Source organism: Salvia hispanica, chromosome 3, assembly GCF_029641045.1.
Source record: "Salvia hispanica isolate PSC_SH4W2 chromosome 3, Shi_PSC_v1, whole genome shotgun sequence".
Lineage (NCBI taxonomy): Eukaryota > Viridiplantae > Streptophyta > Magnoliopsida > Lamiales > Lamiaceae > Salvia > Salvia hispanica.
In genome coordinates, this window is record NC_142694.1 from 28,652,303 (window position 1) to 28,765,942 (window position 113,640).

At 39.5% G+C, this 113,640-nt stretch overlaps 11 protein-coding genes across 15 annotated transcripts; 2 read left to right on the forward strand and 9 right to left on the reverse strand.

The window, feature by feature from the left end:
* Positions 1 to 4,424: 4,424 nt before the first annotated feature.
* Positions 4,425 to 11,209, reverse strand: LOC125215511 (3-oxoacyl-[acyl-carrier-protein] synthase II, chloroplastic-like). Of its 2 annotated transcripts, XM_048116943.2 has the most exons (14): positions 10,636 to 11,209; positions 10,124 to 10,201; positions 9,755 to 9,960; positions 9,477 to 9,680; positions 8,941 to 9,051; positions 8,753 to 8,848; positions 8,558 to 8,603; positions 8,398 to 8,477; positions 7,915 to 7,983; positions 7,727 to 7,811; positions 6,107 to 6,261; positions 5,937 to 6,017; positions 5,237 to 5,296; positions 4,425 to 5,010 (listed from the first exon to the last, which is right to left on the reverse strand). In XM_048116943.2, the coding sequence occupies exons 1-14, from the start codon at positions 10,943 to 10,945 to the stop codon at positions 4,894 to 4,896; spliced, it is 1,698 nt and encodes a 565-aa protein (XP_047972900.1). In that variant the 5' UTR covers positions 10,946 to 11,209; the 3' UTR covers positions 4,425 to 4,893. The 2 variants fall into 2 exon arrangements, with proteins under 2 accessions (XP_047972900.1, XP_047972901.1); XM_048116944.2 differs by lacking the exon at positions 10,124 to 10,201 and having other exon boundaries at positions 10,636 to 11,207.
* A 12,126-nt stretch (positions 11,210 to 23,335) lies between these two features.
* LOC125211939 (protein TIFY 10A-like) lies at positions 23,336 to 24,165 on the reverse strand. Its single transcript, XM_048111909.1, has 3 exons — positions 23,976 to 24,165; positions 23,720 to 23,893; positions 23,336 to 23,647 (listed from the first exon to the last, which is right to left on the reverse strand). Exons 1-3 carry the CDS (start codon positions 24,100 to 24,102, stop codon positions 23,496 to 23,498), a joined length of 453 nt encoding a protein of 150 aa, XP_047967866.1. The 5' UTR covers positions 24,103 to 24,165; the 3' UTR covers positions 23,336 to 23,495.
* A 3,831-nt stretch (positions 24,166 to 27,996) lies between these two features.
* On the reverse strand, positions 27,997 to 34,165 carry LOC125215332 (putative polygalacturonase). Its single transcript, XM_048116719.2, has 5 exons — positions 33,492 to 34,165; positions 31,044 to 31,164; positions 29,498 to 29,746; positions 28,847 to 29,000; positions 27,997 to 28,736 (listed from the first exon to the last, which is right to left on the reverse strand). The coding sequence occupies exons 1-5, from the start codon at positions 33,915 to 33,917 to the stop codon at positions 28,211 to 28,213; spliced, it is 1,476 nt and encodes a 491-aa protein (XP_047972676.1). The 5' UTR covers positions 33,918 to 34,165; the 3' UTR covers positions 27,997 to 28,210.
* Positions 34,166 to 38,320: 4,155 nt separating this feature from the next.
* LOC125209615 (pollen receptor-like kinase 3) lies at positions 38,321 to 40,519 on the forward strand. Its single transcript, XM_048109205.2, has 2 exons — positions 38,321 to 39,686; positions 39,851 to 40,519. The coding sequence occupies exons 1-2, from the start codon at positions 38,321 to 38,323 to the stop codon at positions 40,405 to 40,407; spliced, it is 1,923 nt and encodes a 640-aa protein (XP_047965162.1). The 3' UTR covers positions 40,408 to 40,519.
* Positions 40,520 to 40,983: 464 nt separating this feature from the next.
* LOC125209614 (protein DEEPER ROOTING 1-like) lies at positions 40,984 to 42,391 on the reverse strand. Its single transcript, XM_048109204.2, has 3 exons — positions 41,888 to 42,391; positions 41,673 to 41,805; positions 40,984 to 41,003 (listed from the first exon to the last, which is right to left on the reverse strand). Exons 1-3 carry the CDS (start codon positions 42,377 to 42,379, stop codon positions 40,984 to 40,986), a joined length of 645 nt encoding a protein of 214 aa, XP_047965161.2. The 5' UTR covers positions 42,380 to 42,391.
* Positions 42,392 to 48,603: 6,212 nt separating this feature from the next.
* LOC125216300 (protein trichome birefringence-like 14) lies at positions 48,604 to 53,243 on the forward strand. 3 transcript variants are annotated; one of them, XM_048117979.2, is made up of 7 exons: positions 48,607 to 48,860; positions 49,555 to 49,722; positions 50,194 to 50,343; positions 50,801 to 50,959; positions 51,048 to 51,209; positions 51,468 to 51,663; positions 52,048 to 53,243. In XM_048117979.2, the coding sequence occupies exons 2-7, from the start codon at positions 49,569 to 49,571 to the stop codon at positions 52,871 to 52,873; spliced, it is 1,647 nt and encodes a 548-aa protein (XP_047973936.1). In that variant the 5' UTR covers positions 48,607 to 48,860; positions 49,555 to 49,568; the 3' UTR covers positions 52,874 to 53,243. The 3 variants fall into 3 exon arrangements, with proteins under 3 accessions (XP_047973938.1, XP_047973936.1, XP_047973935.1); XM_048117978.2 differs by having other exon boundaries at positions 48,609 to 48,860; positions 49,501 to 49,722; XM_048117981.2 differs by lacking the exon at positions 50,194 to 50,343 and having other exon boundaries at positions 48,604 to 48,860; positions 49,501 to 49,722.
* A 3,031-nt stretch (positions 53,244 to 56,274) lies between these two features.
* LOC125198896 (guanine nucleotide-binding protein subunit gamma 3-like) lies at positions 56,275 to 58,937 on the reverse strand. Of its 2 annotated transcripts, XM_089067634.1 has the most exons (6): positions 58,649 to 58,937; positions 58,199 to 58,360; positions 57,205 to 57,257; positions 56,999 to 57,043; positions 56,857 to 56,901; positions 56,275 to 56,652 (listed from the first exon to the last, which is right to left on the reverse strand). In XM_089067634.1, exons 2-6 carry the CDS (start codon positions 58,334 to 58,336, stop codon positions 56,307 to 56,309), a joined length of 627 nt encoding a protein of 208 aa, XP_088923760.1. In that variant the 5' UTR covers positions 58,337 to 58,360; positions 58,649 to 58,937; the 3' UTR covers positions 56,275 to 56,306. The 2 variants fall into 2 exon arrangements, with proteins under 2 accessions (XP_088923760.1, XP_088923758.1); XM_089067632.1 differs by lacking the exon at positions 58,649 to 58,937 and having other exon boundaries at positions 58,199 to 58,635.
* A 1,560-nt stretch (positions 58,938 to 60,497) lies between these two features.
* Positions 60,498 to 60,902, reverse strand: LOC125209613 (uncharacterized). Its single transcript, XM_048109203.2, has one exon. It carries the CDS (start codon positions 60,900 to 60,902, stop codon positions 60,498 to 60,500), a length of 405 nt encoding a protein of 134 aa, XP_047965160.2.
* Positions 60,903 to 62,885: 1,983 nt separating this feature from the next.
* Positions 62,886 to 66,099, reverse strand: LOC125209534 (RING-box protein 1a-like). Its single transcript, XM_048109133.2, has 5 exons — positions 65,849 to 66,099; positions 65,696 to 65,746; positions 65,549 to 65,608; positions 63,197 to 63,268; positions 62,886 to 63,111 (listed from the first exon to the last, which is right to left on the reverse strand). The coding sequence occupies exons 1-5, from the start codon at positions 65,997 to 65,999 to the stop codon at positions 63,074 to 63,076; spliced, it is 372 nt and encodes a 123-aa protein (XP_047965090.1). The 5' UTR covers positions 66,000 to 66,099; the 3' UTR covers positions 62,886 to 63,073.
* Positions 66,100 to 66,516: 417 nt separating this feature from the next.
* On the reverse strand, positions 66,517 to 68,423 carry LOC125211351 (serine/threonine-protein kinase RIPK-like). The gene is made up of 5 exons (XM_048111091.2): positions 68,014 to 68,423; positions 67,761 to 67,896; positions 67,429 to 67,565; positions 67,218 to 67,341; positions 66,517 to 67,113 (listed from the first exon to the last, which is right to left on the reverse strand). The coding sequence occupies exons 1-5, from the start codon at positions 68,359 to 68,361 to the stop codon at positions 66,662 to 66,664; spliced, it is 1,197 nt and encodes a 398-aa protein (XP_047967048.1). The 5' UTR covers positions 68,362 to 68,423; the 3' UTR covers positions 66,517 to 66,661.
* A 6,565-nt stretch (positions 68,424 to 74,988) lies between these two features.
* LOC148930514 (uncharacterized) lies at positions 74,989 to 77,721 on the reverse strand. The gene is made up of 2 exons (XM_089066501.1): positions 77,179 to 77,721; positions 74,989 to 77,025 (listed from the first exon to the last, which is right to left on the reverse strand). Exons 1-2 carry the CDS (start codon positions 77,719 to 77,721, stop codon positions 74,989 to 74,991), a joined length of 2,580 nt encoding a protein of 859 aa, XP_088922627.1.
* Positions 77,722 to 113,640: the final 35,919 nt, after the last annotated feature.

Sequence of the window (113,640 nt, forward strand, 5' to 3'; positions counted from 1 at the left end):
AAAATCAAACACAATTAATCCCACATGCACAATAAAATACAATTAATTCAAAATTTTAAAAATGTTGATCCCCATTCCATTCTCATCATCGTAGCTCAAGCTAAATGCCAGCACTTGCTCACTCCTCTAGAATATGGGCACCACCGCATCCATGAACACGTAAGATGAAAATGATTGTCTTTATGGGGCTAAAAAGGATAGATCGCACCATTGTTGGAGAAGGAATTTTTAGTGTAAAATTTTGCAGTCCAAGACGAAAACTAGTAGGAACACAAGAAAGAAGAAAAGAATAGTCGTCTCCAAATCATGGAGATCTCTCAACGCAAGCCTTAATCACCAACTCGATGTAAAATAAGATTTAAGAGATTTGCAATAAGTTGTTATATATATGGGCCGGAATGCACATTAGACTTCCACGAATGCAGAAAGAAATCCAAATCCACACTGACTTAGACCTACTCTCATACCATATTAGAAATAGGTTTTTCGTCACCTTAAAAGGCCTAATAATTAGGAGGAGAGTTATTGAAAGGATCTTGTGTTCTTTTGTGTGCTTGTAAATATCGTCGACTGATAAAGTAGACTCACTATACCTATCCACATTCGTGCAAGAGCATGAGAAATACGTGAACTGATCAAGTAGATGTACTATACACGTGCCAATATTGAACACGTAATCCAAGCGTTTTCAAAACCTTAACCCACAAACGTCTAATTAACACATGAAAGTAAGGATCGAATCTCACAAGGATATGAGATTATAAGCACGTGTAAGGATATTTTGGAAGAGTTTGACTGCTAGTGGATTAAGAATTAATTACTTGACTGGGATGGAAAACAAAGGATTCTACCTAGACTGATCAGTCTAACTGGGAATACGTGAAAGCATGAATAAAGTCACTAAACGTGAAAGCATGAATAAAATAGGCCAACATCAACATAGAGGAGGATGTGTCAATCAAACGCCAAAGTTTAACTGAAAAAATTTATATTTCTTTCGTCTAATAAAAATAAAAGTTTTAGGATATCACATATTTATAATATACAATTGGCAACTATGAAAGTGGTAGAAAATAATTAGAGTATTGTTATTAGAGAATGATGTCTACCTCATTACAGTGAGTCTCTTTGTATCAATCCTCCCTGTAGATGAAACATAGATGTGGGTGAACTATTGACTAATATCGACAGAGGCTATATGGATACACTGCATAATCCAGGCTGTCCATTTCTTTCTGAAACTCATGCCAATAAGAGCATCTCCAAGAAAAGAGGTACTAAATGGAGAGGTAAAGAGACATAACTATCATATTTACCTCTTTTTAATAAAAAAATTATTCTCCAAGGAAAGAGGTATTTGAAAATGTATTATACCTTCTTTAATTTTGAGAATGTATATTTACCTCCTCTTGACACAAAAAGTATAAAGTTAGTTATTTTTACTTGTCTTTCAATTTACCTTCTTATCTTGGAGTTCATTACTTTTTAAGAAGGTATAATTAGCTTTTGAGAAGGTAAATGAGAAATATACCTTGTGATTAGTCTTCTTAAAGCTACCAAACCTCTTCATTTCATTTGCGATCAAGGCTTCATCAAGAATTTGTGTTATTGATAAAGTCGCTTGTGTTTCTCCAATCAGGACTAGCATCACTGTGGCGAGTCTTTTCACCAAAATCTTAGCAATGACGTCAACGGCACCCTCAACTTTAGGAATCAAGGCAACACCCCTATATCGAAAAAATTGAGGACAAGGTCGTTGATCTCTTTCTTGATGACACATGCCCCTAGTGCCCTTTTTATTTCCTCCATTGTTGGCCTCTGGTCAAGTAGTAACGCTTGTGCATTCGAGATTTTGGGCAGCAAACTACTATCAAGATGTACACTCGTAAGAGTTTCTATAGACGGTTTTGTACAACTTAAGCAATTCCATTTTAATCATTCTGAGTTTCTTGAACGTTCTATTCTCATTCTTGATTTGGTCAATTCTCTTGAACCTCTTCTTCCCTAAGGTGATTGTTTCTCCCAACTTAGCCCACTTCTCTCTCGAGAGTTGCTTGCCAATTACTCCATATATACATTCTTTCATTTTTAGTCTGTCCCATAAGAATATGATCCACTTTTTAATTTTGAATTTTTTTTTTCTAATGGGGTGGAACTCATTCCCTACTATTAATATTTTAATTAATTTTTTTATATATCTCTTACTTTACCAATTATATATTAAAATTTGTATCCAACTAAAAATATATATTCTTATAGGACGGACAGAGTAATTCACAGCCATACAGTGTCACACTGTTATTCTTGCTATCTCAATTTAGAGCACTTTGTTAAGTTATTATATTCATCAAACATACGGAAAATTAAATAATCACAATGTTTATATTAAAAGAAATTGAGTCTGTCTGACTGATTTGGGACTAGAAGATACTAGTAAACATTGATAGATGGCTTGAAAGATTAAACAATCAATTAGACCTAAACTATTGAAACTCCCAATCAAAGACTCAACCTTGTGATTCCATTCTATTTTTGAGATAATTTGATATGAAAGTCAATGAAAAATTCTTCAATAATCTATCAAATTCAAGAAAGAAAATATACATAGTAATAAAATACAAAAATAATCAAAATATTCGAATCATTGCCGTCTTAGATAATATTGATAGTTTCAATATGTAAATTTGAAAACTGAAAAATTTCATCTTTACAGATCATTGAAAATATGTGTTGTAAAATTCTTTATGGGAGGGCATTTCATTTTGTTGCAAAGTTGCAACAATCATGCATCTATGATTTAATTTGCTTTATTTAATTTTCTTAAAAAAACAAGTTGAGTAGCTAACTGTTAGTCAAATCTATCACCTGTAAATTATTTGAAGTTTGTTGGAGTAAGTAGAGTTGAATCCTCGTATTGTTAATTTGTTCAATTAACAAAGATGGGCTGGAAAAACAATTGAATAGTACTATAAGTGAATATTCCATTTATTGCATTAATAAATACAAGGGATATTGGCATCTAATATCATGAAACTTTCAAAAAGTTGAATTTTTTCCATGAATTTTAAATTGACAAATAATATCACGAACTTTACCTCGGGTTTGTTTTTTTCCACAAATAAAAAAATTCCCACAAATAATATTATTATACGGATTTGTTTTCATAATTTCTCGGCAACAATTTTGAGAGCTTCAAATTTTTCAATCTTTGAATATAGTTTTTCTTAAAGCACATCCTCAAAAATTGTTCTTCAATCTATTAAAATAACATGGATTTTTCATTCGTGGGAAAAAGCAAACCCGGGGTAAAGTTCGTGATATTGTTTGTCAATTATAAAGTTCGTGGGAAAAACCCAACATTTTGAAAGTTTCATAATAGTAGATGTCAATATCCCTAAATACTATAAACGGTAGGAACTGAAAATTTGGTGTATATTTTTATTATATATATAATACTTAGATTTGAATTTTATATAATCTGAAATTAATAAGACACACTATTATCAGAGATTAATGGATCTAAGTTCACTTTCAGGACCAAAAGACAAAACCTATCTCATTATTTTGATTATTGTTATGCTTGTCATGTTGTTAATTTACTATTCTTTTTATTGAGAAATATTTTGTAGTGTCGCAATCTCATTACTATCACCCCTTCCGTGTTGCAAATTTAGTTTGAAAAATAGTACGTGCGAGTTTTACACTCATCCAATTGTCTCGCAACGTTTATGCATTCTTCCAAAGTTTCAAGTTTATAAAAAACTTTCAAGGAAAACGTGCGGTTAATGTCACATTTTTTACATAAATTGTTATCGTTTACAGAATAAAAGGATGTGGTTATTGTTAGTAGGAGTAACATTGTTACCTTCGAGATGATGTTTCTACAAAAATTAAAATACAGCAGCGCAAAACTAAAGTGATTTGGAATACTATGCTAAATAGGAATATCATAACCCTATTAATGGCACTTTGTTCAAAATTTCGAATTCATACTCAAAATTACATAAGTAGATATTTATCCCTTTCATCACATGAGAATTTTACTTGATCGTATTATCGTAATATGTAAAATACAATAAATTGCGAGATTGTCCTAGGTAAATCTGAACATTTCATAGTTGTTTATCATACTTCAATTTCATATTTTGTCGCATACATTTGTATATAAAATATACAAAAAAATTATTAATATTTATAATATGTAATCCATTGTTCATATGATACATTAGAAACTATTTAATTATAACTATGATTTGTATTACATGTATCACGACATATGCAATATTTCAAGCTTTTGATTTGTCAAAAACCGTCTATTTTACCAAACAAATATCAAGTGTTGTAAGTACATTATTTATACATTATTTATAATAAGCCATACCAGATTCGAAAAACCTTAATTTCAGTTCACAATATATCATAGCTTATACACATTTGAAGCAAATCAATATCAAAACATTATGTTACACCACAGCTCAGGTTTTTGCCAATGGTCTAAACAAGTATCAGAAATAATCAAATTTTCGAATAGGCTTTAATCCCATTCTAGCACAAAAAAAGGCTGAACAAAAACACTGCAGAGATGATCCCCTCAGTCGCAAGGCAAACTACTGACATAATTCGAAAAAACACAACACTGCCTCTGCCAATGAATTGACCTAAACTTTTCATCTGGCACAGAGAGTAAGGTTGCTCTCCTCTAACAGGAATATTCATCTCAGGAAAGAAACAGACTCGAAAGAGATGCTAATTACTAAGGAATGTGCCTCGCTTATCACTGAAAATAAATGTGGTATGCCTTAAGAGTTGTCTTCTTGTGCACCTTTTTCCTAGTAAAATCTTGAGACATGTACCTCTTGCATCATTCTCATCCCGATACAAGCATAAAAAATTCTACTTGTAAGGAGCAAACAAAATCGATGAGTTATGACCACCAAATCCAAACGAATTAGATAATGCCACTTTAATGTCGAGTCTTTCTTTTGTTGGTCCCACTAGCACATGTGCATCCTGGATCATGAGTAGCCTTTGTTAACATATGAGGAGATGCATTCTTGTCTACTGACACACATCACAAGGATTGACTATTTCATTTACGTAGATTAATAAGCAGATATACAATCTTGGGTTAATCTGATTAAATGGTCAAATAAATTTCTGGTTGCAGTGCAGGAATGTTCGACAGTATACTATTAATGATCTCATACAAAATTTATAAGGGACAGAAAATTCATACCACACCATCATCAGGATTTTCAAGATTGATATTTGGATGAACCCAGCCAGTTCGAATTGCCTATAAGAAAACAAGGATTATAATTCAATAATGGATTATAACTCCAGATGTTCATGACTACTTGAATTCAGTTGGCCAATAAATCCAAAGGAATATCACTAAATATCACGTAAGTGCAAGTGGTGGTTTTATCAGCTTAGAATCCAGATGCTCTCCATCCCAACAGAGTAAAACCTTTTAGGTGAAGATGTTAATCTTTGTACTAAAAATGATTTATAAGAGGTAACTGAGGTAGTCAAAGTCATTCTTCATCCCACGCAAAAACTCAATTCCTCACTTTCTACTACAAAGTTATAAATTGAGCACCTTAATCCTTGAAAAAAAAGCCTTTTTTCTGCATTTCTTGATTTAGATTTCTAGGAAATCCAGTTCCCGCATATAATGTTAAGAAAGCCAAGTCCCACCCAATCACCCACTTGGTAAAAGGAGATGTTCAGTCAGGAAAAGAAAATTGTAAAAATATACAATAGCAATAACTCCTACAGTCTTACTACAGTACTGCTTGAACAATTATCAATAAGACATCACAAAGTCAAAATTTTCTATGCACAGATCTTTATGAGGATTACTGCAAATGGATATATCAAAGTTATGCTGAATATTCAGAACCGTCTTCAAAAAAATAAAAAATTTAAGGCACCTGGACGGTTGCGACAGCCTCAACGGCACCAGCTGCTCCTAGTAGGTGCCCGATCATGGATTTTGTGGAGTTCACTTTCAACTAAAATAAATTATGATTAGCCTCAATCTGTACAAACACCTAGAAATAATCCTCAGTAGATGAAAAAGAGTTTGAGTTAATGAGGAGACCTCTGGATTCTGGCCAAAACAATGAAAAAGAGCCTGATACTCCTTAAGATCACCAGCTGGAGTTGAAGTCGCATGTGCATTTATATAATTTACATCTTCTTTAGATACTCCTGATTGAGCCAAAGCCTTCTCTAAGCATAAAATGACACCAGTTCCTGCTCGTGGGTAAGGTCAGGAAGTCAAAACACATGGCAGCAGACACTAAAATATTCAGAAGCCTACACTACTTTTAATTTGTTTACTACAGAAGTTGAACTTGATAAGAACAGCTCAATATCAGATAACTATTAGGACCAATATGTAAAGCCTGTTCTGCATACATCAAATACATAACTATCACAATATCTAGACTGTTCCAAATCATCAGATAATGGAATAAACTGGATGAAAATCTTGTAATTATCCATCCCAAAGATGTTAGGGAATGCTTCTGCATTATCATTACAAATAATTTAATTGCTGCATTTGGTGGTCCCAATGTATCATCTTTGATATTATATTGGTCAAATATGGACTGAGCAGTAAATATGGAACAGACCAAAGTTAAGAAATCAGTTCCAGAAAGTGGCCAGAGAAGGGATATGCCATACAGTTTTATTGATGTAAATATCATGTCAAAATTTATAAAAGTAAATTTTCTCATGCATATCCTATGGATAAATGAAAAATCAATTACAACTACAGAATTAAGACAGTATAGTGGAAATTACAGGCTGCATATTCCTTGATAAAATTAGCATGGTGACAATCAACCATAACTAGAACTGCAGTAATTTAGTTATTTGGTGAACGAAAATGTGTTGGTCACTTGATCTCCCTATAGAAATTGCTCAAATCGTAGAACTAGCAAAGTGGCAATGCAGTTAACCAAAGATCACATATCCAAACATCTTCTTTTAAGTTTTTTGTAGTACATTTTGGCAATCTTAAGGGAGCATTGAAGGGACGGTATAGCTTGTTTCTCTAGACTGTAAGAACAGATTTGGGTACACATTGGCCAGAAAGAGAACCAGAGTTTCGCTATGGGTATGATAGGAACTTAAGAAGCAACCAAACAATTCAAAATGCTTTGGTTATAGGTCTTTGTATATGTTTGTGTTTCTTTATTCTTTAAAAACTCCAATCAAACTCATAATGCCTTAGCTCCTACAACAAACATACAATTAACTCTTCCAAGGACAAATTTATATGCAATGTCTATATTATTACTACTGCAAGTTATGATTATTTGCAATATTTAATACCTCAGAATTGAACTTTCCAGGCAAATCCATTATGTCATTATAAAGGAATTAAATTAAGAAATTCTTACAACTTGTTATGGAGTACTACTAAATTAGCTCCTAGTTTTAAAAGGATACTTCACTTATGCTGGAAGTAGTTGAAAATGAGGAAAATCTTGCACGAAAAGTTAAAACAAAAAATATTGACTTTATGGTTGCTATTATGCGCACTTTGTTCAGGGATTCAGTCAATCGTTTCAACAGATTGCAGCTAATTACCAAGAGAGTTCACAGTTCACCCCCTTTCTATGACAGTCTTACTCATTGAATTGAAGCAATCTTTACTTCTCTTCTCACAAAATAATTTGGTTAACTTAAAGTAAATCAAGGGGTCTACCTTGTGGGTGAGGCTCTGTCATGTGATAAGCATCAGAAGTGAAGCTTCCTCCGAGAAACTCAGCATAGATAGTTGCACCTCTACTCTGCTCATCCATTAATGGTTTGACATGTAATTGTCTGAAAATTATTACCAACCCAACACAAAAATTTCTGGCATATATTGTAAGAGTAACAGTTTTAAAAAACCTTGGCATGTTCAAGTTCTTCCAAGAGCAGTACTCCGGCACCTTCTCCCATAACAAATCCATCACGACTCTGTCAAAGATAACACATAATTTAAATACTGAATAGCTCTTATTCTGCTACCAGCATACTGCAGGATTGCAAGTTAAACACTTGGTTGAACTGAGATAATAAATATTGAAATATTAAATTTGGTCAAACCAAAGTTCTCTCAAAGTAATAATTATACAACTACCACAAGACCATGCCAGTACACATAAGTTGTTACAAAAAAGCTACAGTGGCATCAACTATCAAGGCAGTTAAAATTTATCTTACAAAGAAATGAAGATAGAGTAATCAAAAGTACAGCAAATGTAGCAACATGAGCATGGGGAGGCTTGAAAGTTTTTAACATTAAAATGAAACATAAGATCCTGATTTTTAGATGATGTTTACTATCAAACTTATGCACATATGATACGGATAAAATGAACAGAACATTACACTATCCCAGGGGCGCGAGGCTCTAGTTGGATCACCATTTCGTTGTGATAATGCTCTGCATGCAACAAAGCCTCCCAAGCCTGCACCAGAGTTTATAGTTGAGAGTTGAGACAATAAAAGGTCAAATTTGAAATTTGTGAACAAGAGAAAGGATAGTCACCTATTGGTATAATTGCTGCATCTGAGCCACCACAAAGCATCATGTCCTGAAAAATATCAACAGATATCAGAATCAGGCTAGGAGAAAGATAGAATTCACTATCTTAGGAAATATTCCCATCTGTTCACCAAAGAATTGGTGCATATAAACGGAAACCACTAGCCTGGATCTTGAAAGAGGAACCAATTGACTTACAGCTTCACCTCTGATGATGTGGTTAGCAGCATTTAGTATGCAGAAGTTACTTGTTGCACAAGCAGTAGATATTGAGTAGTTTGGACCCATCCATCCCTGTATTAATTAAGTTCTAGATGATGTCATGAGTTACGCATTATCCAAATTCCAAACCACCACAGTAAAAAAAAAGAAGGCATTTATTTAACCAGATCCATGGCAAGCATAGCAGAACCCATGTTGGTAGTTGCAAAAGGAACGCAGAATGGATTCATCTTCCTATATGAGATCCTCAATGCTTCAATTGCATCATAAAAAACCTGTACAAATACCAAACCTATTGAGAGTGGAGACAAACCGTAAATATCTTGACCAAAACTATAGGACAGAATATTGTATCTTCCAAGTCTTAAGCATGTACTAGATCATTATGGTGAAACTGAAAGCGGCTATTGAAGGTGCAGAACTCAAGAAAAATACCCCGCCAGACCAAATATGACATTCTAATTTTTATAATTTCATTTGATGAAAAATAAAGTTTACAAAAGGTTCCAATCTGTCATCTCAAGAAGAAATGGCATGCGAACCAGATACCGGAAAATTGGATTTTAACTGAAAAGCCAGAAAGCCAATATGAGAAGCAAGCAAAGTAATTCTAGTAATATTTCTAGCTTTGCGCCCAGCAAAAGTTAATACCCAGCCACTTTCTTTATTCAATATTAAGCAAATGGAAAAATAAACATACTTGCATTCCACCCATAGCAGAGCCAATTAGAACACCACATTTTGTTTTATTCAGTTCATCCATGAGATCCTCTGTAATTCCTCCATCAGCCAATGCCTTTTTGCCTGCTGTCAGCATGTAAAGCATGAACTTATCCATTCTCTTTGAAAGTTTAGGTATAACCCAGCCATCTGTTGAGAATGACTTGATTTCTCCAGCAATTCTCTGCAATTGAAACCCTTAATAACAAAATCTAACTATCCTGAAGCGTTGAAAATGAGATAATGCTCAAGACATACGGTTGGAAACTGCGAGCAATCAAAAGCCTCTATCTCACTAATTCCACTGACTCCATCAAGAAGATTATTATAGAAGATATCTGGATCACTACCAAGTGGTGTCTCCACACCCATACCTGTCACGACCACTCGCCGTTGCTTGATTGGAGGCTTTTTACTGGGTGAAACTTCAATAGCCGGACTTACAGCTACTGCTTTTGTTTCTCCTGTATTTCACATGCAAATAACAAAAATTAATATATTTGTATATGTATGTATATATCTACTGATAGTACTATGAAAGATCATAATTACTGAAAGTGTTTAGCAGAGTCCTACATTAAAATGAATAAAATTAAATGTCTGCAATAAGATGAACTGCACATTGACCTATAGCTGTCAATTTCTCAGCTAAGCTGGAATTGCTGGGATGAGAACGAGAAGGCGACAACATGCAAATTGGCAAGCCTAATTGAACCCAACCGCACCAACCAACCACCACCAAAACAAAAAAATTTACACTTCAGACACAGAAAGTAGGTTAGCATTACTTGTATTAGTGAGGTTAGAGCAACAACTACACAACAATGAGAGCCACCAGCTGCAATGAAGTTGATATCAGATGTATGCAATAAATAATAGAGAAAAAACATAATAAAAACTTCCAGTTTATCCGTCCAAAGCTAAAGTAAAAAACTAAGAAGTGATTGAAATGAGATTAGGCCATTGAAAATAAATTGGGGGAAAATAGGTATATCAGCTCAAAATTTAATAAAACCCATGGAGAACCACAAATAAATCAGAATAATAATCCAAACATGAGCAAACACTTAACAAAATCAGAAAGCAAAACGCACAATACAGACGCGAAGACAAAATAATAATGAGCAAAAACACTGCACCAGAATGGGCGGAGGAACGGAGTAATTTCCGGCGGCCGCGCTGCATTAAAACATTCCTCGATTTGAAGCCGAAGAAACATTCGTGAGATTTATCCAAGTGGTGGCGGGGCTCTAAAGCGAGAGAGGAATTCACGAGATTTCCAATGCGCGGCGCGCATTTGGCGAGAATCATGGTGCGCCGGTTGGCGGCGCATTTGATTGGGCGGCGGCGTGAGTTAGACGACGTCGTAGATATAGCAGAAACGCCGGATTCTCTGTCGCACATGCATGCGGCCATTAGCCAAGAGCACATCGCCGATGACGCCGCCATCGAAATCCGCTCTCAGCCAAGACTAGAGCTCTATGCGGAATCTATGGCTGTATATTTATGATTTATCTGGTGTATCAATCTGTAGTAAGCATACAATACAGTAGCTAGTTTGTATTTATGGAGAAGAGGTTGAGGTCAATTTCTGTCTCTCTTATGGAGTAGCACGTAGAGTGAGGTTGGATTGAAAACAAACGAGAGGGCGGTTTTCATTGATTGAATCTGACGTTAGCAGCAGAGAGGGAAGGCAGAGGGAGAGAGATGGAGCCTGGAGGGGACCAAATTCTTCATATTAGTTTTTATTTTAAAATTTTTAATTCCTATAAATTAAATATCTTTTAATTGTAAAAATATTAACTACACTTCGTAGGGTTTCTTCGACTTTAAGTTGGTGCGGAGTTTAACAATCATGTCGTTGTGCACTTCTAGAACCAATTCAGACATCGCTGACCTATGTATCTCCCACCCCTCCTCCATCCCAGATGTGGAGTCCGCCATCGCCGGCGCCGTGGCTACAAACACCCCAAAACCGGGGTCAGTCCTCGGCCTATCAGCAGAGATATGCGGGTCGTACCCAACCGGGGACGGGCGACTATCGACCCAACATGGACGCGATTAACTTTCCGTCCCAATTTCAATCCTCCCCATTTCAGAGCAGTCAATCTCCGCTTGATGAATCTGATAGATTCACATGGGAACAATTGATGGGGTCGCCTGATACCCCGACGCCGACGCCCGGTCGTGTAGAGACGGGGAGAGGAGGCGGTGGAAGAAGCGGTGGTGGCGGCGGCGGCCGAAGTGGCGGCGGTAACGGCGGGCGAAGGGGCGGCGGCGGCGGCGGGTGTGGCGGAGGATCCGCGCGAGGTGGTGGCGACGGCGACGGCGGGCAGGGCGGCGGCCGCGAACAAGGCGATGGCGGCGGCGGGCAGGAAGGCGGCGGCGGTGGTCGACGAGGGTTTCTGTACACAGACGCCGAGTCCATTGCTATTGCTAGGGCATGGGACGCAGTGACGACAGATGCCATAGTTGGCACGGATCAGACCGACTTATGCTTCTGGCGGAAAGTCTTGGTGGTGTACAATGAATTCAAACCGTCGGGGAGCGTCGACCGTACACCCGATCAGATTCGGAAGAAGTTCGGCAGGATCACTACAGCTCTTCGGAAGTTCATTGGTATATACGAGAACCAACTGCGCACTGCTGAGAGTGGCCGCAGTGAAGCCGACATAAAATCCTTGTCGATGCAGTTGTTCAATGTGCAAGTAGGCAAGAAGTTTACCTACTGGGCAGAATTACTCGTTCTGCGGGACTCCCCAAAATTCAGAGCCATCTGCGAGAACGCGTCTGATTCTGGGCCAAGCCGTACAAGACGGGGCAGGGGCGGCAACTGCAGCAGTAGTAGCGGCGGTTCAAGGACCTTCGACCTCAACGACGAGGTCATGGAGGAGCCCCCCCCCCCCCCCCCGTCACTATCCCGGCGTCCATTGCCCCTGGGTCAACAGTCCGCAATCTGAGCCGCTAGATCCACCTCCGCCGCTGCCTCCCAACACTCTGCTGCGGGCCCGTCTGCACCTGCCCCCGGATCGGCCCGAGCGGCGTTGCAAAACACCCTAGCGGTGTAGATGATAAAGGAACTCAAGGACACTCTGGCCTTGTATGAGAAGTCGACCGACCCGACTACCAAGATGATGTACTACGACCTTATAGTGAGGCTGAGGTCGTTGTTGGGGTGGGAGGACACGGCGGCGGCGGCGACGGGACCTCAGAGCGGTGGCGGTGGTGGTGACGGTGATGGCGTTGGCGGTGACGATGCAACGGGTGAAGATGAAGTGGCGGATTCTGATGATGAGACCGAGTAGTCGGCGATGGCGGTGTTTTTTTATGTTTTTGTTTGCGTGTTCCAAAACAATTTTCGTTGTATAATTTTACCCCGTTCTATAATACAACGAAGATTTGGTTTTCGATTTACTTTTTATTAAATTATGCATTTTATTTAATTATAACAATTTTTATTGTAGTATAATTAAAATATAAACAAAATCGAAAAAATATATTTTTTGGTGGCTTGGCCATGTCCACTATAGTGGGAAACATGGGCATTGGTGGCCCGGCCACAATTTTGTGGCCTGGCCACACTTTGTGGCTTGGCCCGGCCAACTATAGTGGACACCCTTAGTGCTCAAAGATGTCGGATCTTTCTTCGTTGCTTTAGTCCCCACACATTTGGTTATTTGAATCACTTTTATATCTTTTGATAATTGTGTATTTAATTACTGAAAATTAATATAATAGTTTTAATTTTGAATTTTGATAATTCACTTAATTAACTTTTTTAAAGTGTGATCACTAATAAATGAATACTACTAGTAATTAAAGTAATTAATTAACTGTAATGGCTACTAATATTAAATTAATACCTATAACATTTAATATTGTAACTATTTTTTTAAAAATAATGGATTGGTAATTATATATACATATCTATCTTATTTTAATAAAAAGGAGTAATAAAAATAGATAATTTCAAAATATTAAAAAGTTGTGTTTAATAATTTCACAAATTTTCAATTAATTATGAGACCATCAGGAGTGGTATTTTTATCTAATTTTAATTAAATGTCAAATATCTATTTTCAATGACGAATTATTTTTTTCAATTTATTACTTTTTGTCTAAAAGACTTATTATCGAATTATGGAATTTAACAATTTAATTTTTGTAAATGAAGTAAAAAAAGGGATACATATTGTTTAAGGCGAATTGTGATTTCTAAGCTACTTATTTCGACAACGTAATCAAGCATGAAAATATATTTACGACGACCATGATATTTATGACACGTTGTTTGATTACTTTCATAGGATTTATGAGAACGGCGCGAATGAGGAAGCAACAAAAAGGACGCCATGAAAGTCGAAAAACAATACTCCCTCCGTCCCCCATTAGGAGTCACACTTTGACCGGGCACGAGTTTTAAGAAATGTAAAGAAAAGTTGATTGAAAAAGTTAGTGGAATGTGGGACCCATTTTTTATATTGGTTTTATAATAAAATGTGAGTGAATTGAGTTAGTGGAATGTGGGACCTACTTACTATTTATGGTAAAAACGAAGTGTGACTCTTAATTGGGGACTGACCGAAAAGGAAAAGTGTGACTCTTAATCTAGGGACGGAGGGAGTAAAAAATATTGTTCACTGAAAGCGCAGGTTTTCTCTCGGTCAGCGTATGTTTTGAAAGTGTATCGAACTGATCATGATGAGATTCCCGACCTAGCTGAGTCGTTGGCACGATAACCGGAACCTGTTATCAAACAAATATTCCTCAACTTACTTCTACTGATTAGTATAATGGAGGTAAGGGTCGAATCCCACAAGGATGGACACGTTCGGATACTGCGGTGACATTCCTGGGTGTTTTTGGTTAGCTACCACGCTTGGGTTGAGATTTTACCTAGGCAAGAAATAAAGGTGGTATTCTACTAACTAGTAGGCGTGAAAATAACATGCAGGTGGTTGTGTTCGTGAAATTAAGGGACAAGGTGTCTTAGAGGTATATGAAAAGTAGACAGTTACTAAAAGAGGAAAGTTAGACAACAAGGTATATCTGGTGGCTGGTTGGATCTCTGATAGGTCTGGAAGGTACAACTGAAAAGTAGGGGACAAAAGCAAAAGTAACTTAAAAGTAAAGTGGTCCAAACTAAAGTTGATTTTGACGTTTTCTTCTTCACCAAGCATTAACAGAAATCATATGAACACAAACACCATGACTAAACTCAGATTCATGACTTCAAACTCAAGATCCATTGATTAAAATGCTTAACTCAAGATGAACAGCTGAAATTACAGACTACCTCTACTGACTAACATGCAAGTGGTGATCACAGTGCAGAACAGGAAACTCATGCACGAAAACTCAAACTGAGACGTAAATACAATTTTCGATCAACAACTACAGATCTAGCCTACTCGAAGGAAAATACATGCACGCACTTAAAAGTTAAAGGCGATAACTAAATCTAACTTTCCTAGGCAGAATGAAGCAAACTCAAACCAAAGAGACATTCGGAATAGAAATTTCATAACTTAAACGTTTGGATCTTCACCAAGTACTTTAAAAGGCAACAAAGATAAATGTTTGCAACAGATCCAACGAAACAAACAGGTAAAAACTAAACTAGAAAGCAAATAACGATTGTTTTGCCACTCCGGGCGGTGATACTGTTATACTACTACGGCAACTGGCTGGAACGGTAGATTGATGACTTCTCCGCAGACTCTTGGACGTCAAGTGACCATAGCTGTGGCGAGGAACGAGAGACTGGATAATGCTGAAGGATCGATCTTCTAGAGAGAATTCTACTAAGTGTGTATGAGAACCGAACTTGCAAACTCCAAAGAACGAACTCCTCTTCTCTCTCCAAGTGGCTTCTTTTATAGGGAGGTTTGCCCTTGCTTTTAGGGTAGACTTCCTTCACGATTTGACTTTTCTGCCCTTATTAATGATCATCCCAGCTATCCTTCTTCTCCATCTCAAGCCTTTTCTCTGGCATGCATCCTGGTCAGTATTGCAACTTCTAGCGCTCTTTTCACTTGCGTCACCTGAATCGTCTCCTACTGACTTGGATCCCTTAATCCTGCACACTTGAGCAACTGTTTTGCAGATAATACATGCATTTCACGACATACTGACCAGTAACCAAGACTTAGAATACAACTTATCATTCATTATGTCCGAACCCACAAATTTCGGTTCCTGGATCCGCCATTGCCCCATAAGACGGCTCTTAGTGTTGAGAGACGAAACGTAGTTGGCATAGTTGGTGGGTTCCTCCACAGTCGTGTTCATGTCGATAAATGCACCTCCCTTTCTTGTCGAGTAGTTGTTGTTGGCCAGAATTTGGTCCTCTACAGTGTGTCACATTCAGCTTCGAATCCCACCAGTGAATTTGGAGCTCCTCTGAAAAAGTGTCTAGATATCCTTGAACTTGAAAATCCTTTTCACTTTTTTAAAGAAGAGATTCTTCGATTTATGGACAATGCCGATAAAACTATGGCAGCTAGACCACATCTTCTCGTTGTTCCCACGATGTTACCAAGGACCAGTGCTTCCGTAGTAGTCATAACCGTGTTAAGTGCTCATCTCGGTCGGCTCGTGTTGTACTTCTTAGCTTGGCAACCTGGTTCCAAAACATCCTAAACTTTTTGATTGTTTCTGATGATGGGGTCTTCCAACATGTCAATGCAGATGAGATGTGCACCAAACTCATCTATTTTTTCGTTTCTCATTCTTATCTAAAAGGAAAGCATTATTGTTCAAACCATTATCTTTACAAATATGTGAGTACATATAATGAGAGTGAAAGAATTAAAAGTGAAATTATATTGTATTGATAGAGTTTTGAATTTGAAATTAAATATTCAATTCGTCTCATTTTAGTTGAGGTATTTTTTTAGTACGAAGATTAAGAATGACTTTTTAGAAATTAAATAGGAAGAAAATGAAGTAAGAGAGAGAAAGAAAGAGTAAGGGATAAAAGAATAAAGATTTTACCTTGAAAAGAAACGATATAACTATCTTAGCATCCTGAAAAGGAATACGATTAGACTACCTGTGAATGAGGAAATATTAAATTAAATTTTAGACCCTCATACCTCATCCCACCCTAGCGGTGCGGTGTTGCGCACGCAACAGGCGGCACGTTCTGTCCCGCACCGATGGCCATTCTGACGTCCTCCCCACATTGCAAACCACCTCAGCGGTCCACCGATAAGTGAACGGAAGACAAGGTGCTGCTCAGCGGTCTGTTGAATTATAGCTTGATAATTTTCTCTTTAACTTTTAGTGTACTATTCTCCTCTATTGTACTGTATCAAATATGTACACACACTTGCAGTTGCAAAGAATTTTATACTATGATAATCATTTTCTAAGGCAAGAGAATTATCAACTCTTCCTTCTTGAGCGATGATTTTGTATGATAATAATAATCATAATTGTTACAAAAATAAAATAAAATAATATTCTTACTCATACATCACCTAGTCAAATTATCATACTCAAACATCAAATAATCAAATCATCATACTCATACATCAGTACATCACATAATCAACTATTATGATATTGAGTACATCGGGTCAACCCTAAACCCTAAATTATGGACTATACATACATTTTATACTGGTATACAATTATTCTATCCGTCTAATAAAACTAGATATTTTTTTTAAAATTTTAATGCATCTTATAAAAATAGTTAAATATAAATTTTGGGCAATTTTTTCAGTATAATGATGTACACTTAACAATATTATAATTATTTTTTCACTTTTAACCTTACCAATTACTCCCTCTGCCCCACAATAAGAGTCACAATTGGTGTGGACACAAGTTTTAAGAAATGTAAAGAATAGTGGATTGAAAAAGTTAATAGAAATGAGGTCCACTTTTTTATATTGGTTTTATAATAGAATGTGAGTGAAGTGAATTAGTGGAATGTGATACCTACTTACCATTTATGATAAAAATGAAATGTGACTTTTATTGTAGGACGAAATAAAATGGCAAAATTTGACTTTTAATGTGTGACGGAGGGAGTATATACTATTAATTTTTAATATTCTAAAATTTTTATTTTTATCGGACTTAAGTATAAATATTTTTCAATTAAACTGGCGTTTGATTGACCCATCCTCCTCATATAAAATTGGGGCTATTTATTTAGCTAAAAGGCGTGGTAGATACGGTAAAAATAAGTACTATGGTACATCTATTATAATTTGATTAAATTCTAGTAATTATGATAGGACAAAACAATAATCACAAGAGGTACAATTCAATTGTAATTCATAGGAGTAGTATATTTAAACTGAAGTGTACGTTTAAATAGGATAGTGATAAAATGCAAACTTATATATTGTATAAATTCAAAACTCCTCAACACAGCTTCAACACAGTTTCAATACAATATCAACACAGTGTAAAATTTCAAGATTTTAATGTCAACACAATATCAACACAGCATCAATCATTGACTACAATTGAAATTCTGTTGACATTTTCCTGTTGATGCTTTTTTGTGATCTGTTGACATTTTTCAATGGTCCAGATCATAGTTTTGAGTTTGTATAATATTTAGAGTTTTTATTTGATCACATCACTGCATAAATATTTATATTTAATTAGTTGTACAGATGTATACAAAGTTTTGCATTGAATAATGTGGTTATGGTCGTTATCATATTAACTTGATGTCGACCCAATTCAGTAAAGTTCTAGTTTAAATCCAACTCAAAATTATTGTGGTTTTATTGGAGCGACAATGACTTAAACTTAGTAAGGCTTGACTCAAACTCATTAACTTTGCGCGTGTTTATGTCAGTTTACATGTCTGTCGAAAAATTTCAGCTTTACTGTTAACGGTATGATACAATCAAGTTGACACGGCATGCTAACGACTAGAACCTAATATTACACAATCAAAACTTAATATCACATGTTAAAATCTGATGTTATACCATGAAAACGTTATCACGTCCAAAAAAAAAATATCATGAAAGGTCCCTGAACTTTCACTTTGCACATTTGAAGTGCTTTCGCACTTTTTGAGACTTTTTTCGAACCATAATACCCCTTATCCCATAAATGACATGTTTGATCCTTTGCAACATACCCTCTCTTTCTTCATACAATCTCATTAACATTCTTCATTCCTTTCTCTTTCCTTCCTTTTTGTTTACGTCTAAATATCAATCACCATTGTTTTTTTTCAAGCTCAAGATTGTGGACGAGGATGAAGTTCCAATCGGAGAGAAGATTATAAACGGGTTTAATTCATTCCCAATGCTTTAGTTCATTGTTGCATTTGCACAGATATGACAATTTTGGAAAGGGCTGGGGATGATTTTTGTGATGATTCACAACTTGAACTGCGACTGCCAGCCAACATCTCCTTTCTCCATCTTCGTCTTCATATTCCTCTTACTCTATGCGTCAGTTTAAACCTTATCATGCACCATGATAAACACGGAGTTCGCTTGTTTCTAGGGTCTGTATTTGGTTCGTTTTAAATGTCAATCATGCAAATTATGTCCTTGAATTACATATTTTATACATTTTGGTATTTGACATGTTTGTTGAGAAATGACAGAAAAAACTTGGAAAATATACAAAATAGTCAAAACAGAAGTCCGGACCCAACATAGGATCTTAGCGATGATCTGCTGACAGCAATTCGGCAGGCCGCTGAGTGCATCAGCATGCACCGAAGAGTCAACGATCTCAAAGATTGACATGGAGACTCCAAAAAGCAGTTAGCAGTCCACTAAGTTTATGCAGATGTGCAACCGCCTTAGTTCGAGCCAATTTTGCAGGCAATATGGAAATCCATCAGTCATTAATGTATACCATTCTCTTTGTCTTTAAGAGAGCTTCGCGTGTGTATTTTGCACTTCTCAATCGGAGTTCTGTAGATAATGTTATGACCATTTTACCAATGTTGCGCTGTGTAGTTAAAACCGACAAGAATTTTGGCAAAAATTTAAGGAAGGAAAAAAATTATTGACTTGTAAAGCCAAATCTCTTCTATTCTTTGTAGGATTTAATTCTTATCATGTCTAAGCCTATTTCATGGCTATATATAACTCATAAACTAATTCATATCATTCATCCCAGAGCCTCTAAGGCTTCTCCCTTTCTATACATAAATTCCTCTAGTCCATATTTCACACATAACTCTTCTATTTTCAATGGGAGAGGAGCTCTAAAGATATAGACAAGAGAAAATTGAAGACTACATGTTTCTAATTAGGAACAATATCATTATGAAAATGGTAAATAAAAATAGATATAATCAATATAGATCAATAATAAATAGTATGAAACAATTAATCACATGCTACTATATTCCTTTGTTAAATTATAGTAGGAGATAAAACTTACCATATTAAAGAATTGAACAAAAGATGAACCACCGATAAATTTTAGAAAACTTTTTGTATATAAAAATATGCAAGATGAATAAAAATAGGAAAGATAAAACTTATAATAGTAAATAGAAAAAAAATGTTCACTTTAAATTTTTGGGTACGAAGATTAAGAAATTATGTTAAAAATAAAAGAGAAAAATAAAGTACGAATAATAAAGAGAGGGTAAAGTAGGTGATGAAATAAAGTAGTGATTGGATATTTTATTTTTGTCAAAAAAGGAAATGACTCAGAGCATCCATAATAGGGGACTAGTCGGCGCCCTAGCCATGTGCGTGCTACTACGTGCTCGGCTAGTCCGCTATTGCGGTAAGCTAGGGCGTGGATGAGCGCAGCTAGTCGATAGCTAGCCACCTATTGCGCGACGAGCGATCGGCTAGCCAATTTTTTTTAATTAATTTATTATGTTTAAACTTTCTCCATTTTTGTCCACTTTAATTTCGTATTTGTCATTTATATTTGCTGGGCTAGGTCATTGGCTGGGTTGTTGCTAGATTGTTCTTGGGACAGAGCATTGACTAGGCTATTGAAAGGACATGATGATGTGGCAGGAGGAGTTTTAGGCTGGGCTATTACTAGGTTGTTGTTAGTCCACTCCGCTCTCAACTTAGTTGGGACATCCCAAAAAGGAATACGACTCAACTTAATTGGCACGGATGGAGTAAAATAAATAAATAAAGTAAGAGAGATAAAAGGTTGTTGGATGTTAAAAAAGTAGAAAAGAGGAATAAAATAAGAGATACAAAAGGTGTTCAGTAATTTAATTATTTCCTTAAATAAGTAAGAGGCCATCTTAGTTGGGACTGACGAAAAAAAAGTATGTCACCTTTGATGGGACTGATAGAGTATTATTATATAGTGAAATAGACAAATATTGTCTCTAAACTTTGAGTTTTGCACGCGAATAGACTTTATAGGCTTTAAAAATATCCTAATAAGTTTATGGACTAAGGTGTAATCACATTTGTGGTACATTTTCACTATTTATCCCAAATTTCTATCGAAAATGCCCTCAATGCATGGGCGATATTTTTGGACTTTTATAAAAACGTGATATATGAGTACTTGGTAAGATATTTTCACTATCTTTCTAGTACTCCCTCCGTTTGTGAATACTGGCTTCAATCACCTTATGTCAAATCTTCTTTTTTTTCTCTTAAATTTTAAAAAAGTAAAATTTAAAATTAAAATACTAAATTATTAAATATAAAAATTAAAAAAATTATAAATTTAATCATCATTTTTCTCAACTGAGTGCTTAGAGCATTCCCAATGGAGGTGGCGAATTCTCGGCGATAAATCGCCGGTTATCGCCGAATTATCGCCGGCCATTGTGGCGAAGTCGGCGATAATTCGGCGATAATGTTGCCGTTGCTTCGCCGAGTGGCGTTCTAACGCCGGATTATCGCCGAGCGATCGCCGGCCACTGTGGCGACGCTCGGCGATAATCGGCGATAATTAAAATTTTTTTTTTTTTTTTTTGAACCCAACGGCTATTTTACATTCCACCCCTATAAATATTTCCTCCACTTCCTCCATTCATCACCCACAATCTTCATTCTCTCCATTTTCAATCTCTTCTCCCAATCTTCAATTTTCATCAAAATTATGAGCTTTTGGAAGAAAAGTTCCCGATCGGGTAAGGATAAGGGTAAGGGGAAAGAGTCGAGTTCACAAATTCCCAACACGGATGAAGCAAACGAGCAGTGGATGCAGTCGTTGTTGGCGATGGGTTCTCCTCCCGGCCAACTTCCATACGGGGGTCCGTCTCCTTTGCAGACTCCTCCGGCGCGGAGACTTTCTCCGTACTTCAACTCTGCCGGCAGAATGCCCTTTCCAGCCGACGATGTGTATCGGCCCCAGTTCGACACCCCCGGATCAACCCCAGGCGACCAAGAATCTCAGGCCGCGACACTGAGCGCGGAGGACTTCGAGGTGGAAGAAACGCCCACCGAGCCGCCTTCTAGGAGCGGGAGGGGGAAGGCGCCGGCGTCGTCGGCTGCGACTGATACGGGTTCCGATGAGAGGCCGAAGCGGGTAAGGACTACTTACACTCTGCAAGAGTCCGAGCTGATAGCCGACTGCTGGGCGGACACGTCACAGGACGCGGAGCGCAGCAACTACCAGACTGAGATCATATTCTGGGAGCGGATTGCCGCGAAGTACAGGAGCCACAAGACTGCCTCAATGAAGGACCATGGCAGCGAGGCGATCCGTCGGCATTGGGAGCGCCTCATGAGGGACTGCGGGCACTTCAACGGTATTTATTCTAACTTGATGACTCACATGACGAGTGGCCAGAACGAGCACATGGTCCGAGATGAGGCCATCCGGATGTATAGTAGCCAGTACTTGTCGACGAAGGGCTTCAAGTATTGGAACATCTACGATAAGCTGAAGGATCTCCCCAAATTCCGGACGGGAATGCACGACGCGCTGCACGGGAAATCGGTGCGCTCGCGACTTAGCGTTTCGGAGAGCGAGGGGAGCGCGGCCCACATCGACTTGAGTGGGGATGGTCCGCACGAGCGCCCGGAGGGAGTGAAGAAGGCGAAGGGGAGGCGGAAGGGGAAGGGCGCAACGTCGGAAGTCGCGTCGGAATCCGTCATCGACTTAGAAAAAGCCACTTATTCGAGCAATGTCGCCAATCTGACCCAGATGTACACGCTGTACTTCACCGGCGGCGGGACCCCTGAAGAAAAGGCGGCCCTCTGGAAATGCATCCAACACCTGCAGAGTACGCTGGGGCTCGATCCCGACGCCCCTCCGGCCCCTCCGTCTTAGATTTTTTTTTTTTAAATCTTTGTTTATTTGCGTTTTTTATTTGTAGTTTTTTTTTTCTCGTTGTATTATATTTTCCAATGATTAATACAACGATGAATTGTTCATTATTAGTCTATTTATTAAATACATTTGTAGGGAAAATTAAATAATATAAAAAATAATGATGTAAAAATGAAATGTTGAGTTAGGGAGAAATAAGGGAGAAATAAGGGAGAAACCAATGTAGCACTTGGCTAAAAACTGGGGATAAATTTTGGTGCTGATGTGGCGCTGATGTGGCAGGAGTTAGGGAGAAATAAGGGAGTTTTTAGGGAACTCCATTGGGAGTGCTCTTAAACAAATTGTCTAATTTATGATTAGTTGGAGGGCAATGGACTGATGGAGTGTCACAACTCACAAGAACGAATAATATGCTGTGCTTCAACTGTACGCATAAATTTTCCCACTAACATGAACAGGCGACATGATTTGACTGAATGCCAATTTTTGCATAAAGGTGGCCACAATTGGTTACTAGTATGATTTAAACTTTGTCTATGCATATCAATACTGAACATGTAACAATTCTAATTACTAGAAAAAATTTTAAAAATCCGATCATAATCATAAAAGAAAACAGATAGATGAAAAGAAACTAAGATCGAACATATACATATAACGATTAGATGTTGTTTGTATTTTGCTTCCTAAAACATAGTAATATATGAGATGAGTAGAGTAGCGGAAATTATACAATACTACAATACAATACATGTAAATAAGTAAATCCGATGGATCTGAAACCCTAATTGCGCTGAATCTGGAGCCGGTCCATTTCCAGCCACGGCTCCGCCTTCACCGCCGGTTTGCTCGCCTTGTACGGCGCAGCTCCGGCGACCCTATCTCTCCGCTTCTCCAGAAACCGAGCTAGTGAATTCTTCCTTGCAATTGGTAGATCTGCACACGCAAAAGCCAAATTAATACTCTCACAAATCAGTAAACACAATTAGACTCGGCGAGAGTGTTTACCTGAGCCAAGCGGCGAAACCGCGGCATAATTATTGGTGGTGGTGGCTAGATTGATGATCTCCTTGGCCTTCTCCGCCGGAATATCGTTCAGCACAATCACTTTACCCGCGTAGAATATCGTCATTTGCCCGATCTCCTTTCCCGCTTTTGGATTCTGATCCGGATTGACAGATCCTATTTCCCCCAAAGAGTAAATGATGAGAGAGAGAGAAAAAAAAATCAAATCTAGCAGAGTTGGAAACAGAATTTAATTTACCTATGGAGGATTGAGGAAAGTTGGGGGTGAAATTGAGGTCACCGAATCCGCCATTCTCCTTCAAGTATTGGCTGAGAAGGTTGCAGGTTTGCGAGAAGTTGGATCTGCCGGCGTGAAACTTGTCCATCGTGAATGAATTGGAGAAAGCAGAGTAGTTGTTGAATTGGGAAGATGATAAGAGTGAAGGGGGATATGCTTTATAATTGATTAAGATTAAGATTAGTAAATAGAGCACGAGGATGTTGTGTTTGTAATGGGATATTTAATTTGTAGGGCCCTTCAGCAGACAGCATACACCTTATCATTATTCCACCATTACTATGCTTTAGGTGGATGGCTATTATTCTTCTTGTTTTATTACTCTCTGTAGCAAAATGTTAGACTAACTTCTTTTGGATATAAGAATATAGGAGGTTTTGTTTAGGGGTGTAAGTGGAGTTGATATCAAAGTAAATTTTTACCATAAATAAAAATAACTCAAATCAATAGCGGATCCAGGAGTTGAATATCGTGGGATTGAAAAAAAATGGATTATATAGTAAAATAATTAATTTTTAATTTGAGTATTTATATTCGGAAATGACATAATGTTATCTATAATATCAAAATTTCGAAAATTGTAATTTTTTAAAATAGTTTAAGTATGTATTATAAGGTTGAAATGTAAAATTATATATTGTAAAAAAATTATAATAAAAATAAAGAAATATCACTATATATTAGTATCACTATGCAAGTATTTGTTTAATTTAAATAAATTAATTAGTGGAAATATCAATAAAATATTTTATATATAAAATTGATTAAATGGTTAAAATTGTTTAAAAGTGAAGTTGGGCCAATATCAATACATTTTTGCTTGATTAATTTGAAATAATACAAATAAAGAAATACAGTAAAATTTTAAAGTTTATCTATAGTAGTAGTGTAAAATTAGAAATAGCTATAGATAACTAGAGTAGGAATGTGTCAATTTTTTATGGTGCCACCTAGTATTTTCTTCTATTTAAATTTATAATAATAAAAATAATAAGTGTGGAGGACTTTCTCTCCTCCCCAGTAAAGGCCTCTCTCCTCTTTCATTCTCGTGCCTTCTTGGTCGCCGCCTCCATTGCCGCGATGCCGCTGCCGAATTTCAGACACGGCTGCCACAGCGTAGTTCCTCCTCATCTCTTGCTCACCTCGTCATCAATTCTCTGTGTTGGGTAAAGGGGCGGTGGAACAGACGCCGTAGGGTCGAAGGCAAACTTTCCGGCTGCAGTCTGGGGGGTCGGCCAGCCCTACTCGACCCCACTTGAATCTGCCACTGACTCATATATGTTGGGACACCCCAAAATAATATACAAATCTAATATTCTGGAACTAAGGGAGTACCATATTTTCTAGATGACCAACTATAGAGTATATATTTATTATTATAGACTAGGGACTAATATTATAGAAGGTGCTAAATTTTCTTAAATTATTAACTTATTAGCTTATTAATATAGTGTATTAAAAATATTAATATGACTATATTATCAACACAAATTGTGTTAGACATTTTAATATACTGTGGTTACATTTTAAATATCAATGTAAACACAATATATTTTTATATTGATATTTCAATATTGATCGTGTTGACATTTTTAATATGCTGCATTAATGAATTATAGAGTTAGCAACTTAAAAAAATTAGCAATAATCACACCGATAGTATAATAAGTTAGAGTTGCACAACCTACTCTAGACCATACAATTACAAACACTTCACCCATCAACAACTTCTTTCTACTATACAATTACAGACACTTCACCCATCAACAACTTCTTATTTATTTATTCATAAAAAACGTTTCTTGCCATTTTCCAACATTTCAACACACAATAAGAAAATTCAATTTTCTCCGAGGAGCAAAAATTTCTCAACATACAAAAGGGCACCAATATCGGAGAAATTTTTTTGTAGTACTCCACTATTTTTTTTGTTTGGGCTTAGTTAGGATTTTAACTATGGTTATTTTAGAATTATGTGATGTTTGTTAGCTGCTTCGGTGTTTATTTTGGATCGTTTACGAAGCTATTTTGAATTGTTTACTTCTTCTGTTTTATTATACCCTAATTTGGAGTGTTCCCTTTGGATTTGTATTATGATTTATGAAGTTTGGATTCATATATTGCTTTGTATGTATCCCTTGTGTGTCGACTGTCGAAGGATGTTTTTCGGAGTAGATATCGCCGACAGACACTGTCATCGATAGTCGGCCGTAGATGATATTTACTAATGGTTGTTCATTGATCAGTTGATAAGATTTGTATTACCGTTGGAAATCAACGATAAAATCAGTTAGTAAACTTTTTTTTTTTTAATAAAGTAGTAATAATTTTCAGAAATGTGACAATTATGGCTGCTCAATAATGTGATGTGCAAAAGACGATGATGATATTTTCATAGGAAGCTTTGTCGGCCTAATTCTAATCATAAGATTTTTTATTTCATAAGATTAAGACACAGCTAGCTTATCCAAATACTCCACATAAAAATGAAATTTAAATTACGATAGTTTTATACCATAAAATTGTTACCACTTACATCATTATATTCTAAATTTGAAAATAATACTACTAGTATTTTACATTAAGGAATGGCGTGTAGGCATGTAAATTCGGGTATCCACGGGTATCCAAACTCGAAAATTCTGGTATCCGAATCCGAAATTTCAAAAATATCATACCCAATACCCGACCCGTATGTGAATTCGGGTACCCTAATACCCAGTGCGGGTACCCGCACCTAACTAATCGGGTATCCATAAACCCGAAATTAGTATTTCAAATTTATTCTTTTATATAAATTATATTGTGATAAAAATAGAAATTATTAAAAATAACACAATAATATTATTTATTGACTATTACTAAAAGTCTAAACTTCAATTCTAATGCTTTAGCTTTTTCTAGATTATGATTCTATGACTATAAAGTGGAGTATATAATAGACATTAGACAAATAGACACTACTTAATTTTAAAATAAAATTTTTTTTGTCATAAATCTGATTAAATAAATTTACTGATTTACCCTACGGGCCATAGACCCTATACTAAATTAAAATATTTATCACAAATACATAATTAATCGAGTATTAGACGGGTACCCTAAACCCAAAAAATTCTAACATTAACTACCCAAATCCGAACACGAACCCATAATTTTGGGTTTCGGGTACCCAAAACCCGTCGGGTATTGGGTCGGGATCGGGTATACCCGAAACCCGCGGACTAAATTTGCAGGCCTAATGGTGTGGGTTGTCGTTTGGTAGAAAGTGAGAATATTAACATTAGAAGGGTCGGAGTATGCACGTATTCACCTTATGCTTACTAGGGGTGCAAACGAGTCGAGTTGAGTCGAAACTAGCCGTTCGAACTAAAATCAGTATAAATATTCGGGTGTATGAGTTTGGCTCATATGATATCGGAACTCAAATCAGTATAAATATTTGGGTGTTTGAGTTTGGCTCATATGATATCGGATAATGTCGTATTCGACTTTGAGATCAAGCTGCACTAGTTTAATATTTGTATAAATGGTGTTCGAGCTTAAGCTCGAGTGAGAAAGTATTTAAAATGTGCTTTTGATCAAAGGCTCGATTGATGGTTCTGTTGAAGGCTCGTGTATTGGCTATATTGAAGGTTCGTGAACATGTTCTTCAACAAACAAATCTGAAGATGTTCACGAGCCCAACAAACTAATCATCACCAATTATGAGACCCACTCAACAAAATTATCAAGCTCATAATTGGACTCGACTAGTTTATTATCTAATCAAGCTCCAAATAAGAATTTTCCAAGTCGATCTTCGAATAATTCGTGAAAAACTACATATACTTCACAGGCTATTGCATAACATAAGATTGGAACTTTTTCAGGTCAGATTTTGAATTCTGAATGTAGTTTATCTGTCATAGTATATTGTTTGCAGCCTATTTGCATAACATGAGTTTATTTTATGCGCAACGAAAAATAGCAATTGCAAGACTTCACGACAAATAAAAGTTAGAGAAAGTATTAACGTGTACCCTAATTACCACAGTTAAAATGTAGTATCAACTAACTATAATCAGATTAAGTATTGTATTTAGCATTTACAACACAGAATGTAAACGGCCATCACACAGAAAATGAAGAGGTTCCATCTTCAAACCAGAGAGAGAGATGTGGCTGATGAAAAATCCACAAACATGAAATAATTCTCAGAAATCATAATCAATATCTGATACATTCTGGGACGGCGATCGTCTAACAAGGTGGCCTCCCTCGTCGTACAGATCCAGATTGTCACAAGGAGCCGGAAACACTGCCCCTACAACACGTCCCTGCACAAACGAACACTGGAATATGTGCTTCTTTTTGTAGGTTATTCCCACGGACATGTCCCTGAAGCTCACATTTCTTAGAGGGATCTCCCTGCTCCCGTGAATACGAACCGGCACACGCACCCCTTCCCCGTGCACCGAGGTGTAGCTTATGTCCTCTACCACGGGAGCTGCGTCTCTGTCGAACCCCTCGTCTGGATGTTCATTGTAATCTGTCTTGATCACAATCCCAACTCGGACATTGTCAAACGTCAGGTTTCTGTATGTTATGTTCCTAATGTATCCTCCTCTCCCTGGAGCTGTTTTGATCCGGACTGCACGCCTTGAGTTCCACACGTGGATGTTCTCTATGGTGATGTTCGACACACCACCAGACATCTCACTGCCTATTGATACACCAGCACTGTCATTCGCGAAAGTGTTCCATTTAGAATCAACTAATATGTACCACATGGATCTATATGACCATAGTAACAGAATGTCAAGAAAATATTTAGGACAGAATGGTCTTACCTGACCATGGAACGAATGACAAGGTTCCGAATGAGGATGTTCGTCGAAGGCCGCCCATAACTGATGCCATACTGATCCCAACCGCTTTTTATGGCAACACCGTCATCTCCAACACTAATGTAACAGTCCTCAATCACCATATCTTCACATGAATCTGTGTGTCACATATCAAATCAACCCACTTGACAATCAAGATAAACTGATTCTTGCATAAAGTGTTCCAGAACAAAGATATAATTCAAAGGATATATGCCCACAAACTTTTACTCAATTATGGTTCTGCACATGAACTAAAAATCTGTCACCAATTACATAAACTGTCAGTTGTTTGTCACAGTTACCAATTTCCCGTCAATCCAACTACACCATTAGTACATTTCAATTGAAAGCTGTGTATTTTGAGGCAAATAGTTAATGTGAAAAATCAGAGTTGGAAAAAGTTCCTGCACTTAGGCGCTATCACCCCAAATTCAAATAGGCATAAGATCAACATTGATTATTTGTCATCTTCTGTATCAAAAATTAACCTTTAAACCTCAAATTCTCCATCATTGTCACAAATTAATAAGAACTTTCAAAAGTTGCGATATTCAATAACAATATATGGAACTCATGTCCAAATAGAAGGAAAAGGTAACGAAGTAAGCTTACCAGGATCTATGCCATCAGTATTTGGAGCTTCGAAGATGGGTGCCAAGATTGTTACATTTCTTATAGTCACATTCTTGCAGTCATATGGATGAAGTGTCCAGAAAGGAGAATCACGTAACGTTATATTAGATATCAAAATGTCAGTGGACCACATAATCTGCACAAGTGGTCCTCGGGTATGATTAAGAAGCTTACGGCGATACTTTTTCCACCATGTTTGACCCTGGCCATTAATGGTGCCATTATGCCCTAATACAGACAACACAAGAAGATATTCAGCTTAACAGTAAATAGCTTCTACATAAACATTTGGTGTAAAATAATCTATGCAGACACAAGGAGCTACACCAGGAAGTTCAAACAGATTCAATCAAACAATATAGTAGTTCAGTTACAAAATTTCCCTCTAGTTTATAATAGAGCCATAAGTTAAAGTCAAAACCAAAAGGATTGTGAACTGGGACTCCATTCTTGAGGCTTGTTCTATAAAAAAAATGGATGTCTATGCAGGAAAGAGAAAACAAAGCATGGCATGTAGAAACTCAGTCTCGATGGTAAGGCCATGGATGTGAATAGCTGTGTATAAATTATAGAAACGTAAATTGAGGCCAAAGTTTAATTGAGGTAAAAAAAAGTATACATAGTAGTATGAAATAAATAGGCCGACGATAATGTATTGTATAGAATAAACAACTCAGTGTATTCTGTCAGGAAATTTCTGCCCTGTCTCAAAGAAATGATGAAATCAGAAGAACTCTTCTGCCCAAGCGCTACCTGCTACTATTGATCGAGGAAACCTAGACACATATTCCATTAACCAGAAGACCACTTTATTCACTTGCACATACTAAACTCATGAAAGGATCCTATAGGCCAAATCACTGATAACAACTATCATAGTAAAATAACAACTAAACAAAGAATTACATATCAACTAATATAAAAATCACGTCACTGTCAAATGCACACCTTCGTTGCGCGATGACAAAAACTCTATCTGCAAACATATTAGGCTAATTGCTAACAAATTCACCAAATTGACCTGATATTGATGCTAGACATTTTTGTAAATAGTTGCATCAGTAATGTATCACTTTTTAATTTGTAGTAAAATTGACGTCTCCAGAGCGAAGACTGAAGAACTGACTTGGGCATTGCTTTTTTCCATGTTACAGGAAAATTGCTTAAAAATATAAATCGCATATGTCATTCCTAATGATCGTGAATATCTTTTTGGCATGTCTATTTTGATATGGTGTTAATAACAACGATCCATAAAACTTCTCTAAAACTAAAATCAAGTCAAAGTTGGTAAATATTTCAGCAATTAAGCCAACAAAAATAATTCATTTTTCATTCTTTTCAGAGATATATAGCTTCAAATAAAATAACCTTTTTTTTATTCTTACTTTCCTATCCATGTTCTTACTAATTACCGACGAACCAGTTTACGCAATTTCAAATTCATCAGTGGCCAGCCATATAAATTTTTGTGAAATACTAAACGAGTCCAGAAAAAGTCACAATGAGTTTATTAAATACAAACCTGTAATTACAACATCTCGGAGGTTTTGTCCATGGATTAAACTTCCATATCTTGGTCCTTTATGCTCTCTTCCATATCCATAAGAAGGCAGTGGAGGCATTAGAGGCCAGTAGTTCTCATCCTATCCAACATTAAGATGAAAAACAAAGAAATGAATAATGAATTTTTAACAATAACAAAAATCAAGGTTCATTTAATTCATAAGCAGCAACTTTTTATGAAAACCATGTCTTGTAAGCATGATACAGTTGTTCCCAAGAGAGCAGGTAATATCAATGCCAAAAACAAGCACAATTCAGATACAATGCAGACCCAAAGAGTATCTCCGGTTCACTATATGTCCTTTCTATACTTTCATCTCTGGTGAGGTCATATTTCCAGCTATATTATCAGCACAGCTATGCCTGCAACCTTATACTGCATTGCGTGATAGTTGAATGATCAATTCTCAGTCAATCGTAGACAAAATAATTCCAGAAAAAGCAAATGGGAACTTCATTTTTTCCTTTTTTTGCAGGAAAGAAAGAGAATAAATCTTCGTGGTAATGATGGATATTATTTTTGGTTGACTAGAAGTAAACCATTGTTACTTAGGAAGGTCAGCTGACTCCGATACCAAATTCTATAGGACTGCTAGCATTATATATCATTCCTTGACTTTATTCCATTCACTCATGTGAGATCATGTATGCGGCAGTTGTAGATTTTTCACTTAAATACGAGAACAAAAGACTTTCCATGTGTTTCTTCCACAGAAATTCATTCTCTGCATATGATAATGAAAAGATGGAAACATATTTTATTCCTTTTTTTATTTAGGCCTCTAACATAAGCGATCTTGATACTATTTTCTCTTATGTCCATCAGGAGCTCCATCAAGGGAAGAAATGACCGATAGTATCCTCTATCTTTGGTCTGAATATTTATAAATAAGATAAATTATGATCAAAAGGAAGAATATAGTGATCACTTGTTGTCATGAACTCTGTCCTGTGTGCCACCCAACTTAGTGTTGGTAGACAAGATTTTCCTCATCAGTCAAAAGTTGATAAAGATAAATCGTGATCACTACTGCAGCAAACCAAGGCATAATAGTAACACTTGCAGGTTGATGCATGCAAACCAGCAAGTGGAGAGAAAATCTTCCAGTTGTTGAAGGTGATATGAGTTCTTAAATCAAACTCCCTCCGTTCCCAACTAAGTTGATGCATTTCTTTTGGGTGCGGAGATATAGAAATTGTGTTAAATGGGTTAAATGATGAAAAAAATAAAATAGGAGAGATAAGAGAGAGTAAAGTAGGAGATGGAATAAAGTAAGAGCGATTAAATGTTTTTTTTTGTCAAAAAAGGAAATGACTAAACTAAGTTGGGACATCACAAAAGGGAATATGACTCAACTTAGTTGGGACAGAGGGAGTACTATTAAATTGATTGACTTCTAAAACAACTAAACCCACCGGAGTGACAGAGTCCAAATATTTGTGTCGGCCAATTGGATAATATGGTAATAAAAACCACTATTTGGAATCTTAAATCTGATCATATGACCAGGCGATAAAATGTATTTGTATCATAAGTAAGTATCCTTAAATCCTCATCTTAAGAGTAAGAATTGTACATGGTAGCTTTCCACCTATTGCTCAGATCCTGCATGCAATAGGCTGTTAAACTTTCGAATCTTCAGTTTGCAACCATCCATCAGCAAAGTCAGGCTTTTGTTTTCAGATAGCCTTTCTGAATCTTGTTGTATAGTTTGATAGCTTGTGAAAACAGTTATACCTAAACCAGGTTGCTTAAGAAATTTCAAAAAGTTTAAAGTGAACAAAATGTGTTTTACAAAATTTATTGACGATGTGATGTTGCTTTATCACTAAATAAGAAACATGAAGAGAAAGGCTATCTTTTATTGTGTGATATTATAACACATTGCAAACCCCAATTTCAACAGAATGCATAATAAACAAATCAAATTCCTAGTGAAAAAGGATCTCCCTATCTTTGTTCTACCTATAGTAAATATTTACAGACATCCAAAGTCAAGACAACAAAGCTTATGAATATAAGAGGAAGAGATTAATTTGATTATAGCAATACATGACAAACAGATTAATTTTTAATAACTTGTAATGTACACTATATGCCAAGTTATAGGCCATTATAGGAATGTGCTAAGACTACAGCCTTCCCAAAACATGTCACGTCTAAGTAAATCGCTGTATTAAGTAACTCAAGGCAGACTGATCTTTGATTAAGGAAGTGTACATAATCAAACTGTGAGCAATCAATGCTGTCAATAATTTCAGCTAATTGCAGAAAAAATTGGGGGGAAAGGCATTCATGTAAGCATTATAACCCTATAAACTAACTATAATCCCAAATAATGAACAAAATAAAGGAATTCACAACCTCAAACATGGAAATTGGAAAGAAATTGAAGAAATTACTCACATCAATTCCAAGGATAACAGCACCTTCAGCTAGAAACAGAGTCATATGACTGGTGAGATTGAAAGGCGCCGTGAGCCAGTTCCCGGGCGGCACATTGAGCTGTCCGCCGCCGCTTCTCCCGAGCTTAGAGATCGCCATCACCGCCCCTTCAAACGCCGCCGTATTGAGCGTCAGGCCATCCCCCACCCCTCCGAAGTCGGTCAAGTTGTAGACGGCAGGCCGGAGCCTCGGGAGCTCGCGCGGCAGTGTATACGGGCGGCGGAAAATGAAGACGGCGGCGGCGGCGGGCGCCGTGTCGCGCTGCCAGTAGAAGAGGGTGAAGAAGAAGAGGATCCAGAAGACGGTGAGGGAGGTCTTGTGAGTGGAGAGGAAGGTGACGGCGGAGGGAATCCAGGAGCGGTGGGGGTGTGCGGCGGTTTCCAGCATTGGAATGTATGGGGAAATGGTGGTTGGAAGGCGGAGCTATGCATATGAACGGAGAGTGGTTGGGATTAGCGGCAGGGGATGGTGGTGAATGGCGATCAATCACAAATCATGTGTGATGTATGAGAGAGACGTACAAGGAGGAAGAGTACATTCAAAGGTAAGCTATTCAGTTTCATTAATTTGTTACTTGCATACTTACATATTTATATGCACACTCGTCTCTTTCATCTCTACCGACTCTAGATCTGTCAATCAGAGTTTACCGCACAATATAGAGGTAGGAGTATAATATACAGCCATGCGCATTCCACTTTTTTTTTATTATTAATAGAATAATATCAGAACTTATTCTTTACGTCATACTCTCAGCCGTATCCGAGAAAAACATCAACTAGTCAATAAGCATACCGACATAATATGGGCAAGCCCATGGAAGATACACGAAAGGGCATCCACAATGGGGCGGAGGATGCGATGCCCTAAATCTCCGCCCTATACGCTGTCACATCAGCATTTTATCCTCTTCCCCTTCCACCTACAATGGGGTGGACTATAGCCCGCCCTAAGTCCCGCCCTAAGTATTTTATTTCTTATTTGAATATTTAAACACTACAATATTTATTTTTTATGTTTGCAAACATATCAATTAGCAAGAATAAATATAAAAACACTATAAATTAAAGGGAAATCCTATTGTCAATATTTATTTTTTATTTTTTATTTTTTATTTTTGTGCTTTCAAAAATGAAAAATTGTCGGAATTCATTATTGAATTTAGAGAGATTGAAATGAGGAAGAGAGTGGAGTGAAAGGTGTGAAATGAAGTAAAAAAATTGGTGATATATATTAGAAGAAAATACAAAAAAAATTAAAAATTAAAATAAAAATGTGTGCATCCTCCGCCCTATAGTCCGCACCCCCTGCAATGGCGGACTAAGGTACGGAGGATAGGCCGGAGGATGCATCCTCCGTGTCATGTCCGCGGACGATGCTTAGGGCGCGGGTGATAAAATGTGCATAGTCCGTGGTGCTGCAGTGGCGGACTAAGGAACGGAAGATGCATCGTCCGTCACATCCTCCGCCCCATTGTGGATGCTCTAAGATCAACAAAATTGAAGCATACAAAGAGAGCATCATCTTGAGACACTCACCGTAACCATGTGTGGGCGGACCTCGTTTAAACCCCTTGGGAATACAACCTCATGGGAAAGTTTTCAAGTAGAAAAAGAGTACCATGACGAGTGACTCAAGACGTTCCAAAATTCCACTACCACCTGAAAAACAATCACCATCATCATCTATCTTGAGGTGGAGAGCAACCTGATCGTGGGAGAAACATGAGTTCAAAGTACTATAGGCGGCTTCCTTGATCTGAAAGATCACCCTCGCAATATTCCAAGTCTTCCCATCGAAGTGTTGGAATCGTATGCCCGGTAAAAGGACTTTGACCAATAATACTTCCAACGAGACATTTAATTTTGTGAAATTAAATGATATAGCGTCGATCTACGTTCGGAGTAGATGACCGTGGAATATTCATTTTCTCAAATCCAATTCCTGGTGAGTAAGAAATAATGGATTAAAGTTGTGCAAAATTGTGAGCTATCTAAATGAGCTATGAGATTAATTAAGAGAGTTAATTACAGTATCTTACATTGAAAGTAACAACCTTATTAAACTAGTGTTTAATAAGAAGGATTATTACATGTGATAATTTTTATAGTGGACTAAGATGGGTTGTAAAGCCCACACGCGCGTGCTGCCCGCCCCGCCGTGAGCCGTGAGCCTCGTGTCCGTGTCCTTGGACTTGGCAATTGGTCTTTGGGTGGTCTTTGAACTGTTATTTGGGTCTGGTCTTGTGGCTCGGTGCTTGGGTTCGACCCGAGGTTGGTCTAGTTCTTTTTAGACTACCACCGTTTCCACGTCAGCGAGCCAAGCGGGATCACACCTCGTCAATATAACGCGGTAAAGCCAACGTGGCTGACACGTGATTAAGTCCACGTCATGAGCGAACCTAGACGCGCAGCGTGTCCCGATACGTCCGTCTAGGACCAACCTCTTAGCTCTCGTAACGCCTTATAACGGTCGGCGGTTACAGCCTCGCAATGATGACAACCATCATGGTTGTTGACCCCTGCAGTGGACTGAGCGTATAAAGTAGGCTAGCCATTTCATGCATTCTACACACCATTCACAAGCTCTCTCTTTCTCTCTCTCTACATTTTCTTTCTGTCGAAGCTCTGCCCTCTCCTCCATCCAGTTCGCCGGAGCTCTGTTGATAGCGGTGTTGCTTCACCAAACACGTAGTCGTTTTATCTTTGGGGACGAAACGTCAATCCGAGAGCACTACCGGGGCGTATCTCGTCTTGCGGAAAGAGGACTCCTCGACTCAGCTAACTTATTATCGGTTTATTGTTTCGGTTTCGTTGTAATTTCGTTTCAGTTTCTCCATTTGTATTCATTCTTTTGGGTTGTATTACCCCCGGTTTATCTCTTGTAATCCAGAAACCAGAACGAAGATGACCGCATTCCGTGTTTTCCAAATGTGTGTGATTGCAGCCATATGTGTAATCATTTTTGCCATTTGCACTATAACTGAGCCCCTATTTTGCCGACATGCCCATTTGATCACACTCTTGAAGGTCACTGATCTCCTCGAGATACCACGCCATTCCAGAATCCTGCCCCACACTGTCCGTCTTGGAGCACTTAAAGAACAGATGGTTCGCTGATTCTTCGAGTAGACCACAAGGCTGGCAGGTAGGGGCCAACTCCTTTAAAAAAAAGCAGTTTGTCGCTAGTCGTGAGCCTCCCCCGGATAGTGAGCCAAGTGATGAACGAGTACTTGGGAGGGACAAAGTCCTTCCACAGGTACTTAGCCCAAAACCAGCGCTCACTCCTTGGCCAGAACTAATCATATGCTTCTTGAGCTCCCTCAGTGGCAAACCATTTTGCCCATAGGTTGATTATCTCTTCCCTTTAGCACTTCTCTCGCATCTTGTCCAAGATGGACAATATTTTCTTGATCAGCGGTGAGTCATTCTTCTTGTTTGGTCTCCAATCCCAAAGTGTTCTATTTTGGAGGTAGTGGCAGTGAATCATGCGGATCCATAACGAGTCCATTCTTCAAGTGGATGTCCCACAAAATCTCTTTTACGAATGTTACTTTATTTTCTTTATTACTTTATTATCTCTCTTACGAACGTTACTATTCATAATTTAATGTAAAGGAAAGTACGTTAAAACCTTAGTGGAATATGTGTCTCACTTTTATTTATTGGTTTTATAATAAAATGTGAGTGGAACAAGTTAGTGGAATGTGGGGCCTACTTACTATTTATGGTAAAAGTGAAAGTGAACAATTAATAGGGGACGACTGAAAATGACAAAGTCGACAATTAATGGAGGGCGAAGGGAGTAAAAGATATTCATAAGGCAATCTTATTATTTTTTAAAAATTTCACTTTTATATATGTATACAGTAAAATTTAATTTACGAGACTAAAATTAAAATAATAATAGTAGTATAATATTATTATGGCACACTAAAACTAATCTTTTCTTTTTACGGCAACAAGTATAGTGCATTCATATTATGGTGCATACTCTCTCTCTGTCCCATTAAAAAAACGTTTTCTTTTGTAGGTTGTTTCAATAAAAATGAAACGTTTTTCTAAATTGAAAACAACATTATCTTTACTTTTTCATAATCTCGTGCTGGAAACTAAATGTTTCTTATTTTACCAAATACGTACTATTATTTAATATTTTCATAAAATTCGTGCAATATTGTGCTTTTTTTTCATTAATATTGTTTTATAGTATAACACAAAAATACACTGTTCTTTCTTTAAAAAGGAACGATATTGCACTAATTTAATGAAAATATACATATTTGGTTAGTGAAAAATAATGTCAAGATATTAATTAAATAATACATACTCCTTGGTTAGTGAAATATAATGTCGAGATTAAGGGTTTTTAGTTAGGCGTATTGTCAAAGTAAATAATAAGGAAAAATATAAAAAAAATCCACGCTTGCAATATCCCAATGATAAACTAAAATATCTTCTAATGTTCAGTCTCCAACATCCCTCTTTTAGAATTGTAAATAATCAATAATAATACAATCCGCAACGATTTATTGCTATAAACATAATCTTATTTTAAACCGAAAAACATTCATGTACATTGACTTCGCGCAAACTCAACCTCTCTTTCAAATTTCAATAAACAAATCTCTTGATCAACTTTGCACTATTATTTTCGGTTACACCATTATTCACCTTCAATTTTAGTAAACCATAGAATCATGCCACATCATTCCCACCCCAAAATGAGGAAATCAAGCTACACATACCTCCTCGCCTCGACAGGAGGCGCATCATCTGCAGGGAGGTGCAATGACGACGACAACGGCCGCCGCCGCTGTTCGTCCTCTCATCATCTCCCTTCTCTTTCTCTCTTATCACACCACCACCCTCTCTCTCCCCGGCGAGGATGCTCATCTCATCCAATTCAAATCCTCCTTGAAGGACTCCTCCCCCCTCGACCCCACCTGGATCCCCGCCACCGACCCCTGCGACAAAAAGCGCCCCTGGCTCGGCATCGAGTGCACCAACACCGCCTTCTCCACCGTCTCTTTCCTCCTCCTCATGAACCTCGGCCTTTCCAATAACGACAGAGCTGGAATTGACGTGGCGCCGTTGGAGAAGCTTGAAACCCTAAGATTCCTCAGCTTCGAAAACAACAGCTTCTCCGGAAAAATGCCCGAGTTCAACCGGCTTGCCTCGTTGAAGTCGTTGTTCCTATCCGGGAATGGGTTTTCCGGCGAGATACCAAACGACTTCTTCACCAGCATGGGGTCGTTGAAAAAATTGGAGCTCGCCTCTAACAGCTTCACCGGAAAGATCCCGGATTCGCTGCAGCAGCTCGATAATCTCAGCGAGATGCTGCTGCAGCGGAACCGGTTCACCGGCCCGGTCCCCTCGTTCGAGCAGAAGTCCTTGCAAAAGTTGGATCTGTCTCACAACAATTTGCAAGGGGAGATCCCTCAGACGCTGGCGCGGTTTCCCGCGTCAGCGTTTGAGGGGAACCCTGGCGCCTGCGGCGCCGCCATCAGCAAGCCGTGCAAGGCTGCGGGCGCCACGTCGCCTCCCATCGCGGAGGCAATCATGGCGTCCAACGCCACCACGAAGTGGGTGGTGCTGGCGATCGTGGTGGCGGTGCTGCTGGTGACGATCCTCTTTAAGAAGAAGGATAAAGGCGACATGTTCAGCATGATCGGAAGCGAACGGCGAGTGGACAATCACCACGAGCACGCGGTTGAGGTGCACGCGCCGAGCGTGAACCGGCGTATGGGCTCGGCGAGGAGGACCGGATCAAACTACCATAACTTCAGCAGCAGCAACAATTACGATCGGGCGCGGTCGAATTCGGTGAAATCGGGTGACCTTGTGATGATAAACGAGGAGAGGGGGGTGTGTGGGCTGCCGGATTTGATGAAAGCCGCGGCGGAGGTGCTCGGGAACAGCGGGCTGGGGTCGGCTTACAAGGCGACGATGACGAATTATGGGGTGTCAGTTGTGGTGAAGAGGATGAGAGGGATGAATAAGTTGGATAAGGATGCGTTTGATGTGGAGATAAGGAGGCTCGGGAGGATACGCCACCGGAATATTCTGCCGCCGTTGGCGTATCATTACCGGAAAGAGGAGAAGCTTTTGGTCACCGAGTTTGTGCCCAAGGGCAGTCTCATGTTTATGCTACATGGTACTATTTCATTGTCCTTAATGATCATAAATACACAAATCATATATAAATTTAATTAAGTACTAGTAATCGATAGAAATCATCCCGTGGCCCATGAGACTTATACAGTGATTCTTTACAGCGATGTAGGATATTGTGATAGTTATTTTTGTTTCATTTGCCAGGCGATCGAGGCATCACCCACGCGGAGCTGGACTGGGCCACGCGTCTCCAAATCATAAAAGGGGTGGCTCGGGGATTAGGGTTCCTCCACACGGAGTTGGCGGAGCAGGAGGTGCCCCACGGCAACCTCAAGTCTAGCAATATCCTCCTCTCCACCAACCACGAGCCCCTCCTCACCGACTACTCCCTCCATCCCTTAAGCAGCAACTCGCAGTCTCTGCAGGCATACAAGTGCCCCGAGGCCGGCCTCCTCTCCCCCAAGAGCGACGTCTACTGCCTCGGTGTGGTGGTCCTCGAGGTCATGACGGGGAAGTTCCCGTCTCAGTACCTCAACAACCAGGACAGTGGGACTGACTTGGTGCACTGGGCCAAGGAGGCTGTTTCGAATGGGAAAGTGGCGGACCTCATCGATCCGGAGATTGCCAACGGGGGAGACGCACTGCCCGAGATGGAGAGGATGCTGTGTATCGGGGCTGCATGTGCGGAAGATGATCATGTGAAGAGGATGGAGATGAGAGAGGCTATAAGGCGTATAGAGGAGGTGCAACTTTGTGTTTGAACCAAGTTAGTTGGTAGAATTATTTATGTTGCATGCTCATTACTTTTGCTTCTATGTGTTGGACACAAATGTGTAAATCTCTATTTCTCTTGTCAATATTAATCGATTTTGCTGAAAATCTCTCTCACACGCACACAAATACAAGACTAAATATACTCCTTCACAAGTCAAGTTTAATTTATCAGACCATGTATTGGTCAACTCTATATTCTTGTTTAGTCATTTATAATTTTGTAATGTACACCAAGGGACATGCAATATTCAGCATTCCAATGTAAAATATGATTCTAATAGTATAGTGTTTGAATTTTTACTGGGCACTTAAGGTCCTGATCACTAGGCAGCTTGGATGCACTTTCCCCATCCTTGCCCTTTTTTGTCACATTTCATTGCATTTTAAGATTGTCCTTGCTTTCGTGCTCCATTTCTTTACAATAAAACACCTATAAAGTGATTTATTAGGATGAGATGGATTGAGTAATAAGATTAGAAACAGAATCCTGAAGACTAGTTTTAAAGCATGAATGGATTACCTTGAATTTGCTGCTGATACTCTTCATACACGAATCATAGTTCTCATAGATCTAGAAAAATATCTGGAACCAGAACACATCTACTCAATTAGTATTCCGTAACTAAATAACAACATAAACTATTATTGAAGTTTGATTCATTTACTGACAAAAAAAACAACTTCTAGATTAGAAATGCTTCATATATAGTTACAAAAACAACTTGGAATGCCTGTTACAAAAACAGCTTCTAAATTAGAAATGCTTTCATGAGGTGTTACAAAAACAACTTGTCATCAGAAGAAAGAAAAGGGGAAATAGGAAAAGCATATTGACTGTTTTTCGTTGTGAACACCGATTTTAAGACTTGTCGCAAAATATACGAATTTGGCTTTAATATTTGGTTTTGTATAAAATTTTCCCCAAAATCCACGAACAGTATATTTTCACAAATCCCAAATCATAACTAGATGTACCCATATGGAAAATCAAGAAAGTTGTTTGGACTTTGGGTTTGCAAGAAAATCCAAAATAAGTAAAGTTTATTTATATTGAGATGAATTCCATGTAATTAAATTTAAAAAGAAGAATAAATTTTTTGTATTTTGAGACAATTAACCTACGAAAAAATGTCATGAGCCTCTAATATTCTCATTCAAGAGTAGTAGTATGTATGTATGTGGGTTTCACTCATTTAACATGATGAAATTCAAAAACTAATTTAAAAAAAAAAAAAAAGAGAGAGAGACTTACATTCTGAGTCTGTCTTTACCCAATTATTTGGATTACTTGTCTCTCCCTTTTCCTCCTCGTTTGTAATCCGATTTCCATCCAAGTATTTCTGTGTTTGAGGATTCTTCTTCCTCCGTATCACAGTCTTCAAGATCTGTTACAAATAAAGCTCAAAATCAATCCCAAAATACACTTAGGAGGTGTTGAAGAAACCATGCAGCAATTACAAAATGAACCTTTTCCATTCTTGATCTATCCAAATCAGCATCAAGAAATGGATCTCTCAATATAGGAGGTGGCGCGAATCCACCCCCACAAACAAAAGCCTTCCTAAGAAGAAACAATATCGACTTTTTGTATATACTGCCTTTGCCCTTTCTGTCCTTTCCAATGCTATATGCTCTTTCAACAAGACCGGCTTCCATCTCTGCTACCAACTCATCATCATCATCTTCTCTGTGAACAGGAAAACTCTCGAGCATTTTCTCCATTGGAAGATCAAAACGTTCCGATTCCCCAGAGGAATTCGAAGCATGCTCGTTGAGTAGCGCCCTCAGCTCCCTCTCGCTTAATCCCTCTTCCAACTGATCATGATCGGCTGAGGTTTCGATGGTGTCTGAATCTTCTATTTTGTTTCCAAACGTGCCGATGGATAGCAAGGACGTAGGAGATTGTGATTGTGGCTCCGGCTTGATGGTGTTATCCTTGCCATGGATTTTGCTTTTCATCCAACTGAAAAACTGTACAAACTATTATCTGTTAGAATCTTTGTTAAGGAAATTTGTGCATCTATGTTGATGCAGAGTGTATACCTTCATTTCTGGACTCTTGATGTAGTATTGGGATTTTGATATTTGGTAACAGTATTTTAGTGTGGTTGTAGAGAAAGAGTAGTGTATGAAACTGTTAAGAGGAAGCCTGGTTTTTTTAGTTAAATAGTGGAGTAATACTACTTGGAGAGGTACAGATTCCAAAATAATTGTATTTCGGCAATTCAAGTAGGATTGACCTGAATCTCGTTGCACTAATCCGATTGACATCCAGCTACATCAAATGATATTCTAACATGGTGTATCAAAATATGCTATATTGTGAAGTACAATTTATCAAAAATTCAATAAAGTGCACTGGAAATCTGGTACAATATTGCTATTGAAATACTGAAAATCCAATATACCAAAATTGTTGATATAGTAACAATATGATATTTTTTCATACTGATATTTTTGATACCTACGATATACCTACGATACCTACCAAAATTGTTGACACTTTTGGTACGATATACGTACCTTCCCACCCTAGGCGGGATAGGAATGATCCCACCATCAGCCAATGAAATTCCATTAATGGCCCAATAACTCACGTTAGCTTCACCCTCGACCCACGGTAGCTTTACCTTCATCCCAACGCTTCTCGCTTCTATTGATTATTACCTGTGTCCATAAATATATGTCTTATTTTAACTCAAAAAAAGTTTTAAGAAATAGTTAAAGTTAGTGACCTACTCATATACTACATTAATTTTATAATAAAATGTGAGTGAGATTTGTTAGTAAATGTGTTGGTCATTTATAAAATAAATAAATAAAAGTAAATTGTGATATTTAATAATGCACATCCAAATATGATAATATAAGACATTTAGTGGTGGACAATTTTTTTATTGATAAATAATGTTTCAACAAAAATCCGAGCTTATTATTAATATCCTAATTTAGATCTCTCTATTTTGTTTTAGGGACACAGATGGTGCAATTATTTTACATATTTATAAACTTCATAAATTTCTAATTTGGTTGACACACAGTAGTTCTTTTTAATGTTCAATCAGAATTCAAATTTGTCGTCTTCGTTTTTAATTCCATTTTCATTTTCATTGAAACCTTTGCATTTTATCCGATAATATTAGAGCATTCCCAACGGTTTCCCTAAAACCTCCCTTATTTCTCTTTAACTCCTGCCACATCAGCGCCACATCAACACCATAATTTATCCCCAGTTTTTAGCCAACTGCTCCAATGATTTCTCCCTTATTTCTCCCTTATTTCTCCCTAACTCAACATTTCATTTTTACATCATCACTAATTTAATTGTTTTATTTTTGTATATAATAAAGCTAGCTAATTTAATTTATAAGACAAAACAAATAATAGTAATAAAGTTCGTTGTATTAAACACGGGTAAACATTACAACGACGAAAATCAATAAAAAAAAATAGTATAGGAATGGAAAAAAAAATTCAAAGTAAAAAAATTCAAGGGCGGTGGGCGCGGTTTAAATATAGATGGAGAGAGAGAAAATAAATGAAGAGAGAAAAGGGATGAGGATGGGGAGAGAATGAAGAGAAGGTGTGTATTTATAGGGGGGAAATTAAAAAAAAAACAAAAAATATCGAATTATCGCCCACAGTGGTCAGCGATAATTCGGCGATAATCCGGCGATAACACGGGAGGAAAAATTGCCGAATTATCGCCGACCTCTCCTATTGGTCGGCGATAGACGGCGAAAAAACGCCGACTTTTAGCCGGCACCATTGGGAGTGCTTGGACTGTGTAGAAAGCCGTTGACCAATAAATTGTGTGATGAACAAGGATGTGAAGCACACCATTACAAAAAAGCATGTCACTTAATTTTATACATCAATCGAAAAATTTCGATCCCAGAATTTTATTTTCTGGATTTGTCGTTTAGTCGTATGTAAGCTCACCAAATATTGGAGATGCCCTTACTATTATTATGTGATTATTATAATAGATTTGAACTTGGATCTCCATTCTAGTTTTATTAAGGCACGTTTGTTCCACGTGAACATGTCCATCCCTAGTCCCCCACATCACCTCATATACAAACAATCTTCACAGAGGGAGTACTATTTATTTAAATTAACATTGTTTGATCAAGTAGCTAGCCATGGCAGACGAGGAGAGGTCCCGTCCCCACGCGTCGGACAGCAAGAAAAACATAGGACTCCACCCTTCATCGTACCAATGAATCAACTCCTTAAACTCATCATCGGTCTTTGTTTATGTTTCTCGCATTTTGAGAACATTCATCTGAATATGTGAGACGAATAGTATTGCAGGGAAAGAGTGGGAATTCCCATTCAGCCTTGAAGCATATGTTTGCTTGGTTGGAGTTTCAATTTCACTATAATAAGTAATATGCTGTTATCGAATCCTAAATATAGTTGATTGGATGAGGCTCCACCAATCACCATTCACCCATGTCAACCTATTTTCAGTCTGCGGTCCAAATCAACATCCTCGTATCATGCACACAATTCCCATGCATGTTACTCTAATAGTAGTACTATACCTGCCTATATGAATGCCAAAGTCATTGTATTTATTTATGTGAGTTTTCCCACTCTTATTCTAATAAGGCAGGTTAGAAATATTAAAGCCCGGCCTCATCGCGAATAATTTGTTTATTTAAGATAGACGACTTATTCGGTTAAATGTCATTTTGGTCTATAACTTTTCCGAGTTATAAAAATTCAATTGTAATCCTATCAAATTATGGGTTTGTCAATCCATGAGTTCGGAATTGAATTCTTATCTTAATTATGTGGTCAAGTTCTTATAATATGACGTACTCACGTAAAATGTACTTTTCACAATAATATAGTAAATTTTCTCTCACATTAATATATGATTATATATATTTTTCTTTATTCACTTAACACATAAAATAATATTTTCTAAATTCTCATTTCATCCGATTATTATATCATCCTCTAAGTATGACATCTGCTTTATTTAATTATTCTTTTTTTTGGGCTCCAAAGTTTACAAGAGAGCAATGGCCCAAAAAATACTTATCTTGGGCTAACGATTGGGTAAAAGAATCATTTGTAAGGGTAATTTTAAAGATCTCTTAAAATTAAATAAAAGTTCAATTGGGGCTCTACTATGACCTTTTTTATTTAAGTTGTACGCAATATGACACAGTCGTACGAATCTTGTTTGGAAAAATATTGTTATAAAGCACGTTATACTAGAAAAATATTTTGTTGGAAACATTCCGCTAAAACTTTCATTTAGCGAGTATATTCCACCACTTTATTCAATGTGGGCGGAGATGTAGCGAGGAAACTATACTCGATATATATTTTGGCAGGAAAAACCAACCGAGTATACTAATAGTATCGTACGTTAATGTGCGATTGCAATGTTCATACCAAACTCCAGGTAGATTTAGTTGACACACTCAGATGCATTCAATCCCATCGATAAATAATTAATTTCTTATCGCTTATGCATTTTTATATTAGATTATGTAATGTTTTTATATAAACTATATGTTTTAGTACTATATATTTAAACGAAAGTCATTTTTTTAATACTCCTCTCATCACATAAAAATATGTGCACTTTTCATTTCCGTCTGTTCAATAAAAATATAAAAGTTATTTCTAACTCATTACCTATATAAATCAATTTATTAACATATATCAATATCAACGGCGGATGGAGGTGGGGTCGAATGGGGTCGGCCGACCCCAGCGCCGACTCCATCGACATTGGTATAAATTACCCTTCATCAACCTTCGACCCCACGACGTTCAAACCCCTGCCCTGTCGCCTACTCCCCGTCGTCATTCTTCACTTCTGATTTCTCCCATTCTCTGCAAAGAAAACCTCTCGCCACCAGCTTATTCTCTAATTTTACTTAAAACTTAAACGTAGGTTGTCTTACAAGTGGACCTTTATTAGGTTTATAACTTTACAGCCCAATATATCATGTTCTAAATATTATAGTAAAGGCCAAATTCGGTCCTGAACATATGGCTATTTTACGATTTTGGTCATAAATTTTATCTTTTGGATTTTTTGGTCCTGAACATACATCTTTTGGATTTTTTGGTCCTGAACATATGAATATTTTACGATTTTGGTCCTGGACTAACTTTTCCGTTAAAAACTAACGGTCAACGGGTGTAATCACAATTTTGACCAAATTAGACTTTTAATTCTGATTTTTTACTCCTTAATTAATTCCCTAATTATTTTAATAAATATTTATTTAAACTTCCTAATTACTGTATTTTAATAAATATTCATTTAAATTTTAGAAAATATGAAAAAATAAAAAGAAATAGAATTGCTCTTCTTCTCCGTCCACTGCGACCCCTCCTTCTACCCCAAAACCCTTCCTCACCTTCGACACCTTACAAATCTCCCTCATCTCCGACTCCACAATCCATCTCAAGAACAGAGTTGCTGCCAATAGTTGAATAATCCAATTGAAAAAATAGAACTTAAAGGGACAAGCTTTTAAAAGAAATAACTTCGGGGAATGGGGAAACGAAAATGAGACTGCCGAGCATCGGGCAGCGGCTGCCCGAACTGGACCGGAAAGCAGCACCAGCGGCTGCTCGCGGTGGAGACAGCAGCCGCTGTTCGTAATGGAGACAGCAGTGGCAGCGGCAGAGGCTGTTGTCAAAGGCGACAACAACGGTATTGGCTATCGAGCTCCCTACAACCGCAGATGGTGGCTCACGCGGTGAGAAGATGGGGACCGGCGGAGGCAGTCGTGTGCCTGAGGTCCGGAGGGGTTGTAGCAGTTCATGTGTGAGGGTGAGGAAGGGTTTTGGGGGGAGAAGGAGGAGTCGCAGACTCGCAGTGGATGGAGAAAGAGCAATTCTATTTTTTTTTTAATATTATTTATTTCTGATTTTAAATAAATATTTATTAAAATAATTAAGGAATTAATTAGGGAGTAATGATTCATAATTAAAAGTCTAATTTGGTCAAAATTTGGATTAAACCCGTTGACCGTTAGTTTTTAACGAAAATGTTGATGGAGGACCAAAATGATCAAATTTCCATATGTTCAGGACCAAAAACGTAAAATGACCATATGTTTAGGACCAATTTTGGTCTTTACTCTAAATATTTTTCCAATTCCAAACAAATTCAAGCAGAATAAAAATTTGACTACGGCAGTAATTTTGAAGTAACCAATTCTTGCTTACCATTAGTAGAAAGAACGTTATTTTTTCTGATTTTATCGTAATAATCAAAATTTTAAATTTTTTTAAGTTTCTTTTATTAGCTGATTCTGTTTACCCTAATGTAAATAGATATCATAACTATCCTTGTATTTTACTACAGACTTAAATGATTTGTTTTAAATCTAGTAATGTATTGATTTTGTTACTCTACTTCTAGGTTAATGGAAAAAAAATCGGAAAAACCCTCGTGTTTCTATCAATTCTTCTAGTGTTGAACCAAACCCATAACAACGGAAAAATCATGGAGTAGTTGATAACAATTCTGACGAGATTGAAATTGATAAAAGAAAAATTAAGGTTGATCCTAGATTACGAGATTCTATTGATAGTTTTTATGTGAACATTCAAGATCATATTCATGGAGAATAAGTAGTCAAAGGTTCTTGTCAATCAAAAAACCATGATTTTCCAAAATAACCAACTAGAAACTCAAAAGATATGAGAAGTTTTAGGATATTTGGTATAAAAAGACTATATTTTACTTGAATATAGTATGGAAAAAGATGTTTCATATTGCTTTCGGTATTTTCTTTTCAAGAGCGATTGTTTATATTTTTATATATTTTGTTAAAAATAATTATTTAAATATTATATTGTTTGTTTAGTTCAATCCACGGTTATAAATTCCTGAATCCGCCATTGATCAATAAGCTCCGTTCATACAACTCATTAAACACTAATATTGTAGGTCTATACTTACATTGTTTTAACCACCCTTTAGGGAGTAGTATTATTTAGTACCAAGTGATAAAAGGGAGAGCAAAATAGGCGTAAGATCCATTAATAGTCGGTATAAAAATGGCAAAAAGAATGTGAAATGACTATTAGACATTGAAATGCATGTTTCCTAAATTTGACTTATTTAACACAAAATTTTCAATCCATAACTCCCCTGCACGATTCATCCACTAATGAGGATTTGCAGTAATTAAATTTCTCAATTAAATCAAGCTAATAATCTTCTCAGTCGTCGCAGTTCTAAATCAATAATTATAATCTTAATTCATTAAATCCCGTCGCATCTCATTCGAACAAATCTGTCTCCGTCCTCCGCCGTCTCTCCGCCAGCTGTACTTGCCGTTCAATCTCCCTAGCGGCGATGCACATTTCTTCTCCTGAACCAGACGCGATAACTAAGTTCGTGTGCATCTTGTATGACTGCTACGAGATCCACGGCTTTTGATTCCCGGTAAACATTGCTAATCAGTGCCCTTCAGTTTCTAATTTTTATTGTTCCAACTCTGTTCTCCGATGCATATTTCTCTCCACTGTTAAGATTTTCTCTACCGTTTGATAAACTGTGTACTTATTATTTACAGTTTTGGTTTGTGATGTGAAATTGGATTGAGCTGATAGTAGTCATTCTGGCATCTTATGATTTCAAGCACTCGAGATCAACTGTTGTTAGGTTATCAATTTGTCAATTAATACGAGTTTGATTGTTAATCTCGGAGATAAAAAGGCCGGTGAAACTCGAATTGAGCTACAAATTGAGTAAACTGAACCCTGTCATACCAATAAACACGCGGTTCTTAGTCTAAAATTTGGCATTAATCGGTTCTGTTGTAGCACGCCACACTAGCATGACCTTTTTCCCCATCATTCATTAGTCATGACTTCATCTGTTTGCTACATACAATTGTTGCTGAGAAGTAATTTTCCCACTAGAAGTGCATTTCATTTTTTATTTTTTTTTTTTTTTTTAAGTGCATTTCATTTTTTGCAATGCCTATTTTGATTTCGCCAGGTTTATATATTTTGGAACCTTGAAGCTAAGAATAGTTGCTGGTGGGACTTAACACTTCCTGTGATAATTTTTTGGTTTACAGATACTATTATTTGGGTAGATGCGATTTGATGATTCGGTGAATCTGTTTTCTTAGAGCTGCTTTTAAGGATGAAAGGAGGCCTTCAAGCACTCAAGATCTCACAGGTCTCCCTCATCCTCATCGGTTTAGTCTGCACGACTGTGCTTGTATTGGCATGGACAAAGACGTCATTTCTCGAGGCTTTCATTCCATCTCCCAGTCGCATCCTGCCACTAGATTTGGGTATGCCTCTAGCAAGACATACAACAACTTTTGTGTTTTCTTCTATAATTTGAGTCAGTATAAGATTTCAGAAGGAAAAACTGAAGTGAATTGCAATTTTTAATGCAAATGAAATATTTCAATTGAGGGAAAAAGAACTTGCATAATTGCATTCCACCATTCGTCTTGTGCTCCATGTAGACACTGCTAGAGTTGGAAGTTTGTTTATGTGCTCCAAGTGACTAATTCCATATTTAAAATTTGAAACTAGATCTCTATATTTCTAATCTTTTTTATAGGCATTATACAGTGAGTTTATGCTTCTTTTTGTTATTTTAAATGGTTATGGTGATCCTTTTTGTCGATTTTTATTCATTGTAAATTTCAGTATCAGAAGGATCTTAAAACAATTGCAGTAGTGATGATTACTTTTGAATAATATGCTGAACTTATATTTTTTACTATTTTTTTAATTCCCCTTGACTGCTATAGATGAAGCAGCTCCAGGACAAACTTTCAAGGGTAACAACATTTCAGCACAAACAAGGACGGAACAAGTTGAATCATTTGCTTCGTCTAGTGGGATAGAACTAAAAGGCGAGGGAGAAAATATTGATAATAGTAAAAGTACCAATGAGGAAGGTCTGGTATAGTCTTTCATCTGGTTCTGTTATTACAGTAATGAACATTATTAACATGGACTACTAGAAAGGAGATTGTAGTTGCATTAATTCTTTCAACATCTTTGCTGTTATGTTCTCTATTTGTAGCATCCAGCATAAGTAGCTAATTCATGGGGTCGTGTGTGCTTCTTTCTCATCATTGTAATCTTTTTCCTCTAATTGTTATATAGAATATGAAATCAACATGGATTCTTCCTGCTCATGCACTTTTTTGTTGGTATCTGTAAATATGGAGGCTCTTATTCACAAATATGTCATACAAGCACTTGTTTCTGTTTACATTGTGTTTGCTGAATGTTTAAATGGTTTTATTAAGATTTTGAGGACTCTTCTATACTCTAAAATATTTTAGTTTTTCCATTCAATAATGCTGTCTTTCTGGGCTTAAGTATCCTATATATGTTATTTGTGCGCAGAAAATCCTGGCAGTGTTAAAAGTTGGGGGTCAGATGAATCATCCGAAGGAAAAGATAAATCCTTACAAGTAGAGACTGTTGTGAAAAACTCATCAGCTTCTGAGTCATCTGTCAGAACAGAGGAAAATGGAACCTTATCATCTGTTAATAAAAACAAAGGTAACATCCAAATAGCATGAGTTTCCTCAGGATTCTCTTTTCTGCATTGTGATCATTAAACTTTAGCTCTTAATACCTTTATCTGCAGAGAGTCATCCTAGTGTTCCTGAAGGAACAGAATCTGAAGAACCATCAGGAGGAAAAAATAAATCCAAAGAATCAAAGATTGTGCCAGAGAACTCTCCTTCTCTGGAGTCATTTGTCAAAGGGGAGCCAACAGAAAACTTGTCAGCTACTATTGGAAATAAAGGTAAAATTCAAGAAAATATATCTCCTCAAGCTTGTCTATTTTGGGGGCTGCAATAGACACCGTAACTGAAACAGTTTCACTTAATACCATTTCTTGAACTGCCCCTGGGTTCTACATTCAACTGGTTCGTTGTGCTTGCTCCCTTGACCTGTAAATTGTACTAATAATTTAACTTCAAATTTCATATGCTGGATGAGTATCTCATGTCACGACATAAGAACCATTTTTGTGTTTGCTAACCCCATCTTCTATATTTAGGTTGCAATTATGCCAAAGGTAAATGGCTCATTGATGATAATCGTCCATTGTATTCTGGATTTGGATGTAAGCAGTGGTTGTCATCTATGTGGGCTTGTCGCCTGACACAGCGCATGGATTTTGAATATGAAAAGCTTCGTTGGCAACCCCAAGATTGCAAAATGCAAGATTTTGCACCACGTAAGTTCCTGGAAAGGTAATTATGAGCTCCTGAAAAAACTCAGTTGTTTGTGTGCTGAAAGTACTGGAGTCTGCTTGTTAGAATTTGCTTCTCTTGGGCTCTTTCATCTCTAACTCATTAGTCAGTCGCAATATTCGTGAGGCATGAGAACTTCTGAAAAAAAAATTGAATTTGCACATGTCAGCACTGCAGCTCTGTTCGTCTCATCTGCTTAGCTAGAAACATTGGGTGCTTTACATTTGTCTCTAAATACAGCATTGATATGCATTTCCAGCGTCAATCTCTCTGATGATTTTTCATCAAATGTCTGCAGATGTCATTCTGCACAAAATCGAATATTTCTTTTCATGTTTCAATGCCATAGCATTGTGTAAGTTCTAGCACTTCTCTTGCTTGCAGGATGCAGGATAAAACTTTGGCTTTCATAGGGGATTCACTGGGTCGACAACAATTTCAATCTCTCATGTGCATGGTAACAGGTGGGAAAGAAAGATCTGATGTGCAAGATGTGGGGCGTGAGTATGGTCTTGTTAAGGGTCGTCATGCTATAAGACCAGATGGATGGGCTTATCGGTTCCCTATCACTAACACAACCATCCTTTACTATTGGTCAGCCAGTCTTTGTGATTTGGAACCTATTGAAGGGTCGAACCCGGTCAATTTTGCCATGCACTTGGATCGACCCCCTGCATTTTTGCAGCGCTATCTTCACAAATTTGATGTACTTGTTCTGAATACAGGCCACCACTGGAACAGGGGAAAAGTTAATGCAAATAGATGGATCATGTACGTTAATGGCGTCCCTAACACTAATAGGAAGACTTTAGATATTGGGGGTGCCAAAAACTTGACCATCCACAGTATTGTGAAATGGGTTGATGCACAGCTCCCATTGTTTCCAGGTTTGAAAGCATTTCTACGCACTCTATCACCCAGGCACTTTTTCAACGGGGAATGGAACACTGGAGGTACATGTGACAACACAACACCTCTTTCCGGTGGCAAAGAAGCTTTAAAAGATGATTCTAGTGATTCTGTTGCTGCACATGCGGTGAGGGGAACGAATGTGAAGCTTCTAGACATTACTGCTTTGTCCGAGTTGAGAGATGAGGGCCATATATCCCGGTACAGCATTAAAGCCACACCTGGAGTGCAGGATTGCTTGCACTGGTGCCTACCCGGTATTCCTGATACATGGAATGAAATATTGTTTGCACAGATCTAACATACGAACCCAATGAGAGAAGATGAGCTGCAATCGGTAAAAATGATGGACGTGGTCAAGTCGGAGCTGCCCATGAGATTATAGGCTCGAATCAACTTTGAAGAAAAAATAGCTATGCAATATTTATAGAATGATTCTTCTCCTCTCATTTACCCATTTAAGAGTTAGTAAAGTGTAGCGAAGTATTTTGATAGGATTACTCATTACTATTCATATTTTGACAGGCAGTGACAAAAATGAAAAGGTATAATGTTAACATGAGGGAGGGATTGTGTTGTTTGTGTTAGAGATGTGTCCAGAGACGATGAGTTGGGTATTTCAACTGTTAGGCTTTGTGTTTTTTAAGTAAATTTTTTATTTTCTGGTGATCCTTATAACTTGTGAAAAATGGATACACTCTATTGTTAATACACCCAAAAAAAATGTCAGTTCACCCTGCTATATCATCAATGCCCACAATACTACCTACTGCATACATCTCTAATTAATTTGCATTAATCTCTATCTTCACTTTAAATATTTATAAAATTAAAATTCAAAACAAAATAATTAATGAAATTATTTCAATATAATTAAAAATCCCACAGATTACAAATTCATAAAAAAAAAACTGTTTAATTGGTTTGGTTAGGTCGTTGTTTGATATCGGATCTATCTTTTTAAAGAGATAATTCATGGGGGAATATGGTATATGAAATGAGAGTGAAATAGTGTTTTATTTATAAGTTAAAAATTAAAATATTAAAAGATGAGTATTTAAAATTCAATTTTTTCATTAGGTCCAACTCCTCCCCAAGTTCCTGAACAAGCAGAAGCAGGGCATGCGACTCCAATTGTTGTGGTGTGTAATTACTAGTGTTGGTAGTCACTAATTTCGTCAAATAAAAGTCCCTTATTGAAAGGGTTAGGTGGGGGGCTCATGTACTTTTTCTCTAGCCTTTCCTGCCTTCACTAACGAGCATGGATTGCCTCACCACTTGTCGAAGATTGGCCCATGAGGCATGCTTGGTGCATTTGGAGCTTGAGCTCGATTCAACACCACCCGTCCACTTGTGGATGTAACGGACCTTCTCCCAGGTTGGGACAAACTTGTAGGTAGATTTTGAGAACATCGCTACTGCATCGCTTATCCTTGTTGTTTAAGATGCGACAAAACTTCTGAATGTATTTATGGTAGGGAGCTCCATCGGGCTTGATGGCGTCACGATTGTCGTGCTTGTCCAACGCCACATCCTCCTCACTTAGGCGGGCCGTCGCCAAGCCGGTGGTTCCTAGAGTCCCCATCTAGTATGTCGGGACATCCAGTACTTAAGAGATAAAATTGGCTCCAAGAATGGTTGCATCCATCAGAAATTTTTTCAACAAAATGTGGGTTAAAAATTTAGTAAGAAAATTGGATGAGTTTTTTTGTGTGAACAAAATAATGAGATGAATAGGGCATTTTTATGTGATTATAGAATGTATTCAGGGATCAAAAATATACGTACAAATTTAAAAGTATTTTGGTAAAAAATGGATATATATCCATTTAAAAGTATTTTAATTATAATTGAGCGAGAGGGCTTCACGCAGCAACCCCATTGGTCCATGTGGGAGGGGGAGGCAGGGAATGGCAGAACAAACCGCCCCTGTCATCCTACAGTGTGAGTCAGCCGGGAGGGAACGTTTGAAATGTGTTCCCCCCATTCAGTTCCGTAGGCATAGAACGCGAGGCTTGCGTTGCGGATGCTCTTACCATAAGATTACATCCTAGTTGGTGTAATATTTGGTTCACGATATGTAGCCCTTAGAGCATCCACAATGCATTTATGGAGGATGGGCCGCGACGGGGGAGGGGAGCAGCGCCCGTCGTGCTACGTTGCGGGGAGGCAGCGAAGGAGGGTGATGCTGATCCATATATACCACAAAGTTGGAGGTATATATTTATCAAGACTGGGAGGATGCTGCATTTCGAGATGTCATATCTTGTCGTACTACCATGCGCGAAGAATAAGTTCATGGTTTGCCTCCAAATTGAAGTGATCTAAGAGCACTCCCAATGCACTCGGCGATAAATCCGGCGTTTTTTCGCCGATTATCGCCGAGAAATCGCCGGCAATGGGGAGGAATCGGCGATAATCCGGCGTTAATTCTCCCGAATTAACGCCGGCTCCCGAAAATTCGCCGGTTTATCGCCGACCACTGTGGGCGATAATCCGGCGATAAAAATAGTTTTTTTTTTTTTTTTTTTTTTAATTTACACCCCAATAAATACACACCTTCTCTTCATTCTCTCCCCATCCTCATCATCGAGTCACGGTGTCTCAACCGAGTCCGAGTCCGCCCACCGGGGTGTACCGTACAACGAACATGAACGGTTCAAGGCGTTCATGGACATACACCAAAAGGAGGCCCATCGAGCACTACAACACGATATGATCGAAGAATTGTGGGCAAATAGAAACCGCGCCCACCGCCCTTGAATTTTTTACTTTGAATTTTTTTTTCCATGCCTGTACTATTTTTTTTTTTTTTATTAATTTTCGTCGTTGTAATGTTTACTCGTGTTTTAATACAACGAACTTTATTACTATTATTTGTTTTGTCTTATAAATTAAATTAGCTAGCTTTATTATATACAAAAATAAAACAATTAAATTAGTAATGATGTAAAAATGAAATGTTGAGTTAGGGAGAAATAAGGGAGAAACCATTGGAGCAGTTGGCTAAAAGTTGGCTAAAAACTGGGGATAAATTATGGTGCTGATGTGGCGCTGATGTGGCAGAAATAAGGAAGAAATAAGAGAGTTTTAAGGGAAACCGTTGGGAGTGCTTTAAGAAGTTTTGTTACCGCCAACATATACTAGAACTAACTCGCCAATTCTATAACTTCACATTATTTAGGATTTTAAATTTTAAATTTTAAATTTTATGATTTTTAATGTTTTGTTATTTTAATTTTTCGTAATTATTGAATGGATTTAGTGTTATTTATTTCTATATTCTAGTTCAATTTTGTAACTAAAATAGTGAATATTGTAAATAAATGTGAGAGGTATGGGGAGGGGGTGACGGCAAGCGTCCCATTATGGGAGTCGTAGTTTGACGCAGAAAATGCGGGGTATAATGACACGGCATGGAGTTGTGGTGTGGCACGAAGCACCTTAGACACATTAATCTTGAAGATAAATGAAATTGAAAAAATATACTAGTAATTATATTCAAAATAGCAAATCCGAATGGATATATTTTTGTTAATTGATTATTTTGATAGACTATGAAAAAATTTTAGAGTTGAAGAACTCAATATTTTTAACACTTCCCAAAAACTTTTAAACTCCCAAACTAAACTAGTTTAAGAAGCTTTCTAAGCTCAGCTAAACTCCGCCCCCTGTGCCAAGTTAATGGGCCCCATACAAAAATGACTAAAACAAAAATATATATCCATTAAAATTTACATACAGTAGTAGCAAGGGAAGCAGCAGCTTTTGTGACAACATGAACATAGATTTAGGTTTGGACATTTAGGATAACATGTAGACCTTGTGCAAGAGCAGGTTGGGCAGCAGGAGTGCTTTGGCATGCAGCAGCAGCTGCTACTTCTGCACTTCAGGCTGCATTTCCACTTCTTAAAGCATTTGCTACTAAAACATGGGAAGCACTGGCATGCTGGTATTCCGCAGTTCTGACACGGGTTGCTGCAGGAATTACACGTCATACAGTCGCAGCACCGGGGCATACTAAGATCACACGAACAACCACAGCAGCAAATCCATGAAACGTCGAAGCAGCACACTCCACTGCGCCAAGAAAAAGCAACTTGTGTCACAGAATTCGTATGGTTTATAAAGTAACAAAATGCTGGAGCAGTATAAATATAGTAATTCTTGAAGATTAAGATGAATGAGTTGGGACATTTATGTAGGTGTTCAATGATCATAGGGATTTAAAAAGGAACAAACAAAAAACATTTTAAGGTAAAGTATGGAGTTCAGGGTACTTACCAGAGCCATTTCCAGAAACGACGTGATCTTCGAGTCTTCTTAATTCTGATTTTAAAGACAAAAATGGAAGAGATCTAAAAGTGAGAACTTAACCATATGCAGAAGTAGCAAGGAAAGAGAGTGAATCAGTTTCTCTGCTTACGTAGGTATAAGAGGATCGGCATTTCCAGTCACAAAATCAACAACCCTGCAAGAAGTCGAAATTCACTTTGTTACGGCCATGCTTTAATAAGAGACAAAGAGTTTGCCACAGTTCGACGAACCAAAAACTATTATCTTAAGCCTTAGGGTATGTTTTTATGATCAAGACATGAAAGGAGAAGCCACTGCACTGCCAAAATAACTTACTCCTTACAGGATCTTGAAGCTGGTGGAATACTCTCAAGTGATTTCAGTTCTTCCTGCTCACAACAAAATTCAAATCTGTCATTGGGAATAGAACTGGGCTTGAGTTCGTACAAACAGAGCTAAAAACGAGTCAACCCAAGATGAAAGAAAACAATTTGGAGCAATCGGGAAAGAGGACTTAATCGATAGGAATTAGGAAGCAAACCAATACTTAGCAAGATGAGAAAAGTTTCATGGCATTTACTAACATATCTGGTACAAAGATGTAAATTTCCTATTTCACAGAGTTAGATATTAATGACATAAGGAATGGATTTAGTAAACATTTAAGCATTTAAGTATCTTGCGTTGTTCTTATACACTACTAAGCCACATCTCTTCAACATTTAAGAGCTATATTCAATCTATGAAGTACTACTTCTTTTCTAATTGAGTAGCTGGATCCATCCAAGTAATGAACTAACCAGTTCAACCCATAAAGAATACTCCTTGTTTGCCAATTTCAAGACCTTTAATTTAAACAAGCAAAACCTTCATTGGGAGCATTAATCATTAAGTAAAAAACCATTACAAGGCTCGAGTAAAGTGGTCCAGAGCTAAAAAATCAAAAATGAAGTTGCACAATGAACAATAATATGCATTGGGCTCCAGGTTGCTAGATTGGCAAATAAACAACAGTTGTGAGTCATTATTATAACTAATACTACTACTATTGAAGTCTCTACCTCACTCACCTACCCTACAAATTAGTCTTAAATAATAAGTAAGCTAAAAAGATGCCAATCATAAGCACATTCACAGCAACACAAGTAGATAATGAGTAACCTCTCTTCTTTCCTAACTTTTCACTTCACCTTTCTGAAACTAAAAGCAATGACTGAGTCAGCCTTCATTTTCAATCCCTAATTCCCCCATCCAACAATGCATAATTGCAAATTAACAAAAACAAAATAAAAAACTTAGCAATTTCAACTTTATTTAGGAAAAAACTCACATCTAAAAAGCCAATCTCACGTTGAAGCATCTGAACCCTGGCGAGCTCCCGCCGCTTCCCGTACAAATCGGGGAACTGCGGCGGCGACCTCGGATACGGCGGAGGCAGCGACGAATCGTTACTCTTCGAAGCAACCATATGGAGTAATGATAATAGAGGAAGCTGAAAAGAGAGAGAGAGAGAGGGAAACGAAAAGTTACAAGAAAGAAAACAAGACACAGGAAATAATTAGTGATCGGAGTGAGAAATGGGTATAATTAGAGGGGGCCCAAACAACAACAATCGTCAGAGGCATTGACACAATCAAGCAAAGCTTCATAAATACATGCACAAATTCCCCAATTGAATAAGCGCGGGGTGGGGTGGGGTTACAAATTGGGCAATAATGGAATGGGAAAAGACTGGGTGCAGCAATGATGGCGATGCTAATATTGAATAAGGCTGACATACATAAAATACGGCACGCACTAGTGCGTGAGAGAGAAAATTTGGTGGTGGTGGTGGTGGTGGCAGGGTAGGGCGGGGCGGAAAGCACGACGCCGTACCGCAGAGCACACGTGACTGCAGATGAATTTTTTTCTTTTCTTTTTTTTTTTTGAGAAAAAGAAATTGACAGTGGTGTTACTGTTAACTGTGAAGTTAACTCTACTTTTTGATCCTCGTTTTTACAGTATTTGGTAACAAAATGGAAGCAATTCACTGATTTGCTTTCGTCATTTTTCAGTATTCAATTGAAAAATGGAAACAAGCTCGTTTTGGGAAGAAGGGGAGAAGAGAATCTAGATTCCGGTTGCAACCATAAATCTGATCTGTCATGTTTAATTATTTTTGCAGATTTTTTTATTGTGAAATGTCATGTAAGTTAATTCTCATTTTTTTTTTCAAAAATATAAAACTAACAAGGATACTTACAAAATAACGGGAATGGTGAATGAAGAATAATTTAGCTGAATCGATATATTTTGTTTTAAGCTATAAATAAATTCCGTTATTGAGAAGGATATTGACCTTTTGTAATGAGGAAGAAAGGAACTATAACTGCATCCTGAGAAGCTGCAGTGGACAGTGACTCAGTCTCAGGCTCAGGCATGTGCAACTCAGGCACCAACTTTGAAATTAGGATGTGCGTGGATGATGGGACCATTATTTTTCCTTTTTTTCTTTTATTTCACTAGTACTCCCTCCGTCTCCCAATAATTGTCCACTTTGATTCCGACACAGATTTTAAGAAATGTAAAAAAAATAAATTGAAAAAATCACTTTTATATATTAGTTTTATAATAAAATGGGATTGAAATAAATTAGTGGAACGTGGGGCCTACTTACTATTTATGGTAAAAAGTGAAAGTGGACAATTAATAGTAGACGAACGAAAATGACAAAAGTGGACAATTAATAGTGGACGAGAGTAATTTTTAGGAAATACTGGGAACTTTGGCAAATTCGGGTTTACCTAGTATCACTATTGTTAGTCAATGAGAATCGAAAAATTATATTAAATTCGATCTTTGAAGTTGTCGTCGATTTCATGGTGCTACAACTCCACCCCAACATTCGGGATTAGGGTCCACTTCCTTTATTCATTCACCATCCAATATCATCAAAGGACGCAACACTACATCTTCCAACGTTAACGATGACCAACCATAGAATTTTTGTTTTATGGATCTATCATAGAGCATTAATGTGATATCACATGTGGAGAAGCAGCATTTTAAATGGTGCTTTAGAACTTCAGAAATGGGTCGTACAACAAAATTATAACTCGAATCAGGGTACGCAGTAGTCCGTTAAGGGGGAGACTTTAACCCACTGGCTGCTAGAATCCCATCTCTCAAGGCCTCACACTTGTGCCTGAGAGATGGATGCAACTACACGACAGTAGTGGAATTATCAAGTACTATTTTTATACAATTTACTCCTTATTCTGAGAAGTAAATATCAAGAGTTTTTTAACTTTTGTAATTGGGTTATTGGGGTTTACCTACTTTGTTGGTAATAAAAAAAATAATTTATTGTCAATCTATTGGAATACTCGTCGAGTTGATGGTCTGAGGTGGACAAAGATCGAAGCAATCCCAACCTTCCTCTCCGCCTTACTCTTGGCCGCTTCCAACTTTCGTGCCCATGAGAGGTTCTATGCTACCAGGATGTGTAATTGCATGTTTTCTTACATTACATCATTCAATCTATGAACTTCGTGCCCCCACTTCTAGTATATTGGCATGAGGCGAAGACTTTGCTTCTCTTCAGTCCACTAGATGCCTTAGAGTGTCCACAGTGGTGCGGAACAACCACGCTACGGCCACAAAAACACTTCCACAGCCACAAAGTCGGTACTAAACTGCCCTTTCCACGCCACCAGACAGTTCCTCCATTCCCAGTGCATGCAACCGATGTTGTACATCATCCCTAGAAAGTTGTGCACCCTCCCGTGCATATCCAGCAGTATCTTACAGTCGTGTGCGGTTGGCTTTCGTAGATACTCTTGACCGAAGTTGGCCCTGATGCCCTTATAAAACTGCCACAGAACCTTCAGGCTAGTCGTCTCACCCATATGCAGGTACTCGTCGAACATGTCAGCTGGTCTGGCATAGGCCAACTGCCTAATTGCAGCGGTGCACTTCTGCAACGTCGACAGTCTAAACCGGCAACTGGCATCCCGTCGGAGGGTGAAGCACATATACCGCCCAGCCAATGACATCGATATATGGAGGAAGAGTCGTTGCAACATTCTGAAGCGACCGGAAAAGCTCTGGCAGATAACGGGGGTTTTTAGCAAATTAGTTGGAAATCAGCCGTTGGTTAGTCTCGGCATGGTCACGCTGGATAAACCGCCGACGATGGATCAGACGAGGGACCGCCGCACGCTCCGCATCCTCCTGGACTCCTCGCTCCACCTCTTCAACCACCGCGTCAAATGCCTCATCCAACACGCATTGATACTCGTCGTCGGCCATTTTATGAGAGAGGATTTGAGTAAAACTTTAGATTGGAGTTTGGAATGGAATGAAAAAATGAATGACTAAAAGGTGTATTTATAGAAAATAATAAAGAAAAAAGAAGCCGGCGGTCTGCAGTGGCTGCCGTGGCAGTCGCCAGAAAACCGCCCCCACCGCCCCTTCCACGCCGCGTTTGCGGCTGAGCCCCGCCCCGGCGCCCCATGTCCAGCAGTGGTCCGACGCGGCAGCACCACTGTGATCACTCTTAGACCATGTTTATCGGTTAGATGTTGCCGACCGCCACATCATATGCTATTTTAAAAAAATGGAAACCCAAGGTCTCTCTCTTCAATCCTGGGTCCCTTTAAGGGCAACCGCAGACCGCCTGGTCTTCCTCCACATTTATTACATCAGCCAATGAGATTTTGCCAAATAGCTCAATTTCATTGGTTGATAAATATTTTGTTATAAATTAGAATATCTTTTATATATTTTATCCAAAAATTATATCAAAATTTATAATTTTTCATCCTCCATAAATAGAGACCACATTTGCTATAGAGACCACGTTTGCTATTGTTTTGCATAAAAAAAAATCATCTTTTTTCCTCCCATAATCTATCTTTGATACAATTTCATGGAGTGTTTTTTAATTTTTTTGCTAAAGTTTTACACCAATCATATATTTTTAATTTCGTATTTTAATTATTGTACTTATATTTTTCATTTGTTTATTTTTATAATTTTTAGTTGTTATTTATTGTGTTTTTTTATAAATTTTATTGTGCAATTATAAATATTTTATTAATTAATATTATTATTGCAAAATAATATAAAAATAAATATATATTGATGTGGTTGGGTGGTCATGGATAAACCATGAAAAAAGGTGTTGTTAGGTTAGAAAATATTAATGAGGTGGAAGATGATGTAGAGGAGATAAAAATGAATTAAATATTGAAAAAAATGGATGATTGGGTTGGATGGTTGCTGATAAATATAGTCTTGACAATCTTAGAGTTGCTGCAAAGCTAACACAAGGTAATCCGTCTTCACGTTTCAACTCACAGAAACCTAACCCTTTTGCCAAAACATAATTGTCAAAGCCTAATTGCTTATTTGGGTAAGATTGAAATGGAAATTGTTGTAATCTACTCCCTTCGTCCCAGATTTATAGTCACATTTAGTTATGACAGAGATTTTAAGAAATTGATGGAGTGTGTAATTAATGAAGTGAGAGGTGGTGTGTGTAATAAATGAAATGAGATTGTGAAGTGAGATGGAGTGTGTGATAAATGAAGTGAAATAATGGAATGGGTCCCTTTTTGACTTTTTAATTTTTTATTTTTGTTTTATTTTATTTTAATGTAAATAATGACATTTGGGTGTAATTTTAGTGAACAATGGGGTAAAATTTTATGTCCAAATATGAAAAATTCTAAATGTGACTATAAATATGGGACGAACTTTTATGACAGAATGTGACTATAAATCTGAGACGGAGGGAGTATTTGAGATAGTAGATATATTTATAGATGAAATTTGGTAAAAAAAAACGAAAATTGCACGCCCCCTACAAAATGCAATGGGACCGCACCACCAATCCCAACACTACACTCCATTCTCTGTTACGATAACGATGCTCTTACATATAAATATGATTCAATTCCAGCCATAACAGTATAAGCCGATCATAGTAAGCACGATATTGACATTATCTTTGCATAGAAGCTAATAAATGAAAGTAAAAAAAAAACAAATTGCAACATGATTTCAAATACCATGCACGACAATTGAAGTCCTCAAGCATATTACAAGCATATTTGCTGCATAAATGGACCTGAAGAAATTTAAATTTTTTACAGCAGTGCCCATACTTCCCAAAACTCACAAGTTTACATATCCAGTCTAGAAGAAAGTACAAATTATAATTCTAGTGACCATACTTCTGAAACTCCCACTCGCTATTATCTGCACGATTTAGTCAAAAATTAGATATAACCTCCGTGATTGGGTGCAAGAAGATAGGTCAGTTGTAAACTACTGAGCACTTTACCCAGAGGACAAACTTGACGGGTCTTGAGCCATCTGCTAATGCAATGGAAGTGGAAGGCATGATTGCATACACCTATAGAAAATCCAATTTAAAAACAGAAAGTGTAGAATAATAGTTTTGCTTAATGAGACAAAAGGCATATGCAACCAGCACATTTGGAGTCAATAAGGTCAACAGAAATATCCACAAAAGAAGTACTGACAGTAACAAAATCAAGTCGCTGATTCCAAGAATAGAACTTTCAAAAGCTTACACCTATGGGGAGTCAGGAGCTTAAGAAACTCCCATAAATGAGTAGAACCACCCAAAGAACCATAACATAGCATAATCTTCTCAGTTCATCCTCCTTTGATATTCAAAACCCTTGTAACTACTCCAAGTTTCACAAGCAAGATTTACGAGTTGTTAACAAGGACAAAATCTATTGGTGACAGATTATGGCCAAATGGTAGTGACCATTATTTCCACAAATCAGAGCCGTAAGTAGAAATAAAGTCCAAGTATCCCTTGATGCTAAGTAAGGAAAAATCTATAAAGCAAATAACCATAACAAACATTTGCTGTCAGAATATATTTACCAAATATTTAGAGTACCATTTTAATAACTTGATGCATGTCTGGTGTCACTCTGTACAGATGCAGTGAAAACATAAGTTCTGTTCTTGTTTCTATCTGCTATCAACCTTGGGCAAGGAATCGTTGTGGCAACATAAAAGTTAAAAAAGGACAGTGCCAAGGGACAACTTTTAAGGTGTTACTTTCCATTTGCATGAGAAGGTGGCCACAACTCAACAAATGTAAAGTAGCAATTAGGTTGAGATCTACAGCTTGGGGAATGTAAAACAGTAGAATTACCCACAGATATTGTTAAAACCAAATAGCTGAACACAAAAGGCTCAATGAAGCTGATCAACCTTTTGCTTCAAAATAAGTTATATTTAAGTTCTGCAACTGCAAGACATAATAATAATTACCATGTAACCTCTTTAGCAACTCCAAAATAGAACTAAATACAAATTGCAAGGCTTCCTAGTTAAACAAAATAAAAAAACTAGGTGACTTCAAGAGAAATACGAATGCAAAGGTACTGCAGCACGTGTCAGAAATTACAGTGCAAGCAAGAGGATCTCATGCATAGATGTACATAAGATTATGGCATGCTATCTTTTGAGTTCCCAGCAAAAGATGCTTGTCTCCACTCTCCAAAGGAAAGGAAATCTCAACCAAAGATCTTGACATGGAAAATTGAGTATTGAAATAAGTTTGGATTCCTTTTATATATGTTTCAAATGCTATGGTAGTGAGGATTGCATTCTCAATAAGTAACTGATAGAGTCAAAGATAATTTCAGGAGGTTCGAGAGGTTGATTTTCTAATATCTATTACAGGCTTAGCTTGCTGAGTTCAATAATTAAGAAATACATTGTTTTATTATTTACGTACACTTTATGGCATTATGACCAAGACAATGCAATAAAGATACATCAAGATTGGCAGTATAGAATATATATAGCCATCTCATAAGATAACAGAAACGAGTATAACATAATCTCCTACAGAAATCGGAATCAGAGAATTAAAGGTAGTAATCTAGTTGGGAATAAACAAGATGCGCTGCAAAGAGTTTAATTGGGATATAATCTATCCATGGGGAAAACCTATACTTACTTACATGGTCTAGGATGCCAATCTACATTCAATTTTACATGGAATACAAAAAAGAGGGGAAAACAAATACTTCGGTTTCCTCATCTTATTAGTTTACAATAATCTTTGCCAACTGGTTATAGACACAAGAAATTATTAACCTAAAGCCAAGTGACCTAGATGCCCTTTTCAATAACCCTTCTAACCACTAGCTATGCTATCCAACATCTTGTACTTTGCTTCATGGATATGTTTAGAGAAGGATTATATTCTGCTCTCAGCACATCCACTACAGTTTTTTCTAGTAGAAGAAAATTAAACCCAATTATAACCTTAAATGGTAAACCCTGGCAATTAGTTGGCATTCATCTTATGCCTACATGGGAATTCAAGGTTAAGGGACACGTTGCTACAGATACCTACAAATAGAAATACTGCATACATGAGAAAGCCAATAACAGATTAAAAATAGCACCTGAGAACTGAATAGTGCTAGCAAAATTGGTGCACATAATTGATTTTAAAAACAGAGAAACAAATTGGTTCTGTCTATGGAGAAGCAATACACTGTTCATGGAGTTGTGATCCGGGCTGATTTAACCATCAAATTCAATCACACAGAAAACTGAATACAACATACCAACCCAGCCATGAAAAAATAACATAATAGAGCTAGCTAGAGACGAAGAGCGGTGATCAACATACCCCATGCAACTGTGCATTCCTCGCTTGTTGCGCTGGCCTGATTAGCCTGACACTCAATGCCTAATTAGAACATCACAAACATTAAATCAAACAAATAAAAGCGAACAATCACATATTAGAAATCGAATACCGCAATTATAGACTCACAAAGATCCATGATATGATTCCTGCAAATGGCACAATTATCGACCACGATATCTGCAGGAATAAATAATTAGGGTTTATGTCCGGAGCAATCAACACAAAATACTCTAGCAAAGAAAAACATCAATTAGAGTTGAATCTAGAACTGAATTATACCCCAAGCCCAGAGAGAGACGGCGTTCCACTTCTTGATCTCGAATCGCTTTGGTTTCTTGGTGGACGATGAGGGATTGATGGTGGAGGGCCCGGCGCCGGAGGATCCATCGCCGGCGGGAACCATATCGACGTCGGTATCAAGTGAGGCCATCTTCAGCAGGCTAGGGCACCGATTTAGCTTTCAATCTTCGGAGATTGTGTTGAGCTTTGATAGAGGAGATTAGAACTGAGAGCAGCGGTAAACGGTGATCTCCAAATAATAATGAGGTAAATAGAAAGAAAAATTACCATTATTTATTTTTTTAAGAAAATACTTAAACTATAAAAATATATTTCTTCAATTTACCTATTCTCAATTTAGTTTGTTATGTAAATTGTGCTTGTGCGTACACAATTTCCATAATTCAATATTATATCAATTATTTCATCTTTTAGAGAAAGAATTCGAAATAGAATTCTTCAATTTCATAAAATTTAATTCTTTAAATATAACTACATATCAATTATTTTATTTTATCAAATAAAAATTTATGATTGATTTAGAATTCATTTTCTTTCAATTCAATGAGTACATAAAATTTCAAAAAATAAAGGCTAAAAACACAATGATAGTAGTATAAATGTATAATGAAGATTGCATATTTACACTAAAAAGGTCATGGATGGAATGAACCAAAAAATAAATTTGATTTGTGTTTATAGATCTACAAAATGGGCGTACAATATCTAGTTATATTTTCATTAACAATTCGTATTTCTAAGATCTACACTAATTAACCTATGTATAGTCTATGAAAACCAACGAAGATGTTACTACATTTTCATGGCCTTGATGTCCGATATTATTATTGCTACTTCTCCTTCTTTACCACCTTTTATTGTAGTTTCTGTAGGAAAAATTTTCACTGAATTGCAATCCGCCGATACTGTAAATACGAAGGTTCCCATTTGAGTATCATCAAAATCTTTCAAGGGCTCCAAAACTCTTACAACTTCAGCCATGGTTGGTCTAAGCTTAGGGCGATAGGTTAAGCACTGATAAGCCAATGCGGCTGCCTTTTGGGCTGCGATTTCTGGGTATTGGCCCTCGAGTCTTGGATCGATGACCTTCATCAGTTTCCGTGGATTCTTCAACATAGGCCTCGCTCGCTCCACCAGATTTTGTTCTCTGTTGGGACGCTTCTTGTCAAGCGATCTTCGTCCAGTTATAAGCTCAAGCAATACTACTCCGAAGCTATATACGTCACTCGCTGATGTCAGGTGCCCTGTATAAATTTGATTTGATTAAAAATGTTAGTAGCTGCTTATATATAGGAGTACATTTTATTCAACTCGATATTGGATTAGGATCGTTCATAACTATATTTACCTGTCATGAGGTATTCAGGGGCAGTATAGCCTTGAGTGCCCATAACTCGCGTGGAGATATGCGTCTCGTCGTCTTGTGGGCCGTCTTTAGCAAACCCCAAGTCGGCGAGTTTTGCGACAAAGTCCTGAAAAAACGAACAAGGAGAGATATTAGCAAATGTAGGTATACACGAGCAATGAATATGGATTGAGTATTAGATGAATAAGCATACCGTGTCGAGCAAAATATTGGACGTCTTGAAATCACGATATATGACTGGTTTATTGGCTCCGTGTAGGAAGGCAAGCCCCTTTGCAGCTCCAAGAGCAATCTTCATTCTTGTTGACCAAGGAAGTGGAATGCACATTTCTGAGTACAATGTTGATCGACAATAAATACATATTCAATTCAAGCATGGTCAATTAGATTCTTGACTGAATTAAATAGCATTTTACTATTAAACAATAGAATTGGATTGATAGAAATTATAAAGGCTAAATATTGTTTAGTAAGTAAAAAAATTACTAGTTTTGATAAGTGAATAATAGACAAGAGAATACTTACTTGGAAAGAGCTGATTTTCCAAGCTGCCTCTAGGCATGTATTCATACACCAGAAGCCTCTGCTCTTCTTCGCAACAATATCCAATCAGCTTCACTAAATTTGCATGTCTTAATTCACCAAGAAAAACTACTTCTGTCTGATCACCAAAACAAAAGGACAAATCAAGAATAATTAAAAAGAAATCAAGTAATTAAGGCTAAATGGACTAATTACGTTTCTTTTCATGAATAGATTAAAGACGAAGTTGACATACCAGCCATTCTCTGTGGCCTTGTGTGCCGTCCAAATTCAAGAGCTTGACCGCGACGGGCTGGGCCTTCAAGCCGGGCCTTAAGCTATCATCGATGAATCCCTTGTGAACCGGCCCGAACCCGCCTTCACCGAGCAAATTGGTGGACGCGAAGTTATGAGTTATGAGCTTCAATTCCTGCAGCGTGAAAACGTGGAGATTCGACCCCGCCAGAGACAGGGAGAGCTCCTCCGAAATCGTCCAACTGCTCAAATCCAATAACGAAATACGTTGAATCGGCGATTTCTTCGTCTCCGCCTTGAAACACGCCGGGAAAAAATCCTGCCACCTCGCCTTCTTCTTCACCGCCATTAATCGAGAATTGGATGATAAATTGGAGAATGTGTTTTTCACTCTCTCTACCTCTCTATGGAGATGGTGGTTGGTTTGCAGCTGCTTTTATATTAATAATTGTGGTTGTTTACGCCAATTATTTTATTCACAGACTCAATCATCGCTTCACTGCGTGCTTGTCCACTAGTACAATAATTTATATACTCCATCATTTCTCTAAGAATGATCTTATATTTGATCCATGTGGATTTAAAAATTATTTAATTTTGTTAGATATATAGGAGAAAAAGTTAATGGAATGTATATATCACTTTTACAAATTATGTGACATAAATTGATAAAATATGAAGTTTATTTATAAAAAAGTAGTAAAAAATAAAATGAAATATTAATTAATAAAGTTAGATGAATATAGTAAAATGAGACAAATAATGGGAATAGAAATGGGTATATAACAATTGTTACAGCATGGAACATGATTGTGACTAGTATGAGTCAATTGGAAGCGAAATTTAAAAGTTACTGCTAAGAAAAACTCACGGATCACGTGTTCTTTCGTTAAATTTATATTAGTAAAAAAAATTAAGCTATCCATTTTTCATAACTTGTGCTTGTATATTGCAATGAATATAAAACTATACTTGTAGGAATTATATACAGGAACGATGATAGTTAATCCTAGTACTTTATATGTATATATATCAAAATATTAATTTTGCTATTATAATGATAAAAAATAGTAGTAATAATATAAGAGAGATAACACATTTGTAAAATATCGATTTAAAGAACTACTGTTTTGGCATTAATTCACGTGAATTGTAGTACTATGAATTTTTCAGACAAATTATTTGCTGCCGTTGTTGACTTTCGTGTTTGACCAGCCTAAAATATTTCCTGCGCAATTCAAAACGCGGCATAATTGTTACTAATTCAACGCAGTTATACAGCTTGCTATTCACCCACTTGCACTATCAGAGATATTAGTAGTATTATATTTTTTTATTTGTTTGAAAATTCAACGTACGAGCCGCGCTTGGTGGCTAGCCCTGACCATCTGCATCACGCGTCTCTGGATTAGCTTAGGGCGTACACAGCGGACGTTGTCCTTTAATTAGATTGAAAATGGAATAAAATAAATCAAAAATAAAAATAAAAAAAAGGATAGGGCCGATGATCGGCCCAAACCCCGCAATGGTTAGCCAATCATCGGCGCGGATGGAGGTGGGGTCGTGTGGGATCGGCCGACCCCACGGCAACCGGAACTCTGCCCCATGATTCATCCTCAGAAGTCAGACCTCAAGCAGCGCAACTTTTCTGATGACCTCCATTGTTATTTCCTTTTCCCTTTTTTCTTCTTTTTATGTGTCTACGCCGGCAAGAGCAACATCGAGAGATGGACAACAGTTAATGATAATGATACGATGAGAGATCGTATCGAGAAACCGATGACGGTAAAGGCCAAGGGGGTGGTTCGTTCGCAGAGGTCCTCTCCGTCAAACAGCCGCCGTCCGCTAGGTTTTTCTGCGTCAAGGAGAGATAAATTGCAAGGAAAGAAAATATACGATAAATGAAAGATAGGTAAATTCTGATTTATTGATATTTCGTCAATGCACAGAATCCCTATATATACTAAGGACCCTAGGTTTGGTTCGACTCGATCAATTCCGGGAAAGAACCAACAAGAAAACCCGAAACGGAGCTTATAATTACGCTCGACCCAATAAGCAAAAATAATAAAATAGTTTAAGCAAAAATACTAAATAATATTCTCAAAACTCTAAATAATCAAAAGAAGCACTAAATATATTCAGCAAACTTCGTAGGCTTCTTCCTCTGCCTAACCGGATACCTTCGACTCTGTTCCTCCCCTTCCGACGTGGATAATTCTGACTTCTCCTCGTTGCTGGGCTCCTCGCTGCCTTCATCTCTCACAAGTGGATCCTCTCGTGGGGTTGTAGGTAATGTACCCGTATCAGATAATGAAAATGATAATTAAACTCTATCTACATTTCTGTACAAGAGCAACATCGAGAGATGGATAACAACAACCAGTCTACGCCGGCGACGAGCGAGTCTCAGACTCTCACGGTACCCGTGGGGTCTGGATGGGGGCAGATGGACGGGCAGTACAACATGTACCCTTGGCAACAGTTGATGGGTGATAAGGCTAATTTCATGCATCGGTAATGTGCGAAAAAATGTTATAATTTGCTGGGTCTAACACGTTTCCTAAGCCAGGTGTGTGAAGAAAATTGCTAGATCAAGGAAGTTATGAAGGAGATGGTCTAGCAGGAGAATGGAACGAAATGAGCAGGAATTACGAGGAAATTGGCGTGGTAAAGGAAGTCTACAGCTGAGGGCAACAAAGTCATTATCTATACCTCGCTGGGCCCACTAAAACGCCTATAAATAGAGAAGAGCATGCAGCGCAATGGAGATAGTCTTCCACTCTTCTTAGCTCATACATTTTTACACACACTTGGGAATGGTTCTGGGGTAATCGTGATAGGGGGGTATTTTCTAAATATTTCGTGCTTGGCAACACCGTCCTAGTGAGGGCGAAGATACAATTACTTTTAATTTCAGCTATTTTTGCTAAGTTTCCACCGTCGAACTTCACTTTTGGGAGTCGACTTTGATGTTGATAATGTTCTACTGCTTTACCGTTCATGGATCTGCGTTGAGCTGTTTAATTTCAAGTTATTTTGCATAGATCTCTCTGCTGTTAGCGTAATTCTTCAATTGCTATGTCGATCTCTGTTTATTTCGTTATTGAGGTGTTTGATGTGGAATTTGGTGACAGATCTGTGGTTGTTTGAGTATTCGGAGTTCTTATTTGTAAAATCTGACGTGATGGAGAGTTTCTTCTGTTGGGAGTTCATGTCGGACGCTTGGATCCGGAGTGGATTTAGCGTCTGAGGTCGGTTTTGGCGTGTGGAAAGACAGTGGTAGATAGAATTGTTTTATTTCCTCTTGTTTTCTATTTCACTTCGTCTAGGGTATGCAGATCTGTTAAGTTCTTCGTTTATTATGCATAGATTTGATTTCAAGTTAGTAGCTCTGTTTTTTATTTGCTTATGTGTTTTCTTAAGAAGTTTTATGCGAATTTGGTTGTAGAAGACGATGTCACTGTCAGCTAGTACGAGAGTTAGTTATTCTGCCACCTTTTCAGTCGTACTTTGCTTTTTAGACGTGGTCCCCACCGTAGAATTATCTCCTAGGTCTAGCTGTTAGGTTAAGTTTCTTTCTAAGGTTCCCAAGTCAAGTTAATTTTAATTTTCCTCAACCCAAGAAAATGCGTGGCAGTAGCCAACACCAAAAATACTCCCAAATCCTTGATTATGAGTCTTACGCATCCTTCTCTGTGGGATCGATCCCTACTTCCCTATACTAGGTTTAGTAAAGTGGTTGAGGGTTTTTGAAGTAAAGGGAAAGTGCTTGTGTGTCCGACGATCGGGATTCCGCACGACCCACGAGTTCCTAGACCAAGTGATCTAGTGGACTTGCTGGATCTAGGGAACCTGCTATTTCCTTATTTGAATATCGCAACACGTAAAGCACACTGCACACACTACTTATTCCCCTTACTTCAAGTGGCGCCGTTGCCGGGGATGGATGGCATTTGTTGTTATTAAGGATTTGGTGTAAATATTTTAATTTTTGTTATTTTCTTTCTCCCTGACAGTTTATGAAAGCGGGCTTCCAATCTGGAAGTTGGGCAAGCTCATCTGGATCAGGGAGTGGCCAGTACGAGTGGCGAATCAAGGAATCTACATCTACCATCACTACTAGATCAGGATTGAGAACGGAAGATCCATTCCCGTTCGAGTCAGAAAGTGAAAAGGAGTGGAGTTCATCGACAGAGGAGAACCCAGGGACATCAACCGAACCAGAGCATTCCGAGACCGAGGAGGAGAAGGACCCAGATATGGCTCACCTACTAGACCCCGATCCGGAAATAGGGTCGCTCACCGCACATCTTGATGGTGAACCCGCTCATTCTATAGTCTCGAACCCACGACGGAGGTCGATTGACATCAAGACAAATGTACTTGGAGTTCTACCTACCTTCTCTAGGCGTAGGAACGAATGCCCTTATGAATTTCTGAACGAGTTCAGTAAACTATGCAGCATTCAGAAGCGACCCAACGAGGCAACAGAAGAGGACTACCGTCTTTGAGCTATTCCGTTTGCTCTCAAAGGGGAGGCGAACACTTGGCTGCTGAGGCTTCCACCGGACTCGATCAACACGTGGAAGGATTTTAAACTGGAATTTTTGGATTACTTTTTTCCATCTAACAAGACGAATGCCTTGAAGAAGGAGATTCAGGAGTGCAAACAAGAATACGATGAGTCTCTAAGTTCTTATTGGTCCCGCTTCAAGGGGCTGCTGGATGCTTGTCCAAACCACAGGATGATAGAAGCGGAGACTTACTATTTGTTCTATGAGGGTGCAAACCCTGAGTCAAAGGACTTGATGAACTCCTCGAGCGGGGGGAAATTTTACTAAGAACAAAGCAAGTGAAGCCAGGGAAACGCTGGGGAGATTGATTGAGGCAAAGAAGGCCTATGATAACCCGCGAAGCATATTGAGGAGAGGATCAGCTAATGCAGTGATGGATCAAGAAGACAAGAAGGTGGAAGATAGGATCGATAAACTGGAAAAGGCCTTGCTAAATGCGATCGAGAAATGCAATCCGCATGCTCTAGTGGAAAATGAGAAATCCCTTGGTCAAGAGGAAAGGCAACTGCAACCATACTACAGTCAGCCCTGCGAAGGGGAGTGCCAAGCTCAAGCAAATTCGATGGGAAGTTGGAATCCCGATGGAAGTTGGAATCAAGGAAGACAGAGGGACGCTCCATGGAGGACTCACCCAAACTTCAGATGGACTGACCATGATCAAAGCCAGCCACCTCCCTTGCAGCTCACGAATTTTGCACACCCTCCGGAGAGGCAGTCCAATTGGCCAGGGAAGGGCCAAGAAGGACAATTGCAGCTGGGATACAGGAATCAGGACCAAGCTAATTGGGGGAACAAAAATCAAAACAACCCAGGAAACTCCTATGTGCCACCTCACCAAAGGAATAACCAAGGCAATTTTCAGAATTCCCAACAGAACCACCAAGGGAATCAAGGGTCTGGTGGCCAGTACAACAATCAAGGGTCGAATAACCAATACAATAATCATCAAGGAAATTTTCGACAGAACCAAGGTCAAGGACAAAATTTTGGTCAATTCAACTTCAGACCACAACGGAGTTTGGATGACATGGTCCATGATTTGGTAAATTCACAGCAGTTCATGCAAGGTAACCTAAATTCCAACAATGACATGGTGCACAAGTTACAAGATGCTCAGTCAGAGCAAAAAGCCGCCATGGACATGATGGCAAAACAACTTTCCCAGATCGCAGTTTCCTTGAACGAGATGCGAGGGAATGAAGGCAAACTTCCTGCTACCGTCAAACCGCCAGACCGAGCAAACATTAGTCAAATCACTTTGAGATCTGGGCGGGGTTACGAAGGGCTGACGTTGGGAACTGATGAGGAAGCGCCTATGCAAGCTAAAGAAGGGAAACAGAGTCAGAAACAGCAAGAGGGAGGCGCTGAACCGAGGGAGATCATTGTTCAGAGAGACCTCCAGAAGGAAGATTTAGGGGGATCTCTACCTCGACCAAGGGACCCTGATGTGGATCCATGTATTTTGTGATCCATTTCCCAAGGATTTACCCAATTTGTAGATGATTGATCTAATATTTTTGTGAAGTAGATTTTCAATTGTATCAATAAAGGCAACCCAACAAGAAATAAGGAAACTAAGATAAACAAAGAAGGAAATAACATTGGATAGGGTGGAAATTGAGATACATAGTCATTGATGAAGCAAGCTAAGACACTTACAACATAACTAACATGCATCCATGGCTAGATCTTCAAGGGAACCACAAACCTCAAAGCATACCTCTACTTGATCCATGCTTGAACTAGCAATTGATGGAAATCCCATGCTTGAACTAGCAATTGATGGATTCAAGCAACCTAAATCTAGGAATTGGATAGAAACCCTCTCCAAGAGGAAACAAAGCTCTCAAGCATCTAATTTCATCAAAATCTAAGGAAAAGAAATGACATTAAGAGGTATTTATACTATGGCTCCAAAAATAGAAAGTTGGCCCACAAAATCTAAAAAATCGGCATAATCGCCCGGTCGGGCGTTTTTCACATGCCAAAATGCCCGGCCCGGGCGTTTTCCCTGTCCCCGGGCGTTTTGCACAGTAAAAACGCCCGGCCGGGCGTTTTTCCCGAAGCTCCCGGCCTTCTCTGCGCGACTTCCGTAAAACCGCCATAACTCCCTCATTCGGACTCCGATTGGGATGTGCAAGATACCCACGCGAAGCCGTTTCCAAGACGAAGACAATGGTGGCAGTTTCATAGCTTTCGGATATCATCTCGATAGGACGGTTTTCGGTTGAATCCAGCTGTAGCTGAAATCCTTGACGCACGGCCTCCATGATCGTATCATCCTCCCCTTCTTGGAAAGGATTTGTCCTCAAATCCGAGCCTTCTCTATTCCTCGCACCCTCGGGAGGCCCTCTAGCTTTATTGGATCCTTGGAACGTCTTCTCTTTCATCCTTGGGCCCTAATCAACCCATGGTTCACGCCGAAGGGAGGACCCGTGACGTCGAGCACCCGTGGTCATATCATCCTCCCCTTCTTGGAAAGGATTTGCCCTCAAATCCGGGTTCCGTACACCTATAAAATAGCACGAGATCAAATCAAATATCCATGTAGGATGATAGAGATTAAGACCACTAACGACTCTAATAGAAAATAATACACCAAAGACGTTGTGTGGGCCTCCAAATTCATGTTCCCTCAAGCTCAAGGCCAAGTGACAATAAATATGAGAGCACGAATTAATGATTCCTTTCATGTCCAAATCCCTCCCATAAGAAATCAAGACAAAATCATCAAGATATCCTTCATAACAAAACTCAAACAACTTCACAATATAGGTATAAGATATAGGTGCAAATAAACATAGGCATTCCTTCACAATGTAGTCCCAAACAAAGCCATTAGATATAAAGTTCTTCACAAATAGACCATAAAACATCCCAACTCCATTGAATGGTTTGATGGACATGCAATAAAAGCAATCAACATGCCAAAACACAAATGCCCCAAGCACCTTGTTTCTATTTGGTTCGATCATCCTCATACAAATGATGCTCAAATTCTTGAACATCTTCACAAAAGATTTGGCATTCTCAACAAGACTAGGCATATACAAGAAAGGGTCCTCATAGTGTGTATATTCAAAGGTAACCGAATAAGGTCTAATCACAAGATTCCTATTCTCAAGGTTAAACAACAAATGACCATAAGGAACCATTGATACATCATTCTTGCTCAAATGAGAGCTACTCCACAAATTGACAAGCCCATATTTAACACATAGAGTAGGTTCATCACAACACACATCAAGTTTGCAAGAAGGATTATCATTTAACAAACAAAGTTCATCAATATGGATTTCATCCCATTGCCCCATCAATTTCAAGAGATTATCAAACATAAGGGAGCAATGTGTCCATAAACCTTTATGCACGACATGGAGACAAGACACAACACCATGCATATGATACTTGTAAAAAACTACATCAATTATCATGAGAAATGTTTCCAAATTAGCCCCACACAATTGCTCTAGCAATTTTAAAACAATACCACAAACATGAGAACGATGCAATTTTATGCCATTAGTCACAACATCATCCTCAAGAGACATATGAGTGGAAAAATCCTTCACAAAACGGCCATAGAATACTCCAATCCCATTGAAGGGTTTAACCACTTTGCAATGAAGACATAGCAAACACCAAGTTCTAAAGTCATTATCCATGTTACTCTTCTTGGTCTTAGTATCCTCATCCACATACACATGAAGCTCAAAATTACCAACAAATGAAAGCTTAGGCATCTTAGCATACAAGGAAGTCACTCCAACATTCAAGGTAGAAGCCACAAGAGAAATGTCATGTCTCTCAATGCTTGATTTTACCAAGAAAGGATCAATATATGGTGCAAAGGTAGATTTAGCATTCAAAGTTTCAAGCTCATAAGACCACTTTTTACACAAGACATCAATAACAAATTTATCAACACAAAGGGGCTTCTCTAATATAATCTCATTCAATGAAACATCACAAGGAGATAAGGATAGTGCACTTGAACCTTGGGCAAGGAGTTCATCCACTTGCCCTCGTTCCTCTTGTTCCTTCTCCGGGTGAGTAGTTTCCAAGCCATGTACAACATGATGCCTCACTTCCATGCCTTCAATTAAATTTCCTACAAATTCATGAACACAAAAAGATATAGAAGAAGTGTTAGTGGGTAAGGGTTTAGTTTCCTCACCAAGGGCAAGAGGCAAAGGATCATTTGGTGCCCACCCAAGGTTGACCTTAGAATCTAACAAGCACCCTTTACTCACTTGTGCTTGTGGCTTTTCTCTCATTTGATATTTTTCTTTTCTCTCACCCCCACCACTCTCTCTTGACTTTTGCACCTCACACTCTTGTCTTTTATCACACTCTCTTGGCTTTTTAGACTCACATTCACTCTCAAGCCTTTTCTCTCTATCTCGTTCTTTTTTTCTACTAATTTGGATTAAGCTCTTCGAAGAGGAGACATTTCCATATAGATCAAGAGACTTATGTGATAAATGGAAAGAAGAGGGTGTAGCCAAATTACTTGATGAGTTACCTCTTTGGTTTGTGTCAACACCACCATGTGGGTAGGTATGCCTCAATCGAGCTCTATATGAGACTTCTTCCTCAATTGGCCTCTCAAACCCCTTATGGCTAACTTGATCTCTCACCCTCCTAGAATACCACTCTCCATGAGACTTGGGAGCTCTTTTCCCACTATATCCTCTATCAAGCCCATCTCCATGGTATTCATAGCCACCTTTAAAACGGCCACGGGCACCATTTCTTCCCCCAAACCGATCATTCTCCATGTGATTGACTCTATTTCTATCATTCCCCCTTTGCCATCCCTCATACACCACTTCTTCCATCATCTCCTCCGGGGCAACATTAGGTAGATTGTTACTCCTAGAAGTAGGAGTCCTAGATGTGCGGCCTCCCTTCAAGGTGTTGAACTCCTCAAATAAAGTGTTTTGGGCAGCAAGCATGCGGGTTTCGGATTCTTTTGATTGAACAATGGATTCTTTTGCTCGCTCATCCATCTGGATCATCATCTCTTGTTTGAGTTCCTTCATCATTTGGGTCATCATGCTCACAAGATCCCCATCGGGTATAGGGTGAGTCATGCTTGTTTCCTCCCCCTCCGCACTTGTCCCCGCCATTTTGTTGGACCGGGTGCGAGGAGGCATAGAGTAAGTACCTACAAATCAAACAAACACTAGGAACTAGTCCTAGAGGTTAGTAATAAAAGAAAGTAGAATTTAAGAAGATGAACTCAACCTTGATGTCCCAAACCCCCCTCAAATCACTCCCCTATAACTCTCGACAAAGGCTTAGAATATTGTGAGAAAGGTGGATTCACTCACACTCACAAATCCAATTCCAAGATTTAAATGCTTGAGGTGGATCAATCAAGGTATACTCCTTGGTCAACAAAATCAAGAAGACAAAGCCATAAACACATATTAGCAAGATGCAAGTCAAAGAAAAACAAACAAGGGGTGACACTTGCTGAAATTTGGCTGATCTTTATGATTTTTTTTGGTATTGATTCCCGCGCCCAATTTGGATGAAATTTGGTGGATAGATTCCCAAACAAGTCTAGATCAAGGGAAAAATGGCCATATATAGTCAGATTTGGTGATTGGATATGTTTTGTATGGTTTTCCCCAACTATGCCAAAACAGGGCAATGATGTTAATCTCCACGGTTAACTAGGCAAACGAAGGAATATTTTGATGAAATTTTGCAGGTACGTAGGTAACATAACATAGATCATACACACCAAATTTCAGCTTAATCTAAGCACAATTGATCAATCCGATCATCCCAACAAAACAGAGCAAAAACAAAAGACAAAAAGGAAAATGACCCAACCCAAAGCAACAATAGATCAAACACCTAGTGGGTACTAGGCTCTAGATACCAAATGATGTGGATCCATGTATTTTGTGATCCATTTCCCAAGGATTTACCCAATTTGTAGGTGATTGATCTAATATTTTTGTGAAGTAGATTTTCAATTGTATCAATAAAGGCAACCCAACAAGAAATAAGGAAACTAAGATAAACAAAGAAGGAAATAACATTGGATAGGGTGGAAATTGAGATACATAGTCATTGATGAAGCAAGCTAAGACACTTACAACATAACTAACATGCATCCATGGCTAGATCTTCAAGGGAACCACAAACCTCAAAGCATACCTCTACTTGATCCATGCTTGAACTAGCAATTGATGGAAATCCCATGCTTGAACTAGCAATTGATGGATTCAAGCAACCTAAATCTAGGAATTGGATAGAAACCCTCTCCAAGAGGAAACAAAGCTCTCAAGCATCTAATTTCATCAAAATCTAAGGAAAAGAAATGACATCAAGAGGTATTTATACTATGGCTCCAAAAATAGAAAGTTGGCCCACAAAATCTAAAAATCGGTATAATCGCCCGGTCGGGCGTTTTTCACATGCCAAAATGCCCGGCCCGGGCGTTTTCCCTGTCCCCGGGCGTTTTGCACAGTAAAAACGCCCGGCCGGGCGTTTTTCCCGAAGCTCCCGGCCTTCTCTGTGCGACTTCCGTAAAACCGCCATAACTCCCTCATTCGGACTCCGATTGGGATGTGCAAGATACCCACGCGAATCCGTTTCCAAGACGAAGACAATGGTGGCAGTTTCATAGCTTTCGGATATCATCTCGATAGGACGGTTTTCGGTTGAATCCAGCTGTAGCTGAAATCCTTGACGCACGGCCTCCATGATCGTATCATCCTCCCCTTCTTGGATATCATCTCGATAGGACGGTTTTCGGTTGAATCCAGCTGTAGCTGAAATCCTTGACGCACGGCCTCCATGATCGTATCATCCTCCCCTTCTTGGAAAGGATTTGTCCTCAAATCCGAGCCTTCTCTATTCCTCGCACCCTCGGGAGGCCCTCTAGCTTTATTGGATCCTTGGAACGTCTTCTCTTTCATCCTTGGGCCCCAATCAACCCATGGTTCACGCCGAAGGGAGGACCCTTGACGTCGAGCACCCGTGGTCATATCATCCTCCCCTTCTTGGAAAGGATTTGCCCATTTCTTTAGGGGATATCAAGGTTGAGCATGCCATGTGTGATCTAGGGGCGTCAATAAATGTTTTACCACTTTCAATCTATAAGAAGTTAACTGGGGTAAGAATGATTGATACCAAGGTAGTGATCCAGTTAGCCGATAGAACTTGCATTTGCCCTGAAGGAGTGTTGCAAAATATTATAGTCAAAGTGCATGAATTTCTATATCCTGCTGATTTTTACGTGATCAAGATGAATGATAATGAGTCTGCTGAGTCTAGTGGGGTACTTTTGGGGAGGCTATTTTTGCGTACGGCTAAGACCATTATCGATGTGTTTGATGGAACATTTTGCTTGGACTATAATGGGGAAAAATATACCTTTAGCATAGATAAGGGGATGAAAAGACCTTTAGATGTTGAGAATCTCTACGCTATTGATGTTATTAACCCTTTAGTCCAAGAATATCTTGAGACAGAATTGATACAGGAAAAAATTGACAACTCGGAGTTGAGCCATTCAATTGACAAAGAGGTTGTGGGGTGGTGTGCAGCAGTGAACACAGAGGAATTGACAGATGAAGAGCTCACAGAGGCCATTATGGAATTCTGCAGAAGCCCAGAATCAGCTAGGTCCAAGGGATCAGCTTATGTGGCCAGCTTGAAAAAATCTCCTGGGCCAGGGAAAGAGACTTCACCGGAAATTTCAGGAAAAAATCCCTTGCCCCAGGAGACGAATGGAACGAAAAAAGAGCTGAAAACACTTCCACCAGGTCTTAAGTACGCTTACTTGGAGGAGGACGAGACATTTCCAGTAATAGTCAACAGCAACTTGACCAAGGGACAAGAGAAGGAGTTGTTGGAGGTCATCAAAAGGAACAAGAAGGCAATAGGATGGACTCTCTCAGATTTGGTGGGAATAAGTCCGGATCTTTGCATGCACCACATCCGTTTAGAAGAAAGTGCAAAGGCTCATCGAGATGCACAACGGAAGCTGAACCCAAACATGCGAGAGGAAGTCTTGAAGGAGGTATTGAAGTTGCTTGCTCTAGGAATCATTTACTCCATTCCTGACAGTGAGTGGGTCAGCCCTGTCCATATGGTGCCAAAGAAGTCTGGGATACAAGTTGTCAAAAATGAGAAGAATGAATTGGTACCCACCAGATTAGTGACAGGATGGAGGATGTGCATCGACTACAGGAAGTTGAACGAAGCCACAAAGAAGGATCATTTTCCTTTACCTTTCATCGATCAGATGCTGGAGAGATTGGCAGGCAAACAGTATTTTTGTTTCCTTGACGGATACAGCGGCTATTTCCAAATCTACGTTAATCCAAAGGATCAAGAGAAGACCACTTTCACGTGCCCTTTTGGTACATATGCATACCGAAGAATGCCATTTGGATTGTGTAATGCACCGGGGACTTTTCAACGATGTATGATGAGCATTTTTTCGGATCTGTTGGAAGTGTGCATTGAGATATTCATGGACGATTTCACCGTCTACGGGAACTCATTTGATGCTTGTTTAGCCAACCTTGATCTAGTGTTGCAGAGATGTCAGGAAAAGCATTTAGTGTTGAACTTCGAGAAGTGCCACTTCATGGTGACTGAAGGCATTGTCCTAGGTCACGTGGTTTCTGAGAGGGGTATCCAGGTAGACAAGGCAAAGGTGGATGTGATATCAAAATTACCATACCCTACGAATCAAAAAGAGGTGAGAGGTTTCCTAGGCCATGCAGGGTTCTATAGGAGGTTCATAAAGGATTTTGCAAAGATCGCTCAACCACTCACTCGGTTGCTACAAAATGATGTGGAATTCGTCTTTGACGAAGGATGCGAGAGTGCGTTCCAGCTGCTTAAGGACAGGTTAGTATCAGCACCAATAATCAGGGCACCAGACTGGAACCATCCTTTCGAGATAATGTGTGATGCAAGCAATTTCGCTGTGGGAGCCGTCTTAGGACAAAAAATTGATGGAAAAAGCTATGTGGTCTTCTATGCTTCCAAAACACTAAATCAAGCTCAGAAGAATTATGACACCACGGAGAAGGAAATGTTAGCCATCGTGTATTCCTTTGAAAAATTCCGACCCTACCTTCTTGGGTCAAGGGTTATAGTCTTCACGGATCACGCAGCAATAAAGTACTTACTGGCTAAGAAGGAGTCGAAGCCAAGGTCAATCCGTTGGGTGTTACTTTTACAAGAGTTTGATTGGGAAGTACGAGATAAAAGAGGAACGGAGAATAGGGTAGCAGATCATTTGAGCAGAATCTTCCAAGGAGAAACAGAAGAGGCCATACTCGATGCCTTTCCCGAGGAACATTTGTACCTTTTGGAGAAATTTCCTAGACCACCTGACAGGGAAGCAGTTTTGGCCTTGACCGGTCTAGGGGAATCGGATAAAGGGAAGCGCACGCTGAATGCAGAACCGTGGTTTGCTGATCTAGCCAACTACTTGGTCACGGGAGAGATGCCGATTTCAGAAGAAGTTTCCCGGGCCCAGAGGATGAAAATTAGAAGCGAATCCAAATTTTATTTTTGGGATGATCCTTACCTGTGGAAAATGTGCTCTGATCAAGTGATTAGGCGCTGCATTCCCGAATGGGAACAAAGAGATGTGTTAAATCATTGCCACGCGTTAGCATGTGGAGGCCACTTTGGGCCAAGGAAAACAGCGAGGAAGGTTCTCGACAGCGGATTTTATTGGCCAACATTGAATAAGGATGCTTTCGAATTCTGCCAGTGTTGTGAGAGATGCCAACAGACAGGGGGAATTTCAAGGAGAGATGAGATGCCTCTGATCCCAGTGATTGTGTGCGAAATTTTTGATGTTTGGGGAATGGACTTTATGGGACCGTTCCCGTCATCATGTGGGAATACTTATATATTGGTGGCAGTGGATTATGTATCTAAGTGGATAGAAGCTAAGGCCACCACAACTTGCGAATCGAAGGAGGTGGCGAAATTTCTTAGGGACAATATTTTCAATAGATACGGAGTTCCTAGAGCCATCATCTTAGACCAAGGAACGCATTTCTGTAATCGCACCATCGAGGCTTTGATGAAGAAATATGATGTACACCATCGAGTGTCAACTCCTTACCATCCTCAGTCTAATGGCCAGGCAGAGATTTCTAATCGCGAGATCAAGACGATATTGGAGAAAACAGTTAATCCGTCAAGGAAAGACTGGAGCAAAAGACTCGGGGACGCATTATGGGCCTACAGAACTGCTTTTAAAACACCTATTGGAATGTCACCTTACAGACTTGTGTTTGGTAAGATGTGTCACTTACCTGTAGGTATTGAACACAAGGCATACTGGGCAGTGAAAGAAATGAACATGAAGCCGATAGCTTGCGAAGAAGAAAGAAAGTTGCAATTGCAAGAGTTGGAGGAACTTCGGCTGGAGTCGTTTGAGTCTGCCATGTGGTACAAAGAAAGAACGAAGTTATGGCATGATAAAAACCTCCGGGTCAAGGAACTTCATGTGGGACAGAAGGTGCTCCTTTTTCAGTCTCGGCTTAAGCTCATGCCAGGGAAACTGAAGTCTAAATGGATTGGCCCATACACCATCGTTGGCATCCGAGCAAATGGAGCAGTGGAGATCCAGGGAAGTGCTCCAAACTCTGTTCCTTTCCTTGTAAACGGTCATAGAGTGAAAGTTTTTAGGGATAATTCCGAGTTGTGTGTAGTGGACGAGATTCCGCTACACACACTCCCTATTATTGCCTAAAAAGACATGGGTAATTTCCGATGAATTCCTGGGTCAAGGGGTAAGTTGATAATTTTGAAAATTCACAACTGAACCAGGGAATCTCGGAAACACAACATGTAAATAGTTTAATTGTTTAAAAAATAATAATAATAATATAATATATATATGTATATATTTTTGAAGCACCAGACTCCAAGGGGAACCCATATTTTATGCCCTAACCTCGACCCAGGGGTCTGGAACCTTCAATTTTTATTTTGTAGGGCATGGTCGAGGGGATTATCCAGGAGGAGAGTCTGAAGGAAGGAGTCAAGGAGGGAAAAGATATTTTGAATTTCAAATTCTGGCCGATAATTATGGGAGACGTACGGTTGCTTACATCACGCCTGCAACCGCACCATCCTTTCACCAGAAAAAGCAACCGTCGTCCTTCTCTCTCCATCATTCCTAATTAGACAAAAATTTGTGTTTGCTCTTCCTTCTCTCTTCATTCACTCTCTCTCTAAAAAATGGACGAAACCCTAACAACAAAATTGCCCAGTTCTTTTCGTTTTTTTTTTCAGATCTACACCGATGGATTCTACCAAAGGCACTGAGTATGACCCAACCTTGTTGGCCGAGTTGACGCAGAAGGTGGGAAGTATAGAGAAAGCAAAGGAGGTGTATGCCCTATTCGCCGCCAGTCTGATACCGACTGCGCCGACTATACCATCACTGAAAATTCTGGCGGATTCGGCTGCGAAACCGGCGAGTCTCTCTGAAGAAGGATCGCGAGTCGCTGAACCATCGCATGCAGAGACCGTTTCACAGGAGGCGGAGGAAGAGGAAGCATTCCACAAACAGTCGGAGGATGGTGAACCGTCACATGACGAAACCTTGATGGAGACAGAAGGGAATGTAACGGAGAACCCTAATCTTGAAGGTAGGGAAATGTGTGAGGGGGAAACCCCTATTGCTGATGAAGTTCGTGAGGGGGAGACCCCTATTGTTGTTGAAATTCGTGAGGGGGAAACCCCTATTTCTGTTGAATTTCGTGAGGGGGAAACCCCTGTTTCTGTTGAAATTGCTGAGGGGGAGACCCCCGTGTTTGAAAAGTTTGCTGAGGGGGAAACCCCTAATTTGGAAGGAATCGCTGAGGGGGAAACCCCTATTCCGGGAAGTGTCGGGGGGGGGGGGGAGAACCCCATTTATATCGAGGGGGCAACCCCGATGTTGGTTGAAGAAGGGGAAACCCCAGAAAAGCTTTTGGCGGAGTCAGATCTACATTCGACGGTAGTACCGGAGCCTGAGGAAGGGCTGAAACTGATAGTGGACCTGGTTGATGACCAGGAGGAAAGTGCACCCAAGGTTGATGAGAGGGCAGAAAGGAGGCGCACTAGGAGAAGCCTCCTTGACGAAGTCGATGACTTTATACCTGAAGCGACAGAGACAGAGGCGCGCTTGGCCAAGGAGAAGGCAAGAAAAGGAAAGGCGCCGGCGACTACATCTACCCGGTCAAGGAAAGCTCCCTCCGTCCAGGAGGTCGAGGAGACCCTTTCCCATGTGACCGAGGAACCCTTTGTCGAGGAGCATGACGAGCCCATCCCTGAGCCCAGCTATAACTCTGAGGAGGTTGAAGAAGAGCCGATCCCCGGACGCCCGGTGATTTGGCTGACTAAAAGCTTGTTGGAGGAGATGAGACAGTTTGACGACCAGAAGAGGATCGCGGTATACAAGGAGAGATGTAGCGCAGGGAAGATGGCCAAGTCAGGGAAACAGTATAGCAAGAGAGAGCTCAAGATGATTGCATGTGATAAAGAATTCCGCGCCTATATCCAAGCAATAGGGTTTGAGTGGCTGTTGCAGCACAGCCAAGAGAGGGTACCAGTGGATCTAGCAAGGGAGTTTTTCTCCACTTTTCGTTTGAAGAATACCACGGACCTGGACGCGGATTCTATCACATTCAGGCTTTTCAATCAGGAACACGAGTTGAGCATTAGGGAGTGGTCCCTACGGATGGGGTTGTTCACTAAGGAAGAAGATGAAGAGGGGGCATGGAACGACAGGATGGTGGGGATGCCAAAGAACATGCCTGGTTTCAAAGTCCAGACAGCATGGGAACTGGTCACGCACTCTAAATCAGGGGCGTTTAAATCCAGCTACTCCAAAGCCTCCCACATCGAAGACCGGATCCTCCGTTTTGCTCAAACATTTATCAGCTACAATTTGATGGGCAGTGCGAATTCAGCTCTCACTACTACCGATCTCTACTTCACATGGTGCATGGCGGAGGGTGTTAAGGTGCACCTCGGATATTGGATGGCGCAGGCGTGCCACCAGATGACGAGCAACCCGGGGCGTCATATGTACACCTGCCACCTCATCGGCGCTTACCTCCAGAGGAATATAGAAATGAGAATTTCCAAGGCCGCTCCGCTAGTAGTCATGTGCGACCCCCAGAGGTGTTTAGTGTTGATTATTTTTTCAACAAGGGGTTGCTGCAGACTCAAGGCACCAAAACTCTCTTCTATTCATTAGGAGACAAGGTGAAGGCAGAGCCGGAGGAAGCCGATAAAGCCATGCCGAGTGAAGAGGTGGAGGAGCTGCGCAAGGAAGTCCAGGACATGAAAAAGGAGATGCAGATGATGCGGAAGGATATGATAAAGGAACTCGGTGGGATAAGGAAGGAATTGACGGGAAATCGGGAGGAAGTACAGACCCTGAGGGGAAATATTAATGATTTGGCGGCGAAATGTGCCAAACAGAATGACAGGATGACGGAAGCGGTGGAGCTTTCATTGAAAATGTTGAAGTGGATGCAGCAGACGCTCCCCTTGACCCAGTCGAGGACAACTCCTGGGTCCAGCAGTGAAGTCAGGCAGCCCACTCAGAGCAGTCCCTCCGTCAAGCGACCACAGCAGTCGCTGCAGTTGATCTCCCCGACCATTCCCGTGCAAGTTCCAGCCCCACCAAAATCAAAGTCTATCGTGAGAAAGTCAGTACCGGAAATCCCAGAGCAGAAGGAGGAAGAGCTGGAGCAGCCAGCTAAGAAGAAGGTGAAAGTGACCCCCCCGAAATCCCACCCCAGTCTGGCTCTCGAGGGAGCCAGCCCCAGAAATGATCAATCATCTCTTGACCAAGTAACTTTTATTTGTAGTTCTTTTCATTTTTTTTATTGTCTACCTGTTATATATGTGTTTAACATTTGTTATATCTTCTCCCACTTAGCCCACTGCGTGGTCTAAGTGTGAGAAGTTTGTGTTTTCTGTTGTTTTATTTGTTTTCCTATGTTTCTTCTGTGTCTTTCTCCCACTTAGCCCATTGCTTGGTCTAAGTGTGAGAAGTTTTATGATTTTGGTTTTGCATTGATCTCTCTGTTCCCCCCTTCACGACGATGGCTTAGGGACAAGTTTGAGTGAAGTGGGAGGGGAGAGGAGTCAATGCATTACCCGTGTTGCATGTTAAGAGTCTGTTAGTTTTAAGTGTTGTCACATGAGCCAGTGGATTTAATACGGCATGATTCCCTTAGTAAAAGTAATTGAAGATAGGAGGCATTTCAACTTAGAAGCTTTTTCCTTAAATGAGCCTAGTTAATTTGAATGAAGCAAGAATGACGGAGAATGCCTCTACTTACTTAGTTGTGAATCCCTACTATATAGTGAGTTATAAACCTCAGATAACTTTGAGCTAACACATGTTTAAGGGCCACCACTGAATGCTTAGGGAAGAAGAGCTATGAAGGAGAAAAAATTGGGAATTGGGTTATGAAGGTATAAGCTGGACGAAGTCCAGAAGAAAGGAAAATGGAGGAATAAGCTGGACAAAGTCCAGATGTTGATAATGAAAAAAAAAAAAAAGAGAGGAGGAATAAGCTGGACGAAGTCCAGAGGGGGGAATGGTCTAAAACAGGAATAATAATAGCCTGACCCAGGAAGGAGAAACTCTCATAACCCAACGCTTCAGTGGTGCAGCATTAACTTAAGAGAGAATCGATCCTAACATCCCTAGTGAGGAATGAGTGAACGAGTGAATCTAACAATTGGGTAAGTAGAAAGCTATCTTGACAAGCTGACAGATTGGCTAGGTAAAGGAAGGGAAAGGGCCTATTTGGAGGAGTGCAAACTATTGGAATGACCTTAATCTTATGGGGACAGATGCCTAAAAAAGAAACTAGCTCATCTATGTGTGTTTTGCATGTTTGTATGATTTTCTTATATTTTCTTAGTTTTTCTTGAGTCTAGGTCTAGGAGTCGGTCAAGAGATAACCTCGCTTGAAATTCGCCTTATTCTTTTTCTTTTCTTGTCTTTATACTTGAGGACAAGTATGGTTTAAGTGTGAGCAGTTTGATAAGGCTAATTTCATGCATCGGTAATGTGCGAAAAAATGTTATAATTTGCTGGGTCTAACACGTTTCCTAAGCCAGGTGTGTGAAGAAAATTGCTAGATCAAGGAAGTTATGAAGGAGATGGTCTAGCAGGAGAAGGGAACGAAATGAGCAGGAATTACGAGGAAATTGGCGTGATAAAGGAAGTCTACAGCTGAGGGCAACAAAGTCATTATCTATACCTCGTTGGGCCCACTAAAACGCCTATAAATAGAGAAGAGCATGCAGCGCAATGGAGATAGTCTTCCACTCTTCTTAGCTCATACATTTTTACACACACTTGGGAATGGTTCTGGGGTAATCGTGACAGGGGGGGTATTTTCTAAAGATTTCGTGCTTGGCAACACCGTCCTAGTGAGGGCGAAGATACAATTACTTTTAATTTCAGCTGTTTTTGCTAAGTTTCCACCGTCGAACTTCACTTTTGGGAGTCGACTTTGATGTTGATAATGTTCTACTGCTTTACCGTTCATGGATCTGTGTTGAGCTGTTTAATTTCAAGTTATTTTGCATAGATCTCTCTGCTGTTAGCGTAATTCTTCAATTGCTATGTCGATCTCTGTTTATTTCTTTATTGAGGTGTTTGATGTGGAATTTGGTGACAGATCTGTGGTTGTTTGAGTATTCGGAGTTCTTATTTGTAAAATCTGACGTGATGGAGAGTTTCTTCTGTTGGGAGTTCATGTCGGACGCTTGGATCCGGAGTGGATTTAGCGTCTGAGGTCGGTTTTGGCGTGTGGAAAGACAGTGGTAGATAGAATTGTTTTATTTCCTCTTGTTTTCTATTTCACTTCGTCTAGGGTATGCAGATCTGTTAATTTCTTCGTTTATTATGCATAGATTTGATTTCAAGTTAGTAGCTCTGTTTTTTATTTGCTTATGTGTTTTCTTAAGAAGTTTTATGCGAATTTGGTTGTAGAAGACGATGTCACTGTCAGCTAGTACGAGAGTTAGTTATTCTGCCACCTTTTCAGTCGTACTTTGCTTTTTAGACGTGGTCCCCACCGTAGAATTATCTCCTAGGTCTAGCTGTTAGGTTAAGTTTCTTTCTAAGGTTCCCAAGTCAAGTTAATTTTAATTTTCCTCAACCCAAGAAAATGTGTGGCAGCAGCCAACACCAAAAATACTCCCAAATCCTTGATTATGAGTCTTACACATCCTTCTCTGTGGGATCGATCCCTACTTCCCTATACTAGGTTTAGTAAAGTGGTTGAGGGTTTTTGAAGTAAAGGGAAAGTGCTTGTGTGTCCGACGACCGGGATTCCGCACGACCCACGAGTTCCTAGACCAAGTGATCTAGTGGACTTGTTGGATCTAGGGAACCTGCTATTTCCTTATTTGAATATCGCAACACGTAAAGCACACTGCACACACTACTTATTCCCCTTACTTCAATGGGATTGATGGCGGGCGGGCAGGCGATGCCGGGCGGGTGGCAGGCCAGCCTTGACAACATGAAATTAATAAATTTTCCCGTATATGTCTTGTAAATTTATTTCCGTAATTTGTCATGAATTTAATTCAATTAATTGAATTATATTTATTGAGGCTAGCCTGTGGCTAGCCTATTTGCTTAAATTAGCATCTCCAATGGCTTTAGGCCAGCCACAGGCTAGCCACTCTCTCCCTGCCGCGTCATCAGCACTAAAATTCCACGCGCCACATCATCATTTTAAGCAAATAGGCTAGCCGCAATAAAAATAATTCAAAAACAACTAAATTTACGGAATTAAATTTACGATAAATTACGAAATTAAATTTACGATAAATTACGGAATTAAATCTACGAGACATATTAATTTCATTTTTAAAAAAAGTACATTCATTAAAAAAAAATTACATAATAAAGAAAAAAACTATCGTCGTGCAATCTTCCGTGCCCACAACTCTTCAATTAAATCCTTTTGGAGTTGAATGTGAGCATTCACTTGGCGCATGTCGGCATGTGCCTGGAGGCGACCAGCTTCATCGTGAGGTACCCCCCTTCGTACGTTGGGGGTGGCCACGTCGTGGCTTGGACCGGCTGCATCAGTATCGTCATTGGCCCAATTAGTCAGTTTTACGTGATCAAGATGAATGATAATGAGTCTGCTGAGTCTAGTGGGGTACTTTTGGGGAGGCTATTTTTGCGTACGGCTAAGACCATTATCGATGTGTTTGATGGAACATTTTGCTTGGACTATAATGGGGAAAAATATACCTTTAGCATAGATAAGGGGATGAAAAGACCTTTAGATGTTGAGAATCTCTACGCTATTGATGTTATTAACCCTTTAGTCCAAGAATATCTTGAGACAGAATTGATACAGGAAAAAATTGACAACTCGGAGTTGAGCCATTCAATTGACAAAGAGGTTGTGGGGTGGTGTGCAGCAGTGAACACAGAGGAATTGACAGATGAAGAGCTCACAGAGGCCATTATGGAATTCTGCAGAAGCCCAGAATCAGCTAGGTCCAAGGGATCAGCTTATGTGGCCAGCTTGAAAAAATCTCCTGGGCCAGGGAAAGAGACTTCACCGGAAATTTCAGGAAAAAATCCCTTGCCCCAGGAGACGAATGGAACGAAAAAAGAGCTGAAAACACTTCCACCAGGTCTTAAGTACGCTTACTTGGAGGAGGACGAGACATTTCCAGTAATAGTCAACAGCAACTTGACCAAGGGACAAGAGAAGGAGTTGTTGGAGGTCATCAAAAGGAACAAGAAGGCAATAGGATGGACTCTCTCAGATTTGGTGGGAATAAGTCCGGATCTTTGCATGCACCACATCCGTTTAGAAGAAAGTGCAAAGGCTCATCGAGATGCACAACGGAAGCTGAACCCAAACATGCGAGAGGAAGTCTTGAAGGAGGTATTGAAGTTGCTTGCTCTAGGAATCATTTACTCCATTCCTGACAGTGAGTGGGTCAGCCCTGTCCATATGGTGCCAAAGAAGTCTGGGATACAAGTTGTCAAAAATGAGAAGAATGAATTGGTACCCACCAGATTAGTGACAGGATGGAGGATGTGCATCGACTACAGGAAGTTGAACGAAGCCACAAAGAAGGATCATTTTCCTTTACCTTTCATCGATCAGATGCTGGAGAGATTGGCAGGCAAACAGTATTTTTGTTTCCTTGACGGATACAGCGGCTATTTCCAAATCTACGTTAATCCAAAGGATCAAGAGAAGACCACTTTCACGTGCCCTTTTGGTACATATGCATACCGAAGAATGCCATTTGGATTGTGTAATGCACCGGGGACTTTTCAACGATGTATGATGAGCATTTTTTCGGATCTGTTGGAAGTGTTAGAGTTTGTATACTAGAAATCACGTTTCGAGTGATTGAATACTGTAAAACTCTTATTTTATTTTCCAATGAATAAAACAGATTATTTTTGTCATAATGTTGTTATGTTTTACATTTAATGGATGTTAATGCATGTTTAAATGTATAAGTTAACTTAACAAAGTCTAAGTCTTTGTTTTAGTAGACCGGTTGTGGGCGTCGTCCACTTTAAGGTAATACGGTCAGTTCTAAACAAAGAAAAATATGAATTTCACAACCTAGATGGAATTAGACTACCCATCGAGAAAGGTTGCAATGTCAGTCCGTATATTTCTAAGCCTTACTGAAATAAGATGACATTGGTGTGGTATAGCACTGAACGGATCTAACAGCAAGACTTGCCTTGGGCTATCTACTGAAAGGCGAGGTCTTGATAAATATTTATTTCTTAATCAATGTAGGTTAGCATTGAGCATACGGTATTGATTATGCATTGCTTTGACTTATCAAATGGTGCGGGTTTTTCGTAGCCCAATTATCCTGATATATTGGGCAGTGGTGATCGATATCTAGCGGTGCTAGGATTGCTATTATATTGAATCGTGCACGAGGTGAGTCTCGTTTGATAATGTCCTCAAGAGGAGCGCGAAACTAAGTTTTATTATTCGGAACCTAGCTAGTTGGAGTATGATTACTCTATGAATAATAAATGAGTGTTTCATGCTAAGTCCACTCTTGGAATTAATAAGAAGTTAATTAATTAAGTCAATAGCAGACATTAATTAATTAATGGACATATTAATCTTAAGCACGGGAAATGAAAGATAAACGGAAACCCGGATTACTTATAATTTCGGATTTGGATGGGGAGAGTTCAATATTACTTCTGTAGTGGCTGCTCGTAATATTCCAATTATAACTTATATTAAATTGTGGGTTCAATTTAATTAGTAAAAAGTAAATTGGATGAGCCCATATCCAAAGCCTTCCATAGATCCCTGTCTGGGCCCAAAAGGAACTTAATATAAATAGGAGAATAAAGGAGACAGAAAATACACAATATCTCATATTGCAATTTTCGAAAATTTCGATCTCTCCCAGCTGTAGGAGATTTCGAATTTGAGTCCTATTCCAAAAAGGATTTCTTCTGTCTTCTTTATTTAAGTCCTAGTATTCTAGTAAGATCAGCCCACACTGATATTAGAGTACAGTTCGGGAACCAGAGAGAAGATTTGTGGTCTAGTACTTAAAGCTACACGTGGAGAAGTCGCTAGCCATCTTCAATTCTTTGGAGAATTAATTAGGTATTATTCTACTCCGTAGAAAAGCATGTTTTAGGTTTTCAATATTCTTAAAGCATGATTAATTCAAGTTATGAGCATGATACATGTGATAATTACGCGAATAGATTTTGTCTAAATAATCTGCTAAATAGATCTGATTATTATGTGATTTATTTACATGCTCTTCCGCTGCGTGCACCAACAATTGGTATCAGAGCCAGTCTTTGGCTCTGATTATTTGGATTTAAATTTCGCGAAATTCATGTATGCATGTCTTGATTGATTACGAAGCATGTTCTTGTGTTTTTATTTTTTATGTTTATGCATGTTGAACTCAAGAACATTCGAATCATAGAACTTGAATTATTCGAACGAACTAGATGTGCGATTCGTCGGCGCTTGCGCCGGGACGAATTGCGCTATGATCGATCGAAGAGGGTTGCCAATCGAGTGGGAGCCGAGGGCGACGGGCATGGGGCGACGCGCCGGCGAGCAAGGGCTCGCGCGCGCCACCGGCCAAGCCTGCCAAACCCTAGCCGGCCCCGATCAAACGCGATGCGACGCGACAGGAGCCGAGGACGTGCGATCACGCGGCGACGCGCATGCGAGCAGGGGCTCGCGCGCGCCGCCGATCGAGACCGCGAGCCCAGGCGGCACCAGACGCGTCGGACGGAGGAAGCCTGGCACGGTGGCTCGTCCGAGAACCACCGAGGCGCCGGTCTTCTTCGCAAAACCCTAACCCTAACCCTAATACCGAAACCCTAGCCGACCCAGCCCTAGCGAGGCGCAACCGAGAGCAGCCGCCGGCTGCTGGTGCGCGCGAGCTCGTCGGGCAGTGGGAGATCGCCGGGAGGTCGTGGCTCTGGCTGCGCCTTCTGGCTCGACGACGACGGAGGGTGAAATCTCGGCGGTTGTCCGCCGGGAGGAAGAAGGGAGAAGGAAGAGCGCGCCGTAAGGCGCGGGTTTTCCGGCGGTCGTCGGGGGGCGAACACGCCGTCCCGGCGAGAATCTCCGGGGATATCTTCGTATCTTCGTTGTGTAGATTCGTGCCAACCTCGAATCTCTAGAAATTGACGAAAGATTATTTTAATGATTATTTAATTGTTTAATTAATAGATATCATTAAAAATAATATTATTTAATGAAATAAAACATTTTGGGAAGATTTCCCTAGATTTTAGGAATATTTGGATTATTTTCTATATCTATGAATATTTTATATCCTAGATGATATAGATAAGAATAATTTAATAGTTTCCTAATTATAATATATATCTAGAATCTATTATAAGATATGATATATATAAGAATACATTAAATAATATAAATGATATTCTTCCTAATCTTGAACTTGGAAATTATATGAATTTGATTTTTCATGTCTAATTAAGATTATAAATAATGTATTTTATTTTAGATATATCTTATAGTAAGACATGAATGAGAATTAAATTCTAGATTAATAGTTTCTATATTAAGATATTAAAGATTATAAAAGATTTAATTATCCAGTAAATTAAATACCAACAGAATTTAATTAGTCTTAATCTGCCTTAAGGCTAAAGGATAATTAATTAAAACCATAACCCAAATATCTAAGCGATAATTATGAACTAATGGTTTATATATGGTCTCCATCGGTTGGACTGCCAAATTTTGTGAAGCTGATTTTCTAATATTATCGCCACCTACAGAGTAGGGACAATAATCCTACGAAAACAGTAAGTTCATAAGGGCGGACTTCTCAAATAATGAATAGAGTGAACTAGAAAGTGATTCCTAATATTATCGCCACCTACAGAGTAGGGACAATAATCCTAAGGAATTGCGAGTTTCAGGGTTCAATCGGAATTTATGAGATAGCTTGATTTTGTTATCAACACATGAACATTGTTATGGGAGTGTGTTGTAGAAATAAAATACTGTAATGCTAAACCAGGTGGTCGTGCTTAGGAAGCATTTGACATGTCAACCTCCAGAGGAGGAAGCTATTGATATGTCGGTGTTGTGACCAGTAAATTGTCGAAATTTTAATGCGTATTAACCTCCTGAGGAGGATACAATTTATTAATTTTGCTGTTGTAAGATTTTGAAAAGTTTTATGGTTAATCTACTCAATTTCCTTACATAAGTTTATGACAAATAGTAAAATCTTCTGTTTGCAGTGCAATAAAATTCGTCAAGATGTCTTTTAATCCTCTTTCTGCCATTCTCAAAGAAAACAAACTCGAAGGCCAAAATTACATCGAATGGAAACAAAACTTGGATATCGTTCTCACAGCAGAAGAGTACAAGTTCGTACTCACTACTCCACGCCCAGCTGTCCCGGCTGCTAGTGCCAGCCAAGCATTGCGAGATGCGCATAGACGGTGGCATAAGGCGAATGAGATGGCTAAGTGCTACATGTTGGCTTCTATGTCATCAGTACTCAAGCATCAGCATTCTGCCATGGAAACTGCCGCCGAGATCATGACAAATCTCGCAAATCTTTTTGGTACTCAGAATCGAACGGCTAAGTCTCAAGCCTTTCGGAGTATCATGACGAAGTCTATGAAGGAAGGCTCGTCTGTGAGGCAACACGTCCTCGAGATGATGAGTCACCTCAACCAGATTGAGGTATTGGGAGGGACGATCGATCCCGAGTCCCAGGTTACTATAATCCTTCAGAGTCTTCCCCCTAGCTTCCAGCAGTTCAAGCTCAACTTTGAGATGAACAAACGGAATTATACTTTAGCAGAGTTGCTGACTGAACTTCAGTCGGCGGAGGACCTTATGGTTCAAGCTAAAGTAGCTATGATGAGTATCGCGCCTAATTCCTCTGGCTCTAAGGCTAGAAGAGGAAAGAAAAAGGCACCGAACCAAGTAGCAGTCAACAATGCTAAGGGAAAGAAGAAACAGCGGGGTGACAAGAAGCAAACTGGAAAATACTTCAAGTGTGGAGAGAAAGGTCATTGGAAGCCAGATTGTCCTAAAAAGGGCAAGGCTACAGGTATGCACCATGCTCTAGTAGTCGAGTCATGTTTGGCTTTGACATCTACTCATACTTGGGTTATTGATACTGGAGCAACTGATCATATATGTTTTGATCCTGACTTGATGCAGGTGACAAGACGGCTACATGATCGTGAGATAGAGGTCCAGCTGGGCGACGCTACGAAAGTGGCGGCCGTTGCAGTGGGAGACGTTTATTTACGTTTTTCTAGTGATAGATTTTTGATTTTGAAGAATGTTTTGTTGATACCCTCTTTTAGAAGAAATTTAATTTCAGTTTCTAAATTGTCTTATGATGGATATTCGATTTCTTTTAATGACAATTGCGTTATTAAGAAAGATGGTTCTTATATCTGTCGCGGTATCATGGAAAACAATCTGTACACGATCACTTCTACACAATTTAATCAACGTAAATCAGAACTCAATGCTACATCGAAAATTTCTAAGAAAAGAAAAGAACCTTCAACTTCAATGAATGAAACGTACTTATGGCACCTTAGACTTGGTCATGCCAACGAAAGAAGGATTCATGCGATGGTTGATCAAGATCTTATTAAAGGTCTTGAGAAGGAACCGTTTTCGAAGTGTGAGTCCTGTCTCGAAGGCAAGATGACTAAGAGATCTTTTAGATCAAAGGGGAATAGGGCCAAAGAAGTACTTGAGCTCATTCATACTGATGTGTGTGGACCAATGTCAACCGAGGCAAGGGGCGGTTTTCGATATTTCGTCACCTTTACAGATGACTACTCGAAAATCGGATACATCTATTTGATGCGCTACAAGTCTGAAACTTTTGACAAGTTCAAGGAGTTTAAGGCTAAAGTAGAGACGCAACATGGTAAGAGTATCAAATGCCTGCGATCTGATCGCGGAGGCGAATACCTAAGTGCCGAGTTTTTGGACTATTTATCGGTAGCTGGGATTGAATCCCAAACGACTGCGCCGGGCACACCCCAGCAGAATGGCGTGGCTGAAAGAAGGAATAGGACCTTATTAAATATGGTCAGATCGATGATGAGTTATGCACGGTTACCTGTTTCGTTTTGGGGTCATGCTTTGCTTTCTGCAAACTATCTCTTAGACGTCTTACCTTCTAAATCTGTTCCTACTACCCCATATGAGTTGTGGAATGGGCGTAAGCCCAATCTAGAACATCTCAGAGTATGGGGGTGTCCGGCTCATGTATTGGAAAAGGATCCAACTAAGCTGGAATCTAGGACTGAGGTTTGCGTGTTTATAGGATACCCTAGAGGAACGAAAGCTTATGAATTCTATAGTCTCAGAGATCAGAAAGTGATTGTGAGCACTCATGCCACATTCTTAGAGGAAGACTATGTAATGAATCATAAGTCCAGCAGTGAGATTGCTCTAGAAGAGCTAACTCAAGTTTCAACTTCCATTAACCAAGAACAATTACCAAGTGTAACAACAATTCCAGAAACTTCAACTAATACTCCAGATATTGTAGTGCCGCGCCGCAGTGGGAGGGTCTCTCATGAGCCCGATAGATACATTGGTTTGGGTGAGTGTATGGATCACTCCTCGGACAGCAATGTACTGGATCCCTGGAATTTTGCAGAGGCGCAGGCTGATGTCGATCATTGCGAATGGGTGAAAGCAATGGATTCGGAACTACAATCTATGTTAGACAAAGACGTCTACGATTTGTCTGTCCTACCCGAAGGCTGTACTGCCATTGGGAGCAAGTGGATATACAAACGTAAACGTGGACCCGATGGACGAGTTAAAGTCTTCAAGGCAAGACTAGTGGCTAAGGGGTATACCCAAAAGGAAGGTATCGATTACGATGAGACCTTCTCCCCAGTGGCCATGCTCAAATCGATCCGTATACTTTTGTCTATAGCAGCTTACATGGATTGGGAAGTATGGCAGATGGACGTTAAGACTGCGTTTCTAAACGGGAGTCTTGAGGAGACCATCTACATGGAACAACCCGAAGGCTATGTAGTGAAGGGCAAGGAACACATGGTTTGGAAGCTTAAGAAGGCCATTTATGGTCTCAAGCAAGCATCTAGATCATGGAACCAGTGTTTCGATCAAACTGTTCAAAAGTTTGGATTCGAAAAATGCCCTAATGAAAGCTGCGTGTATAAGAAGGTTGAAAAAGGAAATGTTGTGTTCTTAGTTTTGTATGTAGATGACATTCTTCTAATTGGAAACAATAAAAAGATGTTGTCATCAGTGCGAACTTGGTTGTCCAGCCAGTTCGAGATGAAAGATATGGGTGATGCGGGACACATTCTCGGTATCAAGGTTCTTAGGAACCGAGGTAAGAAAATGTTGTGCTTATCCCAAGAATCTTACATCGAAACGGTACTTAGACGCTTTAGCATGCAAGATGCCAAGAAAGGTTTCCTACCTTTTAGACATGGCATCCAGTTGTCTCAAGAGATGTGTCCTAAGACAGCATCTGAGATAGCAGAGATGAGAAGAATACCATATGCCTCGGCAGTTGGTAGTCTCATGTATGCTATGCTTTGTACTAGACCCGATATCTGCTTTGCTGTTGGCATGGTAGCAAGATATCAATCAAATCCCGGCCAAGGACATTGGACTGCCGTAAAGAACATACTCAAGTACCTTAATCGGACTAAGGACTATGTTCTAGTTTACAATGCAGCCGAGCTCTGTCCTTTAGGATATACAGATTCAGACTTTCAGGCTGATCTGGATTCGAGAAAATCAACTTCCGGATATGTGTTTACCTTAGGAGGTGGAGCTATAGTTTGGAAGAGTGTAAAGCAGAAATGCATTGCAGACTCTACCATGGAAGCCGAGTATGTAGCCGCTTCGGAGGCTGCAAAGGAGGCTGTATGGCTTAAGAACTTCCTTCTGGACTTAGGTGTGGTTACGAATATGCCCAAGCGCATCACCGTTTATTGTGATAACTCTGGTGCTGTGGCAAATTCGAGGGAACCACGGGCTCATAAGGCGAGCAAGCACATAGAGAGGAAGTATCATATCATTCGAGATATAGTGCAGAGAGGAGACATACAAGTGGTCAAGATTGAGTCAGAAAACAACCTGGCAGATCCTTTCACGAAGGCGTTAGCGGTAAAGCCGTATGAAAGCCATGTTGAAGGAATGGGAGTTCGACTAATTCAAGACCTCAATCCGCTTTCAGTATAAGTGGGAGATTTAGACGTTAGCACATTTTGTATACTCGAAAGTGTTTTGAGTATAAGTGGGAGATTGTTAGAGTTTGTATACTAGAAATCACGTTTCGAGTGATTGAATACTGTAAAACTCTTATTTTATTTTCCAATGAATAAAACAGATTATTTTTGTCATAATGTTGTTATGTTTTACATTTAATGGATGTTAATGCATGTTTAAATGTATAAGTTAACTTAACAAAGTCTAAGTCTTTGTTTTAGTAGACCGGTTGTGGGCGTCGTCCACTTTAAGGTAATACGGTCAGTTCTAAACAAAGAAAAATATGAATTTCACAACCTAGATGGAATTAGACTACCCATCGAGAAAGGTTGCAATGTCAGTCCGTATATTTCTAAGCCTTACTGAAATAAGATGACATTGGTGTGGTATAGCACTGAACGGATCTAACAGCAAGACTTGCCTTGGGCTATCTACTGAAAGGCGAGGTCTTGATAAATATTTATTTCTTAATCAATGTAGGTTAGCATTGAGCATACGGTATTGATTATGCATTGCTTTGACTTATCAAATGGTGCGGGTTTTTCGTAGCCCAATTATCCTGATATATTGGGCAGTGGTGATCGATATCTAGCGGTGCTAGGATTGCTATTATATTGAATCGTGCACGAGGTGAGTCTCGTTTGATAATGTCCTCAAGAGGAGCGCGAAACTAAGTTTTATTATTCGGAACCTAGCTAGTTGGAGTATGATTACTCTATGAATAATAAATGAGTGTTTCATGCTAAGTCCACTCTTGGAATTAATAAGAAGTTAATTAATTAAGTCAATAGCAGACATTAATTAATTAATGGACATATTAATCTTAAGCACGGGAAATGAAAGATAAACGGAAACCCGGATTACTTATAATTTCGGATTTGGATGGGGAGAGTTCAATATTACTTCTGTAGTGGCTGCTCGTAATATTCCAATTATAACTTATATTAAATTGTGGGTTCAATTTAATTAGTAAAAAGTAAATTGGATGAGCCCATATCCAAAGCCTTCCATAGATCCCTGTCTGGGCCCAAAAGGAACTTAATATAAATAGGAGAATAAAGGAGACAGAAAATACACAATATCTCATATTGCAATTTTCGAAAATTTCGATCTCTCCCAGCTGTAGGAGATTTCGAATTTGAGTCCTATTCCAAAAAGGATTTCTTCTGTCTTCTTTATTTAAGTCCTAGTATTCTAGTAAGATCAGCCCACACTGATATTAGAGTACAGTTCGGGAACCAGAGAGAAGATTTGTGGTCTAGTACTTAAAGCTACACGTGGAGAAGTCGCTAGCCATCTTCAATTCTTTGGAGAATTAATTAGGTATTATTCTACTCCGTAGAAAAGCATGTTTTAGGTTTTCAATATTCTTAAAGCATGATTAATTCAAGTTATGAGCATGATACATGTGATAATTACGCGAATAGATTTTGTCTAAATAATCTGCTAAATAGATCTGATTATTATGTGATTTATTTACATGCTCTTCCGCTGCGTGCACCAACAGGAAGTGTGCATTGAGATATTCATGGACGATTTCACCGTCTACGGGAACTCATTTGATGCTTGTTTAGCCAACCTTGATCTAGTGTTGCAGAGATGTCAGGAAAAGCATTTAGTGTTGAACTTCGAGAAGTGCCACTTCATGGTGACTGAAGGCATTGTCCTAGGTCACGTGGTTTCTGAGAGGGGTATCCAGGTAGACAAGGCAAAGGTGGATGTGATATCAAAATTACCATACCCTACGAATCAAAAAGAGGTGAGAGGTTTCCTAGGCCATGCAGGGTTCTATAGGAGGTTCATAAAGGATTTTGCAAAGATCGCTCAACCACTCACTCGGTTGCTACAAAATGATGTGGAATTCGTCTTTGACGAAGGATGCGAGAGTGCGTTCCAGCTGCTTAAGGACAGGTTAGTATCAGCACCAATAATCAGGGCACCAGACTGGAACCATCCTTTCGAGATAATGTGTGATGCAAGCAATTTCGCTGTGGGAGCCGTCTTAGGACAAAAAATTGATGGAAAAAGCTATGTGGTCTTCTATGCTTCCAAAACACTAAATCAAGCTCAGAAGAATTATGACACCACGGAGAAGGAAATGTTAGCCATCGTGTATTCCTTTGAAAAATTCCGACCCTACCTTCTTGGGTCAAGGGTTATAGTCTTCACGGATCACGCAGCAATAAAGTACTTACTGGCTAAGAAGGAGTCGAAGCCAAGGTCAATCCGTTGGGTGTTACTTTTACAAGAGTTTGATTGGGAAGTACGAGATAAAAGAGGAACGGAGAATAGGGTAGCAGATCATTTGAGCAGAATCTTCCAAGGAGAAACAGAAGAGGCCATACTCGATGCCTTTCCCGAGGAACATTTGTACCTTTTGGAGAAATTTCCTAGACCACCTGACAGGGAAGCAGTTTTGGCCTTGACCGGTCTAGGGGAATCGGATAAAGGGAAGCGCACGCTGAATGCAGAACCGTGGTTTGCTGATCTAGCCAACTACTTGGTCACGGGAGAGATGCCGATTTCAGAAGAAGTTTCCCGGGCCCAGAGGATGAAAATTAGAAGCGAATCCAAATTTTATTTTTGGGATGATCCTTACCTGTGGAAAATGTGCTCTGATCAAGTGATTAGGCGCTGCATTCCCGAATGGGAACAAAGAGATGTGTTAAATCATTGCCACGCGTTAGCATGTGGAGGCCACTTTGGGCCAAGGAAAACAGCGAGGAAGGTTCTCGACAGCGGATTTTATTGGCCAACATTGAATAAGGATGCTTTCGAATTCTGCCAGTGTTGTGAGAGATGCCAACAGACAGGGGGAATTTCAAGGAGAGATGAGATGCCTCTGATCCCAGTGATTGTGTGCGAAATTTTTGATGTTTGGGGAATGGACTTTATGGGACCGTTCCCGTCATCATGTGGGAATACTTATATATTGGTGGCAGTGGATTATGTATCTAAGTGGATAGAAGCTAAGGCCACCACAACTTGCGAATCGAAGGAGGTGGCGAAATTTCTTAGGGACAATATTTTCAATAGATACGGAGTTCCTAGAGCCATCATCTTAGACCAAGGAACGCATTTCTGTAATCGCACCATCGAGGCTTTGATGAAGAAATATGATGTACACCATCGAGTGTCAACTCCTTACCATCCTCAGTCTAATGGCCAGGCAGAGATTTCTAATCGCGAGATCAAGACGATATTGGAGAAAACAGTTAATCCGTCAAGGAAAGACTGGAGCAAAAGACTCGGGGACGCATTATGGGCCTACAGAACTGCTTTTAAAACACCTATTGGAATGTCACCTTACAGACTTGTGTTTGGTAAGATGTGTCACTTACCTGTAGGTATTGAACACAAGGCATACTGGGCAGTGAAAGAAATGAACATGAAGCCGATAGCTTGCGAAGAAGAAAGAAAGTTGCAATTGCAAGAGTTGGAGGAACTTCGGCTGGAGTCGTTTGAGTCTGCCATGTGGTACAAAGAAAGAACGAAGTTATGGCATGATAAAAACCTCCGGGTCAAGGAACTTCATGTGGGACAGAAGGTGCTCCTTTTTCAGTCTCGGCTTAAGCTCATGCCAGGGAAACTGAAGTCTAAATGGATTGGCCCATACACCATCGTTGGCATCCGAGCAAATGGAGCAGTGGAGATCCAGGGAAGTGCTCCAAACTCTGTTCCTTTCCTTGTAAACGGTCATAGAGTGAAAGTTTTTAGGGATAATTCCGAGTTGTGTGTAGTGGACGAGATTCCGCTACACACACTCCCTATTATTGCCTAAAAAGACATGGGTAATTTCCGATGAATTCCTGGGTCAAGGGGTAAGTTGATAATTTTGAAAATTCACAACTGAACCAGGGAATCTCGGAAACACAACATGTAAATAGTTTAATTGTTTAAAAAATAATAATAATAATATAATATATATATGTATATATTTTTGAAGCACCAGACTCCAAGGGGAACCCATATTTTATGCCCTAACCTCGACCCAGGGGTCTGGAACCTTCAATTTTTATTTTGTAGGGCATGGTCGAGGGGATTATCCAGGAGGAGAGTCTGAAGGAAGGAGTCAAGGAGGGAAAAGATATTTTGAATTTCAAATTCTGGCCGATAATTATGGGAGACGTACGGTTGCTTACATCACGCCTGCAACCGCACCATCCTTTCACCAGAAAAAGCAACCGTCGTCCTTCTCTCTCCATCATTCCTAATTAGACAAAAATTTGTGTTTGCTCTTCCTTCTCTCTTCATTCACTCTCTCTCTAAAAAATGGACGAAACCCTAACAACAAAATTGCCCAGTTCTTTTCGTTTTTTTTTTCAGATCTACACCGATGGATTCTACCAAAGGCACTGAGTATGACCCAACCTTGTTGGCCGAGTTGACGCAGAAGGTGGGAAGTATAGAGAAAGCAAAGGAGGTGTATGCCCTATTCGCCGCCAGTCTGATACCGACTGCGCCGACTATACCATCACTGAAAATTCTGGCGGATTCGGCTGCGAAACCGGCGAGTCTCTCTGAAGAAGGATCGCGAGTCGCTGAACCATCGCATGCAGAGACCGTTTCACAGGAGGCGGAGGAAGAGGAAGCATTCCACAAACAGTCGGAGGATGGTGAACCGTCACATGACGAAACCTTGATGGAGACAGAAGGGAATGTAACGGAGAACCCTAATCTTGAAGGTAGGGAAATGTGTGAGGGGGAAACCCCTATTGCTGATGAAGTTCGTGAGGGGGAGACCCCTATTGTTGTTGAAATTCGTGGGGGGGAAACCCCTATTTCTGTTGAATTTCGTGAGGGGGAAACCCCTGTTTCTGTTGAAATTGCTGAGGGGGAGACCCCCGTGTTTGAAAAGTTTGCTGAGGGGGAAACCCCTAATTTGGAAGGAATCGCTGAGGGGGAAACCCCTATTCCGGGAAGTGTCGGGGGGGGGGGGGGGAGAACCCCATTTATATCGAGGGGGCAACCCCGATGTTGGTTGAAGAAGGGGAAACCCCAGAAAAGCTTTTGGCGGAGTCAGATCTACATTCGACGGTAGTACCGGAGCCTGAGGAAGGGCTGAAACTGATAGTGGACCTGGTTGATGACCAGGAGGAAAGTGCACCCAAGGTTGATGAGAGGGCAGAAAGGAGGCGCACTAGGAGAAGCCTCCTTGACGAAGTCGATGACTTTATACCTGAAGCGACAGAGACAGAGGCGCGCTTGGCCAAGGAGAAGGCAAGAAAAGGAAAGGCGCCGGCGACTACATCTACCCGGTCAAGGAAAGCTCCCTCCGTCCAGGAGGTCGAGGAGACCCTTTCCCATGTGACCGAGGAACCCTTTGTCGAGGAGCATGACGAGCCCATCCCTGAGCCCAGCTATAACTCTGAGGAGGTTGAAGAAGAGCCGATCCCCGGACGCCCGGTGATTTGGCTGACTAAAAGCTTGTTGGAGGAGATGAGACAGTTTGACGACCAGAAGAGGATCGCGGTATACAAGGAGAGATGTAGCGCAGGGAAGATGGCCAAGTCAGGGAAACAGTATAGCAAGAGAGAGCTCAAGATGATTGCATGTGATAAAGAATTCCGCGCCTATATCCAAGCAATAGGGTTTGAGTGGCTGTTGCAGCACAGCCAAGAGAGGGTACCAGTGGATCTAGCAAGGGAGTTTTTCTCCACTTTTCGTTTGAAGAATACCACGGACCTGGACGCGGATTCTATCACATTCAGGCTTTTCAATCAGGAACACGAGTTGAGCATTAGGGAGTGGTCCCTACGGATGGGGTTGTTCACTAAGGAAGAAGATGAAGAGGGGGCATGGAACGACAGGATGGTGGGGATGCCAAAGAACATGCCTGGTTTCAAAGTCCAGACAGCATGGGAACTGGTCACGCACTCTAAATCAGGGGCGTTTAAATCCAGCTACTCCAAAGCCTCCCACATCGAAGACCGGATCCTCCGTTTTGCTCAAACATTTATCAGCTACAATTTGATGGGCAGTGCGAATTCAGCTCTCACTACTACCGATCTCTACTTCACATGGTGCATGGCGGAGGGTGTTAAGGTGCACCTCGGATATTGGATGGCGCAGGCGTGCCACCAGATGACGAGCAACCCGGGGCGTCATATGTACACCTGCCACCTCATCGGCGCTTACCTCCAGAGGAATATAGAAATGAGAATTTCCAAGGCCGCTCCGCTAGTAGTCATGTGCGACCCCCAGAGGTGTTTAGTGTTGATTATTTTTTCAACAAGGGGTTGCTGCAGACTCAAGGCACCAAAACTCTCTTCTATTCATTAGGAGACAAGGTGAAGGCAGAGCCGGAGGAAGCCGATAAAGCCATGCCGAGTGAAGAGGTGGAGGAGCTGCGCAAGGAAGTCCAGGACATGAAAAAGGAGATGCAGATGATGCGGAAGGATATGATAAAGGAACTCGGTGGGATAAGGAAGGAATTGACGGGAAATCGGGAGGAAGTACAGACCCTGAGGGGAAATATTAATGATTTGGCGGCGAAATGTGCCAAACAGAATGACAGGATGACGGAAGCGGTGGAGCTTTCATTGAAAATGTTGAAGTGGATGCAGCAGACGCTCCCCTTGACCCAGTCGAGGACAACTCCTGGGTCCAGCAGTGAAGTCAGGCAGCCCACTCAGAGCAGTCCCTCCGTCAAGCGACCACAGCAGTCGCTGCAGTTGATCTCCCCGACCATTCCCGTGCAAGTTCCAGCCCCACCAAAATCAAAGTCTATCGTGAGAAAGTCAGTACCGGAAATCCCAGAGCAGAAGGAGGAAGAGCTGGAGCAGCCAGCTAAGAAGAAGGTGAAAGTGACCCCCCCGAAATCCCACCCCAGTCTGGCTCTCGAGGGAGCCAGCCCCAGAAATGATCAATCATCTCTTGACCAAGTAACTTTTATTTGTAGTTCTTTTCATTTTTTTTATTGTCTACCTGTTATATATGTGTTTAACATTTGTTATATCTTCTCCCACTTAGCCCACTGCGTGGTCTAAGTGTGAGAAGTTTGTGTTTTCTGTTGTTTTATTTGTTTTCCTATGTTTCTTCTGTGTCTTTCTCCCACTTAGCCCATTGCTTGGTCTAAGTGTGAGAAGTTTTATGATTTTGGTTTTGCATTGATCTCTCTGTTCCCCCCTTCACGACGATGGCTTAGGGACAAGTTTGAGTGAAGTGGGAGGGGAGAGGAGTCAATGCATTACCCGTGTTGCATGTTAAGAGTCTGTTAGTTTTAAGTGTTGTCACATGAGCCAGTGGATTTAATACGGCATGATTCCCTTAGTAAAAGTAATTGAAGATAGGAGGCATTTCAACTTAGAAGCTTTTTCCTTAAATGAGCCTAGTTAATTTGAATGAAGCAAGAATGACGGAGAATGCCTCTACTTACTTAGTTGTGAATCCCTACTATATAGTGAGTTATAAACCTCAGATAACTTTGAGCTAACACATGTTTAAGGGCCACCACTGAATGCTTAGGGAAGAAGAGCTATGAAGGAGAAAAAATTGGGAATTGGGTTATGAAGGTATAAGCTGGACGAAGTCCAGAAGAAAGGAAAATGGAGGAATAAGCTGGACAAAGTCCAGATGTTGATAATGAAAAAAAAAAAAAAGAGAGGAGGAATAAGCTGGACGAAGTCCAGAGGGGGGAATGGTCTAAAACAGGAATAATAATAGCCTGACCCAGGAAGGAGAAACTCTCATAACCCAACGCTTCAGTGGTGCAGCATTAACTTAAGAGAGAATCGATCCTAACATCCCTAGTGAGGAATGAGTGAACGAGTGAATCTAACAATTGGGTAAGTAGAAAGCTATCTTGACAAGCTGACAGATTGGCTAGGTAAAGGAAGGGAAAGGGCCTATTTGGAGGAGTGCAAACTATTGGAATGACCTTAATCTTATGGGGACAGATGCCTAAAAAAGAAACTAGCTCATCTATGTGTGTTTTGCATGTTTGTATGATTTTCTTATATTTTCTTAGTTTTTCTTGAGTCTAGGTCTAGGAGTCGGTCAAGAGATAACCTCGCTTGAAATTCGCCTTATTCTTTTTCTTTTCTTGTCTTTATACTTGAGGACAAGTATGGTTTAAGTGTGAGCAGTTTGATAAGGCTAATTTCATGCATCGGTAATGTGCGAAAAAATGTTATAATTTGCTGGGTCTAACACGTTTCCTAAGCCAGGTGTGTGAAGAAAATTGCTAGATCAAGGAAGTTATGAAGGAGATGGTCTAGCAGGAGAAGGGAACGAAATGAGCAGGAATTACGAGGAAATTGGCGTGATAAAGGAAGTCTACAGCTGAGGGCAACAAAGTCATTATCTATACCTCGTTGGGCCCACTAAAACGCCTATAAATAGAGAAGAGCATGCAGCGCAATGGAGATAGTCTTCCACTCTTCTTAGCTCATACATTTTTACACACACTTGGGAATGGTTCTGGGGTAATCGTGACAGGGGGGGTATTTTCTAAAGATTTCGTGCTTGGCAACACCGTCCTAGTGAGGGCGAAGATACAATTACTTTTAATTTCAGCTGTTTTTGCTAAGTTTCCACCGTCGAACTTCACTTTTGGGAGTCGACTTTGATGTTGATAATGTTCTACTGCTTTACCGTTCATGGATCTGCGTTGAGCTGTTTAATTTCAAGTTATTTTGCATAGATCTCTCTGCTGTTAGCGTAATTCTTCAATTGCTATGTCGATCTCTGTTTATTTCGTTATTGAGGTGTTTGATGTGGAATTTGGTGACAGATCTGTGGTTGTTTGAGTATTCGGAGTTCTTATTTGTAAAATCTGACGTGATGGAGAGTTTCTTCTGTTGGGAGTTCATGTCGGACGCTTGGATCCGGAGTGGATTTAGCGTCTGAGGTCGGTTTTGGCGTGTGGAAAGACAGTGGTAGATAGAATTGTTTTATTTCCTCTTGTTTTCTATTTCACTTCGTCTAGGGTATGCAGATCTGTTAATTTCTTCGTTTATTATGCATAGATTTGATTTCAAGTTAGTAGCTCTGTTTTTTATTTGCTTATGTGTTTTCTTAAGAAGTTTTATGCGAATTTGGTTGTAGAAGACGATGTCACTGTCAGCTAGTACGAGAGTTAGTTATTCTGCCACCTTTTCAGTCGTACTTTGCTTTTTAGACGTGGTCCCCACCGTAGAATTATCTCCTAGGTCTAGCTGTTAGGTTAAGTTTCTTTCTAAGGTTCCCAAGTCAAGTTAATTTTAATTTTCCTCAACCCAAGAAAATGTGTGGCAGCAGCCAACACCAAAAATACTCCCAAATCCTTGATTATGAGTCTTACACATCCTTCTCTGTGGGATCGATCCCTACTTCCCTATACTAGGTTTAGTAAAGTGGTTGAGGGTTTTTGAAGTAAAGGGAAAGTGCTTGTGTGTCCGACGACCGGGATTCCGCACGACCCACGAGTTCCTAGACCAAGTGATCTAGTGGACTTGTTGGATCTAGGGAACCTGCTATTTCCTTATTTGAATATCGCAACACGTAAAGCACACTGCACACACTACTTATTCCCCTTACTTCAATGGGATTGATGGCGGGCGGGCAGGCGATGCCGGGCGGGTGGCAGGCCAGCCTTGACAACATGAAATTAATAAATTTTCCCGTATATGTCTTGTAAATTTATTTCCGTAATTTGTCATGAATTTAATTCAATTAATTGAATTATATTTATTGCGGAATTAAATTTACGATAAATTACGGAATTAAATCTACGAGACATATTAATTTCATTTTTAAAAAAAGTACATTCATTAAAAAAAATTACATAATAAAGAAAAAAACTATCGTCGTGCAATCTTCCGTGCCCACAACTCTTCAATTAAATCCTTTTGGAGTTGAATGTGAGCATTCACTTGGCGCATGTCGGCATGTGCCTGGAGGCGACCAGCTTCATCGTGAGGTACCCCCCTTCGTACGTTGGGGGTGGCCACGTCGTGGCTTGGACCGGCTGCATCAGTATCGTCATTGGCCCAATTAGTCAGTTGTACGCCTTCGTCTTCGACGATCATGTTGTGCAAGATAATGCAGGCGTACATTATATCAGCAATGCAACCGACATCCCACAAACGCGTTGGACCCTTAATTTCCGCCCATCGAGATTGGAGCACACCAAATGCGCGCTCCACGTCCTTGCGCGCCGACTCCTGCCGTTCCGCAAAGTAGGCCTTCTGTCCTCATTTGCGTGCCTGATCCTCTTCACAAAGATGGGCCACCTAGGGTATATCCCATCCGCCAAGTAGTAGTCCATATCATGCCGGTTGCCGCTGGCCACAAAACTGATGGCCGGACCGATGCCCTGACACTGCTCGTTGAAGAGGGGTGACGAGTTTAGGACGTTGAGGTCGTTGTTCGACCCGGCTACCCCACAATACGCATGCTAGATCCACAGCCGGTAATCAGCTACGACCTCGAGGATCATCGTGGGATTCTTTCCCTTGTAGCCGGTCGTGGAGGCCCCCTTCCAGGCAGTCGGACAGTTCTTCCACTCCCAATGCATACAATCGATGCTGCCTAACATCCCGGGGAACCCATGCTGCTTCCCGTGCATCTGCATCAGATCCTGAAAATCTTGGGGGGTAGGGCTTCGAAGGTACTAATCACGGAATATTTCAATCATGCCCTGACAGAAATACATCAGACATTCCAGAGCTGTCGACTCACCAATGTGGAGGTACTCATCCCACATGTCTGCCGCGCCTCCGTAGGCCAACTGCCTGATTGCCGCCTTGCACTTTTGAATAGGGGTGGCCGAGTCTGCCAGCCGCATCGTGCCTGAAGCAGAAACACAGATATCGCTGCTCCAAAGCGTCGACGATACGCATAAACAACTCCCTACTTATTCTAAAATGCCGCCTGAACAGGTTGGCCCCAAACCGCGGGTTCTCTGAAAAGTAGTCGTCATATAGCCGCTGATGTGCAGCTACGTGATCCCGATCAATCACTGCTCGGCGGTGGACAACGGGTCGAGGGCGAGGTACCGCCGGCTGCAAGGCCCTTTGCATGTACCGCTCCATCTCGCGGTTCATGTAGGCCTCCAATGCCTCGTTTATTCGTTGTTCGTACTCCTCAGCATCCCCACCACTACCACCACTACCACCACTACTACTACCTGCGTTACTCATTTCGCCTGGTTGCTCTTGTACAGAAATTTAGATAGAGAGAAAACTCGTTAAAACAAATGGTGCAAATGAAAATGACGTGAAAATCGCGAATATATAGTGTTTCAAAATTTAAAAAAATAATAATAAAAAATTACGTTGGCCGATCGCCAGCCTACAATGGCGGCCAGCGCATCGGCCAACACCTGGAAATCGGCGTGCGCTCGCCTAATTTCTCGCTGAAAGTGTGCTGGCCGGTTGCAATAGTTCGGCTAGCCGACCGGCTAGCGCCGCGAATCGGCTAGCCGGTGGGCTAGCCGCTATTGGAGATGCTCTTATAGAAGTTGTGTTTTTTTGTTAAGTTTTCTTAGTTTCACTATTTTTTTTGGATGAAAAAATAAATTTAAATTTTTTAAAGGATGTGCCACAAAAGACTCCAATTTGAGAGACATTAGTCTTCTACCGCTTGCCCAACTCACACACATTTTCACTAAATTATGGGGATATAGCTCCAAAACTCTTCTTTTAGTAGTAGTTGTGTTTTTTTACTGAGTGTTCATAATTTCACTAATTTATACTACTACTATGTCTAATGTTTCATTATAAGAATAGTATATTATTCTTTTAGTAGATTTTGTTTAATTTAATTTAATAATATTTAATCTATTACTATTATTTTTTTTTTATACTCATATTATTGCTATATGTAGAGTCCGCGTATCGCACAATTGGTCAAATAGTGCAAGAGATCATATATTCAGAGCATCCGCATCGCTGTCTCATTGCGGGCTCGGGCTCGTCTCGGCGAGACGAGCCAGCATCGAGACGGCGATGCGGCTCATCCGTCGCGTCCCTTGGCCCTCCGCGTCGATGAAGCTGGCGAGCTCTGGCGCAAGGCGTGACGCCCACTCGTCGGCCTGCGAGTGGGCGTCGTCATGCTGACGCAATAAATAATTTTTTTAAAACTCGATTTTTCGAAAAAAAAATTTAAAAATTAAAATATTTAAACAGTAAAAAAAAAAATTATTTTTATTCATTTTTTATTCTATAAATACTCCCATGACCTCTTTCATTTTACACACAAACACACTATCTCTCATCTTTTTTTCTTCTCATCACTATCATATAATCTCTCTTTCCTCTCCAATTTCTGCAAAAATGTCCGGTGATGGAAACTCTGGCGGTGAGGGAGGCTACGACTTGAACGCGTTTGTCGACTGGGGGGGCATGTACAATGTTTTGGGTGCTTCCGGTTCCGGTTCATCGCCGGGCACCCAAGGCTCGTCGACACCGGCGTACCAAACACCATCTTTTTCAATTGATACATACTATCGTCCCTACGCCCCGAGGTATGGGCAAACGCAGGGATTATCCCAAATTAGGGAGAATATTCCGGAGGAACACACTCCGGAAAACCTTCCGACCGGAGCTACAAGAGGAGGAGACGGAGGAGAAGGATGTGGTGGTGGAAGCTCCGCCAGTCGCGGATCCGGAAACAAGGAGGAATAGGAAGAGGACGAGGCGGTGGAGGACCTAGGCCGTCATCCACACAGCTCCGCGGAGACAATGGCTCTGTTCAACGCTTGGATCAGCACGTCGTACGATCCTATCCTCGGGAATCAACAAACCCACAAGTGTTTTTGGGATAAGGTCACCGACGTATACAACGAGCAAAAGTCGAGGGGACCTTCCGCCGCAACATGAAGATGCTTCGCAGTCATTTTGAGCGATGCGACAAAGATATCAAAAAATTTTGTGGGATCTACAAGCATGAAGCGGAGAATTACCAAAGCGGAGCTAGTGGAGCCGACATTCTGAGAGCGGCTTTGTCAGTCTTTAAAGCCGACACCGGCAAAGATTTCAAACATCCTGGTGTTTGGTAGTCAGTCAAAGAGCTTGATAGGTGGGCTGGCGGTGTCCAGTCCAGCACGTGCTCGAGCTCGAAACACACGAAGCACACAGCGGTGGCCAATGCTCGCCTAGTGAGGGTGGGGAAGGCAACACTTCACAAGAGGTTGAGTTCCCGACATCCGATGCAGGGGGATCCTCCGGTACACGACGTTGGCCGCAAGGGAACAAGGCGGCTATTGCTCGCTATAACACCCTCAAAATGGGCCTAGACGGAATTCGCCATTTCAGTTAGAAAATCGTGAATTGAGTTTTGAACGAATATATTGATCTTACAAATAATAACAATGATTGATAGAATAAAATTAAAAGGTATATTAAAGTTAAAATGTAATAAAATGAAGTGGTTGAGTGGTATTATGACTTGAAAATGAAGAAATAGGTTTTCGACTGATTTATTAGAAATAGTAAAGAATACTATTTTAAGTACTAAATTATTAGTACATGCATCATATTAGTTTTATTTTGGAGTTAAATTAAATAAAGAAGAATCTAGAATTTGATTAAAGATATGTAAATATAATTAGCTTATGTGGTATGGTATTAAAGAATGAAAATTATTTTATTCACTCAAATGAAAGTGCCGATTTATTTTATGAGTTGGAACCCAAAAGATTGTCTCAATTTGTTTAATATATATATGGAACAATTTAGAATAAAGATAACATGTGTACTCATATTTAGTAGAACACTTGTATTTTGGCCACAAATTAAATTATTAGAATTAAGATGTAGACATTTACAAACATATAGATATGGATGAGAGGAACCATTTATCTTTCTTAAGGAGGAAAAAACGTCTAACACCTCCCCAATGCCATAATCATATTATTTCAATTTTCATTAATGTTTTAGCATATAATCGACCTCTATTAGCATATTCAATGGTAAATGAAGGTATGTCTTCCATTCTAATCAAGCTATAGAGTTTATTGTTGGCATTAGATGTTGATATTTGTTATATGATGTGATTGAGTATAAAATGAAATATAAAGATAAGAAATTGGAGTATATGTTATGTTTTTATGATGATCGAAAAATAATCAGACATAAGGATGAAGACTTTGAGTTTTATTAGATCAAATTAAATACGAATTGGAGATCAAGAAAATGAGTCGGTGCGTAATATGATTCTATTGGAACTTTTTTATAATAGCGTGAATTTTGAGAATCAAGTAAGTATGTCTACGTTTTAAGTTTATGTACCAGAATCTGTAACATCTTCTATCTGACGGGTAGGGGGTGTTACACTCGCGCAGGGAGGGGCCGAGGCGAATCAAGTCAGGCGGTCTCTCAAGGGCCACCGGCCTCCCTAATGTCCATGTACTTCACCACCACGATGGCTGACACTTCCTGCATGACGCCTAACCAATATCAATACCATCTTGCCGGCATTGCGTATCTGGCAAGATAACTTGGTATTCCGCCTCAAACGGGTGCACTGCCATCGCCTTCGGGGGATGATTCGCCGGCGGAGTAGTTTTTATAATTTAAGTGTGAAATTTTTAATTTCTAGTATTTTAAATTATGTCTTTTTTTATTTTTTTTAGGATTTTAATTATTTTTTTAAAAAAATTTTTAGGATTGTAAATTGTAATTTTCTTTTATTTAATGAAATGTGTTTTTATTAATTGAATTTGTTGGAAATAAAAATAAAAAATGAAATTGAATGAATAGTTAAGAGATGAGATGATTAAGAGATGGAGGGTTGCAGATGCCGTCTCTTAGTTAAGAGATGGGGGTAAAAAGTGTTGTGGAGCCCATAAATAGTTAAAGGATGAGAAGGTATTGAGACAGTGACGTAGATGGCCTTATGGAACAAGGTGAATAACAATATAATACTAATAGTCCAAAATTACTAGCTACTACCACTACTCCTACTCTCTTCGTCCTTCAATAAGAGTCACATTTTCCCACTTCAGTCTGTCCCACAATAAGAGTCATATTTTACTTTTATCAGAAATGATAATTAGTTCCTACATTCCACTAACTCACTTAACTCACATTTTGTTATAAAATCAATAGAAAAAAATGGTCATATATTTCACTAACTTTTTCAACCCACAATTCTTTAAGTCTTACTCTCTCCATCCTATAAAAATATGTGCATTAGAAACGACACGAGAATTAGAAGCACAGATGATAAAGTAAGAGACAGAAAGAAAATGGTAGTTAAAGTAGTGTTTTATGAATTGTAATATTGGGTCATAGTAATATA

Bases quoted from the DNA above. Each gene is read 5' to 3' on its own strand.
- LOC125215511 (XM_048116943.2), bottom strand. From the start codon at position 10,945: ATGGCGGCGTCATCGGCGATGTGCTCTTGGCTAATGGCCGCATGCATG. The intron at 9,681-9,754 runs GTATGTCTTGAG...TTTCAATTGCAG, and splicing joins ATTGCTCGCAGTTTCCAACC to AGAATTGCTGGAGAAATCAA. The intron at 6,262-7,726 runs GTAGACCCCTTG...ACCCACGAGCAG, and splicing joins GACAGAGCCTCACCCACAAG to GAACTGGTGTCATTTTATGC.
- LOC125211939 (XM_048111909.1), bottom strand. From the start codon at position 24,102: ATGGACAAGTTTCACGCCGGCAGATCCAACTTCTCGCAAACCTGCAAC. The intron at 23,894-23,975 runs GTAAATTAAATT...TGGGGGAAATAG, and splicing joins CTTTCCTCAATCCTCCATAG to GATCTGTCAATCCGGATCAG. The intron at 23,648-23,719 runs GTAAACACTCTC...TTGCGTGTGCAG, and splicing joins GGTTTCGCCGCTTGGCTCAG to ATCTACCAATTGCAAGGAAG.
- LOC125215332 (XM_048116719.2), bottom strand. From the start codon at position 33,917: ATGCTGGAAACCGCCGCACACCCCCACCGCTCCTGGATTCCCTCCGCC. The intron at 31,165-33,491 runs GTGAGTAATTTC...AATGTTGGATAG, and splicing joins CTGTTATCCTTGGAATTGAT to GATGAGAACTACTGGCCTCT. The intron at 28,737-28,846 runs GTAAGACCATTC...CGCGAATGACAG, and splicing joins GTCATTCGTTCCATGGTCAG to TGCTGGTGTATCAATAGGCA.
- LOC125209615 (XM_048109205.2), top strand. From the start codon at position 38,321: ATGACGACGACAACGGCCGCCGCCGCTGTTCGTCCTCTCATCATCTCC. The intron at 39,687-39,850 runs GTACTATTTCAT...TTCATTTGCCAG, and splicing joins TCTCATGTTTATGCTACATG to GCGATCGAGGCATCACCCAC.
- LOC125209614 (XM_048109204.2), bottom strand. From the start codon at position 42,379: ATGAAAAGCAAAATCCATGGCAAGGATAACACCATCAAGCCGGAGCCA. The intron at 41,806-41,887 runs GTTCATTTTGTA...TATTTGTAACAG, and splicing joins ATAGATCAAGAATGGAAAAG to ATCTTGAAGACTGTGATACG. The intron at 41,004-41,672 runs GTAAGTCTCTCT...TTCTGGTTCCAG, and splicing joins GGTAAAGACAGACTCAGAAT to ATATTTTTCTAGATCTATGA.
- LOC125216300 (XM_048117979.2), top strand. From the start codon at position 49,569: ATGAAAGGAGGCCTTCAAGCACTCAAGATCTCACAGGTCTCCCTCATC. The intron at 49,723-50,193 runs GTATGCCTCTAG...TGACTGCTATAG, and splicing joins CATCCTGCCACTAGATTTGG to ATGAAGCAGCTCCAGGACAA. The intron at 51,664-52,047 runs GTAATTATGAGC...TCTTGCTTGCAG, and splicing joins CCACGTAAGTTCCTGGAAAG to GATGCAGGATAAAACTTTGG.
- LOC125198896 (XM_089067634.1), bottom strand. From the start codon at position 58,336: ATGGTTGCTTCGAAGAGTAACGATTCGTCGCTGCCTCCGCCGTATCCG. The intron at 57,044-57,204 runs GTAAGTTATTTT...GACTTCTTGCAG, and splicing joins GCTTCAAGATCCTGTAAGGA to GGTTGTTGATTTTGTGACTG. The intron at 56,653-56,856 runs GTAAGTACCCTG...TTCTTGGCGCAG, and splicing joins CGTTTCTGGAAATGGCTCTG to TGGAGTGTGCTGCTTCGACG.
- LOC125209613 (XM_048109203.2), bottom strand. From the start codon at position 60,902: ATGTCATTGGCTGGGCGGTATATGTGCTTCACCCTCCGACGGGATGCC.
- LOC125209534 (XM_048109133.2), bottom strand. From the start codon at position 65,999: ATGGCCTCACTTGATACCGACGTCGATATGGTTCCCGCCGGCGATGGA. The intron at 65,747-65,848 runs GTATAATTCAGT...TTATTCCTGCAG, and splicing joins CGTCTCTCTCTGGGCTTGGG to ATATCGTGGTCGATAATTGT. The intron at 63,269-65,548 runs GTATGTTGATCA...GATTTTCTATAG, and splicing joins GGAATGCACAGTTGCATGGG to GTGTATGCAATCATGCCTTC.
- LOC125211351 (XM_048111091.2), bottom strand. From the start codon at position 68,361: ATGGCGGTGAAGAAGAAGGCGAGGTGGCAGGATTTTTTCCCGGCGTGT. The intron at 67,897-68,013 runs GTATGTCAACTT...TTTGGTGATCAG, and splicing joins AAGGCCACAGAGAATGGCTG to ACAGAAGTAGTTTTTCTTGG. The intron at 67,342-67,428 runs GTATGCTTATTC...TCGTTTTTTCAG, and splicing joins CCAATATTTTGCTCGACACG to GACTTTGTCGCAAAACTCGC.
- LOC148930514 (XM_089066501.1), bottom strand. From the start codon at position 77,721: ATGGCGGGGACAAGTGCGGAGGGGGAGGAAACAAGCATGACTCACCCT. The intron at 77,026-77,178 runs GTCTCATATAGA...TCCTCTTCGAAG, and splicing joins AGAGGCCAATTGAGGAAGAA to AGCTTAATCCAAATTAGTAG.